At 48.0% G+C, this 130,989-nt stretch overlaps 2 protein-coding genes across 2 annotated transcripts; both read right to left on the reverse strand.

Annotated features, from left to right (window-relative positions):
- Window positions 1-9,114: 9,114 nt before the first annotated feature.
- TIFAB (TIFA inhibitor) lies at window positions 9,115-85,853 on the reverse strand. The gene is made up of 2 exons (XM_065919946.1): window positions 85,779-85,853; window positions 9,115-9,717 (listed from the first exon to the last, which is right to left on the reverse strand). Exons 1-2 carry the CDS (start codon window positions 85,851-85,853, stop codon window positions 9,115-9,117), a joined length of 678 nt encoding a protein of 225 aa, XP_065776018.1.
- An 11,901-nt stretch (window positions 85,854-97,754) lies between these two features.
- NEUROG1 (neurogenin 1) lies at window positions 97,755-98,495 on the reverse strand. The gene has a single exon (XM_065935441.1). The coding sequence runs from the start codon at window positions 98,493-98,495 to the stop codon at window positions 97,755-97,757; it is 741 nt and encodes a 246-aa protein (XP_065791513.1).
- Between the last annotated feature and the right edge of the window lie 32,494 nt (window positions 98,496-130,989).

The following is a 130,989-nucleotide window of genomic DNA, read 5'->3' on the forward strand; positions in this document are numbered from 1 at the left end:
CATGCTGTCTTCTAAGAGATAATTGTTAAACAAGTCACTATTAAAAAAGCAATTATATGAACTCACAGTTAAAAAAAACCATATTATATACAAAGTTAATAAATAATCAAAACTCACAGCTTCCTAATTATTTTACTGTATTTTAGTATATCTATGCTCTTGTAAATTGTATCTGTATGATGGAAATGCTATGAAAGGATGTGCTCACTGTGTATCCCTTTCCAAATCCAAGTTCAGTGATATCATATTGATACCTTGAAACTGACCACAGTTGGAGAATGTACACCATGGAAATCAGAGATTGGTCAACACTATACCCAGACTTCACAAACCACTCAGAAAGCCGGTTGTTGAACATTAACCAGCACATCCCCGATTGTTGAGATTGGCAAAGTGAGGCATGTGGAGCTTTTGGTGACAGTCTCATGGCCACAATGAAAGTCCTCCTCTCAACCCACTGCTTTCTCCATCAGACTTAGCTCTTCAGCATTCCCAGGACCCTGTATCCAGGGTGTACAGCATTTTGTTACCCAGAACACGCTGGTCTTTTCCAAATGTCCCCTCCCATTCCTCTTATGAGATCTCCTTGACTTCTGAGTTTCCCCTGAAAAGAGCCAAAACATCCACTCTGCTTTGTAAAGCATGCTGAGACTCTCAAGTGAAGGTACTTTCTCTTTCTTTAACTGAAAGGAGCAAAACTCACAGCTTGTCATTACCCCTCAGTTTTCTAACCAACACATTACCTGAAGCACTTGACAAAGCCCAGAGGCAGGCATGTGCGTGTGAGTATGTGTGTGTGCATGTGTGTGTGTGTGTTGGGGAAGCAGAAGTCAGACCACAGGAGGCTTTCCTGATGATGCAGCTTGAAGTCTGCACAGCAACCACAGACCCAGGGGAAGAGGAATGTAAAACCGAAAGATGGAGCCCCCTGATGACTAGCTTCCCTCTCTAGCCTCCAGCAAATGCCACGGGGGACCATGTGTTCCTCAGTAATGAGGCCCAGCACTGGTTCTGGAAGCCTCCAATGTCAAGCGTCCAGCTTGCCTGCTTCCAGGGTTCCTGGGTCACAGCTCCAGCGTGGGAGCCCTGCACTGCGAGTGCATGTTTCTGAGAAGCGAAAGGCTTAGTGGCCACGTTGCACTGCAAACACTTTTAGAAACAGAAAAACCTGTTGGCCTCTTCTCATTCTGATCAATTCGTTGTTAAAACACATGTTAACCTTTTAACCAGCATTTTTGTTGTGGTTTGACTTGTTTCTCAAAGCTTCATTCCCTAAAATTCTGCTTTTACCCCATGCAAATTCTTGAAGTCTATAGACACTTACCAAGGACCTACTGTGTGCCAGATGGCTGTTTGATCTGCAGACAGTTGCTGTCAGGGCTCTGCTGGGGGTGGTGCTGGCGTGATACAGAGCACACAGCAAGTACACTTATGCCCAGCTGAGGAAATACCTTTTGTTCCATGGATCTCACCTGGAAATCCCCTCTGAGTGTCCCAGCACTGTCTTGGAACTGGAAGAGAGCTGGCTCTTTGTGGAGGAAAGTCAAGGAGGCTTTTGGGAGGGAAGAATATTTAGGGATGGGCCGTGGTTCATGCTGAATAAGAGATGGCTAGCATTTACTGAGCATTTCCAAGGCAGGTACTGAGATCTTGTACAGGCTGTGTGTTTCAGTCTTCACAGAGGTGGAGTAGGTACTAATGGTGTCCCCACGTTTTATATGAAGGAAGATGGCCTGGGAGAGGAAGGCAGATTCAGGGTCAGTAAGTGGAGGTCAGTGGGGGTCTGGACCCTGCTCTACTGCTCTGCCTCTTGGGTGGGAGAGGAGGAGGGTGTCAAAGCAGACATCCTGGCAGGACTGTGTGGGCCAGGCCAGGCCACATCTGTTGCCCTGGACATGTCCTTTGGGCCCTCCACCTTCCTTTCTTGCAGACTCTGAAGGTCACACAGGTTGGGGTGACAGTGGTGGAGGGGGATTTGGACTTGCCAGTTGCCTTCACGACGCCCCTGGGCCGTGGAGCCCGCTGTGCTGCGCCCCCACCCCCGTCTCCTCCCCATTTTCGGGGGCCACCCTAGGGCTCCAGGGCTTCCCTGTGGCTCACACAGTATAGAATCTGCCCGCAATGGGGGAGACCCACGTTCAAACCCTGGGTTGGGAAAATCCCCCTGCAGAAGGGAATGGTTACCCACTCCGTATTCTTGCCTGGAGAATTCTACGAACAGAGGAGCCTCGTGGGCTAAAGTCCATGGATTGCAGAGTTGGACACAACTGAGCGACTAACACTCACTTTCACTAGGGCTTTGGGGGGCAGGTAGTGGGGGCTGAGGGAACTGCAATAGGCACACTCCCTGAGTGAGCTTTCTTGCTCTGCCTTCCCTCTGCTCTGTCCTGCAGTGGACACTGCAGGCTGCAAATCCTAGGCTACTCATCAGTTTCTGGTCTCCCGTAGGAGAGGGAGAAGCCCGCACATTTTGCACTTTCTCTGGGCACCTTGGGGAAGAGTATCTGGCAGGGGCTTCAGCATCCTCTGGACAACTTCTGTCTCCAAGTTGCCGGCTTCTCGGGCAGGTCTAGCTGTGTGCCGCACAGCACCCTCTCTGGTAACACAGTCTATCGCAGGTGACCACGCAGCCCCGGGATTGGGGCTAGCAGCAGTTGCGCTTCCTGTTCCTGCTCATCTCTGAGCTGCAGTGCCACTGTGGCTTTTCAGCCATTCCACTCCCCGTGTGCCCAATGTCCTGATTCAAATTTTTTAAATATTCAGAGTGTTTTTGTTTTTGTTTTTTTTTTAACTTTCTTGACTAGATCCTGACTGATACCCTCCCTGGCACTCCCACCCCACCTCCCCCACAAGCAAGGTGAACAAAAAGGTCCATCTTCCCAGCCCATGTGAGCAAGAGGCCGATGAATGAAAGAATGATATCACAGCATCCTCATCTCTCAGAGAAGCGATTACGGAAACCCCATGACTGGCTGCCTGGCTGAGCTTTCTCTCCAAAGGCCCCTGTCTCTGCTTTATTCTGAAGATTCCCCACCCCCTACCCCCTGCCTCCACATCTTTAAAGGAAAGTGAGGCAGCCCAGCTGGGGTTCCTTGCAGCAGCTGAAGTGCTTGGCTCAGAGCCGGGGCGTCCTGATGGCGTTGCCCAGTACCTGCTCTATGTAAGCTCTGTGTCAGGTAACACCAAGGGGATCAGAGGAACAGGAGGGGGAAGGAAAGCCCCCTCCACAACTCCAGATCCCACGGTTTCTCCCTCCTTTCCGGATTGTAGTTTGGTTTTGACTCATAAGTGCGCTTTCTCGGATCTCTTCTTTCTTGTTCCCCAGTGACTGGCACTGAACCCCTTAAACAAGTAGGCATCGTGGGGAAATGGAGGCAGAGATAGGAACTGCTCAATTGTGCTGGCATTGCTGCAGGAACACACATTTTTGTGGCTCAAACCCCCTTGCCAAATGGCGATATAAAGCCCTTTCAACTCACGTGTGTAAAGAAGAAAATAATTAAACTCTTCTGTCGAGGATCACCTGGCTCCCCCCATCCATTCACTTAGGATGTTTTGTTCCCACTGGAGCGTATGATTGGAAAACAAAGGTAAATGAAAGCAATTTATTCCCGGATCACTTTTTCTTCCCCCAGCAGGATTAAAGCTGCCTCAGCCATAAAGAGTTTACAAACTCTAAAGAAAGATAATAACTTCCCTTCTCACAGCCCGGTCATGGAGAGGTAATGCATGTTTCCAATCAGCTGAGAATGTAACTCAAATGGTAGATTTTATTTCACTTTAATCCGCCTGTGAGTTCACTTTCAAGGTAAGAGGGACCACAACCTGCAATGTGAACAGAGTTTATTAACTTCGAAGTCTCCTCCTAAAGGTGGAGGAGCCAGCTTGGTTAATCCTTGCCCCAGAGCCTCGCCTGGCTTGGGGGCCTGGTGCGGTTGGTGCCTGCCTGGGGCCTGGGGTGAGCTCTGAGCAGGTAGAGGGGCTTCAGTGATTCAGAGTCCAGCCAACCTTTATGGCAGCGGCAGCACCACCACAGACCATGGAGGTGACAACGAGCGGTTCACGGGGCAGGGAGCTTACCTGCTCCTGCGTCTGTGTGCTGACTGACTGCAGCCTGGCCACTCCGCAGGCTGCTGTGGGACGAAGCCATTCTCGGGTCCTGTCTCAACTCTGTGCTCACATGGCAGACCTGACCTGGCCCCCCCTCCCTGTCTTACTCCACACATGTACGAAGTCATCGTCCATTGGAAGGGAAAAGGAGCTGTTTCCTTGATTAGCCTACTGTGGCACCTTTAATGGGTAAGGTTACCCCTGGGAAGCCATGTCCCCCACCCTCAATCCTTCCCTTGACAACGTAGATGCCTCCAGCAGAGGCATCTTAGCAGATCTTAGCAGTCTTCCCTGACTCAGATGGTAAAGAATCTGCCTGCAATATGAGAGAGCAGGGTTCCATCCCTGGATCAGGAAGATCCCCTGGAGAAGGAACTGGTAACCCACTCCAGTATTTTTGCCTGGAGAATCTCCATGGGCAGAGAGCCTGGCAGACTAGAGTCCATGGGGTCGCAAAGAGTCAGGCACGACTGAGCAACTAACACACACACACACACACACACACACACACACACACACACACTACGGGGAATCTCGTTAAGACACAATCTGGCCTGTAAGGAGTCTTGCTTCAGGGAGGCCGTGTTTCCTAGTATATGTTTGGGAGAGGAGGTCTGTGTGGACCTCAGGACCAGACTCAATCCAGCCAGCCCAACCCCTGACTGCTGTGGTGCTGTGGCTGGGTGCCCACCCAGGATGTCTCCTGGGGGCACCTATGTGCCCCTGTTTGGGGCAGGAAGTGCTATATGAGAGCTGTTTGTTGGTGATGTGGGGCTCTGTCAAATCAGTCAACCTTCCTCTATAGTCATTGCACAGAGTTTCAAGAACCCAGAGTCCGGGTTAAGTTTGGGCAGCAGAGGCTCAAGAGCTAGGCAGAAGAACCAGCTTTGTCCTGCTCCAACCAGAGGGTCTGGGCTGCCCCAGGGCGACCTTCTCACCAGCCTAACAGGTGAGATTTACTTCCTACCCTCGGCATGGCAGCTTTCTTGCCCCAGCCCTGCCCACTGCAGGCCTTGGTCCTGCTCTCCCTGGCCCTGAGAGGCCCAGCTCAAGCCCTAGCACCGTCAAGGTGACTGCTTTCCTGACCACGTCTACCTGTCTGCCCACACCTCCCTGCCCAGCTCTGTGATGGCCATCAGGGCATCAGCAGCAAGAACCCAGGGTTCTTGTCTGTGCGGAGTTTGGGCTCTCACAGGAGAGAGAGACGTGGACTCTGTGGGCACAGCACTCTGTCTCTGGGAGAGAATGGCCATGCTGGGCCATGGCCAGGACCGCAGTGTCTGCTGCATTTGCCGCCACGACAGCTTCCCGGGCTTCTTCGTGCCTCGCAGCCCCGCACTGGGGCTGTTTATGGAGACTTCTCGTGTCTCCCTCTTGTGTCATCCATCCTCAGGGCGGTGCAGTGACTCACAGATGAGTTGAAGAGACTCTCATTTTTGGAAAAGCAGAGGAATGTAGGGGTTACAGTGCCTGAAAGGGCACAAGGAATGATTTCTAAATTTCCAGATGTTGTCTTAGAGAATTGTAGCACTCTGGGATACACCTGAAGGTAATTGATGTAGCACTTTGTAGCAGATGTGTGTGTGTGTGTGTGTAAGCTGAGTCCACGGTTCTATATGCATTCCATTCATTCCACTAGATCGAACAATGAAAGCCATCCTATTGAGCACTTCCTGTGTGCCAGACACTGCACTAGGTGCTTTGTATGCTGTGCCTCATTTTAACTTCTCAGAGCTGTCATTTTCTCCATTTTCCAGAAGAAGAAACTAAGGTACCAGGAGATTCAGTCATTTGTCCAAGATCACGGAGGTAGTAAGTGTGGAGCAAGAATTCTCACCCAGACAACAGTCTGACTGCAGAGCCCCAGCTTGGAGCTAGCACAGTGCGAGTGTGTGTGTATGTGTGTGTGTGTGTGTGCGTGTGCCCATGCATGCCTCTGAGCCACGTGGCTGCCCTGTGTATGGAAGATGAGAGAGTGCAGAGTACACTGTTGAGAGGGACTCATCACCCTGCTCAGTCTCAGCAGCAAAGAAAAGGGGTATCATGTTCACAGACCAGGGCCTGAAGCCAACCTGATAGCTCTAACTAGCTAGATGAGATAGCTAGACTAGATAGCTAGATGAGAAAGGGGGTGGGTATCGGGCTCTGGTGATTGAAATGGTTTCTACCCAAGAAAAATGGAGGCTTGGTGTAATGGAGATTTGCTGTTTTGGAAACATGCTAGGAGGTAGGCAGTGACTTTCTGGAAGGGACTTCACGGACAGGTGGGGTCTGAAAACAACAAGCTGGGTGTTTCTTGGCTCCCTTCCACCCTGTCTCTGGTCTTGCCCTCCTTCAGCCTGCTGTGGTTCATCCTGGGGCCCAGAGGGCCTCACAGACTTCACCCCAAGTCAGAAACTCCTGCAGGGAGGAGACAGGCTGCTCCCTCTCCTAGGCCCCCAGCTGGGATGGGTCACTTCCTCCTGGAGGGGAGAGGGCTCTCCGTGTTCAGCAAAGGTTCCTTGGTGGAGCAGGGGAGATGCACCCTGGGGACTCTGGGGACTCTGGGGAGCCACCAGCCAGCTTCTGCTCTTCTTCCACCTTTGATATTCAGTCTCCAGGCAGTGGCTTCTCAGTTCTGCATGAGAAGGGCTGCTGCTCCCTAATGCATAGTTTGAGGGACACTTTGGTCTCTGGAGGGATTGTTGTGTGAAAAATAAAGGCATTTCGAGAACAGTGGGCTTTGTCAGACCACACCACAGATGGCTTCTGCTGCTCACCAGCCTTGATCCTTGCGTTTCCCATTCTACAAACCTTGAATAGTGGGCCTTCCAGTGCCAACATTTATATTAACCCCCCTCCTGACTGCCCACTAGTCCATGACTAAGACAAAATTTTCCACTAGGGAATCACAGAATGTGGATAACTCCTTGGGCTCTGGAGTCAGTCTGCCCAGCTCCTAAACTTCTCTCACTCCATATACCTATCTAAGTGAGCCCTTGGGTCAGGACCTATGCTGCCCTCTCTCAAGTCTTGCAATAGAAGCTAACGCTTACTGAGCACCCACTGTGTGCCAGGTGCTGCCCTAAAGGCTTTATGGATGCCACCTCCTAACACCCTCCTAACAGCTCCAGCAGGGAGGTGCTATCATCTTACCCATTTTCCAGGATAAATGGAGAGACAAAAGTAGGCTAAGTCACTTGCCTGAGTTCACATAGCTTGCGAGTGGTGTGATGTTGAGCAAAATACTTCACCTTTCTGAGCCTCAGTTTCCTCTCTTGTACAGTGTGGCTAATACCATAGTCTTTCTGGGTGTTGTGAAGATTGAATGGGGGAATGCACATAACACCTAGCAGAGTGCTGAGCACATAGCAAATACTCACCAGACACGGTCACTTAAGCATAGAGCTGAGGTTAATAACCCCAGTGTGGAGAGAGAGAAAATACAGTCTCTAGCATTGCCTACAGTGAGTTAACGCCAAAATGCATGTCTTTACTGAGTCCCCTGTAGACTTCTTGAGGGCAGGGGCTTGGCCAGCCTGTTCATTGCTGGTTCCTGGGGCTTTGCACAGCCTCTGACACAAGGTCAGTGCTTGGTGAAAGTCTGATGAGTGACTGAGTGAAGGACTGCTTTGGGAGCCCCCTGGGCCACTCACAGCTTTGGACAGCCCCGTTCGCTTACACCCCCCATCCTCTCCCACCTTGTGGCTGTGACTTGAGTGTATCTGCCTCACTCCCTGTAAAATAGAATCTTCCCGAGTCAGATCGGCCTGGGTCCTGCCCACTGCTATCTTTCTCTAGGAGATGATGTCAGACCTGGCAGTGCAGTGGGAAATCCTTGCAGCCTGGGTGCAGAAGGATCTCTCTTCTTGGGCGGGAAGTGGAGAATGTTGAAAACCTTGCTGAAGGTGTTTACAGACTTGGAATGTAAGCCAGCCAATGGGCAGCTTCAGGGCCTTGGATATCACAGAGCAGGGTCTAGGCTGATGGCAACCATCTGAGTTTGAGGCCCCTTCTTTCATTACACAGGTGAACATGGTTTCTAAACCACACTCCCCATCCCCAGGATGGCATGGAGTGTGGCTGCTTATGCTCTGCTCCCCAGCACTTGCCTCCCAACATTCACTGAGGAAATGATCCTACGCTTGATCCCCTGCTAGTCCACCCGCATGAGCACATGAGCCAACCTTGAGTGAAATAACCACTGAACTGCATTCTACCACAACCTCCCACCCCGCCTTCTCATAGACTTAGTCCTGGAAGAGCCCGTTGCTGTGGGAAGCCACCTTCCCCTGAAGACCTCTGCTTTCTGGTTCTCCAAGACTTCGATCCACCGGTGAGTGAGGGACCCTGAGGATGAGGCGGTTATGGTGACAGTGAATTCCCAAGCAGGCCCAGCCCCCAGCTCCCCATCCCCAGGAAGCCCTGGACTCTACCTTCGTCCCTTCCAGAGATGTGAGCCCCCACCTCTCCAATTTCCTCTTACACCTCTCCTCTATTTCCCACCCCCACCTCTGCGTGACGACGTGGTGTGCATGAGGCCCATCTGGGGGATCAGGGAATCCTGTTGGGCATGCCAGCTTAATGAAATACTTGCAGTTTATTAAATGCAGGCTTCCCTAAGCCCCGAGAGCCTGTGGGTATTTGAAAGCCCAAGGTAACTCCGAGCTACCACAAACGTAATTGTTACATGTGTCCCTGCATTCCTGGTGCAACCTCAAACTCCAACTCTTAAACAGCACACAAAATTAGTGACATAAAGTAACTCCTAGTCAGAGGAGAGGGGAAAATGTGGGGAAACACCGAGGGAGGCTCCCAGAATCCCTCAGGGCCTTTAAAAGTATATGAAGTTCCTGTTACCTCGCATAGCTGTGGCCGTGGAGGGCGCTCCCCTCACCCCCGGCTATTCATGTTTGCAGAATTGGTTCATTATTATGCGGGCCGAGGCTGTCAACCTGGCATGATGTAGCTTGAATATTTCAAGTCCGTTTTCAGCTGAGGCGTGCTCCAGGGTGGCCGGCGGGGCTAGCTGAGCACACCGTCTAGAGGCTCCCTCTGGAGCGGTATTTCTGGCGCTCCTCCATGGTTGGGCTGGAGAGGGCTGTGGAGAAAACTCAGGGGACCTGGAGCCCCCTGCCCGGAACCTGGGGGAGGATGCTCCTGGGGAACGCTTTCCCATTCGTCTGTCTCCTCGGGGCGGAGCCTGTGAATCAGGGGCGAGGGGCTGAGATGGAAGTAGCAGACAAAGGCCTCCAGGGAGATGCCTCCCTCAATGCGGACCACCATCTGGATGCCAGAGAAGGCGACTTTGTTGATGGCGCCCAAGGGCACCTGCTCCTGGAAGCTCAGTGTCAGCCTGTTGACCCACACGCTGCCCTTGTGGCTCAGGGCCTTCAAGCTGAAGGCCAGCTGGGCGCCGCCCTTCTCCAGGTAGGACTCCAGTGACAGGTGCTGGCGGGAGAGGCGAGGGAGCTGCAGCCGGAGGTGGGCATCCGGGCCCCGGCCCACCAGCAGCGGGCTGGTGTCGTGCTCCAGCTGAGGAGGGACAGAAGCAAAGGGGGCAGAGCCCGGTGTGGGGTGGTGCAGGCTCATACGGAGGACTGTGAGGGCCTCTCCATGGACAGGAGCCTGGGAAAGATGAAACACAGATGCACAGGCCTGAGTGGTGGCAGTCACTTCCTCTGTGACTCCTTGAGCCCACGCATGCTTGTCCCCCTCAGGGGTCCCCAGTCACCTCCAGCCAAGCAGAGCCGGGCACTGAGCGTGGATGTGGTCACTCTGCTCCAGCCAGGCTGCAGCTATGGCCAGAGATGGTGTGGAAGCTCAGGCCCACTGTTTCTAGCCTCAGTTTCATCCCTAACACACTCTGTGAGTTAGTGGAGCATGCCACTCACTCTCTAAATTTTAGTTCTCTTTAACATAATATAGGTATGTCCATCGTTGTCCTTGCAAAGTCCAAGGCACACCAGCCTGTGAGGAGGGATTTTGGTGGCATATTGGCATTTGGGGACAATTTGCCTGGCTTCCTGGGAAAGGAAGGATGGGAGATAGGACCCACCTTCCTTGTATCTGACAGTCATGACAAACGCTTGCTGAGCCCTCCTTTGAGCCAGGCGCTGATCAGCTGCTGGGACGAGCAGATCAACAGGAGCACCCAGCTGCATAAGGAGAAGGGGCTTCTTGTTCCTGGCATTAAGGAGGGACCCAGAAGAGGGAAGCCCTACCTGCTGCTGGGAGATGGGAAAGGCTGCCTGGACACCCCAAGGAAGAACAAAAACACCCAGCACATTCCAGAGGACGAGATGGTTGGATGGCGTCACTGAGTCAATGGACGTGAGTTTAAGCAGGCTCCGGGAGTTGGTGAAGGACAGGGAAGCCTGGTGTGCTGCAGTCCATGAGATCTCAAAGAGTTGGGCAGGACCGAGCGACTGAACAGCCGCAACAAGCACATTCCAAGTGCTCGTGTGGGTGCTAAAGCTGTGAACATCTGCTCCTCATGTCTAGGGCGGAAGACAGGTCCTGGGGATGCGCTTGGCAAGAACTGAGAGCTCTCTCAGAACTGATAGGGGCTCACTGGAGGTCGACTGGCCAAATCTGCCCATGTGCAATGCACACGTCCCTTGCCCCAGCAACTTCATTGCCAGAAATTTGTCCTTCAGAATCTAACTAGAACATGCAGGGAGGCTCTGTTCACTCATGGAGCTGAGGAACATAAACTCCCTGGCATGTGTACCAACCCCAGATGGCCCAGGACCTGCCACCACGTTCTGCTGGAACTGAGGGCTGAGTGGATCTGAATAGCCAACTGTATGTTTTTTCCAGCTCCAGGCTTTTGTTTATAGTACTTCCTTCCCTGAAAACGCATCTTCCATCCCAAACTGCTCATCTTTAAAGGCCTGGTTCAGATGTGCCCTCTTCCATGAAGCTCTTTTCCTCTGTCTGCGCTCTGACTCTCACAACAAGGAGACCCCCCCAGGGCTGCCCCCTTTCCATTGTGTGTCAGTGATGTGGGTCCTTGTCTCATCTTCCTTGTTGTCCCTGAGGCCTCCTGAGGGTAGAAATGCCTCCACGCCCTGAGTCCCACTGCCTAGTACAGACAGGGCCTGGCCATAGCAAGTGTCTGAAGGAACATTTGCCAAATGGCTAAACGAGAAGAGGCTCACACACATGAAAATTATGTGAAATCAAGTCCAGAGCGACTCCACCCCACATAAGAGTCTGGTCCTTAAAGGCTATGGGACAGGCTTCAATCCCCTCCAAACTCTGGACCCCCTGTCTTTTGGTGAAGTAATGGTGAGAGCTTCCAATCTTATAGTGAGTGGTGAGCCCTTAGGACACCCTGTTTTCCCTCTGCCCACACACACCCCATTCACACCCCCCATCTGGCCCCAGTATTCCTGCAGAAAGCCTTTCCCTCAGGTGTGTATACACTGGCCTTATTTGCTTTCATTTATATAAGTACAAGAACAGCTGAACTGGATGTCCAAGTCCTCAGGCCTGGCCAGAAACTCGGGGTTCACTTCTAGGAACCAATCCCATGGCCTAGGGAGCCTAAGAGAATCCCTGGGAAAGAAGGGTTCACCACTGTTCCTGTGACCTTACTCTGCTTCGCTGGGAACTCCAGAGCCCATAGCAGTCCCCCTGGCCTTGCAGAGCTCTTCTCCTGTCTCCAGTTACTCTGGGGTATGTGCCTGGAGAGGAGCCTGCAGGGGCCCCGCTCCCTGCCCCGCTGCCCTCAAGTTTAAGTTCAAGCTCCTCTAATCTTCACCTACCTTACTTCCCAGGGCGCATCTAGCTCTGGGACAGCAGCTGTGAGCTCTCCTGCGGGCAGGGGGTATGTGAGTCTGGGCTGGGGCGGGCCTGGGGATGGCAGTGACAACTGCAGTTTGGGGAGGTGATACATCACAATGCGCAGCGGCTTTGTTGCTCTCTTCCTTTTTCCCTTTAGGAAAGAAACTGGAAGTGTAATTTCCTGTTGCAGAAGTGCAACCCCGCTGCTGAGAGGTTGAAAACCCCAGTGTCTGGGACCGTGGCTAGGAGAGGCTGCTGAGTTCCCTCCTGGGTTTCATCTTGGCAGGTCTTCGCTGCCCTCTGCCCAGGGACCTTGAGAATGTTTCCAGGGTGTCAGCTGAGTTCCTCTTTTCCCCTGCCAGGTGTGGGGGTGGGTAGGGGGGGAAATCATCCCAGACCTGTTGGGAAGGGGAGCTCTTTTGAACATATGGCCAGAGAGGGGCATCCCCACTGCATGTGGGAGGCTGTGAGGGGGCCACTGTGGCTGGGCGTGGTGGCCAAGGGAGCTGTGGGCGGCATGGTGGTCCCCTGAGTGTCTCAGGAAAGGACAGGGCCTCCAGGGAAGGCGAAAACAGCTGCTTACAGAGGGTGGCCTCCCCCACAGTAGGACAGCAGGAGGGCCCCCTCCTATGTCCACCCATCTGGAGTCAGTCCTGCTGGCCTTTGGGAGCAGCCTGGACCAGACCAAGATGGATGTGTGCCCAGCACTGTGGGGTCTGGCCATCCTGGAAGTGACCCAGTGTTACTACAGTGTAACCCTTCACTTGACGCAGTTCTATGTAGTCTGCCAGTGTGGTCTTCTTTCCATTGTACCCACTGACTAGCTAAGCTGGCAAGAGATATGTGCCCATCTTATACAGGGGGCGAACAAGGCTCTAAGAGGGGCAGGGTCTGGTCCAAGGTCTCAGAACGAGTCAACAGCATCATCCTTTCTCTTTTTTCCCTTCAAACCCTGGCTATCCTGAGGATTCTTGGAGGTTGTACAGGTGAGTGGTATAGGCTGGGCCACTCCTATCAGCGGGTGCCTTCCCAACCTGCCTCCTTGACCCCCAGGCCCACTGCTTACTCCCTCCTCTTGTTACCCTTGTGGCCCCAGAGATTTCAGCAGGCCACACACCGGGGCTAAGTCTCTGTGGGCGCTCTTCAGGACTCCTAGCCTGCACCCTCTATTCTAAGCAAGTTGTTTGCTTCGTTACTAGGAAAGCAAAATGGAGAGCTCTGAAAGCAGTCATCCATCCCTGCCCACCCCAGCCTGTGACACAACCTCTGGGGCTCCCCCAGAGATGGGAACTATACCTGCCCCAGAAATGAACCAAGCTATCTCCCTGTATTCCATCTCCTCCATGTGCTCTCCCTCTCTGAGCTCCAATCTGCGTGAGCTGTGCTCCCTCTCTGAGCTCCAATCTGCTGTGAAGTGTGTGTGTGAGGCCTGCCCTCAGGGAGTGTACCTTCAGGACACCCAGGATGCCAACATTCTCAGTGGGAGCTCGTGGAGATCTTGGCATACACAGTTGTTGCAATAGAAGAGCAGAGGTGAGAGAGACACTTGAAGTATTCTAGGAGGGCTTCATGGGGAAAGGAGTCCCTAGAGTTGGCTTTGGTGTCAGTTGTATCTGGATTCAAGTTCTGTATCGTTTTATGATTGCCTGATCCTGGGCAAATCTTTTCACCTTTCCTGACTCAGGTTTTCCACTTGTTAAATGGGGACAGCCATAGCACCTACCTCAATGGCCTGTTCTGAGAATGCCTTTTTTGAAAAGCATTAAAAAGCTTAGGTATGGTACCTGGCACTCAGAGCCGAACTCAACAAATGGGAGCTGACACAAATAATCAGTGATGAGATTTCAACTCCTGCCTTGAAATAGGTGGTGACAGACTAACCTTCCCACTAAGAGCAATTATACACGGTAGGTTTTTTAAAAGATTTGTTTGAAGATATTGGAGAGCAACAAGGCAGCTGGACTTCAGGGGACAGGACCCCACTGAGAAAAAAAACCCATTTACTTTAATTATTTTAAGATTTATTTTTGATGTAGACTATTTTTGAAGACTTTATTGAATTTGTTACAATGTTGCTTCTGTTTTATGTTCTGGCTGTTTTCTTCTTTTTCACCATGATGCATGTGGAATCTTAGCTGTCAGAACAGGGATTGAACCCACACCTCATTCATTGGAAGGAGGTCCTAACTCCTGGACCTCCAGCAAAGTCCCAGGAAAGCCCACTTATTTAAGCCTGACTTGCTACCCCTCTTTCTTGTGAGAAATTTGCCAGTTTGAAAGTGATGCGGGCTTGCAGGCTGAGCAAAGAGTGGTCACTGAGATTCTCAAGGGTCTCCCCAGACAGGGGAGGTACAAACTGGGACTCAGCCCTTGAGAGGCCAAGTGAAAGTGAAAGTGTCTCAGTCGTGTCTGACTCTTTGCCACCCCATGGACTCTACAGTCCATGGAATTCTCAAGCTAAGCACCTGGATAAAAGAGCACGCAGAAAAGTGAGTTCATATTCTGTTCCACCTTCAAGATGCCTGTTGGTCTCAAAGCAGGAGGAATGAGAAGCCAAGGAACCAAATAAATGCAAGAGCTCAAAGGCTAAGAGGCCCAGCAAAGGGTGTGGCTATCTTTTGGTGCTGGGAAACCAAACCTGGAGGTCAGGTCCAGCCAGGGAAGAGGGGCATCCTGCTAAAAAATCCCGCAGACTTTCAAATGAGACCCTGTGCAGTACATGGGGACTACGGACAAACCAAATTAGACCAGATCTTAAGAAGGTGGAAACCTGGCCCCAGATGATCCCAATCTCTCTTCTCTAACTGCCTTCTAGAAGAAAAATAAATACTTACTAGACCAAGTTAATATCATACAGAGCCTCTACAACTTCTCATTAACAGTGTTGTATGATTAACAACAAAAAAATACTAGGCATACTAAGCTACAGGTTGTTCAGTCATTCAGTTGTGTCTGACTGTTTGTGACCCCATGGACTGTATGTAGCACATCATGTCTCCCTGTCCATCACCAACTCCCAGAGTTTACTCAAACTCATGCCCATTGAGTCGGTGATGCCATCGAACCATCTCATTCTCTGTCATTCCTTTCTCCTCCTACCTTCAATCTTTCCCAGCATCAGGGCCTTTTCCAATGAATTGGCTCTTCACATCAGGTGGCCAAAGTATTGGAACTTCAGCTTCAGCATCAGTCCCTCCAATGAATATTCAGGATTGAGTTCCTTTATGATTGACTGATTTTATATCCTTGCAGTCCAAAGGACTCTCAAGAGTCTTCTCCAGCACCATAGTTTAACTGTCAAAAAACAAGAGAAAAACAGCAGAAACAATCTCACTACATGTGTCCACAAAAAGACCCGTACAAGAATGTTCATAGCAGTTTTATCCTATTAACCCCACACTGGAACCAGCCCAAAGGTCCATTAAAAGGAAAATGGATAAACAAATTGTATAATATGTATACAGTGAAACACTGCACAGCAGTAAAAAAAAAAAAAGAGAATGAACCAGTGATACATGTATCACAACATGGAGATGGATCTTAGGACCATTTTGGAGAGCAAAAGAAACCAGGCACAAATGATACAGAGAGTATGGTTACATGAAATGCAAGAACAGATAAAACTAGCCTATGGTAATAGAGGTCAGAATATCAGATGATGTCTATGGAGAGGTATTCACTGGTGTACTTGTTTTATTGGGGCGGCCGTAACAAAGAACCACAAACAGGGTGGCTTAAATAGAGAAGTGTATTGTCTCAAAATTCTGGGGGCTAAAAGTCCAAGTCTGTTTCAACAGAACTAGTTTCTTTTGAGGGAAACTCTGTCCTTGGCCTCTCACCTAAGTGCTGAGGTTTGCGGGCAATCTTTGGCTTTGCTTGGCTAGTAGAAGTATCACCCTGATCTCTGTCTTCATCATCACGCGGCAGCCTCCTTGAATGCAGTGGTTCCAATGGCAGCATTTCAGGCATGCTGATTGGCTTGTGAGGGAGATGGACCAGGGGCAGGCAGTCAGGCTAGACTCAGGGCTCTTGCCAGCACCATAACCCTTCTCAGTATGGCTTCACCTCCCTGATGGATGGATGGATAACCAGAAGTCCAGATGGCCACTCTGGGGTGCTTTAAGGTCTGCAGACACACCTGCTGAGTGGAAGGTGGCTGGCCACGTTCCAGAGCCTTTCCTCTCAGCCTGTGGGTCTGCCTGGTCCAGACTACCAGCCAGCTGCCTGTCTGAACCATGACCTCCTCCCCAGGGCTCCTCACGTACACTGCCTTCCTGTCTTGGTGATGCTCAGGTTTTTCTTCCCGCCGGCAGAGATGGGCTCCAGGAAGAAACCTGGCAGGAGCGGCGCTGTCCCTAGGTGTATGACCTCGGTCGAGTCCTACCCCCTCTTCATGTTTTAGTTTTTTCCTGGGGCATGGGACACCTCTCCTCATTGCCCTCTGGAAACAGACTTCAGTGAGAAAAAGGCTGTGTCCACAATCCTAGCCCTGGCATGGGAGAGAGGCTGGGAGGAAGAGATTGCTCATGGCCCCTGAGTTCCCTCAGTTACTCAGTTCAAAGCAGTTCCCGGCAAGAGCGAGAACTGAACCAGCCAGGGAATTTATCGGACAAGAGGAAGAACTGGGGACTTCGCTGGTGGTCCAGTGGATAAGACTCTGTGCTCCCGGTGCAGGGGGGCCTGGTTTCAATCCTTGTTCAGGGAACAAGATCTCACATGCTGCAGCTAAAGCCCAGTGCAGCCAAATAAATAAAAACTTTTTTAAAAAAGGAAGAACTGCTCAGGCTACATCTCCTGAGGGCCAGCAGGAAGTCCTGCAGGTAACTGTCTGTCTGGGCTTTCCCTGGGGGCAGGGTGAGAGCCAGGGAGGGTGAGAGTGGGGGAAGTGAAAGTGCTGGCTGCTCTCTGCTCGGCCCCCTTGGCGAGGATGGCCTCCTTCACCTGGTGGTATGACCCCGGGGAGTGTACATCAGGGAGCAAGTGTCCCCAGTTGTGCTCCTTGGGGAGCTCAGGGACCGAAGGACACCTTTCAGGGCTCCTACTGTCGAGGGCAGGAGAGGACACTAGTGTCAGACTCAGGTCTGAGGCTTGGCTCCTTCTTGTGGCAACCGTGTGCCCTCAGACGAGTTATTCAACCTCTCTGAACCTGAATTCTGGCCTGTAAAATGAGGATAATCTGTTGCTGCATGAGGGCTAAATGAGATGTGTGCAAAATGCCAAGCACACGGAGAGGGTTGGTAGAGTAGCAGAGTCCAATGAAGATGCATCCTGGGGAGAGGCGCTGGCAGACCCAACTCACAGCCTGTACAAACCCCAGATGCTCAGAAGCCTTCAGGTTTTGCTTAAAACAACCATGATTTTTCAATTGAATGTATAATTTGCACGAAGTCAATAGAAGTTCCATTTTTGAATGATAATGAAGTAAAACGGATGCTCTAGAAAAAATCTCCAGGTTATGGCAGGGGCACACAGCTCTAACCCAGGAGGAGAAGGCTACTCATTATACAGACAAAGAAGCTGAGGTTCACAGCAATTAGTTGATTAATTAAGATCAATGGTCTGGGAAATGTCAGAAGTGGGCTTTGGGCCCAGGCCGTTACACTCCTGGGCTTAAACAAGAAGCCACTGTGCCTCTTGGGTGGTGTTCTCTGGGGTCTGGCTGCCCTACCTTCTCTAAGTGCGTGTTCCGCCTGTCTGGCTGGCAGTGCATTCAGCCCGCCAAGCCAATGGGCTGCCCACCACCCCCACCTCCCCCCAGGGCTGCCCACTGCCCACCTCCCCCCACTACCACCTCCAGCCCCACCTCATGTCCTTATAGCTTCTGGCCACCAGGGGGCAGCACCCCAAAACCCAACTGACTGGCTCTTCTAGGCGGACCTGGTGGACAGTGCAAGTTCAGGGGAGCCATTTACAGGCCTGCTGGGGAAAGAGGGGAAGATGGTCCACGCTTCTCTGGCTCCGAATGCCCTGAAATGGCCCAAAGGTGGATTTATAGCAAATCTCACCAGAGGACACCCACTCTGAGCGTGGAGATAGAGCAGGAAGCCAGAGTGTGAGGCCACACGGAGCGGAGCAGCGGTCTGTTGCAGTGCAGGTGCAGGGACAGACAGGCCCAGAAAGGTGAAGCCACCTGCCCAGGGCCAAACAGCACACATCGAGGGTGAGAGGCCAGGTCCGCTCCCTTACTTGTAGAATGGAGTAGTCACGATCCTCTCCAAGGAGGGCCACCACGTGGGGAAGTGAAGATGCCACACTTAGCCCAGGCCAGCACTGGGCACTTAGCAAGCGCTCAAGGACAGGCTTCCCCGGTGGCTCAGCGGTAAAGAATCCCCCTGCAGTCTACGGCCATACCATCCTGAACAGGCCCGATCTCGTCTGATCTCAGAAGCTAAGCAGGGTCGGGCCTGGTTAGTACTTGGATGGAAGAATCCCCTTGCAATGCAGGAGACGAGTTCAATCCCTGAATCAAGGAAGATCCCCTGGAGGAGGGCATAGCAACCCACTTTAATATTCTTGCCTGGAGAATCCCACAGACTGAGGAGCCTGGCGGGCTACAGGCCCATAGGGTCACAAAGAGTCGAACACAACAGAAGCGACTTAGCACCCATGCAGGCAAGTGCTCAGGGCACTGGATAGGGATGGGGCGGTGGTTCCATGACCATCAGGACAAAGTGTGCTCTGCCCCTCTGAGTTGTCAGGTGAGAAAACAATTATCTGTCACTTCTAGAGACAATGCTGTGAGGGGAGGGACGCACAGAACATGAACCCCAGGAGGGGCATCTGTGCTGCCAGCGTGGGGAGCACTGCGGCAGCCCTCCTCCAGGGGATGCTGTGCTGACTTGTGCAGAATGATCGGAGCTGGCCAGGTGGAACCTGGTGGGGTGGTGCCAGGTGGAGGGAGGTGAAGTCAGGTATCCGGCCACTGGAGGGGTTCTGTCACACCTTGCTCTATGCACTTGGCTAACACGAATGGTAACGACAGCAGTAATGGTGTATTTGAACTCTAAAACAGTAACAAAGTTAGCACTGAGAGAGTCCTGACTATATGCTGTGACCTGTGCTAAGCCCTCACATGAACTGTCTTATTTAATCCTCACTGCCTGTTTGAGAAAGGTCCCAGTATTAATCCTATTTCACAAATGAAAGCAGAAGCACAATTAAGTAACTCAAGATCACCCATATAGCAGGTCGTGGAGCTGCCTCTCAAGCTCACATCTGATCTTCAGATCTTTGTACTCAACTCCTATGCTTTCAAGGGGCAAGGCCTTCGCCTCCCTGAGCCTCGGGTCCCAACCTTTTGATGGCTGATCTGGGCTGGGTGAAGTGAATGGCTATGGGAGTGGGGAGAGGGGCAGCCCTGGTTGCTTATTCCTGCTGCGTTCCCTCCCAGAGTGCTAGACAGAGGAGGCCTCCTTGCACAGGTGGGGCTGGCCAGCGTGGCCTGGGGGCCCTCTACCTGCTCAGGAGTCAGAGACAGTGAGCATTCTGCCCATGCTCACTCCCCTATTCCAGGGGTCATTGCTAAACCCACAGTGACTGTATTGTTCTACATTCTTAATACATGTCAGTTCTCCTTAATGCTAAATCCAACAATGGAACCCTGAGGCAGGCCCTGGGGACAGGGTTTCTGGGAGTTCTGAGGTCTTCTGGGCTCTCACCTTGGGGTGGGACAGTCAGACCACTTAGAGCCAGTACCAGCGAGCCTAATTTCATCTAGCAATTAGCTCTTGCTTTCACTTCCTTTTTTTCCCACTGAGCTATAGGCCTGTCCCTTTGGCTGCTTGCAGAAGGAGGAGGTGTCCTGCATCCTGGCCTAGTGCTGTCCCTTCCTGCTTCACCCACAGCATCCGAAGAGCAGCTGTGCCCAGAGGGCAGGGAAGGAGCCCTCTCCGGGAGCCCAGCCTTGACTCTGCCGCGGACATACTTTCTAGCAAGTCGCTTTTCCTCTCTGGGCATCGGAGTCCTCATCTGTAGAAAGAGGATAATCATCCCTGTGCAAACCCCTGTTCCTATAGTCAATGTCTTTGTTTAACATTTGGAGAGGGTTCCGCTTTCACCTGGTCAAAAGGTTTTGCCAAGGGCTTCTCTCTTTCTCAGTCAAGAACCCATATTGAAGAAACACAGCTTGGTCTTATTTAAACTGTGCGTCTGGTCAGGAAAGTTGGCCTTAAACACAGCACAGCACACATCAAACAGGGGCTTTTTGTTTTTAATTAAGTGAGGTAAAAGCCTAGCATAAATACTTTGACTAAATTTTAGAAATAAAACGTATTTTGAAATTAGCATGTCTTCAAAGGCAGATTTTTAACACACCATGAAAAAAACTCTGTGTGGCAATTTAGATGGTTCCTGGTGCCTAGAAGTACTCCATGTAGATCTGATAATAGGAGGACAAAGAAAACAAACAACAACAATAAAAACGGTTCCTCTGCAAATAGTTATCTCTCTTAATTGTGGTCAAATACACATAACAAGTTTCCCATTTTAGCCATTTTAAGTGCCCAGTGCAGTAGTGTTAAGCACATTCATATTTTTGTACAATCTCCAGTACTTTTTCATCTTGCAAAACTGAAACTTTAAACCCATTAAACAGCAGCACTCCATTTCTCTTTCCCTCTGGCCACTGGCAATCACAATTCTACTTGTTTCTGTGAGTTGGATTATTCTAGATACCTCTATAAGGGGAATCACATAGTATTTGTGCTTTTGTGTGATCAGCATATGTCACTTGACATAATATCTTTAAGGTTCACTCATGTTGCAGCATGTGTCTGAATTCACTCATTTTAAAATAGTTCACTGTATGCATATAACACATTTTGCTTATTAATCTGTCAATGGACATTTGGGTTGCTTCCACTTTAGGCTGTTGTGAACAATGTTGCTGGGAACAATATGCATAAATACCTGTTTGATACGTTGTTTTCAGTTCTTTTGGAAATGTAAAGCAGTGGAATTTCTGGATCATATGTCAATTCTGTGTTTAATATATTGAGGAACTGCCCTACTGTTTTCCGTAGCGGCCACGCCATTTTACATTCCTACCAACAGTGCAGAAGGGTTCCAATTTTTCCATCCTTAACAACACTTGTTATTTTCTGTTGTTGTTGTGTGGTTTTTATTATTTTTACTTTATAGTAGCTATTCTAATGGGTGTAAGGGAATATATCATTGTGGTTTTGATTTGCATTTCCCCGATTAGTGATGTTGAACATCTTTGATATTCTGTTGGCCATTTATTTATTGTCTTTGAAGAAATGTCTACTTTAAGTCCTCTGCCCATTTTTGAATCAGGTTACTTGTTATTACGTTATAGGAGTTCTTTACAGATTCTGGATATTAACCCCTTGTTAGATATGGGATACACAAATATTTTCTTCCATTCTAAAGGTTGCCTTTTCTCTCTGTTGTGTCCTTTGATGCACAGAAATTGAAGATTTTGATGTAGTCCAATGTACCTGTTTTTCTTTTGTTGCCTGTGCTTTTGTTGCCTGGGCTTCCCTGCTGGCTCAGACAGTAAAATTGTCTGCCTACAATGCGGGAGACCCAGGTTTGATCCCTGGATGGGGAAGATCCTTGGAGAAGGAAATGCCAACCCACTCCAGTACTCTTGCCTGGAAAAATCCCATGGACGGAGGAGCCTGATAGGCTACAGTCCATGGGGTTGGGAAGAGTCGGACATGACTGAGCAACTTCACTTCACTTCCAAAAAGTTATTGCCCAATCCAATATCATGAAGCTCATCCTCTAAGAGTTGTATAGCTTGGTTTCTTCCATTTAGGTCTTCAATTTCCTTGAGGTAATTTTATTTTTTAAATTAACCATCACAGATGTTTATTTTATTTACTTTTGGGTGCACTGGATCTCCGTTGCAGCTCACAGGCTTTCTCCAGCTGCCTCAAGCCGAGGCCGCTATTCATTGCGATGCATGGGCTTCTTGCTGCGGGGGTTTCTCTTGTCGCAGAGCACGGTCTCTAGGACGCATGGGCTTTGGCTGTATGTCACACAGGCTTCATTGCTCTGAAGCATGGGGGATCTTCCTGGACCAGGGATCAAACCCGTGTCCCCTGCCTCGGCAGGTGAATTCTCAAATACTGGACCACCAGGGAAGTCCCTGAGGTAACTTTTATATACTGGGTAATGTAGGAGCCCAGAGTCCAGCTTCATGTGGATATCCAGTTTTCTTTCAAATAATTATCTGAAAATAAGATGTATGGTTAACGGTGACAGCTTATCATATTTGACCATATTTGGTTGAATAAAATAAGTTACTTACCTTGGCTACAATGCAAAACAAAAAGCATTCAAATTTACCTTGTAGGTTTCATTAGTTTCACGTTCCCATCTTTATATTGTTTAACAGAAATACTCTCCATTTAAAATAACACGCTGCACTCTCAGCAGTGTGGGTTGTTTTCTAACAATATAAATCTCAGGGAGGTGTTAGTGGGAGGATCCATGAATCATCGTGTGTGCGGTGGGTCATTCATTACCAGGCACCCGCCGGCTGTTTTCTGCCTGTGAGTGGGGTCCTGCGCTCCCGCTCTCTGCACTTTCCCAGTGTTCCTGATGTCACAGATTTTAAGAGTAAGGGTTGTTGTCACTGTTATGTTTTTGCTACCTTGGGTTTCTAAATAAACCTGCAGCCAGACTGCCACCACTGAGCACTGTTTTTTGCAGATTTGGGCCCCAGACTCAGAGCCCATGAGCAGAGCTCTGAACCCCTGATGCAGGAAACACAGAAAACCCAGAGATTCAAAACACTTCGAGGCTTTTGATGTGCTCGTAATGTAGAGCTCTTCCTGGAAGACTGATTCTTCACACTGGTGGATAATACCCACAGGGAAAACTAATCTCCAGGAGGCAGAGTGCCACCAGTAGAGGGTGTCTGGGGGGAGGCCTGAGCTGAATGTCAACTCGCTCCCTCTGCCTCTCACACCTCAAGCTACCTCCCGCATCTGGAATAGTCATCAGGAGCTGGAGAAGGACCCGAATTTCCTGGGAAGAATGCTAAATCACGGGAGGCTTCTGGTGCCAAGAAAAATAGCCTGGCCCAGCTTTGGGGCCAGGAGCCTCAATTGCCACCTCGGGAAGCTGCCATCACCACACATAGTGCAGCGTGGCCTGATTTTGCCAAAACAAAGGGAAGGCCCTCTGGCAATTTCTGTGGCTTTGTGTTGCAAAATTAAATTGTCTGCTTTTAATTCTCCTTTACCAGCTTAATATAAATCGGAATTTCAAAACCAGTGAAAGATGGAAACCTCACTTAAGAGTGGAAGACAAACCCCACATGACCTGCATTTCAGCCTGAGACAAACAGATGGATTGTGGAAACTTCTGGGGAGTGGAGGCTTTGGTGGTAGTAGGATCCCTAGGCTGCGGGGCTCCTGGACCACCCCCATGTGTGCATGTACTCTGAGTCCATGGGGGCCAATAGTTGTTTCCACACACAGAACAGAAGCTTGCCAGACTTGCCTGCTCAGGATGCTACCCCGGCATGCATCTAGAGCCAAGTGCCAGCTCATTTATGTGTATTTCCACGTGGGACTCCTGGACCTCTTCCCAAGGAGCAGGCAGGACTCAAAGGAAACTGGCCTCCTCTATACCCAGCCCTGGATAAGTACTGCAGTGATCAAGCACATGAAGACAAGCTCTGCCCTCAAGGAGGTCCAGGTGCATGCAGAAGACAGACTCTCAGACAGGTACCATCCAGTGGGACCCAGGAGGGAAGCATGAAGGCAGGGGAGTCCCAGCAATGTGCCAAGACCAGCCTGAGGGATTAGGAGGGCTTCCTCAAGGAGATGATGGCAGGGCCAATCTTGAAGAACCAGTAGGAGATGGCTAAGTTAATGAGGAGGAAGGGGCATCTCAAGAGGGGGATGTATATGAGTAAAGCCTCACTCAAGCTCGAGGGAGCCAGATGTCAGAAAACTAGAGAAAGAATAGGCTGGTGCTTCCTCAAACTCAGCACATGCGCCAAGGTTCTGCCGTAATCATTACCTCCAGGTCCCCCTGGCTTTTCCCCTCCAGTCTCTCCCTTGACCCTGTCAAAGCCCCAAAGTTTATTGGGGTTGATGGGGCATCACTTAGCGTATTTCATCACTTAGCTTGTTTTCCCGTCTCTGCTGTCCTGTTGAGTACCCCAAGCCACAGCCCCTCATAAAGAAAGTAGTCTCTGCCCCCAGAATGTGGGAGATCACCAGAGAAGAAAGTTTCAGCATATAGCCTACATGGTTGCCATACCTAGAGAACCTGTAGTCTGGGTCTCTGGAAGGCAATGTGGCTCTGGGGTCAGGTGGACTGAATCCTAATCCCATATCCACCACTAATGAATCAAGGGACTTGGGCAAGTTCTGTAAGCTCTCCAGTCCTCAGTTTCCCACTGATGAAATAGCAAGGGCGTGAGGAGGAAATGAGATTGAGGTCAGGCATGTAAGGCATCGGGGCTTCCCTGGTAGCTCTGTTGGTAAAGAATGTGCCTGCAATGCAGGAGACCCCAGTTCAATTCGTGGGTCAGGAAGATCCCCTGAAGAAGGGATAGGTTCCCCACTGTATTCTTGGGCTTCCCTGGTGGCTCAGTTAGTAGAGAATCTGCCTGCAATGTGGGAGACCTGGGTTTGGTCCCTGGGTTGGGAAGATCCCCTGGAGGAGGGCATGGCAACCCACTCCAGTATTCTTGCCTGGAGAATCCCCATGGACAGAGGAGCCTGTGGGGGCTATAGTCCATGGAGTTGCAGAGTTGGTCATGACTGAGTGACTTTCACATGTAAGGCATCAGAGCGTGACTGTATTGATTGCCAAAACCTGGATGGAGAGAGGCAAAGAGACGTCCTATCTCTTCTTCTTCAGACTTCCCACACTAAGTTTTTCTCTACATTTTCCGTCCCTCTCGTCTCTTTCCAGCATAATGAAAGTTTAGTTGGTTTAACACAGATCTAAAGCAATGGTTCCAGGACTTCCCTGGTGGTCCAGTGGCTAAAACTGTGCATTCCCAGTGAGGGGGGCCTGGGTTTGATCCCTGGTCAGGGAGCTTGATCCCACATGCCACAACAAAAGATTCCAAGTGCTACAATTAAGACCTGTTGCAACCAAATAAGTGAGTAAATAAATTTTAAAAAGAAAAATAAAGCAGAGGCTTCAATAAGAAGCATATTTGTCTCTTACCTATTAGGCCAGGTATAAGCAGTTGAGGTCTCCTAATGACTGTTCCCTGATGTCAGCAACCTGAGTTCTTTCCAACCTGTCACTCTTGTCAGTCCCAAGTATTGTCCTCATCCATGTTGCTCTGATGGCTCTCCCCGCCCAGGTCTGCATCCCAACCAGCTCGGGTGGGGCAGAGGGAAAAGCACAAGCCACGTCCTCGTCCTTTAAGTCAGATCCTGAAAATCGCCCACATCACTTCTACTCACATCCTTGTGGCCTGGCCTTAGCCAGGGGCTAGACCTGGTTACAGAGGAGGCTGGGTAGCTGTGTGCTCAGGGACCACAAGACAGCTCTCTTATCATAGGAGAAAGGACACCAGCTATTGGGAGACCATTGAGTCGTCTTTCTTCAGCCCCATTAGCCTGCTCCTAAAGGGTATGAAAGCTCAGAGCTGGGCTCCACTGCTCCAGATTGATTCCCAGGGAGGGAGCCTGACTGCTCACCTGCTACAGTGAGAAGCCCCATGATCAGCCCTCTGCCTTCTTAGAAAGCAGAACAAGGGGGCAGCCTAAAACAGCAGCAGGAGAACTGCAGTTTATCTGGGGAAAGGCTTCCCTGAGAGAGGGGGTTGGTCACTGTAGCAGCTGCTGGCCTGCTGCGAACACCTTGGTGCAGGCCTTTGTGCGCTGGAGGGTGGCGGATGGCCAGCGGTTCGGTACAGAGAAAGGGAGGGAGGAAGTCTGAGAATCCAGGGCTTCCCTGATAGCTCAGCTGGTAAAGAATCCACCTGCAATGCAGGAGACCCCGGTTCGATTCCTGGGTCGGGAAGTTCCACTGGAGAAGGGATAGGTTGCCCACTCCAGTATTCTTGGACTTTCCTTATGGCTCAGCTGGTAAAGAATCTGCCTGCAATGTGGGAGACCTGGGTTTGTTCCCTGGGTTGGGAAGATCTGCTGGAGAAGGGGATGGCTACTCACTCCAGTATTCTGGCCTGGAGAATTCTATCAAATCTATGGAGTCTATAGAGCCTGGAGTCTATAGTTCTATAGAGAACTATACAGTCCATGGGGTCACAAACTGAGCGACTTTCATTTCCCTGGTGGTCCAGTGGCTGAGACTCTGAATTTGCGGTATAAGTGACCTGGGTTTGATCCCTGGTCCAGGAACTAGATCCCACATGCTGAAACTAAAGGTCCTGCGTGCTCCAACTAAACCTGGTGCAATCAAATAAACAAATAAATAACTATTTTTAAAAATAAAGATGTAGTTTTTCTTTGAAGATTCTAGTCTGTTCTGAGATGGAGGCACAAAGTGAAAAGGCCTTTTGTTTTATTTTTATGTAATGTTTTGAAAAGGTTATATATTCACATTATTCACAACCTTTGAAAAGGTAAAAAGGAGTAGCTTTCAGAGTCCCTCACCCCTCTTCCCAACAAGTAAGTGCTCTAACGAGTGTCCTACCTGCTTTTCAGTCCTCCATCTGCAAGGACAGCAAATATGAAAATACACTGCAACCATGCCCACCTACCTTTTTCCCCAATGCTATCTGGTGCCTTGCTCTGTGGACATGTCCTCAAGGCCAGCAGTTCATGTTCTCCCCAGTGGCCTTGCTCTCCCTGTCCTATGGTGTTTCACAAAACTAGCTTGAGCCATGACAACATATATTTCATACCTTCCATGCATGACATTTTTCACATATGCTTTACAAATGTGCTTCTTCACCCCGAATCCAATGTCCCGGGAAATATGTCTTTTCCACATGGCCGCTAATATAATATAAAAAGCATTTTCCCCTTCCCTTGGCCCCAGGAGGGAGCTATATCATGAAAATGGAAAAGTGATGAGAAAATGAGAAATCCTGCCTCCAGAGCTCTCTCTCGAAGTGGTTTTCCAGAGGCTCCCTGGGACTGCATCACCTTGAGAAGCATAAATCACCAGTGAGGCTGGGTGAAGCTGTCACCCAGTGGTCCGGTGCATAACTGTTTCTACTTGGTGGCCACTGACCCAGAGCATGCCTGCTGTGTAGGTGTGGCCCTCTGCCTGTCCACCCACCTGCCTGATGTGAGTGGGCCAGGCATTGGGATGGGCACACAGTCCCTGGTGGGCCTATATCTTGCAGAGCTGCAGAGTGTCTAGGTGAGGCCCACAGCCACCGTGGCTCAACCATTTGGAAGGAAACCTTACTGTGGGTGGTCTTTCCACAGACCATGGGGATGCCTCCAACACCTTCCAATAAAACCCTGGGGAGCTCTGAACTCAAGTGTGGCAGACTTCGTGAGCCTTCAGTACAAGCCATGGCTTGGAAACCTAGCTAAAACACCAGATCCAGGGCTTGGTAAATGCCAGCCTCAGCCTGCCTTTCCTTCCTTCACCCTGCCCTTCCCTCTAACCCCCAACATGCCCAAGGTATCCATAAGTGAAGCTCAGAGAAGCAAAATCTCCTCTAGTCTCCAAGCCCTATTCTCTGTAAGAAAGATCACAGCTTGTGGTGCTAGGGGGAGCTGTTGGGCAACTTTTCTGTGCTCAAAGGTCTTGCCTGCATTAAAAACAAAAACAAAAAAAACAAACAAAAAAACCCCCTAGGTATTATTTTTTAGAATAATTTGAGGTTCAGAGCAAAAATGAGCAGGAAGTACAGACAATTTTCATATATCCCCCTGGCCCCCTGACACATAGCCGCCTCCACTGCCAACATTCTTCACCAGAGGGGTACCTGTAATACATTCTATGAGCCTACATTGACACATTATTGTCACTCCAATTCCATAATTTACTTAGGGTTCACTTTTGCTGTTACACGCCCCATGGAGTTTTGGAAAATGTATAGTGACAGGTGTCACCATTGTGGTATCACAGAGAGTAGTTTCACTCCTCTAAAACTCCTCTGTGCCCTGTCTATTCATCCGTGTCTCCCCTGAGTTTCTGGAGACTACCAATCTTTTTAAAGTCTCCACAGTTGTGCCTTTTCCAGAATGTCATATAGTTGGAATCCCACAGTGTGTAGCCTTTTCAAACTGGCTTCTTTCACTTACTTTTGTGCATTTAAGTTTCCTCCATGTCTTTTCATTTCCTTTTAGTGCTGAATAATATTCTATTGCCTGGATGTATCACAAGTTTATTTATCTATTCACCTTTGGAAGGACATCTTCGTTGCTTTCAATTTTAGGCAATATGAGTAAAGCTGGGCTTCCCTACTGGCTCAGAATGTAAAGAAGCTGCTTGCAATGCTGGAGACTTAAGAGACTCGGGTTTGATCCCTGGGTCGGGAAGATCCCCAGGAGGAGGGCATGGCAACCCATTTCTAGTATTCTTGCCTGGAGAATACCACGGACAGAGAAGCCTAGTGAGCTACAGTCCATAGAGTTCCACAGAGTCAGACACAACTGAAGTGACTTAGAATGCACGCACACATGAGTAAAGCTGCTGTAAACATCTGTGAGCAGTTTTTTTGTGTGGACATATGTTTTTAACTTATTTGAGTGAATTCCAAGGAGCACAACTGCTAGATTCCTACCTGTGTATTTAGAGGCAGGATGCTCAGTGGGATAGGCTGTCTCATGTCAGCTCCCTGGGACCCCTGCAGTCTCGTGTCCTTCTAAGCCATAGGACCCACCTCACTCTTCCAGAGATTCTGCTCTCTCCTGCTGGCAGAGACACCCTGAGAGGTGTGAGTGGTAGGCCTGTCTCTTCCCTCCTCTCTCTCTTTCATTCTTTACTAAACAAAGTTGAGGGCCAGAAGATTTTTCATTACAAACTGAATAATATTTTTTAACACCAGCATTTAATAAAATCAACTACGCAGCTTTTCATTCATTACTGATATTTTGCAGTCACTGTTGAAGTGATTAATATCACATATATATGGGCCTTCCCTGGTGGCTGAGATGGTAAAGAATTTGCCTTCAATGTGGGAGACCTGGGTTTGATCCCTGAGTCAGGAAGGTCCCCTGGAGAGGGAAATGGCAACCCACTCCTTTATTCTCATCTGAACAATTCCATGGACTGATGAGCCTGGTGGGCTACATATACATATGTATATATGTGTATGTGTGCAGTGGAATACTACTCAGCCATAAAAAGCAATGAAATTTTTGCCATTTGCAGTAACATGGATGGACCTGAAGGTTATTATGCTTAGTGAAATAAGTCAGACAAAGAAAGACAAATACTGTCTGTTATCACCTATATGTCGAATCTAAAAACATAATTAAATGAATATGATAAAAAAAGAAACAGATTCACAGATATTGAGAACAAACTAGTGGTTACCAGTGGGGAGAGGGAAGAGCAAGATTAGGGGTAGAGGATTAAGTACAAACTACTACATGCACATAACTTATAAGGATATATTATACAGCACAGGGAATATAGCCAATTTTTCATAATAACTATAAATGGAATATAATCTATAAAAAATTTTGAATCACTGTATTGTACACCTGAAACTAATATAATATTGTAATTCAGCTATATCTTAGTAGAAAAAAATGGCTATGGTTCTTTACCCCAGGGACTCTAATTCCTCCATGAATCTTTAGGGAAAACTGTCCTAACTTTCAGGCATCCCAGTCTAACCTGGGAGCCACCAGGACTTCGCATCTCCCCTTTGTGGATTCCTTGTTCTCAAACAAGAAACTGGTGGTTGATATGGGCTAGTATTTTTAATACTTAGTCTAGGTTGTCTGCATTTTAAAATCAGGATCTTAGAAATATAAATCTTGTTTGAAGCTTCTCATAAAAAGTCAGAAAATGAGGGCAGCCTGTACTTTTGTTCCTACAGGGTACCAGCCTGCACCCTCAAGATGAGTGGGACACTCAGTCCCTTCCAGCCTGTCTCACCTGTTTTGCTCATGTAAGCCTTTGGGTTTGCAGCCCTTGTGTGAGATATTTCTTATGGCTTCTATAAGAAACTGTTACAAACTTCAACCTGTGTAGTTCTGGAAACCAGGAGTCTGAAATCAGTATCACAGGGCTTAAACCAAGGTGTCAGCAGAGCCATGCTCCTCTCAGAAGCTGTAGGGGAAGCAGCCTTTCCTTGCCTTTTACAGCTTCTGGTGGCTGCCAGCATTTCATGGCTTGTGGCTTCATCACTCAGTTTTCAAGGCCAGCATCTTCAAGCCCTGCTCACTCTACATGGGACCCCTCCTCTAAGTGTGTGAAACCTCTCTGTGCCTGACTTTTGTAAGGCTACCTGTGACTGCATTTAGTCCCACACAGAAAATCTAAGGTAATTTTTTTTTTGGTCTCAATAGCCTTAATTTAATCACACCCTTTACCATGTAAGTTATTGTCCACTCTTTTGACATATCAAGGTAACATTCACAGGTTTCAGGATTAGGAAGCAGATATGTCTTAGGACCATTATTCAGCCTTTCACAGTCAGGAAGCCTTCCTTTGGGGAGCTAGCATTCTAGAGAGTCAGGAAAGAAAGGAGGAGTGATGGGATTGGGAGCAGTGCCACGCCATCAGAAAACCAGAGAGACTCTAGTTCACAAAGGACTGAATTGGGACTTCCCTGGTGGTCCAGTGGTTAAGAATCCACTCTGCAATGCAGGGGACGTGGGTTTGATCCCTAGGCAGGAGCCTAAGATCCCATGTGCCATGCAGCAACTTAGCTCATGCACCCCAACTAAAGAATCGGTGCACCACCATGAAAGATCCTGTGTGATACAATGAACATCCTGCATTCCGCAGCTAAGACCTGCTGCAGCTAAACAAATAAATATTTTTTTAAAATGAGCGTGAGACTGAAGTGAGGCATGAGGCCTTAAGTGCAAACGTCCTGAGGCACCAACTTGTGGGTCAGGCATTGTCTGTGAGCTCAGGAGGGGACCTGGGGAGGAGGCTGGAAGATCAGGAGCAGAGCAGACAGTCCCCGAAGGGCTTTGTAAGCCATCGTGGAGGGTTTGGCTTGTGTCCCTAGGCAACAGTGAGCTGTGGGAGGACTTGCACCCATGAAGGGACGTGAGCTATTGAGTTGCACAAGGCTAACAGATGAGCCTTCTGCAGGCACCCTCCCCTGGGCCAGTAGGGGGTGACACAGGGGGCTCCTCTCAGGCCACAGCACTGCCCAGCTATAAGCCTTTCAGGCCCCATCGGCTGTCCCTTATGCTGGGCACCTCCATGCTCCAGACGTTCTGCTGAGCACTCGTCACCCACGTTTGTACCAGGGCGCTCTAGGTGACACTGGACTCCAGTACTTTTGAAATCTCAGATGACTAGAAGTGGATAGGGAAGGGGAGACTTCAGATCTCATGCTCTGACCTTGAAGCAGGGCTGCCCACTTGAAGCTTTAAGAAGCCAGACTATCTGGGTTTGAATCTGAAGTCAGACACTTACTCACGGTGGGACCCTGGGGGAGTCCCATAACCTCCTTAAGCTTCTGCTCCTCCTCTGTAAAATGGAGATCAAGTGCCTTCCAGTGTCGGGGTGAAGATTCAAAGAGATAAAACAGGAAAAAGGACTTAAAGCTGGGGCTTAGATTAGGAAACACAGAATAAATGTTAACTGTTGTTATTTGATTTTTAGTTCCTGTAGGAGACAACTTTGAGAGCAAGCTCTTCCTTTGTTTTCTGAGAAGTTCAGGATGGGGGGAGTGGGGAATAACTAACAGAGCATTTGATTTTATATAGAAAAAAGCCAAGATGTTCTTCTGGGATGGAGCGCTTCCAGGGAACAAAATAAAAACACTTGAGAGTTTTGTATAACTGCATGAAAGCTTGTCTTCATTCAAGGCAGAACTGTGCCTCTTGCCAGTTGCTTGTAGAAATAAAAATGATGAGATTTTGCTCTCACGGCTTCAGAAAGCTGGGAGTTCCTGGAGGTGGGGGTGCAATATGGTTGGGGCTTTCCTGTGTGGAGGAGGGTGCCAACCAGGGACCCCAGGGACGCCGGTGCATCAGGAGGGGCCTGAAGCTACTACGGGTTTAGGACTTTGAACCTGGTTACACCTAGGAGCTAGTCTGAGGTTTTCCATCTTGCTCTATGGTTCTTTCCTGTCCTTCTTCCAGGCAAATCTGGTCCCTGTTGGGCTTGGGGGTCTTGTCGAAGTACCCCTGGCCACAGTTGGGGTGTGGGAGTCTGGAGCTCAGCAGGGCCTGGGAAGGCTTGTAATGTGGTGGCAAGAGGTCACTGGAGAACAGGAGAGTGGTGAGCTGGAGTCGGGAGGTGAAACAAGGGAAGAGCAGCAGCCAGGGTTTGAGGCAAGAGCAAACTCAACCTGCAGGATCCCAGCAACCCTGGGGAGAGGAACCTTATAAACGCAGTCTTGCTACGGCCAAGAAGGCTGATGGCTCGTTCTCTCATGCTGGGTGGGCGTGAAAGGGAAGCCTGACCCTTGGGCACAGTCAGGATCTGGGCGTCCCGGTTACAGGTAATTTTTCATCTTTGTAGTCACCCTGTAGGGTAGGTACTGTCATGTAGTTTGCTTTTCAGGTGGGGGGCTGAGCACAGAGGGTGAAGTACCCAGTCACACAGCTAGTAAGGAACAGAGTTAGAATCCTTATTGGTCTGTCTGACCCCCAAACCTGCTGGTTCCCCCAGGGAGCAGGCCCTTACCTGAACTCTACAGTAACTGTAGTCATTGAATTCCGCTCAAAATGAGTTTCTGGGAAAATACTGCCCCAGAGGAGCTGGTGGAAGAGAAGCCCTTTCTGGGGTTTTCTCAACACAGTTCATGACCTCCAACTCAATCCCGGGCCCCACCGTTCCTTTTCCGAGGAGGTCAATGCTGGTGAATGCGAGGCAGTGTGTAGAGTGTCTAGAACGTGGACCCAGGAGCAGCGCTGTAAAGAGCGGTTGACATCACAGGTGCCTGGTCAACCTGAAGGTAGCCGGGATTCCCCTGGAGTCAGCCCTTTCCTGCCTGTCTGCGAAGCTGCCGGTAGATGGCGCTCCGACTCCGCTCCCTGCTCTGAGATCTGCGCTTCGTGCTTCAGATTCCCAAAGTCCTCTCTCCCGTCCAGGCTCGCCTGGCTGCCCAGGCACTTTCAGAGCAAGAACCACTTCACTGTTTTCCTTTTAACAGACACTGATGCGGCGCTTGCTGAGTCCCAGGACCTGTTCTCTCTGCTATGAGTTCAGCGTTCACGGTTCAATGTGGGGGACAGATGAGGCCACTGCAATTCAGTGTGACCACCCCTAGGCCAGGAGAGGTCTGGGCAGGAACGTGATGGCTGGGGGAGCACTCAGCTCCTGGACTGGGGGACCTCACACACACTGTCCGGGTGGAAGGCTGGAGCTAGCGTTCTCAGAGAGCTGTGCCCGAGGGGAATGCCTGGGTGACCTGGGACGCGCCTCCCCGCCGAGGCACACAGTTGGTGCCCAAGAAATGTAGGGGAGTGCAGGAGAACATGGTGGAGGCTGTGCGGATCCGCCATCCTCCCTGGGAGGATCCCGCTGGCAGGGGTCCCGCTGGCCCCCCCAGGCAGCAGCACGCATGGTGGCAGTAGCAGCAGTGTGTTCATTCCCTGGGGACTTCTCAGCTCCGCATAGTTTCACAGTGGACTCTGGCCACCTTTCTGAAGCTGCTGTCTCCAAGGGTACCAGGGTGTGCACCCACCACAGCCAAGCCTCAGGGCTGCACCCAGCCTTGAAAAGAGATCCAGCCACAGGGCACCAAGGGGAGCAGGGAGTGAGTGGAGGCGGGTGCGCTGATGGTACAAGGAGATACTACCCTGCATTCGCTTCCTTTTTATACTGTTCCTGAGGTTCAACCCTGAATGCTCATTGCAAGGACTGATGCTGAAGCTGAAGCTCCAATACTTTGGCTGCCTGATTCAAAGAGCCGACACTTTGGGAAAGACCCTGATGCTGGGAGAGATAGAAGGCAGAAGAAGAAGGGGCAGCAGAGGTGGGATGGTTGGATGGCATCGCCGACTCAATGGACATGAATTTGAGCAAATTCTGAGAGATAGTGAGGGACAGGGATGTTGGCCTGCTGCAGTCCATGGGGTTGAAAAGAGGCGGACATGGCTGAAGAGCAACAACAATTCAGTTCCTGTCGTGTGATGGCACTGTTCTGGGCACTTTATCTTCTGTTATCCTCACAGCAACCTTTTCAGGAGACATAACCTTCCCTGTTCGGAGAAGGCAATGGCAACCCACTCCAGTACTCTTGCCTGGAAAATTCCATGGACAGAGGAGCCTGGTAGGCTGCAGTCCATGGGGTCATAAAGAGTCAGACATGACTGAGCGACTTCACTTTCAGTTTTCACTTTCCTGCGTTGGAGAAGGAAATGGCAACCCACTGCAGTGTTAATGCCTAGAGAATCCCAGGGACAGCGGAGTCTGGTGGGCTGCCGTCTATGGGGTCGGACAGAGTTGGACATGACTGAAGCAGCTTAGCAGCAGCAGCAGCAACCTTCCCTGCTAGCTAGATGGATCATGGAAGTTCAGGGAACGAAAGGCTCAGGTCCAGGTGTACACGAGGTGAGGGATGGATGAAAAGCCATGCTGTTGACACATGGTGTCAGGTGCTTTGGGGAGACGAGGGCCAGCCCCCACCATGGTGTTGGGAAGGGGAGCCTGTTAGTGAGTATCTGAGTATAGAGTCGGTGAATGCCTCTTTCCGAGTCAGGCTGACTCCAGACTAATGCCCCCAGTTTAGCTCTGGTTTCTCACCTGGGTTCACAGTCACCACAGCATACGGCCCTTCCTGTCCTCATACAAGACCTAGGTCACCTGGGCCGCCTTCAGGGGCTCTTGTGTTTTCACTTGCCTGGCCCTGATTACTGGTTGAAGTTTCGTGTGCAGCCTGAATTCTGAGCCCAAGTCAACTCATAATGATGACAACCCATGACACCCCCCTCCCAAAGCGACTCCCCTCCCAAAGCGACTTCTCAAAACCAGCCCCTTGAATACTCTCCCAGCCGTCCTCAGTCTTGCTTTTCTCTTCCTTCAAACAGTTCATTATTTGCACGGAGATTTCGCTTTTCTTTGACTTTTTTTTTCTTCATGTATAACCTGATAAAAGGACTCCCGTTATTTCAGAATATATTCTGGGTCCTATTCTGTGCCCAATTACACACCATCTATAGTTGATTTTCATGAAATTTAAATAACAAAGAGGGACGCTTATGTCATTTCTTCCTTATAAAAATACACCCTTGAAATCCTCTCTCATTGGAAAGCTGCAGCGTGTCTGCAGTTTAACAGCTTGTGAGAGTGTGCGTGTCTGCGCTGCCTCATTAGAAGTGCATGCAAGGTGAGGTGCATCCTGGTAACAAGAGCTAAATTTGCACTCACTGTCCCCAAATCGAAACAGACTGCTCGGACCGCTGGGAGGGGGCAACATCTGCCAGACTCGGCCACAGCACCAGGTCAGGGCAACCCGCCACAGGGAGGTCAGAGATCCTATCCTGTCACCTGGGGATCCAAGGGCGGGGGCATGTGTCGGCAGAGACATAGGGGGATCACAAGTGGACAGGCAGGATGTCTCAGTGGCAAGATGTTAAATACCCAAATCGGGCTGACCCCTCAGGAGCCCCAGATGGGGGGGTCTGCATGTCGCTCTGGGTCTAAAGGGTCTCATTGCCCAGGCAGAGGAAGGGTCTGAATCCTTGAAGGCTTGACCCAAGTCCTGGAGCTCAAGAGGGTGGCTGAGAACCAGAGGGCTTGATAGGACCCTTGATGTGGGGCTACCCTGTTGAACTAAGGGGTGATGATATTTGACCTCTAGTTTTAAGCTTCCCTCTTCTGGATTGAATTCATCTTGTGGGGCCCAGCAGAGAGGAGCAAAGGGACTTCATCCCAGGATGGGGGGCTGTCAAGGACCGGTAATTGCGGGGGAGCCTGGACTTGTGGAACAGGGGGCTCCACCTAGACCTCAGCCTTCATTCCTCACATCCCAAAGCCCACTGCCTCAGCCCCTGTAGGAGCTTTTCTGCTAGTTTTATGAAAACTTCTACCTCTAGGTCTCCCCTCAAGGAAGCTGAACAGGAGTAGCAGGGCACCCACAATCACAGGAGAAATTCCAGGTGACATGATCTGGAGATGACCTTCATGAGCTCGGCCTGTCATCCTAACCAGTTTAGAGGAGTGGCACTCAGGCTGGGCCTTAGATACTTTGGTGCCTGAGAGAATGGGCAGGGGATATCTGAGAGAGGAAAGGTGTAGACAAACACCAGGAGCAGGCAAGTGCAGCTCAGGTCTGGAAGGAGAGAAGAGCTGTTAAGTTTGGAAAAGATAGTTAGGAAGTCTCCTATAAAAGTAAGTGAAAATATGTGTTGTTGTGGAATAGAAAAAAAACAACATAGAACTGCACCCCAAGTCCCCTGTTATCAAGACCCACACCTGAAATAGAAATGTAACAATGGTTAGTAGTTAAGGGTCCAGTCACTCTTACCTGTTCTGTGCTCAGTCATGTCTGACTCTTTGCAACCCCATGGGCTGTAGCCCACCAGTTTCCTCTCCCCATGGAATTTCCCAGGCAAGAGTACTGGAGTGGCTTGCCATTTCTTTTTCCAGGGCATCTTCCCAATCCAGGGATCAAACCTGCATCTCCTGCATTGGCAGGTGGGTTCAGGTATCAGTATATAAAATATTATGTATATATGAAATATCTGTACAACAAATGGTCTACAAGCAAAAACACCCCTGTTGCAATGAGCACATTTAATATCCAAATCCTGGTTTCGAAAAACAACAATAACAACAAAATCAGGGCTCCTTGAAGGACAGCTAATTCCAAGGCCAGAGAAGGAAAAATACAAGATGAGCCTGGAACATCTCTTTATGTCAAAAAGTAAGGAAGTGTTCAAAGAATGATGGGGATGCATCAAAATGACTCAGAAGCCATCCTGAAGAGTCTCCATAAATCATACATGGATTAATTTGAATGTCAAGCAAATAATGACAGTAAAAGATTATAAACCACTGAATGATTCCATGAGTCTAAACTGGTATAAATAAATGGATAAATGAGGGAACAAATGAGTGAATAATAAATGAGGTAGAAGGGAAAATTTTTTCTTTAAAGAAATGCCAACTAATGAATGTAGAAAAAGTTATGGAGTTAGAAAATTTTGTTTTGAGAATGTTATGTAATCATCAATGGATGCTAAAACTAACGGGTGAAAGTTTGATGAGGATCTGGATATTTATAGTCTCAGAGAATCTCCCCATAAAAGAAAAAGGGCTTCCCAAGTGGTGCAGTGGTAAAGAATCCACCTACCAATGCAAGAGACGAGGGTTCAATCCCTGGGTCAGGAAGATCCCCTGGAGAAGGAAATAGCAACCCATTCCAGTATTCTTGCCTGGAAAATCCCATGGACAGAGGAGCCTGGTGGGCTATAGTCCTTGGGATTGCGGAGAATCAGACACCACTGAGCACACAAACACACATAAAGGAAAACATATTAATAGTTACTTTATAGTGGAAAGTCCTGGCAGACGTCACCTTAACCAAAGCTTCAAGTTAACATCACCAGTATTAACATGACCAAGGTTGCCCCTGTTGGGAGAGGTCAGCATCAAGTACTTTGGTCATATAATACTGTGAGAAGAACGTATCACCTCCATGGTGTTTCTTCCAAAACGTTCATCCTCAATCTGATTATGAGGAAACATCAGAAAAGTCTATATTGAGGGACATTATGCAAAATAGTTGGCCTATAATCCCCCAAAATGTCAAGGTTATATAAAATAATGGTGGAAGAACCATTCCAGATCTAAAAGAGATGAAAGAGACATGATAGCCAAAAGCAATGTATGATTCTAGATTGGATATTGGCTTTGAGAGATGATAGGTAAGGAGGACTCAACTGGAACAATTGTAGGAATTTAGTATGGACTGGGCAGTAGATATTAGCATGTATCAATATTAACTTTCCTAATTTTGATGGTTATATTGAGATTATGTTTTTAAATGTTCTTTTTTTCAATAAATACACACTGAAGTATGTTCATGAGGGTTCTCAAGGCGAGAATACTGAAGTGGTTTGTCAATCCCTTCTCCAGTGGACCACATTTTGTCAGAACTCTCCACCACCTTGGGTCATGTCAGAACTGGTCAGGTCTTGGGTTTGTCAGAACCAGACATGGAACAACTGACTGGTTCCAAATTGGTAAAGGAGTATGTCAAGGCTATATATTGCCACCCTGCTTATGCAGAGTAGATCATGCAAAATGCCAAGCTGGATGAAACACAAACTGGAATCAAGATTGCTGGGAGAAATGTCAATAACCTTAGATATGCAGATGATACCACTCTTATGGCAGAAAGTGAAGAGGAACTAAAGAGCCTCTTGATGAAAGTGAAAGAGGAGAGTAAAAAATCTGGCTTAAAACTCAACATTCAAAAAACAAAGATCATGGTGTCCAGTCTCATTACTTCATGGCACTTCATGGGGAAACAATGGAAACAGTGACAGACTTTGTTTAGTTGGGCTCCAAAATCACTGCAGATGGTGACTGCAGTCATGAAATTAAAAGACGCTTACTCCTTGGAAGAAAAGCTATGACAAACCTGACAGCATATTAACAAGCAGAGACATTACTTTGCCGACAAAGGTCTGTCTAGTCAGAGCTATGGTTTTTCCAGTAGTCATGGAAGGGTGCGAGAATTGGACCATAAAGAAAGCTGAGTGCCGAAGAATTGATGCTTTTGAACTGTGCTGTTGGAGAAGACTCTTTTGAGAGTCCCTTAGGATTGCAAGGAGGTCAAACCAGTTCATCCTAAAGGAAATCAGTCCTGAATATTCATTTGAAGGACTGATGCTGAAGCTGAAGCTCCAGTATTTTGGCCATCTGATGCAAAGAACTGACTCCTTGGAAAAGATCCTGACGCTGGGGAAGATTGAAGACAGGAGGAGAAGGGGACGACAGAGGAAGAGATGGTTGGATGGCATCACTGACTCAATGGACATGAGTTTGAGCAAGCTCTGGGAGTTGGTGATGGACAGGGAAGCCTTGCATGCTGCAGTCCATGAAATCACAAAGAGTCGGACACGACTGAGTGACTGAACTGAGCTGAGCTGAACTGAACTGAAGTATGTAGAGCTAAAAGATTATGTTGTCTGCAACTTGCTCTCAAATGATTCAGCTAAGAAAGAGTGTTTCTGTCTATCTATCTATCTGGAGACTGGTAGAATGGTAAAGCAAGCAAGAGAAAATATTAAACATTGGTGAATCTAGGTATTCAAGAGTTTTTGCAGCTGTTTTGTGTATAAAATTATATTAAACTGAAAAAGTTACCCTCAAAAGGAAATAATGTAGTTCTTACACCCAAGAGTGTAAGCTCTTTAACTGTTAAAGGGAAATAATATCTGACTCTGAAGTAGGCTGGGAGGAATGCATGCCTTTTTGTGAGAACTTAACAAATGAAAGAGATTCTTATGAATAATATCTACTTTTACTTACAGTTATTTACAAGGAGGACTCATCCTTTATGGCATTCAGGGATTTGTGTGCTATTCCTGGTCTTATTTCTTGACAGCCATAGAAATGTCCTATTTCTTCACTATTATTGGTCTTAAAGTTGTTAGAATCTTTGGTATTTTAGAACCTCCAGGGCATATGCCAGGAATAAGGCCAAATTTCTCCCTGAATGGTCCTTTGCAGATGCCATGGGGTGAGTCCAGGGGCATTTACATTTGGCTAAGACCTCAGCACCTGATGAGTAACTTACAAATGAATGGTGTGAAGGTGCTCAAGGAGAAGATTGTCTTAAACATCAGTTCCTGCTCTGTCTACTCATTCCTCAGAACAGGAGGCTGGTGTCAGAAACCCAGATGACCCTCCCTCTCTGTTACACCGGTTGCTAGCTGTAAAAATTCAAGCCCATCATTGACCTCTTATCTTCTTTTCTGACAGACTCTCCAAAGAACCAGGCTAATCGTTTCAACCTGCAAGTCCATCCTCTCTTGCCCCACCCATTTTCAGTCCACCCTTGCCTCTGGGCTGGACAATCCCACTGCAGCTGCCAGTACTCAGCATGCTCTAGCCCCAGTGGTTCTCAAAATGTGTTCCAAGGACCTGTGGGAGTCCAAGGACCTTTCCATGGAGTCTTCAAAGTCTTTGCATTCCTAGTTACATATTTATTTAAGAGTACATTTCCATATACTTCAACAACATACTAGACCAGCTTCAATGCAGAAGTAGAGATGTGAATCTGTGTATGCTAAGTTGCTTTAGTCTTATCCAACTTTTTGTGACCCCATGGACTGTAGCCAGCCAGGCTCCTCTGTCCAAGTGATCTCCAGGCAAGAATACTAGAGTGGATCGCCATGCCCTCCTCCAGGAGATCTTCCTGACCCAGGGATAGAACCCACATCTCTTATGTCTCCTGTGTTGGCAGGTGGGTTCTTTACCTCAAACACCACCTGGGAAGCCTAGAGACATGAATTTTGTTGTCTTCTATTATGCCAGGTATTAGAGAGACTTGCAAAAATGTAAAGTACCATCACCCTTCTTTATCATTTTTTGTTTTAAAAAATAGTTATTTTTCATAACTGTTCTATGTTAACACGAAATGGGTTTATTATTGTTATTTCTTTTTGTATTTATTTCAGCCTTACTGAAGTAAAATTGACAAAATTGTAATATATTTAAAGTATGTAACTTTAAAGTATTGATTTGATACATGTATACATGGTGAAAGAATTCTCACTATGGAGTTTATTAACACATCAATCACTATACATATGTAAGAAAACATAAGTTCTACTCTCTTAGCAAATTTCAATTATTTAATGGAAAGTTTATTTTCTTTTTATCACCCTCTCCCTACACATCCTCCAGCCCATTTGGCAACCACCATTCCACAATCCCATGAGTTCAACAATTTTTTTAGATTCCACATACAAGTGATATTGCAATATTTATCTTTTACTGTCTGATTTATTTCATTTAGCATATTGCCCTCCAGGTAAATCCATATTGTCATGCAGGATTCCCTTCTTTTTTATATGGCTGAATAATATTCTGTTATATATAGACTTACACACATACATACCGTATTTTCTTTATTCACTCATCTGTTGATGGGAACTTTTATTTCTGTGTCTTGGCTATTGTGAATAATATTGCAGTGAATGTGGGAATACAGATATCTCTTGGAGAAAGAGATTTCATTTCCTTTGAATGTATACCCAGAAGTAGGATTCCTGGGTCATATGGTAGTTCTATTTTTAGTTTCTTGAGGAAACTCCTATGTCTCCAATTTCCTACCAACAGCCTAGAAGTGTTCTCTTTTCTTCATATTCTCACCATGACTTGTTATCTCTTGTGTTTGCTTTTTTTTTTTTTTTTTTGCAATAGACATTCTAACAAGTATGAAGTGATATTTCACTGTGGTTCTAATTTGTATTTTTCTGGTGACTAATGACATTGAGCATATTTTTGTGTGTGTTCTGGCCATCTGTATGTCTTCTTTGGGGAAAAGTCTGTTTGGTCCTTTGCTCTTTTTTTTTTTTTGCTTTGCTCATTTTATTAATAAAATTAGGTTACTTTTTTTTTGCTGTTGAGTTATACGAGTTCCTCACATGTTTTAAATATTAACCCCTATTAGATACAAGGTTTGCAAATGTTTTCTCCCATTACACCGGTTACCTTTTCAGATGCTTTTGATTTCCTTGCTGTGCAGAAGTTTTTTAGTTTCCTGTAGTCCACCTTATTTTTGGTTTTGTTGCCTTTGCTTTTGGTGTCAAATCCAAAAAAATTATCACCAAGACCAATGTCAAGGAGTTGAATTCCTCATGTTTTCTTCTAGGAGTCTTATGTTTTCAGATCTTATGTTTAAGTCTTTAATCATTTTGAGTTGATTTCTGTATATGGTGTAAGCTACTGGTCCAGTTTCATTCTTTTGCATGTGGATATCCAGTTTTTCTAGTATCATTTATTAAAGGGACTGTCCTTTCCCCATTGTTTATCCTTGACTCCTTGGTTGAAAATTAATTGGCCATATATGCATTGATTTATTTTGGGGGTTTTTATTCTGCCCTATTGATCTGGGTGTTTATTTTATGGCAATACTATACAGTTTTGATTTCTATAGCTTGGTAACATGATTTGACACTGATGCCTCCAGAGTCATTCTTCTTTTTCAAGATTTCTTTGGCCATTTGATGTTTGTGGGATTGTCCAAGCAGCCTACTTTTTTCTTGGTGGCTCCTAGTAGTTGACATCATGCCAGGATAAATCAGTGTCCCAGTGGGGAGAAGGATCACAGTCAGCCCTTAGATGGAGGCTGGTTTGAAGCTGCACCCTTAGGCAACAGCTTGTAAAATATGTCGCCAAACCATCCATCAGGCAGAACTCTTAAAAGCTGGGATACTAGATGTGGGGTCCCAACCTTTCGTTCCTGAGGGAGAAGTTGCAACTGGGGAGTTCCTCCTGGTTGTATGGCACTGTGCTGGGAGTGGGATTCATCTTGAGGTGTGCCTCAGCTTTTTCTACCCATTTCTATGTGGGTATTTTCTCATTCATCCTATGTGTAGGAGTAACTCAGCTAGTCTCTGGTTTTCTCTCAGTGGAAATTGCTCCATGTGTAGCTCTACATTTGGTGTGTCTAGTTAAGGAGGGAAGTCCAGGAGTCTCCAATGTCTTAGTCTTTCCTCTATTATTGTTCCTTTAGAATGAATTAAATATTTCCTTTTTGGTTTCTATAAAGGTAACCATCAGTAGATGTAATTCACATAAGCAAAAGCTCTCTAGAATTCTGAATTATTTTTCAGAGATCAAAACATGTGAGAACCACTGTTCTAGCCCCTAACTCTGTTTTAGCAAGGATCATTGGTCTAGGCTCTATGGTGATCATAACTTGTCATCCCTCAGGAAATAGGCTGAACTCAGCATTGTGGATCTCTATGATGGAAGAAAAGAGGGCTAGAGAGCCTTGAAGTAGCAACTAAATGCTGTGGCCTAGAATGGCATGTACCGATTCCACTCATAGCTCATTGGCCAGTACTAGTTTCATGGCTCCACCCAATTGCAAGGGGAGGAGAAATGTGAGCCTTTCCTATGTCCAGTGCCCTGAAAGAGAACTGGCAGTGGCTGAGCACCAGAAGTCTCCACCATGCCCTGCTTCATTTTTCTGCACAGCAGGTATCATTACCTGATAGTCCTATTAGATATTTATTTGCTTATTGATTCTTGGGTTTTCCTGGTGACTCAGCAATAAGGATTCCACCTGCAATGCAAGAGACTTGGGTTCAATCCATGGATCAGGAAGATCCCTTGGAGAAGGAAATGGCAACCCACCCCAGTGTTCTTGCCTGGGAAACCCCATGGACAGAGGAGTCTGGCGGGCTACAGTCCATGGGGTTTCAAAGGAGTCGGACACGACTTTGCGACTAAACCGTAACACATTGACTCTTTGCCCTCTAAGAGGAGGGTAAGCTCTTTAACTGAGACCCCTTGTCTTGCTTTGTCACTGCTCCATCTTCGGTGCCTCGAACAGAGTCTGACATATTGTATGACTTTGATAAAGGGAAGTAATGGATGAATGTGGTAAGAGTGTTGGGACTTTCCTGGTGGTCCAGTGGTTAAGACTCCACGTTGCCAATGCAGGGGGTGTACGTTCGATCCCTGGTTGGGGAACTAGGTCCCACATGCCACAACTAAGAGTTCATATGCCGAAACTAAGGGATCCTGAATGCCACAACTAAAGGTCCTGAGTGCCACAACTAAGACCTGGAACAGCCAAACAAACATGCAAATATTTAAGAGAGAGAGAGAGTGCTGACTGTCCTCCCAGGCTGTCTGACTGGTTGGAGTTTGAAATGGGGGCTGCATCTCAAAGTGCTTCCTGAGCCTGAAAATGCTGGAGAGGCTTGAGCTGAACCTGCACTTGGGGTTCCTTGTCTCAAAATATAACATACACAGTTCTAGATGCTGGTGCTGAATAAAGCCTGTGCAGCATGTGCCTGGAGGTGGGGCCTTGTTCTAGGTGAATGGGTGAAAGATTCCCAGGATGAGGACCTGGGGTGCAGCTCACTCCCAGAGAAAGGCTGCCTGTATCTGGTCGGGGCTCCCTTTTCTCCTGGCCAGTTCCAGCTGTGGGCAAGGCCTGGGCAGCCCCTTCTATGAGGGATACTCCAGAACCAGCCCTGGGGATTCTTGCAGAAATGGCCCCACATGCATGCCCTTAGGTAAAGTCTGTTAGGCATCTAGGTCTGCATTTTCCCTCCAAATCACTGGTCTCATCAGCCAACCCCACTGGATCCTTACATCTGACTTGGGTTAAGTCAGGCTGTCATTCCAAACAGAGATTATTAGTCTTGCTGGGGAGTAGGGGGAAGGACCAGGCTGTGTGGTAGGGACAGTTGGCACTTGGAAGGGAGCTCAGTCCTGGCCCTGAGCGTAGGCATAGTGTTGTTGCTTGGTTGACCTGTTCTAGGAGGCCCTAAGTCATGGCTTCTTTGGAGATTTTCATGCCCACAATGGAGGACCTGGCTCAGAATTGGGAGAAGATTCCTACAAGAGGGCCATCCCCTCACATTCCTCAGATATTTGTGACTCCCACACTTTTGGGTTCTGCAACTTCCTTTTCCAAAGTCTGGAGCTTGACATAAGGTTTCTGTCCTACTTCCAGGGTGGGAGAGGGAGTCTGGATGATGAAACACTAGGATTACTGGACTGGGCAGCAGGTTCATGGGGATGACATACGGAATAGAGTACTTGAAATCAAGGTCATCCAAGGAAATCAGGGATAGGCAGTCATAACTCTTTCAAAATGACTCCTTGCCACTACAGGGATTTAGGAATGGGAAAGACATATATGTCCATGGGAGAAGTGCTGGGAGTCCTCAGGAAGATGGCCGGGAAAGCACAGACAATGCATTTCTGCCTGGTTTCCTTGATTGATCAAATAACACTAGGTGTGGACTAATTAGGAAACCCTGAATCTCAGCGCGTTTGGCTAGTGAAACTTTAGAAAATTAAGTCCAAACGTCTAGGACTTTGTCTGAATACCACCAGAATGACAAAAACAATAACAAAAACCTCCAAACAGCTGAATGTCTAACACACCTATTGCCTGATCTGGAAGAAAAAGCCCTGGAGTGAGCAGGGCTTGATGAAGCCCTGAACCAAGATATGTGACCCCAAACAAGTTTCAGTGACTGGTGGAGTCTTCAGAGAATCCTGGAGCTTGAATCACGTGCAATTCTAAACCAGAACAAACTGTTAATAAAACACCCAGGGCTTATGAATCATCAGTTCCAAAGGCTGTTAGATGTCATCAACAACATAGTCTTTAAACCACATCTTCCTGCGACTGAAATGAGATTTCCTTTCTCTGGAGCTTTCTTTTTAGAGTAAAAAGGGAAAACAACAAAATTCAATATAGAATTACCATGTGATCCAGCAATTCCACTTCTAGGTATATACCTTCAAAAGAACTGAAAGCAGGAATTCAAACAGATACTTACCTGCCCATGTTCACAGCAGCGTTTTCCACAATAACCAAAAGATAGAAACAATGCAAATGTTTATCCATGGATGGAAAGAGGAAATGTGATATGGACATACACAATAGAATAGTATTCAGCCTGAAAAAGAAAGTTAGTTCTGGCTTAGGCTACAACAGGAACGTGAACCATGAGGGCCTTGTATTAAATGAAAGAAGTCAGTCCAAAAGGACAAATATTGGATGCTTTTATTTGTATGAGGTACCAAGAGTAGTCAAATTCACAGAGACAGAAAGTAGAAAGGAGGTGGCTAGAGGGTGGGGAGAGGGAGAAAGGGAATGGTAGAGAGTATGTATTTAGTGGTACAGAGTTTCTATTTGGAATAATGATGGTTGTAAAACAGTGTGAATGTACTTAATGTCATTGAACTGTACACTTAAAAGTAGTAAATCTTATGTATATTTACCACAGTAGAGCAAAACAAAAAGACAGGAGCATGCCCACTCGGCTCATGGTCTGTAGAGGTTCTTATCCATAAAGGCAGCGCTGAGCTGCTGGCTGTATGTATGGAGGGGTGCCTGTGACCTGGGCTTGCCACTGATGGCTCAAAGTGAGCATGGGCAGCAGACACCCATGAAGCAGGAGTCCAGAATGTGGACTTTCTTTCACCTTTTGGGCGGAGCTGCCACCTCCTGGATGGGCCATCAGAGAGCTGGGGGAACAAAGCCAGGAGGGTGATTTAAAGGTACTCTGAGCCCCTGGGCCACCATTGTACTGGGCTTCCCCTCCCTTTTCTGCCAGGCACCACCAATCATGTAAGTGCTTGAACAAAGGGTCCTGTCCACTTGGGCTCCCGAGAGTGGGGAAGAGGCAGGTCCTCAGAGGGGCCCGGCAGAGCGCACGTGTCCAGCTGCACAGCACAGATCACTGGGGCTCACAGTGACTATTATAACGATCAGGTGCAGAAGGGTCTTATCACAGAACCACTTTCTCACCCCTCAGGGGGTGGGGGCAGTGAGTGGGTGCTTACAGGGACTCACGTCTTCATTCATTATTTTTCAAACAAGTCAGTCGAAAATCGAGGTTTCTGAGCAATTTGCAGATTAAGAATCAATCAAGATGTGAGTCCACATAGCCCCTCAAACCCAAAATTAAGACCCTCCCCTCCCACCTTCTCTTTCATAAGAACCCACGGTAGATATATTGAGAAGCAAAAGAAAAAAAAAATAAATAAGAAAAGCAGAAACGTCAGTAACCTTTCCTTTCCAGCATAGCAACTCTCCGTGCAGCCACACCGCCCGGCAACTCCTGGATTAATCTTTCTTTCTTTCTTTCTTTTCTTTTTTTCCTTTTTCTGCTCAATGGATTGTGGTCAAGGCCATTGTAACGTGAGCAGTGCCTCGGAGGGGATTGGCCGAGGGGGCTGCGAGGGGCCCCTTTCACAGAGGGCTAATTGCGTTTCAGACCACCAGTATTCGGGAGCTACAGATGTCTTCCTTCATTTGCTTGGGTAGCACAATTGGACCCATCTGTTGCATTTATTCCGCCGGCTCCCAGCCCGCCCCCGCCCGCCCCCACCCCCTCACCCCCATCCCCTCCCTTCCCTTGTCTGCGGGCCTAAATTGAAAACTCATCAAAATGTAATCCAAGAGCAGTTTGGCTGCTGAGCTGCTGAGAAGGGGCTCGGTGGGAATAAAGGCCCCCCGCCACTTTACACGCGGGCCGGAGCCTGGGGAGCCGGGTCACAGGCAGCCTTAGGGGGGAAAGTGAGAAGTTAGTCGGCAGATGGGCTGCTCCACGCGGCCCTATAACCTGATGCCTGCGAAGAGGGGCCCTAGCAACGGGCCGGCCCAGGCCGGGGGATGCCTCTGCCCCGGAGGTGGTGACCCCACCTCGCAGGCCTCGCCCCTGGCCCAGGATGCTTCGATTTCAAACGAGGCTGGGGCCAGGGCTCAGCACTCTCTGACCCCCATCTGCCCTCTCCAGCTCAAAGGGATTTCCAAGGCAGAGAGGGCAGGGATGGGTGGCCTTGCGAGGCCCGGGGAATGTGGCATTAAGGGAGACGGCCTGCCTGCCCACCCCAGCCTCCTGCAGACCCAGGCGTCCTCCACCCATTGCTCCCACTGCTCTGCACCTTGCCATGTGCTCAAGCCCCTCCCTGTGCTGACTTCTCTTTCTCCCAAGCAGGCAGTGAGTTCTGGAAGGTATGGAGGTGGCCACTGACTCCTGGTGTTGCCCCAGGCTTGGACACTGGCTGAGGAGCTGACCGGGGGGATCTAGGCTTATATTCAATACAAATCCCCATGTGTATTGAGTCCCCTTCCAACACCTGCCCCATCCTGGTCCAGAATAGGGCCATTACCCCCAGGAGCAGCTCAGAGCAGCTTCCTCCCACTGTGTGCAGGCGACTTCCCAGGGAGGCGGTGCCTGCCAATGGGTAGAATATTTCAGATCAGTAGGCGTGGAGGAACAGCTGTGATAAGATCTCACTGCTGGACACATCTGTGAATCCAGGGCTGCCACCTCTTTGCTGCTGAAAAGTTGTGGGTGAAAAGTTTTTAAACTAATTTTTTTTAAAAAACTGAAACCCATAGTAACACATATATACACCTGACCCTTGAACAATGTGAAGTCTAGGGGTGCTGACCCTGAGCAGTCAAAAATCCATGTGTAACTTTACAATTGGCTCTCTGTATGTGAGGTTCTGAGGACTCAACCAACCTTGGTCCACTTCTGTGTGGATTTTTTCAATGAATACTTATCACAATACTATACAACCTGAGGTTGGTTGACTCTTTAGAACCTCAGATATAGAGGTAAGGTATGGCATGCAAATGCCATGCAAATCCACATAGTTGTGGATCCACAAGTTTCCAAGCTGTGTTGTACAGGGGTAAACTGTATGTATGTATGTGTGTAAATAGGCTTCCCTGGTAGCTCAGCTGGTAAAGAATCTGCCTGCAATGCAGGAGACCCCAGTTCAATTCCTGGGTCAGGAAATCCCCTGGAGAAGGGATAGGCTACCCTACCCACTCTAGTATTCTTGGGCTTCCCTGGTGGCTCAGGGCTCAGATGGTAAAGAATCTCCTGCAATGTGGGAGACCTGGATTCGATCCTTGGGTTGGGAAGATCCCCTGGAGGAGGGCATGGCAACTCACTCCAGTATTCTTTGCTTGGAGAATCCCCATGGTCAGAGGACCTGGAGGGGCTACAGTCCATGGGGTCACAAAGAGTCGGACACGACTGAGCGACTACGCACAGCACAAAACACACACACACACACGTATATATTTATAGCAACCCAGCACACACAGATATATAACTAAAACAAAAGTTTCTCAAAATAATACTTCCTCCCGCTCTATGCAATGCCCTCTGATATTTTCTGTTCTGAAGTTATATTTCATTCCATTGTTAAAAATGCCAATCATCTTGTCCACTCCATTGCTTTCACAACCTACCTAGAAGTAGTTCTCAGACACTTGGCATCAGCACCTACCCTTGAAACGTGCGCAAAGGCAGGCCCCTGAGTCCATCTGCACGTGTCAGGTTCAGTCGCACCGGAGTGGGCCCAGGAGGGGGCGTTTTTGACAAGCCGTCTCCCGTTGAAGGGGTTTCTGCTGCACCTTGAGAAACTCTGCTGCTCCCAGAGTGCTCGGCGGTCTCAAGCCCATGGTCTGAGCTGGCAACAATAGGTTGACCTCGAGGTTGATCAGCTCAAGGTGGGGCCTCCCAAGGTCACCTCCTGCCTGGCCACCTCCCCACCATGTCTTAATTAAATCCTCACCCAGTGAGAGTGTAGATGTCAGGTCTCTCTTGAATGACTTTTAATTGAAGTGTTAATTTGTGGCTGCAGAGGGAGGGCCCTGCGATTCTGGAGCCTTCATTAGCTGCCATCCTAAGCTGATTAGCCTTAGGGGGGAGCCGGGACACAAGTCACCAGCGGGGAGCTGGCTGGGCCAGAATCAGGCCTTGGGGCTGCCTTTGCTGAGAGAGGGGCAGGCTGGGGTGAAAGCCTTTGGCACCTGCCTCGTCCGTCCCTCCAGATGCCAGGCAGGCACCTGCCTCCATGGGCCTCCAAGGCGTTGACCTGGTTTCTGCTTTCCCTCCCTCAGTTCTCCTTGATGATAAGGAGGCATCTTTATCCTGTGAGTCTTGTGCTCCTGCACCATTGTCTATGGGATGAACAATAGCTCTTTAGCCTGATGCTCAAGGCACCCCAGGAATGCGCACCAAGAGTATCTCCCACAACCTTCTCCTGCCTGCCCTTCATCCTTGCTGAGCCAGCCTGCTCCCCATTCCCGATCCTTCTCTGCAGTTCCCATACCTGCCTCCAGCCCTTTGCTCTGATGAGCCTCCACCTGGAATGCCCTTGGCAGCTCTTGCCCATCCTTCAAGGCTCAGCACCACTGACACCTCCTCCCAGAAGCCTTCTGTTTTGTCAAGTGTCAGGAGCAGGACTCCCTCCAGAACAGCTTGGGCTGGGGGGACATGGAACTGGAAGGATACTCTTGCCTGGGAACCCAGGGCAGCCAATTAGTCAGACCTTGGCAAGGGTGGTGCAGTTGGCTCTGGGATAAACATGGCCCTTCTGTCCCCTACCCCTTTCCTTCTCAGACTCTCTGGTCCTCCTTGTGCGTCCGCCTCTCCCTGCTGGTGTGAGTCTGCCTCAGTGGCTGTAGGCTCTGGAAGTGAGCAATCTGGGCTCACAGCCTGCCCTGGCCACTCACTAGCTTAGTATGTGTGCATGCTCAGTTGTGTCCAACTCTTTGCAACCCCATGGACTGTAGCCCACCAGATTCCTCTATCTGTGGAATTTTCTAGGCAAGACTACTGGAGCGGGTTTCCATTTCCTTCTCCAGGGGATCTTCCCCACACAGGGATCAAACCCACATCTCCTGTGGTTCCTGCATTGGCAGGCATGCCACTGCGCCCCTGGGAAACCCCCTAGTATGACACTCTTACCTCTTAACCACAGGGCATTTGCATATGCCATTCCTGCTGAGCAGAACACCTTTTTCTCCCCTCTTCCCAAATGAGCTCCCACATATCCTTCCTCCAAATAGCCTTTCCCTTTGACCAGGTCAGAATTCCTCCACCCACAGCAGTCTCAGCTCTTTCATGGCCCTTGTACTAGTGAGACATTCACCAAAAAATCCACACAGTCTGTTAAAAATCTCTCTCCCTACCAGACTCTAAGTTCCATGAGGGCAAGGCCTATGTTTTTTTTTTTTTTTTTTCACTGCTCTCTTTCCAGGACTTAGCACCCTGCCTGGCACAGAGTAGGTGCTCAATTAATGCTTAATGAATGAATACCCGCAGAAAGTGGTGGACCTGGGGTTTGATGCCAGATCTCAGATGCCAAACCTGGGCTTTCAGCCTGGCCACACTGGGCTTCCCCTGCCTTGGGAGCAGAAGTTGGAGTTGCCAAGCATTCAGGGGTCATCCCCAAGTTGCGGCTAAAGGCCTGTTGGGGGCAGGAGCAGCACACGTTGTCCCTGAGTGAGTGAAATGAAAACCTCTGTCGGGGGAGGGGCCAGCTCAAGCAAATCCTGCCCCAAAAGGGTTAAAGGAAGTCTGTGGAGGGCTCCCCACCAACCCTTCCCCACCACTGCTCCCACGCCCTCACAGGGCTGACTGCCCACATGCACACAAGAGGGCCCTGGGCTCAGAGGTAACCCTAAGACAGTCCCGGCTCACAACACCCAGCAGGCAGTTTATGGTCCACCTGCCTCATGATGAGAGCAGGCTGCACCCTGCATGACCAGGTCTTCCTCCTCCAGTGGTTAGGTCACTGCGGCAACATCAGGGCCTCCAGGGAGACTCTCGTCATTTGAGAGGCTCCCCAGGGCATAGTCCTGGGAAATGAGATTTAAAATCAAGGGCCTAGTCCTGGGAACAAGGCTTGGGGCTTACGCCCCTTTCAGGGAGGCCCAGAGTGGCAGACACCCTGCTGGACATCTGAGGCTGTGCCACTCATAGCAAGGGCAGTGTACTTGATTCCCAGCTGGGCCAACCCCGCCCTGGTGGCTTCAAATGCCCTCCGACTCCTTGGACCTGGGGACTGGAGGCTTCCTTGAGACTGAGAGACGATCAGTTCATCCTGCCTGCTTGGACAAGAGAGAGGGTGGGCAGCCCAAGAGCTCAGTGGGCGCACAGGCGGATGCAAGGTCCATGGGGACTTGGGGCCTCTGCTGTGACCTTCAGGTCCCTGTCCGAGCCACAGGGTTGGTTGTTCCCTCAGCCCAGCCAGCTTGTTCTGGCTGCTGCACACCACAGAGGGACTGCCAAATGTCATCTCCAGGCTTTTCTCTCATTATTTTGTCCTGTGCATGTGTGACTTCTATGATTAAATGAGTCAGATGGAAGGAAACAATGGGAAAAGAGTGAGTCACCCTTCCTGATGTGTGTGCCCACTGCCTATAGGTGAACAGCATGCTGAGCCGGTGAAGGGCCACTCACCATCTGGGGAACTTTGGTTTAGGTGCAAAGCTCTCTGTGCCTCAGTTTCCCCTGTTATAAAATGGGACAAATAATAGTATCCATCTCATTGGAATGGTGTGAAAATAAAATGAGATAGTATACAAGGAGTTCTCAGAATAGTGTATTTATTGAGCACATTCCAAATGTGCTATTTAAGTAACACAAAAGCTATTTAAGTAACAAACTTCTGTGTGTGGTGTGACGTTCAGAACATTTCATTCAAATCCAAACAAATGTGTGTACAAGGGTGCCTCTGTGTATGTGTGTCCACCCTTTAAAAATCATAAACTTATCGGGGAGTAGTATTCTACAACTATCTATTTTTGGACTTCCCTGGTGGCTCAGTGGTAAAGAATCCACCTGCAATGCAGGAGCTACAAGAGACAAGGGTTTGATCCCTGGGTGGGGAAGATTCCCTGGAGGAGGAAATGACAACCCACTTCAGTATTCTTGCCTAGAGAATCCCATGGACAGAGGAACCTGGCAGGCTACAGTCCATAGGGTCACAAAGAGTCAGACATGACTAAAATGACTGAGGATGTATGCACTATCTATTCTACTCATTGTCTTCTTCACTTAATAATCTATCATGGGTGTCTTTCCATGTGGGCAAAGACATGATCCTTAGTAATGGCTGCATAGTCCCATTATTTGCATAATTTTGGTTGTTGTTCAATCGCTCAGTTGTATCTGACTCTTTGTGACTCTATGGAGCACAGCACACCAGGCTTCCCTATCCTTCACCATCACTCAGAGCTTGCTCATACTCATGTCCATTGAGTCGATGATGCCATCCAACCATCTTGTCCTCTGTCATCCCCTTCTCCTCCTGCCTTCAATCTTTCCCAGCATCAGGGGCTTTTCCAATGAGTTGACTCTTCCAATCAGGTGGCTAAAGTATTGGAGCTTCAGCTTCAGCATCAGTTCCTCCAATGAATACTCAGGGTTGACTTCCTTTAGGATGGATTGATTTGCTATTCTTGCAGTCCAAGGGACTCTCAAGAGTCTTCTCCAACACCACAGCTCAAAAGCATCCATTCTTCAGCCCTCAGTCTTCTTTATGGTCCAATGCTCATATCCATATATGACTGCTGGAAAAACCATAGCTTTGACTAGACAGACCTTGGTTGGCAAAGTAATGTCTCTGCTTTTTAATATGCTGTCTAGGTTGGTCATAGTTTTTCTCCCAAGGAGCAAGCATCTTTTAATTTCACAGCGGCAGTCACCATCTGCACTGATTTTGGAGCCCAAGAATATAAAGTCTGTCACTGTTTCCATTGTTTCCCCCATCTACTTTCCACGAAGTGATGGGACTGGATGCCATGATCTTCATTTTTTGAATGTTGAGTTTTAAGCCAGATTTTTCACTCTTTTCTTTCACTTTCATCAAGAGGCTCTTTAGTTCCTCTTTGCTTTCTGTTGTAAGGGTGGTGTCATCTGTATATATCTGAGGTTATTGATATTTCTCCCAGCAATCTTGATTCAATTTACTTAAGTAAGGTACTATAAGAGGCATTTATGTAGTGCCGCAGTTTTGCTATTGCAACAACACTGTCATAAATATCCTTGAACATTGAACTGATGAGTGCATTTTCCTTTGCAAATGAAAGACCTCATGCAAACTGGCTTCATTAAAAAGGGGAATGCATTAGTTCATGTAGCTGAAAAGTATATGTGTGACTTTGACTTCAACAGCAGAATCCTAGTGTTCCCATGATTGCTTCAACCATCTCTCTTTCTCTTTCCATTTCTTGGCTTTGCTCTTCTCTGTATGGTTTTGTTCTCAGACAGCCTCTCCCCAGGTAAAGACAAGAGAGCCCCCATCTATTCTGGGCTTACATCCTGTGAGTTCAACCATCCCATCAAAAAGAGGTTGTCAATTTCTCATTAATCCCAGCAAAGGTGGAATCTATTAATAATTGGCCTGGCTTGAGTCTCTTATACATTCAACTTTGCACGTGTGTGGGTAGACCTATAGCACATTTTCTTGAAAGTGAAATGGTAGGCCAAAGGGAATGCTCATTTGTGGCATATACAGTCTTCTCTGCCCATACTTGTGCATCATGAGAGTCCTTGGTTTCATGGCAGGAGAGGAGGTAAGGGAAGCCTCTGGCCAGGTTGTGGTAGGGACAAGGCAGGCATCTACCTGGTGATGGCTGTCATGGTCCTCATGGCACCCAAGTGGCTGCAAAAAGAAGCAAACTCCTCACCTGGTAACCAGTCACTGCTGGGCGCCTCCCCGCACAACTAACTTTACCAGTCATGTCACGTCACTCCTCTGCTTTGTGACAACAACATATCCCTCACTGTCCCCAAGCGTGGTACCTGTGGGTATCCTTAGAAAATAGAACACAAAACTCCAGTACTGGGGACTTCCTTGATGGTCCAGTGACTAATACTCCATGCTTCCACTGCAGGGGACATGAGATCAATCCCTGGTCAGAAAACTAAGATCCCACATGCCTCATGGCATAGCCAAAAAAACAAAAACCCTTGAGTGCTGACATTTCCTGGGAGAGCAGGAGTAAGGGGGAAGGAAGTGAGCGTGGGAAGGAGGGAGAACAAACATAAAGAAAAGTGTTATGAGTTGACCATGACCTGTTCCCAGCACAGCTGGCTACTTGCTCTTGTGAGACATCTTCAGAGAGGTTGTATGCAGCTACTGGGTGTCCAAAAAGTCCTGAGGAGGTAGGGAGAAGAAGAAATTATCCACTGGCTTCTGTCTGTCATTGGTAGCAGTTCACTCCAAGAGAGCATCCAAACTCTGTCCTTTGGGGCTCTGCTCCCTGGCCCTCTGGCAGTCACCAAGGAAGCCACATCCCAGGACAGTAGCAGTGACTTTTGCATTTGGCGCATGCCTGTGGGGTGAGCTGGTGAGCAGGCCCAGAGCAGCAGCACTCCCGGTGTGCCCACCTGTAGTCCTCAACCTCCCAGGCCTCGAGGAATGCCCTGGTGAGTGTGTCTGGGTGGGAAGTTCCTAGGTGAGGGATGAGGTCCAATCATGCTGTGAGGGACAGGAGGGACCAGAAACAGCCATCGGAACAAGGCAAGCCAGAAAGTAAGGCAAGTGGGCAGAGCTATGCTGGTGCCTAAACTGAAGCTAGAAGCAGTTCCTCTGTACTACTGCACTGAGCAGTTACCTTCCCTAGACAAGACTTTCATTCCAAATCTCCCTAATCATCAAGCATCCATTTGCTCATCCAATCATTATTGCATGCCCACCATCCTCTGGAGTGTGGAGATAGGGTGTTGCTATAGATACAACCCCTGGACTCAGGCAGCTCAGTGCCTAGTGGTAGGGGGAGACCTATGAAAATAACTGTATCACGGTGTGAGGGCTACAGTTATAGAAACAGGCCTGTGATATCAAGTGAGCGCAATAGAAAGACACTATGTGGAATGACACAAAACCCCAAACAGGAGTTGCTTAAACAAGGTAAAAATTAATTTTCTCTCTAGGTTTTCCATCCATGACTAGTGTGGCAGCTCTGTTCCATAAAACCCTCAGGGACCAGGTTCCTTCCATTCCTAGCCTGTGGCTTTCACGCCTTTAAGAGGTTACCACTCTTCCAGGTGGCAGGATGGAAGAAGAGATGAAGAGACAAAGGGCACATTTCAGTGTTCTCTTAAAAAGTTTCCTGGAGGCTGCCATATGCCCCTTTGCCTACATTCCATTGGCTAGAATTTAGTCACATGACACATGGAGCTGCAATGGAGCCTGGGAAATGTAGTTTTTCTCTTGACTATTTACTGAGCTACAAATTCTATTACTGTGGGAGAAGACAACCAGCACAGACCCATGACACAGGAGGTGGTGGGTGGTGGGTACTGGAGAGGTTTCCTGAGGAAGGTGGCCCCCGATGTGTCTTAAAAGATGGACTGGGGTTGGTGATTCACACAGCCAGGGGAAGGACCTTCCACACAGAGGAGGCTGTGTGGGCAGAGGACAGGGTTGAAATACAGCAGCTTACCTATGTGTGTGTGTGCGCAGGTATGTGCCTGTGTCCCTGCAGGGGTCAAAGTGAAGAGTTGGCCCTGGAAAGATAGAAAATCTCAAGTTGTGTGCCTGTGCACCTCAAAAAAAGGCATTTTGGCTCTATCTCCAAGTGCATTGTGGAGTCTGAACTAGTTCAGTTTCTAGACTGAAATGCTGAGCAAATCAAATCTGCCAGGGGAGAGGAGAGGGAGAGGAGAGGAGAGGAGGAGGCCTCCGAGTTCCTGGGCTGGTGACTGGTGGGTGGAAGAGGACCAGGCTGGAGGGGGAGAGTGGGTTCACTTGGTTGAGTCTGAGGACCTTGGCCAGGAGTGTGGAAGGCAGGGGGGATGGAAGAGCGTCCAGGGGAGGGAGGGTACAGGAGCTGGCCAGAGAGAAGGCTGGAGATTCTATTTGGGTTATGTGTATACTTGTGGTAGTGTGTGTGGGGGAGGTACGCATGTGTGTAAATGTACACATGAGGTCCAGAGGTAGAGCAGTCACAGACGATGACTGCATCTGGAGTGTGGCTATGAGGTGGACAGCTCACCTGGCAAGAGGTGAAAGTCCTGGAATCACTTAGGCGGGCATGCAGCTGTGATCAGTAGTTTGGGGTGAGGGCTGACTAGGCATTGAGATCTTCTGAGGTAATGCCAAGTGGAGAGGAAGACAGTGCTTGGGGCGTCATGCTGATCAAGAAGTAGCCACTCTGTTATTACCATGGCTGTTATTATCCTTGTCACCATCTTCAGGCAGCTAGGTAAGGGATGTATGTGTAGGGGGGGCATCTGGTGGCTTAGAGAGCTGTGGCTCCATGTTATCTGCTCCTGGATGTGGAAACACGTCCCTGGGCAGATCAAGGATGGGACCGGGCCTGCTCCAGGCCACAGTCAAGAGCTGTGAGTCAAGATACCACAGCCTGCAATCCAGTGGGGTGCGGGTCGCTAGGAGACCAAGCAGGCCTCTCCCCTGGCGGAAAGCTCCCGGCATGGTGGACTGGGCGCTGGGGCCCACTCTGCCGGTGCCCCAGGGATAATAAGGACTTCAGAAAGGACAGCCCTGACTCAGGGCTGAAAGAGGCTTTAGTTTCTTGTTTGGCGGCTTAAAAAAGGCAAATAGAAGCTTTTCTCCTTTGGGGATCAATGTGAATCCCAGAAAATCCCATTATTTTCCTTTTGAGATCAGTGGCCTGCTCTTGAGGGCTTTCTCCTCCCCAAGGCAACAGCCCTCTCCATGAGCTGTGTGAGCATCCTGCCCCTGTGTGGCCCCAGAGTGGGCCGAGGTAAGGTGAGGGGTCGCAGGTGAGCCCCAGCTTACAGCTGTTTCCTCCTGCTGGCTACCCACCCCTTGTTCCAATCTGATCCCTCTCCCCCCTGTAAGAGTAAGGGAGGCAGTGGGCCAACAAAGCCACTAGAAAAAAATGTTTTCCCATGTTCTTCTCTTCCAGGAAGCCACGTATGAGCCCAGAGGCCTGAGAGGTCCTGATGCTCTAGACTGCTGCTTCATGTGGGGCTTGCACCGGGGTTGTCACCTCCCACTGAAATGATAGTGCACCTGGGGCAGATCATCATGGACAGACGATCGTGATGGTGATAGAGAACAGCTATGAACCTTTACTGTGGTGCCTGGTACCAGGCCTAGCTCCTTTCATGAGTCTAACAGTTCCATGAAGAAGGTGTTATCACAATCCCTCTTCACAGACAGAGAGGCTGAGGCCAGGGGAGGCCAAGCATATTAGCCAACACAGGCTGCCATAACAAAACAATACTGTCTGGGTGAATGACACAGCAGAAGTTCATTTTCTCAAAATTCTGGAGGCTGGAGGTCTGAGACTAGGATGTTGGCATGGTTGGGTCCTGGTGAAAGCTGCCTGCTGGCTGGGTCATCACATGGCAGAGAGAGAGATTATTCTCTCTTCTTAGAAGGCTGCCAATCCTATCTGATTAGATCCCCACCCTTGAAAGTGAAAGTGAGGTCACTCAGTCGTATCCCACTCTTTGTGACCCCATGGACTGTAGCCTACCAGTCTCCTCCGTCCATGGGATTTTCCAGGCAAGAGTACTGGAGTGGGTTGCCATTTCCTTCTCCAGGGGATCTTCCCAACACAGGGATCCAACCCTGGTCTCCCACAATGCAGATGCTTTACTGTCTGAGCCACCAGGGAAGCCCATGACCTCAATTACCTCCTGAAAGCCCTATCTCCAATGGAGGTTAGAGCTTTAACATAAGAATCTGGAGGGTGTGGCTGACACAATTTAGTTCTTAGGATCAAATCACTCATCCATGGGCATGCATGCTAAGTGATAGAGCCCTGCCTGGTTCAGAATGAAGTGAGGAATCTACTCTGCACTCTTTTTTCAAACTTTTTATTTTATATCAGAGCATAGTCAATGAATAATATTGTAATAGCTTCAGGTGGACAGAAAAGAGACTCAGCCATACATATACTACCCTGTACTCTTAAGCTTTCTGAGAAGTTGCCCCTACTGGGCCTTCTGGTCAGATGAAAAATCTCCAGTTTAATTTTTCCAAGAAGGAAATCTATGGAGCATGCCTGAGGCTTGTCCAAACTGATCACCAAGAGCCAATCACACATCCAGTTTAACCCAGTGGCCTCCTTTCCAAACCTGCCCATCCACTGGCTATGTGTTGAGCCAGACCCACCACAGTGGAGACCAGTCCTGAGGGCACACTTTCTGTGTGCAGACCCTGTGCCAAATGCTTTTGAAAGTATCTAGCCTCTATAAGAATCCTCACCAGTTGACAGATGAGGAAACAGAGGCTCAGGACAGGGTTAAGTATCCTGCCTTATGACTGCAGCCAAGACTGGAACCAGGGGTCTATCTGACAGCCCCCTCCCCCGGGGCTCACTCTGTGATCCACCAGGTCCCAGGCATAGTTTGGTAACATACCCTATGCAGCCTGGACACTTTTTTCCCTGCTGGCTGCTTCTCAGGGGTGCTCCCATAAAGAACACGTTTCTTTGAAGTGAATTTTAAATAGGTGAGTTGTTGGTGACAGTCCTTTTCCTGTCCTAATTTGGGTGGGTATGAGAAGCACGAGCCCTCTTTCTGGAATCCCCATTTGATTCTTAAGATACACACAAAAGCACGTGGACACACAGTAGCTACAAGGAGGTCTTTGGGAGCTGTGCTCTAATGAATAGAGAAGAAGGATCTTTCATTAGCATAAGAAGAATTTGCAATAAAATAGGTGCTCCAGAGAGCACTTGAGAGTTGTTTGTTCAAGTAGGCTGAAAGTCTCTAGCTCTTCCCTGGCCTCTTCGGCTTTGAGCTCTCCTGGACACGTCTGCTCTAGCCTGTGGGTTTTTAAGCACAGCTTCTTTCCCCCATGTCCTGGGGGCAGTCTGCACATCCCAGCAGTGGCCTTTGGTCAGGGAATGTGCACAGAGAGGCCCTTATGGGAGACTGGGTCTGACCCAACTCTTCCCTCCTGCAGCAATTATCCTACTGGGGGAGGCTGCCTTGCTCCCTCGGGGTTCCCTTCACTGGGGCAAGGCTGATCAGCTTAAAGGGGCTCTGTCCCTTCTGGGCCTCTTGGCCTCTCTGTCCCCCCAGGTGGCCTCTGAGCAGACCGATGTCAGATTTGTATTCACTTAGCCTGGGAGAAGGAGTTGAGGCCAAAAGGGGACTGATGGCCAGAGATCAAAGGTTAAGAGGGGTTAAGCCTTCACCCTAGAAGGTCACCCATCACCCTTGAGACAAGTACCTCACTGGTATTTTCCTGAAACCTAGAGCAGAAGTAGGCCTGCAGGGAATATCCACTCATTTATTAAGGAAGCACTATCTTCCTAGTGTGGATGGTCCATACTCCAGTTTCTCATTATTAACTGTCTGGCTCAGATTTTGGAGAAGTCACTGCCTCTCTGGGCCTCCCTTTCCCCATCTTTCCAATAAAAAGCTTAATTGACAGTCAAAGGCAGAACAGTGGTTCATTGTCGTGAAACACTGGAGTCCTTAAATTGTATTTCTGCTCTTGTGCAATGAGAGAAAGTTGGGCTAGACAAGGTGGATAACAGGGAAGATGGCAGGCCATGACCAACATTCTTGCAGGGGCTGTAACATGTTTTCCGGGGTATCTCAATGATCAAGGCAGACCCTGCTGGACTGTGACGGAGATATGGGGGCGATGAACCCCAGACTGAGTCACAGCCTCTCCCACCTGTCTGCTAGTTCTCTGAGTCAGAGGGGCTGGAGCCCATCAGGTCCCACTAATGAGGTGAGATCACAGCTTGATAGGGATGGTTTGTCCTGAGAACACGGAAGGCCCTCCAGTGGAGATGAGGGGGAATTCTTCCTGCCTGCCTCTGATCAGTTAGGTGAAGTGCCAAGCCATACCTGTCAGGAAGGTGGTATCCTTGCCAGGCCCAGAGGTGGTCTGGGGGCTGTAGAAAGCACCGCCTGGGCCACACTAGTGATGAGCATCCTAGGAGTGCCTGGTAGAGAAGGAAATAAGGGGAAGACAAAGGACTCCTCTGGTCCTTCCCCTCAGGGGGCTTTCTGTTTCCGTTCACACCTCTCCAGGGTGCCTGGGTACTGGCCTCAGCCTCCTCCTGGTCTGCCCTTTCCCATCGTGGTGGGTAGGAGGGGGGCAGCTGACCTGAGGGAGGACACCAGATGTGAACGTGGGGATGACCAGGGACCTGATGGGCTTCACAGCACAGCTCTGGAAGCAGCAGGAATGGGGGGCCCAGTTCCGGACTCCATCCCTGGGTGTGAAATGTGGGCAGGTCGCTCAGCCTTTCTGAGCTGCTCTGGGGGCTCTCCGTGCCCACACTGGGGTAATAATGAGCCATCAATAAGGTAAGCCTGTGAAAGCACTTAAGCAGTGCCTGCAACGTGATAAGTCCTTGATGAAAGTGAAAGTATCAGCCACTCAGTTGTGTCCAACTCTTTGTGACTGGATGGACTTTAGCTCGCCAGGCTCCTCTGTCCGTGGAATTTTCCAGGCAAGAATACTGGAGTGAGTAGCCATTCCCTTCTCCAGGGGATCTTCCCAACCCAGGGATTGAACCCAGGTCTCCAATATTGTAGGCAGATTCTTTACCATCTGAGCATTCCAGGGAAGCCCTGAAGCCCTAGGGTAGCCACCAAAAATGGAGAAGAGATGGGGGTGAGAGTATAGCACAGAAGGTTCCACGGCCCAGGGATGTCTTGAAGGCAACTGAAAATCCAAATCCTCCTCCTCCACTGTCACCCCAACCTGTGTGGCCTTCAGAGTCTGCAAGAAAGGAAGGTGCAGGGCACAAAGGACACGGGTATTGAACCTGAGTCTCCTGCATTGCAGGCAGACTCTCTACCATCTTAGCCACTGTGGAAGATGTAAGTCCTCCATAGTAATAGTGAAGTCACTCAGTCGTGTCTGACTCTTTGTGACCCCAGGGGCTGTAGCCTACCAGGCTCCTCCGTCCATGGGATTTTCCGGGTAAGAGTACTGGAGTGGGTTGCCATTTCCTTCTCTAGGGGATCTTCCTGACCCAGGGATTGAACTCAGGTCTCCTGCATTGTAGGCAGATGATTTTACCGTCTGAGCCACCAGGGAAGTCACAAGTCCTCCATAAAGCACTATAAAAATGCCAAGGAGAAGAGAGGATGGCACATTGAGGGTGATGTTCAGAGTTCTTGGCAAAATCCCTTTCCAACCCAATGCTAAATACTTATTAGACATTTGTGGAGTGGCTACACCAAGGCAGGTGACCACAGGTGATAGTTTTTATGGCATTTACTCCTATGCACAGCCCTACAGTAAAGGGCTACTATCTCCATTTTACAGTGGAGTCCACTGAGGTCAGAGATGGGGCTAAGTTTGAGCCAGATATTGAATTCAGAGCCTGAGCTTTTAAACAATAGCTCCTGTAACTGTGGGAGGCTTCCCTGGTGGCTCAGAGGGTAAAGTGTCTGCCTGAAATGCCGGAGACCCGGGTTCGATCTCTGGGTCAGGAAGATCCCCTGGAGAAGGAAATGGTAACCCACTCCAGTGTTCTTGCCTGGAAAACCCCATGGATGGAGAAGCCTGGTAGGTAGGCTATAACCCATGCGATCGCAAAGAGGCGGACACGACTGAGAGACTTCACTTTCTTTCCTGTAACTGTAAGATAGCTATCCTCTGCAATCTCAAGCCATTTCAGAAAGTGATTTGGGAGACTTCTCTGGGGGGTCTAGTGGCTGAGACTGCGCTCCTAATGTAGGGGGTCCGAGTTCGATCCTGATCAGGGAACAAGACCCCACATCCCACAGCTGTGAGTTCGCATGCGGCAACTAAAGATCTCTCATGCCTTAACGAAGATCAAAGATCCTGCATGTTGCAACTAAGATCTGGTACAGCCAAATAGGTAAATATTTAATTTAAAAACAGAAAGAAATAAAGTGATTTGAGATCAGGCAGAGAAAGGGGATTCTAGTGTCTCCTTGGTCCTGAGGGGAGGGGTATAGAGAGGAGAGCCTAGTTGGCTTTCCCCAAGAGGAGGGGGTCTGAGGCTTCCCAGATCCCAGGTGCTGGGGCGGGAGGCTGTGAAGGAGTGTGGCTACTTCATGCTCTAGGCTCCCCTGGCCTTGGGCCCTGAACCTGATGCTCCATGAGAGTCCCAAGACTGTACCTCCATCCCCCTTATATTCTTCTGTGAAGAAGAGTGGGAGGGGACAAGGAAAGCCTGCATCCAGAAGAAGAAATAGATTTTTAGGTCTGAAAATAGATTTTTAAAGGCAGGAGGAGAGGTTACTCTGATGGCTTGGTTCCTGGTCGTATTTTGTCCCGGACACAAAGAGAGTCCCAGAATTTGGCAAGGCCCAGCACACAAACCAGAGAAAGAGAATCCAGTGGCTGGATTGAACAGCATCCCTGATGGAGGTTTTTGAGACCGAGTGGGTGGGGATGGGCCCCATGCTGTGCTCATCCTCTCCCAGGTGGGGCTCATCACCACCCCCCCCCCCAGCAGTGATGGATGTGGCAATCAGGGACAGATGGCAGTCCCCAGAGAGGAAAATGGGAAGAGAGGAGAAACCTCTGCCTCATTGAAGGGATTGGGGTCAGACCAGGAGCAAAGCTCACCAAGAACCAGTCTTCCCTCCCTGGCGTTCTCGTTACTGGAGGCCTTGCCAGAAAGGACAAATGGTTGCGTGCAAGGGCTGGGCATGGCAGATCTGTCTCACCCTGGGGGACCTCACACTGTCCCAACTGTAAAATGAAGGTAGTACCATTGCCCACCCCCAGGCATTCTCGGGGACACCTCCAGGGACATCTAACGGGCCTCGCCCAGGCCAGGGATGGGCCTTTCTTGTCCACTTCTCCCCTCATTCACCCTCCACAGAACTTTTCAGGAATCTATCCTGTATTATAAGGATGCTGAGACCCAGCAAGGGGAAGAAATTTTTCTTACTATTATTTTTGATCCTAAATCAGGAGCTTTAAGGAAGTGAATCAGTTTGAGTGATTAAGTGTGGGGGGTAGCGGGGGTGTTCTTTCTACTTTGGAAGGTTTGATAACATAGCAAGGAGATTGGGTGACACTTGGCTTAGGTGATGCTGGCTGCTGGGGTAGTCCTGGGTATACAGGCTTAAAAAAAAAAAATCTCCCATTAGTTCTAGTGAGTTACTGCAAGCTGTCCCTTAAGGCGGTGCTACAAGTCCAGCACTAATTTCCCCCACTTCTCTAAGAGCCCAGGAGATTTCTCCTCATATTTCAGAGACAGCCTTTGGGAAGTCCTCTTCCTGGACCGTGAGGCCTCTGCAGACTAGTCTCTCTATGCCCCTCCACCTCCAAACTGCCCATCCTCTCCAAGGGCAGAAACTTAAAACTGGATGGAAGGAAGGACCACCAGCCAGAGACCACAGTCTCATCCTTGCCTGATCTTTGAAAGGCAAAGTGACCAGACAAGTCCTTGTCCTGCTGCCCATCTCAGGGTCTCCGGCTGCACTAAAGGGGTGCAGGTCAGTCTGCCTGAGAGAATGGGGGTGGAAGTGACTTGAGGTGCAAGGCAGGGCCGGGTAGCCCAGTCACAGAATAAACAGGGTAACTTTGGACTCCGTGCCCCTGGCTCCCAGGTGAGAGTTTAGAAGGAAATTTTAAGCATTTAAAAACTCTTCCTGAGCCCCGCCCCACATCATATAAACGGTTAAAAATGCCTCCAGATCCTATATTAAATTTAACTTTTATAGAACTACACGAGTGATAGTTGATTTACACTTGATAACAATGCTGGCATATTACTGACATATTAAAATTAAATGTTTATTAATATCAATCTGCTGGGGGTTTGTTGTTGTTTCTTAGAGTTAGGGATTTCCTCCCCGCCCTCCCCTCCCCCCCTCAAGTTTCAAACATTTCCTTAGAGACCGTGAAAAAGCCCAGGGCTTTGTGCTTCTCTGTTGTGGGGTTGTGGCTGCAGGTCGGGGAGAGAGGGCCTGTCCCCCTCTGCCAGCCTCCGCGGGCCCTTCGGGAGGCGCCAGATTGTGTGGGCGGCGTCGCCTGGGGATGGTGGGGTGTGGCTCCCACCCAGCTGAGGGCTGGAGCGTCCGGGCTCGCAGAGGGAAGCTCGGCCGGAGCGCCCCCCTCCCCTCCTCCCGGCCGGGGAGGAGACCGCCGAGAGCTCTCCAATTGGAGAACCTTTCATCTCTTTGTTTTTTACAGTGATTAACCCGTCCGAGCACGCTGCGAGCGTGGCTCCAGGCAGTGAGGGGGGGAGAGGGGGGAGGGGAGCGGAGGACCGGGCCGGGAAGGAAGGGAGGGGCTCCGGGCTTTGTCGCTTTCAGGGAACTCTGCTGCCATAGCAATGGGGCTTTCTAAGGTCTGACTTTGATTTGATTCCATTAAAGTCTGTCTGCTCAGTCTCGCCCTTAGGGAGGGGAGGGCGCCGCCAGGACGAGATGGACGGACCTGCGGCGGGAGCTGGGGGGCGCGGGCGGATGGCGAAAGGGGGATGCTGGGGAGCCGAGGGTCTCATTTCGGGAACACACCATCTCTGCCCGGGTCGTTAAAGATAGGAGACTAGCCCCGCGCGCCTGCGCCCCCTGGAGCCCCTTCCTCTCCAGGGGTGTCGGGGTTGGAGCTAGGCGAGCTGTCCAGCCCCGGTCCAGTCAGAGCAAGGCCGGGGCACCTGCCGGTCACTCCACCTCTGCATGCATTTCACACTTTCTATCCTGTTAGGCGTCCGCACTCCTATGCCGCAGACTTTTTCCCCTCTAGTTTTTTATGTCCTGTGGGTTTAATCTAGTTAGACGATTTTCTGCTTAAAATTGCATTGTTAACAGCAATTGTTTAAAAGTGGGCCGGGAGCGAGGGCGCCCAATCTTTGAACCGGGCGGGTTTTGCGTGCCTCTGCTTGGCGCAGGACAGCAGCCAGCTCGGAGCCGAGCGGGGAGGGGAGGCGCGCACAAAACAATCCTCGGGCTCTCTCGCTCCGGAGCCTTCAGGGCCTTTTCCCCGAGCGCAAACAGATGCAAATGTCTCCGCAAACACCGCACAAAGCTATTCAAAGAGAGGCTGCCTCTCCAGCCTCAATAGCCCTTTAAACCCAGTCCAATTGCTTCCAAGTAGAGGTAAAGGGTCCGCGCGCATTTCTTCACTTCAACTGGAAGGGGGGTGGAGGAGGCGAGAGCCTTCGGGAGCGGGAGGCTGAGGAGGGCTGCTCTGGTTCAGTGATTTGTGCCATCGACCCCAGCTGCCGCGGACGGAAGACGGGTTGGAGGGTGCATGGCTCTGGGGACGCCGCGCCTCGGGTGCGGTTGGGACAGTGAGGCTGCAGAAGCCGGTGCAGCGGAGATGCGGGTCCCGAGAGGCCGCCGGTCCTTTCAGGCCCACAAAGGAAGGGCTAAACCCCGGCGCACACAATAGCATGAAAGGGCGTGCTTGGGCCGTTTGGACAGAAAGTGGAATCACACTGCTCCGAGGGGTATCAAAAGCTTTTAACTAGTGCGCTCGGTGGCGTCGCCGCGCCCTTTGTGCGCTCCATGCGGAGGTGAGAATCGAGTGCGCCCTGCCGGCCCCTGGGGAAAGGAAGACTCTGGCCTTCAGCTTCCTCGGAGATCCAGGGTCAGCCACCGCTTACGACCAGTCATTTCCTTCTCACCGGAGCAGCGGAAACGCGCCGGCAGGAGGATACAGTCCTTAGCTCGCCTGGAATCCCTGCATACTGCGCGTCCGCGTGGGTCTCGCGAAGCGCAGAAGCTCAGGAACCGTGATCTGCGCGTGCTGTGCTGCTGAGGTGGAAGCTGGCACATGTGCTGTCTGAGCCGGGAAAGTCTCCTTCCTTTTACATCCACTTCCACGTGCTGTGTGAACTACTTCCATACTAAACATTTGCTGAGGCCCAGCGGATGTTTGGAAGGAGGAAGCACGGGGTGTTCCTACCCTCACTTAACTTCCAGCCTGGTAGCCTCATGGACAGAAATCAAACTGTACATTAGATACAGCCCCAGAGATACATCAACCCTTCACATCTAGAGGAGAGTCGGTTTAGACCAGTTGCTGAGGTAATGATTGCCTCACTGAAGGATGGGAACCTTTGAGAATCAGAGCAAGCCCAGAGATATATAGTCTGCTGTCAACTCTGATCCCCATGAGTCCCTAAACTTCTTGAGGGCAGGGGCCATACTTCACTCCTCACAGGATGTGGCCCTTGGGTACCCCAGCCCTCTCTGCTTCTGGACTCCCTCCTTCCACCGCGATGTCACTTTCACTTGTCATCATTTGCTGTATCACCCCTGATCTGTCATTTTTCAGGGCTGTGTCTCACACAGGTCATGGCATGAAAGAAAGTAGTAGATCCCAGCTCCAGATATGATCCAACACTCCTCTCTTAGAACAGGAGTTTTGTGGCCACAGTCCTTGCCACCTTCTCAAACACCTTGGGCCACCTTTAATGCCCCAAAAGTGGTTGTGGCAGCTGCTTACCCAGATTATAGGGTGGCTAATGTTGGCCACCACTAATTACTAAAGTTTACTTTATGTGACTTCCTTTAATGTCAAATGTACCAATCAGGTGGTACCAATGATTATCCCATGTTACAGAAAAAGCGGAAACAGTGGCAGATTTTATTTCCTTGGGCTCCAAAATCACTGTCGATGGTGACTGCAGCCATGAAATTAAAAGATGCTTGATCGTTGGAAGAAAAGCTATGTCAAACCTAGACAGCATATTAAAAAGCAGAGATATCACTTTGCCAACAAAGGGTCTGTATAGTCAAAGCTGTGGTTTTCCCAGTAGTCATGGAGGGTGTGAGAGTTGGACCATAAAGAAGGCTGGGCACCGAAAAAGTGATGCTTTCAAATTGTGGTGCTGAAGAAGATTCTTAAGAATCCCTTGGACAGCAAGGAGATCAAACCAGGCAATTCTAAAGGAAATCAACCTTGAATATTCATTGGAAAGACTGATGCTAAAGCTGAAGCTCCAATACTTTGGCCACCTGATGCGAAGAGCCGACTCATTGGAAAAGACCCTGCTGTTGGGAAAGATTGAGGGCAGAGGAAGAGGACGACAGAGGATGAGCTGGTTGGATGGCATCACCGACTTGGACATGAGTTTGAGCAAACTCCAGGAGATAATGAAGGACAGGGAAGCCTGGCATACTGCTGTTCATGAGGTCACAAACAGTCCACACGACTGAGTGATTGAACAAAACAACAGATGAGAACTTCCAGACTCGAAGTTGCTATCACTTGTCAAACAGTGGCAGAGCCAGAATTCGAACCTGACAGCCTCTGTTATGAGTTACAAACCCAACTTCTTTCTTCTCTAACTCCACCCCCAGCCGTGGTACTAGAGACCTTTTCTTCGGGCTGGGAGGACGCAGTCATGCCTCCCTAGAGGCGCGTCCGGGTCGCCTCGGGCAGGTGCAGGGCCGGGCGGGAGCTAGGGGCGGGGCGGGGGCGTTATCTCCTGACCGATGGGCCGCCCGCACATCTGTTTATCTCTGAAGCCCCGCTGGATTGGATTTCTCGATGTTTATCTCCCTGGAAGGAGCAGAGTGCTGGGGCCGCGGAGAGCGCAGCTGCGGATCCAGCGTGATTGACAGATTCAGAGCTGGGCCTCCCGCCCCAGTTCGATTTGGGTGGGGGCGGCTCAATGCCCACCGCTCACCCTGATCCGAGAGGGTTGCAGGTGAGCGTGTCGGAGGCCAGGTGCTTCAAGGTTCCTTGGTCTGCCCTCACGCAAGCTAGAACTCCCCCTCCTTAGGGACCACTAACTGGGCCAGAGAGAGGACAGTGTTGATTTATGACGCAGATGGGAGCAGGGGTTGGGGAGAGAGGGCGGTAAGAAAGATGGAAGAAATTCTAATGAATCTATTTCCTAACCTGCCAGGGAGTCAGCCTCGGGGAACCGAGGGAAGGCCCTCAGATGTGCCTTCTTGCTCCCAAGAATGCCTGGAGCTAAGGGACAGGGGAGCTTTGACTGAAGGGGATGTGACGTCACAAGTACTTCCAAGTGGAGCCTCTTCAGGAGGCTGCAAAGACCAGGGAAGACATAAGATTTGGACGTTTTCCTATCTCCCCTGGCCATGTCTCGGCTTCCTTGGTAGCTCAACTGGTAAAAAAAAAAATCTGCCTGTAACGAAGGAGACCCCGGTTTGATTCCTGAGTTGGGAAGATCTGCTGGAGAAGGGATAGGCTACCCACCCCAGTATTCTTGGGCTTCCCTAGTGGCTCAGACCTGTAAAGAATCCTCCTGAAATTCGAGAGACCTGGGTTCGATCCCTGGGTTGGGAAGATCCCTTGGAGGAGGGGGTGGCAACCCACTCCAGTGTTACTTGGAGAATCCCCCTGGACAGAGGATCCTGGTGGGCTACAGTTCATGGGGGTCTCAAAGAGTCTGATACCACTGAGCGACTAAGCATAGCACAGAACAGCTGGCCGTGTCTCCTACCCAAACCAGGTCACCAGCCACCTTACTGCCACTGCAGTTTGCGTTTATGTGGTTATGGTTATGGTGTGGTTATGGGACTGATGAAGCTTGGTTCCTGAGGGGCAGGGTGGGGGTGGTGGCGAGGCATCTAAACCAGTGAGCAGCCGGGAGTAGGTGTTTGGGAAACTTGTTGATGGGCCTGACAACTGGCCCTGGGGAGGCTGGCTGACCTATGGTGCTGTGACTGTTGTTTAAAAGGCTGAGAGAAGCCATGTGGATTTTGGTCTTTTTCATATCAGGCTCCCACCTGGTGGCCACATGGTCTGGCTTATTTACATGAATGTTGGCACATGCTGGTGACTTCTATTCCCCTGCCCTGGTGGCTGCCCAGCACATGTGAATGATCCCTCTAAAGCTTTCATCACAATTTCGTCACTTCATCCACCACTCAGCTCCCCATTTTCACTGTCCAGCCCTCTTTATTATTTTTTAAAATTAATTTATTTTCTTTATTTGGCTGCACCAGGTCTTAGTTGTGGCATATGGGATCCAGTTCCCTCACCGGGGATCAAACCAAGTCCCCCTGCATTGGGAGCAGAGAGTCTTACCAGTGGACCACTGGGGAAGTCCTGTCTAGCCCTCTTTAGAGGGGATTACTGGGTGCCTTTTGTGCTCCTGATGTTGAAAATGGAAAGCACATTTGTCACAGGCAGTACCCACCACTTGCAGCAGTGGCCTGGGGTCTGGAGTAGACAGGAGATGGGACATTCTATCTATGCCACTTGCTAAGGACTCCAGATGTCATTGGCTGGTCTTATGTATGTATCTACCTGGCTCTTTGGATGGTCCTGTATCTTCAGGATACACCTGGATTTGTCATTTCACCGGGACTCTATCAAGCTAGTTAGTAGCTATAGCCCTAAAATAAACTGAAGTGTTGTTTTGATGGGCTAATGGATACAGGGTGGCCCAACATGGAACATAGATCCTTTGGGGAAATGGGCACTCTCTGAACTGGAGAGGGCCAAATAGGCTGTTCCTGAGCACCGAGAAATAGAGCTGGAAGTGTTCCTCTAACCCTTCACTGTAATGACTGTCAAACGGCAGGTGGGGTGGGAGTGGTCCACACATGATATCATGTTGGTTTCCTCACTTTCTGTGCTGCCCTGTGGAAGCAGTGTGGATCTTCTAAGATCTTGATCAAATCAGAAACCATAAATCAGCTTTCTTGGAGAACCACCAGAAACAAAAACCAGGGATGATACACTGAGACATGAGATAGCCCAAGACTGCCGAATGTGTTTCTCCTCAGTGCTTACCTCTGCCTTCTATGAGCCACCCGAGACTCACACCTGGTTCTGGGGAGTTTTGCTGGGAGATCTGAGGGGCAAGGAAGGCCTTGTGCATACTCAGTGTTCAGTCACGTCCAACTCTTTGTGACCCCATGGGCTGCAGCCCACCAGGCTCCTCTATCCATGGAATTTTCCTGTCAAGAATAGTGGAGTGGGTTGCCATTTCTTCCTCCAGGGGATCTTCCTGACCCAGGGATCAAACCCACGTCTCCTGCATCACCTGCATTAGCAGGCAGATTCTTTACCACTGAGCCACATGGGAAGCCCCAGGGAAGGCCTTACCAGCATCCTATTTCTTGCTATGAAGTCAGAGCCAGGTTATTATAAAACAATGCCTGTTTCAAGACATGACTGTGTTTGGCTGGTTGAAGATATGGATTCTGTTTCCCTTTTGTGAGCTGGAGAAGTGACTGCTAGCAGTTGCCATTAAGTTGCCATCTACCAAGACAGAGGCCAGGGCAGGCCCAGGGACGGCCTGGTCTTCTCAATTACCTCAGACAGGTGGAACTTAATCCATTACTTCTGAAACAAATCTTCACATCCCTGAAGAGACCCTAAGGGCCTCTCATCATGAGGGGGCTTAAAAGGTTTTCCCTCTGAGAGCCAGGTCATGAACATCTTGAGGTGAAGAGTTAGGAATGGGAGGAATTTAACCACCCAGTGTTGTTGGTCAACTGCCCGGGGAGGACCCTGGAGCCTTTTTTGGGAAATGGACTTTATGTGTACTGGAAGAGGGGATTGGAGAAAGGCTGGGGAGTGAGTGCAGACCCTCTCTGCCCTCTGGAACCTTGAGAACATTTGCTTTTAGAGGAAGATGCATGGGGATTGTCCTGGACACCATTCCAGCCCTTTGGGACAGCGGAAGGCAGGGCATGTACACGGCTCCCTGGGGGTGTCCTAGAGGATCCCAGAAGAGGCTCCTCACTCTGGGTGTTGGGTCAGCAGCTCTCCCCACATCACTGTGTCACCTCCATCACTTAGGCCGCGGTGTCAGCCCGGCTGCTGCTGCTCCCTCTTCTCCTTCCCATTGTAACAGACCCCCGTCCGTCCAAGTCCTTTCAGTCAGAATAGGAAGACAAAGGCTGGCCCTCTAAGGAAAGGGTTTCTTTTTCTAAATATTTACCCTGCTGCTGTGACTCATGAAGACTCCCTTTGTGTGTAGTCACACAGGCTCAAGTCATTCACCCCCAGCCCGCTGTGCTTGACATGGCCAGTGGGTCAAGCCATTCCGTCCTCACCCTTCAGGGAGACAAGGCTGGAGTAGCCCTTCTGTCCTGCATAGAGAGCCTGGAGGCCTGCTGCAGACTTGAGGATGAAGGTCTGGAGAGGCAGCAGCCATTTTCCTTGGCTGACTTGAGATGCCAGGGAGATCTCCCTGCCAAGGTCCTGGGTTGGCCAGTCCCTGGGGCAGCTCGGGAGGGGTCCTGGCAGTGGGGAATTGTTTTCTTTCTTTGTCAAATGATCAAGGGATAGTTGAAGATTGAGGGGAAAGTTCTATAATCCTCTTCAGAACCCATTCCAAGTCAGCTCATATTTCTTCAACAAACATTCATTGAGTCCATGATAGGTGCTAGACCTGGTCTTTCCTTTCTGTGTCCTCAGAACTCAGTCTAAGGCTGACGCAAAGTAGGTGCCCAGCTATAAAAAGCACAGTCACAGAGTAGCCACAGGAGCAAGTGATCAGATAGAGACCCCCTCAGTGAGTTTTACTGCCTGGGACTCTGGCCTCATGTCTTATGAAGGTTGTAACTTTTTGGGTCTGAGTAAGATGTTTTCTGGAAAATTTTGTGCAAATCAAGTTGTTGTAAATTGGAATTTTGGAGTTGTCCTAGGTCTCTGGAAACTGCGTAAGGGCTGAGAGTCCTTCTCTGAGTGGCTGTTGGGAGGTGATTAGGTCACAAGGGTGGGATCCTTACGAATGGGACTAGTGCCCTATTAAAGAGACCCCAAGGAGCTCCCTTGACCCTTCACCATGCAAGGTAAGAGGGAGAAGTTGCAGTTGTGGAAGAGGGTCTTCTGTAGAACCACACTGTGCTGGTACCCTGATCTAGTACTCTCGGCCTCCAGATGGAGATCAGTGTCTGTTACCTATAAGCCACTCAGGTCTGTGATTTGGAGGAATCATTGAGAGGACATGACCACCAGTTGACCTGCAAGCTGCATCTGGGCAATCAGAGGCTGCTTGTCCCTTTCCCCTATCCTTGGAAAGGACAGAAGACCCACTGTTCTTGTATTTGGAGCCTTGTCAAGGACACAGCCTTGAAAGGGCATGTGTTGTTGAGCCCATCTAGATGATATGAGTGACTCAGCCAGTTAAAGTTGTTGTACAAACTTGAAGATTCTAGGCGGTAGATGGGGCAATCTAATCATCTTGTCAACATCCAAGTCTAGCCTTATGTTTAAGTTTCCTTACTTATTGAAATTGCCACCAGACTTCCCTGGTGGTGTAGTGGATCCCTGGTCTGGGTAGGCTCCACATGTCGTGGAGCACTAAGTCTGTGAACCACAACTATTGAGCTTGTGCTCTAGAGCCCATAAGCCACAATTACTGAGACCATGTGCTGCAACCACCAAAGCCTTAGTGCCTAGAGCCTGTGCTCTGCAACAAGAGGACCCAACACAATGAGAAGCCTGTGTAATGCAAGGAAGAGTAGCCCCCTACTCGTCACAGTTGGAGAAAGCCCACACAAATCAACAAAGATGCAGCACAGCACCCCCCTCCCCCCAAAAAAGAAAAGCCTGCTACATACCAATCTGGAATGGTCTGCTTCTTTATTATGTTTCTCCTTGCCCCAAATATATGGGGGCCAGTTTGGAATTTCACCTAGGAAATTCTTGATGTTGGGAACCAGCAGTAATATGTTGTGAAAGCATCTGAGCTAAGACACGTTTGCAGTCAAGGTGTCAACAGGGTGCAGTCATTTGAAGGGATCACTGGTGTTGGAGGATCTGCTTTCAAGATGGCTTGTTAGGTGGTTGGCAGATCAGTGCTGGCTGTTGGCAAGAGCCTCAGTCTCCCACCTTGTGGATCTCTTCAGTGGGCTGATGTCCTCAAGACATGGCAACTGGCTTCCCCCAAAGTTAGAGTTCCGAGAGAGCAAGGAAAAACTGCACTGTTTTTTCTGACTTAGTTCAGAAGTCATAGACTGTCCTTCCTCCACTATCCTATTGGGCAGCCCTGTGCAGTGTCGGGGGTCACACACAAGGGCATGAGTAACAGAGGGAGGATGAGTAGGAGTCGTCTTGGAGGCTGGCTACTGACTTCTAATATAGTATCTACTTTCTTATTTAGTATGTGTGTTGTTCACTGTCTTTCTTTGTCCACTAGTTCTTTGAGAGCAGGTTTGTTTGTCTTCTTTATTTTCCAAGTGCCCTAAACAGTACCTCCCACATAGAGGGCACTCAATAGATACTAAGTTGTATTCATTTTAATTGAGTGGTTTGCCTGGGACCTGTGGGAGGTGAAAGAGATAGTAACTAGTGCCTCTGACATGTCTGTGAAACAAAAAATCCATTGCCTCTCATTGTCACTTACTAGATATGCTGAGTGTTGGCTATGTTGACTTCTTTTTTTTTTTTTAATTAAGGACTGCCTGTGTTTGAAGGTAGCTAGTAAAAAAGAGTTAGAGGAATGTGATTCTGTTCTTCCCCTGGACAGGAAACAAAAAGAAGCTTCTTAATCTCTCTATTGCTCAGCTTCCTCTTCTGAAAGATAGAATGTTGCTGGGTGTTTTTAAGGATTCAGTGAGTTAATGAATGTGAAGTACATCTCATCCAGTACATGCTCAGAAAATTTGTCAGCATCATTTGAACTTAGAAGGTGCTTGAATCCTGAAACAGTACGTGAGCGAGGTGGAGGAACCTTCCACAATAGGGCCACAAAGATTCGCACATGATTGAAGCGCCTTAGTGTGCATTCACACACATAAGGCATCAGCTGTGTGTTCATCTGGAAGTATGCTGTGAAACCCCAGACTAAGGTCACTGACCAAGTGGATGCCTGCAAACATTGTAGATCCCACTAAGGAATCTTCTCGGCAAGGTGAGGAAGTAGTGGGGGCCATCCACTACCAGTTCAAGGGTATTTTCACCTAGCTCCTACTAGGTGCTGGCTGCGCTCTGCAGAGATGGTGAAGTGCAGTCCCTGGCCTGGAGGCACTGAGAGTCTAGAGAGAAAGACAGACAGGAAGGCTGACAGTCCTGGGACAGTGCAGTCAGTACAGGGTACAGACAAGTCCTACCGTCCATGGGGATCAAGGGGCTCAGAGACAGCCTTTGAGAGGAGGTGATACAACATGAGCTTTGGGGTTAGGCAGGAGTCAGGAATGTGAATGGTGAGAGGCAGGGGAAGAGAACGTCCCAGCAGAGGAAACAACCTGGGTGAAAGCCTGAAGTTACAGAAAGGGTGATATGTGGGGGGTGGGGATGGGGAGACGGACAACACACATGTGGAGGTGACAAGGAGAGATGAAGATGGGGAGGCAGAACAGATGAACAGTCTGGAATTTTATTCTGTAGGATTTTTATTTCATAGCCCTAGAAAAACCTAAGGAATGAGGTTGTCAGCCCTGTGTTTAGAAACCCACCAGTGGCCTTCCGGAGGACAGATTAGAATGGGTGAGATCTGAGTCAGAGAGATGAGAGAGGACACTTGCGCAGGGACCCTGAAGCTGAGGGTCGGAGTCACCGGGTGTGGGGCCCTCCTGGTCTGGTCTGGAAGGAGAGCCTTCCCTGTGCTCTGCTCCAGTTACTGCCAGTGGGGAAGGCCTGAAGCGACCACTACTACCTGGTAGCAGAACACAAGCACCTGCTCTCCTTTTGTATCTACTTTCTTCTCCTGGAGGGACAGGACTCCTTCCAAAAGAGCTCCACCCTCCCTCTCTCCCCCTTTCTCCCATTTGAAATGAAATGATCCCTGTGTGCTCATGGCACTTACTTTATGCCTGACTCAGTGTATACTTGGGATAAGGACAGTAGTTGCATGTTCCTCCTACCCACCCCCCCACTTTTGCTTCTTCAGTAACCTGTGGTACATTGTAGCCCTTTTAATAGGAGCCCAGTCAGTGGATGATCTTGGCACATGGATTCAAGCCCTGTTTAAAACTCTTTCTGCAGAGTCCTTATTCATGTGTGCTCACAAACATACTCATGCACACACACATGTACTCACGTGTATTCATGCTTTCTGCCACCCAAGCCAAATCTAGAAGGGGATTTATCAGATCAGTCTCCACCAGATTCCCTCCCCACCCCGGGTTCACAGCAGGGAAACGAAAGATGAGCTGAGTGGTTTTTCCCCTGAGCCAGATCTCAGTGGGAAGCACATCTGTCATGCCCAGCCTGGGGACTCTGCGGCAGGTCTCAGGGGGCCACCTTCATGTGTCTTGAACCAGGTCTCTTGCTTTGAGGGTGGCAGGAAACTCTCTCATTCATGGTGAGGTCCTTGTAGTCTCCTGTAGATACCCACTGCCCCCCAAATCCCCACCCTCTTCATGGCCCTTGGCTGGCTCTGGGCCCTCTCATCTGTATCCTCGTCCCCCACTCTCTGTGAGGTGCTGGGGGAGGAGAAGTGTCAGGGTTTTTTTTTTTTTTTTTAGTGTCGGGTTTTTGTGGTGGAGAAAATCTGGCAGTCCTGAATTTCTTCCTGAATCAACCATCTGCTGAGTGTTTTCCAGGATTATGAAACAATTTTTTTTGAGGGGATGGGAGAAATGGGAGGGGGAGAAATGGTGGCTCCTCCTTGACTTCTTCCCTGCTGTTCTTGAAGCCCATTGGAGGGGGAACTGGCATTATGAGGGTGTGGGAGGCTTGGTGTCAGACCCAGTGTCAGGTCTGGCTCTGCCACTTTCTTTACTCATGCTCTTTAGTCTGTTTCTGTCTGTTACATGGAGATGAACAGATGCATGCTATTTATCTGAGGACCCAAAGAGCCAGCAGTCTCCAATCTCTTCGGCACCAGGGACTGGTTTTGTGGAAGACAATTTTTCTGTCGACTGGGTTTGAGGGGATGATTTCAGGATGATTTAAGAACATTACATTTATTGTGTACTTTATTTCTATTATTATTACATCAACTCCACCTCAGATCATCAGGCATTAGATCTGGGAGGTTGGGGACCCCTGCCAAGTAATTGAATGAAAGAAGGTTTATAAACTGGAGAGTGACGTGAACCTGCATTTGTTCACGATGTTGAAGTGAGCACCTGAAGAGCCAGCCTTTGGCGGGGGCACCCTGCTGCTTTGGGATTTTGGTCTAAGGTGTCATCAGTGTTCCTCCTCAGCACTGATGACGGGGAAACGGGGGTGCAGCTTTGGAAGATAACCTTTGGTTATCAATTCATTAAAACCCACTGCTTATTGAGGGAGTCAGGTAAGGGAAGGAACGAAGGCAGCACCTGCTTGAGGGGAGTGAGCATGCCCTGTGTTGCAGACCCCAGCATCCTGACTTGGCCTCAGGGTCTAACAAATGCCTTTGTTAATGGGAGAATGTGGGGAGATGCCACAGCCTCAAACTAGGTCCCAGAGGAATTATACATGGTTGAAACTTGAAACAGATAACCCAGGTTTTTCTTTCCCATCCTTTGTAAATATTGGGTTGGCCAAAATGTTCATTTTGGTTTTTCATAAGATGTTACAGAAAAACTTAAACTTCTTGGCCAACCCAATACTTCATATCTCAGAATAAAGGGAGATGTCCACTAGGGACAACCAAACTGTCCTGGCTCATCCAAGACTGAGGGGCTTCCCAGGGTATGGAGCCTTCCATGCTAACACAAGAATAGTCTCAGGTAAGCCAGAGCAAATGTCTCCTGAGAGTTTTTTCCTCTTGAGCTGATTGTGTGGCTGGTCCTTCATTATGGCAGAAGAAGCAAAGTTAATCCTACTCCCACCCCCAGGAGAAGGAGAAGTTCTTGATTTCGTCTTTATTTTTGTATTGCCAGCAGCACTGTGGTTGGTATAGCTCGATCAAGAGATGGGTGATGGATGAATTGCAATTTTTGGTTAATTTTAGGTGATCTAAATAGGTCACAGAACAGTAAGGAGATAAAACCAGTCAGTCTTAAGGGAAATCAACCCTGAATACTCACTGGAAGGACTGATTCGGAAGCTGAAGCTCTAGTATTTTGGCCACCTGATGCAAACAACTGACTCCTTGGAAAAGTCCCTGATGCTGGGAAAGACTGAAGGCAGAAGGAGAACAGGGTGTCAGAGGATGAGATGGCTGGATGGCATCACTGATGCAATGGACATTAACTTGGGCAAACTTTAGGAGATGGTGAGAGACGGGGAGTGCTATAGTCCAAGGCATGCTGCAGTCCATGGGGTCACAGAGAGTCAGGTACAACTGGGCAACTGAACAATAAAAGCAACAACAAAGGTCATGCTGAGAGGCATTGGAAGATAAGAGCCATTGAATACATAACTCACGTAAAATGGGTGAGATGAAACAATGTTTATCCAGCTCTGTGTGGAGATATTTAGAATAGGTGATAAACCAGGTATATATTTACCTTTTCTTTTTTTTTTGACTTGAAGTTATAACTGGTAACGTCTGGCATTTGGGCAAACTTGCAGCTTGAGGAAAATATGGATGACCTGAGGTGTTATGATGGAAAAGGCATGGCTGTTGTTGTTCAGTTGCTAAGTTTCATCCAACTCTTTTCGTCCCCATAGACTGCAGCATGCCAAACTTCCCTGTCCTTCACTATATCGTGGAGTTTGCTGAAGCTCATGCCCACTGAGTCAGTCATGCTATCTAACCATCTCATCCTCTGCTGCCCCCTTCTCCTCTTGCCCTCAATCTTTCCCAGCATCAGGGTATTTTTCAATGGTTCTTTGGATAAGGTGGCCAAAGTATTGGAGCTTCAGCTTCAGCATCAGTCCTTCCTACAAATATTCAAAGTTGATTTCCTTTAGGATTGACTATTATGATCTCCTTGCTGTCCAAAGGACACTCAAGAGTCTTCTCCAGCACCCCCATTCGAAAGCATCAACTCTTTGATGCTCAGCCTTCCTTATGGTCCAACTTTCACATCCATACATGGCTACTGGAAAAACCATAGCATGGACTTTACAAACTGACCCTCATTTGAGTCCTTGTTCCTTATTTGCTATGTTACATTAGGCAAGCATTTCATTGTCCCCCAGGCTCAGTGTTCTCATCTGCAGAATAGGTGATTTATTTACCACAGGACTAGTTTGGTGATGAATGTCACATCAGCTATGATGTTCTTAGCATGACCATTGATACATGGTAGGATCTTGATAGCCATGAGATTCCTCAGAGCTCTCAGGAACTGTAAAAAGGCTTAAGAACACATGCTTTGCTTATGCATGTTTTTCTACCCTTTTATCCCCCAAGCATATTTTGTAATGTTTGCTTCATGCAAAGGGAACACATGTAGAGTACAGGCTATGACACAGAATTTTTAAATGAGCACCCAAGAATGTATTATGCAACTTGAGGTCTAGAGCATCACTGGATTAGTTTCCAGGGGCTGCCATAACAAATTACCAGAAGCTGAGTGGCTTAACACAACAGATGTGTATTCATTCACAGTTCTAGAGGCTTTAAGTCCAGAATCTAGGTGTCTGCAGTGCTAGGCTCTCTGTGCAGACTCTAGAGGAGAACGTTTCCTTTCCTCTTCTAGCTTCTAGTCATTCCTGGCTTTCCTGGATTAGAGTAGCATCACTCCAATCTCTGCCTGTCTTCACATGGTCTTCTTCCCTGTGTCTTTACCTCAAGTCTCTCTCTCTCTCTTTCCTTATAAAGACAACAGTCATTGGATCTAGGACCTATCTTAAATTCAGAATGATTTCAGCCCTAGATCCTTAACTTAATTACATCTGCAAAGAACTTATTTCTAGATAAAGTTACATTCACAGGTACTGGGATGTGGACTTGAACATCTTTTTCTTTGGGTGGGCAGGGGTGGGGGGGACAATGTTCAACTCACTATAGTCACCATTACTGATCCCTCTTGTATTTTATCCTTCTGCCTTGCCCATGCCCACCATCCTGAAGTTAATGGTTATCACTGTCTCACCTTTTGCTTTATAAAAAGGATATTATGGTATCGTTTATATAATCTCTGTGATCTGCTTTTTTGTTCAATATTATAATCGTAAGATCCATTCAGGTTGATGTATATTGTCATAGTTCATTCATGTTTGAGACCCTGTTGTGTGCTGGTACCCCAAGGTGTTTGTGCATTCTCCTGAAATTGGATATTCAAGTTGTTTCCACTTTGGGGCTGTTGTAAACAAGGCTTCTTTTACTTAGCTCTTGGTGCTCAAGTGCAAAATTTCTCCAGAATATATGACTAGGAATTGAATTGCTGGACCCAAGGTAAATAGTACTTTACCAGATAATGTCAAATTGTTTTCCAAAGTGATTGTATCAATTTGCATTCCCATAAGCTGAGTATAAAATGTTCTCTATTCTCAAAGTGATTTTTTATTCCAGGAAATGGAAAAATCTCAGAAGGGTCTTCCTTGTGATGAGTATTAGATGCTAAAATCTCATCTTTTTCCATGATTTTCCTCTATAGCAGATTTCTCCTGGTGGGTCTCTCCCCTCAGAGAGAAAGCACTAGACCCTCCAGTCTCACCTGCTGCTGGCTGCCTAGGCTCTGCCTACTCTGCAAATCCATCTTAATGGCTCATTAGAGGTGCCTAGAAACTGTAATTATGGTATAGCATTTCACAGGCTTACAATTGAAGGCTGTGTTTTCTAGACACCCAAATCAAGTCTGTTGTGGAAGGCTGCATCTCAGAAAGTTTGCATATGATATTTTGGATTATGAGTAAAAAAAGAGGCTTGCCTTTGCTCTGAGGTGAGTGATGTAAACATCCTGAGTAATTGGTTGAAAAATTGGTTGAAATAAACTGGCAGAGTGGAAGGCATGCTGATGACTCATGGGAGCGTGTGTAAATGGTGTATTCTGGGGAACATTTTCTGCAGAGGAAAGGAGACAAAGCAGCATTTGTCCCAGTTAGATCACAGAATATGAGCACAGCTAAGGATCTTAATAAATCCCTCGACTGATGGGGATACAGAGGCTCAGAAAGGACCTCCTACTTTCAATGCAAGCCTTAGGGTTAGCTGCATCTTTTTTTGTGCATGTCTATCTAATTTTTTTTAGGTTGCATTCCCAAAAAGCAGACTATGAATCAGAGATTCTTGAGCAAGTGATTTGGTGCATGAGTGTTCTTAGGTAAAACCTGTCTAGGAGTGAGGAAAACAGGGTAGGACAGAGAAAGAAGAAAAGTGAAGATGTGGGCCCAGATGAAGTCCAGCCTCAAGCTGATCCCACAGGATGCTCTGGAATATGAGCAGTACTTTAAAACCGTCCAACTTGTACCTTCATTAATTGGCCCTTGACTGCAGACTAGTTGACGGGGGGACAGCCACCTAGGCTGTCCCATGCTCCGATCAGCTGAGCACAAGTTCTCTGAAGGAGGCAGCCAACACTCACAGCAGCTGATGAGATTGCTATTCAGATTTGTTGTTGTTCAGTTGCTCAGCTGTGTCTGACTCTTTGTGACCTCATGGACTGCAGCACGCCAGGATTCCCTGTCCTTCACTGTCTCCCAGAATTTGCTCAAACTCATGTCCATTGAGTTCGTGATGCTATCTAACCATCTCATCCTCTGACCATCCCCCCTTCTCCTTTTGCCTTCAGTCTTTTCCAGCATCTGGGTCTTTTCCAGTGAGTTGACTCTTCACATCAGGTGGCCAAAGTATTGGAGCTTCACATCTATGGTCAGAGGATGGGGATTTACTCTGTGAAGATTATACTGGTCTCCATCAAACTCCAGCTTATGCCCTTGATGGCAGCCCCATTAGAGTAGGATCTCAAGACCCCTAGCCTTCTCCACTGAAGATGAACAGGAGGTCTTTTTAAGGGATGGATATAATATGCCAAAATATGTCATGAGGGAAAGCCACTCAGTTGTGTCCGACTCTTTGCAACCCGATGGACTGTACAGTCCATGGAATTCTCCAGGCCAGAATACTGGAGTGGGTAGCTTTTCCTTCTCTAGGGGATCTTCCCAACCCAGGAATCGAACTGGAGTCTCTTGCATTGCAGGCAGAGTCTTCATCAACTGAGCTATCAGGGAAGCTAAAATGTATCGTATCTATGTCAAAATAGATCATAGACCTAAATGTAATGGCTAAAGTTGTAACTCCTCCAGAAGAAACATGGGAGTAGGCAACTAAAGGTCCTACAACCTCGGGGTAGGCAAATATACCCTAGAGGGAAAACAAGAATCATGAATGTTAAAAGAAAAAGATAAGCTGGACTTCATAAAAATTAAAATCTTTTGCTCTTGAAAAGACATTGTTAAGAAAGTGAAAATTCAAGTCACAGAATGGAAAAAAGAGTAGGAATGCATACATCTGAATGCATACATTCTGCATTCAGAATACAAAAATAAACATTCATAAGTCGATAATAAGATAAACAACCCAATCTGAAAATTGACAAAAAAATAAGTAGTGATAATCAACTCTGATTTTATTTTTTTAAAGTTATCTATTTTTGGCTATGCTGGGTCTTCTTTGCTGTGCATGGGCTTTCTCTAGTTGCAGCAAGCAGGGACGACTCGTCGTGGCAGTGCGTGCACAGCCTTCTCATTTTGGCGGCTTCTCAGGTTGTGGAGCACGGGCTATAGGAGGCGCGTGGGTGCCCATTTCAGTAGTTGCAGCACATGGGCTCAGGAGTTGTGGCACACAGGCTTAGCTCTTCTGTGGCATGTGGGGTCTTCCTGGACCAGGGATTGAACCCGTGTTCCTGGCATTGGCAGGCAGATTCTTATCCACTGTGCCACTTGGGAATGTCTTCAACTCTGATTTTAAAACTTTGTTTTAGAGATACATTTCACTACTATTTTGACTTTATTCTTTTCTGCTACTTCCCTCACAGTGGTGTTTGGGAATAACTAATGTCCATTTATGATCTATATTAACCTGATTGTACATTGAATGTATGTTGAAATAAAAATAGCAGTATAACAATGACCAAAGGACTTGAACAGACAAAAGACGATATACAGTCTATGGAGGGCCAATAAGATCATGAAAAGATGCTCAACAAAATACAAATTAAAACCATCATATGATGTCACTACACATCCGTTAGAATTGTTAAAATCAAAAAGAATAAGAATACCAAGTCTGGGCAAGTATTTGAAACAACTGTAACTCTCATATACTGCTGACAAGAGCTGGAAATTGGTACAACTACTTTGGAAAACAGTGTGGCAATTCTTATAAAGATAAATATACCCTTATTATGTAACTCAGAATTCTGCCCTTAGGTGTTTTCCCAAGAGAACTGAAAACATATGTCCACTCAGAAACTTGTGTATGAATGTTTATAGCAGCTTTATTCACCGTAGCTCCAAACCAGAAACAGCCCAAATATCCATCAGCAGGTGAATGTATACAAACTGTGATACAGATGTACAGTGAACTATCATTTAGCAAATAAGCATTTGGATCACTGATATGCATAACAGTATTACTAGCATCTTTGAAACATTATCCTGACTGAAAGAAGCCCCAAAGAGTCCATAATGTATGATTTCATTTATAATGGAATTCTAGAACCAGTAAAATTAATCTAAAATGGCAGAAAGTGAATCAGTGATTGTGTGGAGACAAAGGAAAAGAATTGAATGGAAGGGGACACAAGGGAATTTTATGGGGTAATTGTTGTTTAGTCCCTAAGTTGCATCTGACTCTTTTGCAACGCAATGAACTGTATACCCACCAGGATATTTCCTAGGCAAGAATACTGGAGTGGGTTGCCATTTCCTTCTCCAGGGGCTCTTCCTGACCCAGAAATGCTCTATATTTTGATTGAGATGGAGGGTAAACAAGTGTATTCATTTGTTAGTACTCAGCAGATTGTATACATGTACATTTTATTGCCTGTAAATTATACCTCATTAAAGTTATTTTGATGAAGAGAGAAATACCATCATCCTTCGAGTGATGGAATTAAAGATAATTTTTCTTTTATCCTTATCCTCTGTTTCTAAATTCTTGACCATCATCTCCTCACTTTGCTTTCCAAAAGCACATTGCAAAAGCTTCTCTCCATCTCTGAAGCCCCATTCAGCTCAGACGCTCTCTCCTTCAGAACCTTACCTGATGCCTCAGTTAGAATTAACTATCCCCTCTTCTAGATCCCCATTGTCCTCCTTGGTGCCACTGCTAAGCCATTTGCATTCTGCCTTGGGCAAGTGTTACTACTTGTGTAGTTGGCTCCTTATCCTGTGGGCACCCAGTGGTAGGGGGGTTGAATTAGGACAGAGCCTCAAACATGGTGGGCATTTGTTCAATGTTCACCAAGTTAAATTGGGATTTTCCAGGCCAGGAGGAAGTTTCTTATCGCGTTCAAGGGCTGCTGTCATCTATAGGTGCATCCACAGTGAAGTGGGGAAACTGCAACAGAACCCGGAGCCTCAAATCAGTGTTCTGCCAGTTACCAGCCAGGTGACCTCCTTGGGCAAACCCCTCAACTCTCTGAACCTCTGTGTCCTTTCTACAAAGTGGGAGGAATGCTCTCTCTGTTGTGAGGCCAAGTAGCACACAGTAAATGAGCAGGTAGCTCTGACTGCTATTGTAATTGGGACTTCCCTGATGGCTCAGGGGTAAGGAATCCACCTGCAATGCAGGAGACTCAGGAGATGTGGGTTCGATCCCTGGGTCAGGAAGATCCACCAGAGGAGGAAATGGAAACCCACTTCAGTATTCTTGCCTGAAAAATTCCATGGACAGAGGAGTCTGGCAGGCTACAGTCCATGGGGTTGCAAAGGAGTTGGGCGCGATTGAGCATACACACTACAGTAAATTATCATCATTCTAACAAATAGTAATAGTACCAAGAGAGGACTCTGCCCAGATGGGAAGATACTTACCAAGAAATACACAGGTAAATGGAGCAAAAATTTTCTTTCTAGGGAAAGACTATGGGCTCTGATTAGTGGCTGCTCAACAATTTTTAAAAGCCCATCTAAAATTAATTTTTCCCCTACATTAATGGTTTCTAAGAAAGTCAAAACCATTTCCCACAGAGGCAGACATCCCAAAAGGAGTTAGGATTTTGCTGGCTCTGCTCCTCATTCAGATATCAGGTGGCAGCCAGGGCTCCTGGAGGAGGCTGGCTTTCTCGGGAGTGTTTGCTGGAGCCGGGCTGACACAGATCTGATAGAGGTTGTCAGACCTCCGAAGAACAATTGACTTTCTAAGCTGAGCCCCTTCTCTGAGCCATGCGGTGCTGCGTTACATTTGTAAATGCCAGCGCGCTGCTAAGCACGTCCCAGTGAATAGAAGTGTTTTGATGTTTTGTTTTTGGTCGGAGATTGAAGTCCAGTGTCTTGGGACCCAGTGACTTCGGCTGACCTTCCCGATACACGGACAGGGCTAAATTTCAACCCCTGGAGGCTTCTGCACACAAAACCTCTTGCCTCGCAAGGGCAGGTGCAAGGAAACCCGGCGGAAATCTGAAATCTTCGCTGCTTCAGAGACCTGAGCTTGCTTCTGTCAGAGGAATTAAGTTTCACAAGCCCCCCTCCTTTTATTTTTTTAATGTAGAAAGCGTATCATTAGGCGAATCTGGACAGGGCGACTTATTAAAACTACTGCTTGTAGCAGAGAGAAAGCTGTAAATGCCTAAGGACATTTAAGGACTGATGGGGCTCACTTTTATTTCCAATGACTTCTTTCCTTTTTTTTCTTTTTAAATATTGTATTGGAGCATAGTTGATCCGCAATGTTGTGTTAGTTTCTGGTATACAGCAAAGTGAATCAGTTATATGTATATATGTATCCACTCTTTTCTTAGAATCTTTTCCCGTATAGCCCACTACAGAGTATTGAGTAAAGTTCCCTGTGCTATACATGGGGGTTTCATTAGCTATCTATTTTACATGAAGTAGTGTGTATATGTCAAACCCAATCTCCCCATTTATCCCTCCCCCACCTTATCTCCTAATAACCATAAGTTTGTTTTCTATATCTGTGACTCTATTTCTGTTTTGTAAATAAATTCATTTGTGCCTTTAATTTTTTTAAGATTCCACATATAAGCAATACCTTATGATATTTGTCTTTCTGTGTCTGAACTTCACTCAGTATGACAATCTTTAGGTCCAGCTTGGCCAGACTAACAGGCTTCTAAATGAAGTCAGCTCTGATATGTCAGGTCTTGCTGACTCTGGAAAATGTGTTTTCCTTAAAACCTATATTCCAGTTTTGAAACCAGGAAAGGTCTTTTGTTTATAATTTTTAATTGAGTGAGCACCTTTATAAAATCTGTAACCTCTCCCACTTCTGAACCCCATTGATATCTCTCTAACTCCTCCAGTCTGACAAGTTTTTGCATCATTTTGATCAATTATAGAGAAAATTTGCAGTCTCTTTCTACCTAACATTTTATTCATGTGTGCTTACATTCATAATAGATAATTCTTTTTCATGATGCCATTCAGTTCTACTTTACTGAGTTGTTCCTCTGGGTTTGAGTATTTGGAGGTTTGTTGTGGGGGTGGCTGTTCTAAATGGATTATTATCATCTTTAGTCATTGAGTTTTTCTTTTCTTTTTATAAATACTTCCTTTAACTACATTAGAAAAGGTGGTCTGGGAGGTATTATGATATTTGCAAGAGCCCCCAGTCTTCCATCCCCACCCTTCCCCCCTTCTTTAAAAACTCCAGACTGGACGCACACCTGCACGTTCTTCCTCAGCCCTTCCTCCAGGGGCTGGCAGTTCCCCTCACGTGTTGGTGGCCTCGTGTAGCCCATAATCAGGGGGTGACTCATACTTTGGTTCTTCAAGCCTCTTGGGGCAAGGGTTTCCTGTAGGAGCCTGTGTCAGCTGAACTCAGCTGGTGTCACAGAAGCTCTGGTCTTTTTTAAGAAGAAAAAAAAAATCCCATATGTTTACTTTGTTAAATAGCCATTCTTTGGAGATGGCTATGTTTTGTGTTTGTGTTTGTTTTTTGCGCAGTTTTTGTGTGTTTGTTTTTCTAGCAGGTGATCACCTTACAGATGACGAGTTGTGCAGTAAGTGTCCTTCATGATACGGGATCTGGCACCTACAGTGTGGTGATTCTTATTACTTGGGGCTGACAGGTTCTGATTTAAAGCACTCCATTCTTCCCACTGTCATTTTGACAGGAAATATCCTTGGAGCACCATAAAACCCCACACACTGTTGCTCTGTCTCTTTCTGCCATCACCTCCTGCTTTGCTGGGCTCCATTCATACTAGCTTCTTCCTTCTCCTCTGAACACACCAATCATATTCCCTCTGATTGAGCTGCTCATCCTCCTGATCCATGCAAAACTGACTCTCATTAGTCAGGGGTCAACTTAGAGTTCCCCTCTTCTGAGAGGTCTCCCCTGACCACCACTGTTAAAGGGGTTTTACTGACTCATAAGTGCACGGTGGTGGTTTAGTTGCTAAATCTTGTCTGACTCTTATGACCCCATGGACTGTAGCCTGCCAGGTTCCTCTGTCTGTGGGATTCTCCAGGCAAGAATCCTGGAGTGAGTTGCCATTTCCTTCCCCAGGGGATCTTCCCAATCCAGGAATTGAACCCAGGTCTCCTGCATTACAGGCAGATTCTATACCAACTGAGCTATGAGGGAAGCTCCTTAAATCAGAGCAGAGGTTTTTTTTAAAATCACTATCTGATATTTTGTGTGTTGACTGTTTCTCCCACCAGTGGCTAAACCCCCTGAAAGCATGGGTCCTGTCTGTCTGATTCTTCCAAACCCTAGAGCAGAGTCAGGCACACAGTAGGCACTCAATTAATATTTGTTGAATAGTGGAATGGATCATTTGCTCAACAAGCACTTACAAAATGCTCCCAGGGAGACACTGTGGAATTCAAAAAATTGGAGCCAGACACATAGTCAGTTCCCAATAAAAGTTGGTGCTGATGTGGCTATTTTGCAGATCACTCAGGGAAACCAAACCCACTATCTTGGCATTATCTCTCTGGAAGTGGCATGCACGGCTCTCTGACACTATTAAAATGTTTAAGACACAGTGCCGTGTACACCAGGAGTGCTTATTACATGCATTCATTCATTTGGCCAGCACAGTCAACAACTCTGATCTGAGATTGTATCTTGCTTGCAAGCTAACAGGTTAGCCTGCCACAGTTTCATGCTGGCGGAAAATAGGGGACTCATGGTCAGAGGCAAAGGATAGTCTATTACTCACAGCAATAGCAGTAACCAGCGTATTAACATCATTAGGATGGTTCCCAAGTCCTGATTTTTCTAGGGTGACAGGGAGAGGGCCACGTGACACTCTGTGCATTACAGGAGAGGAACTCTGAGCTTAGGGAACTTGATTCTTTTATACTGGACAATCTGTATCTGCCCTTTGCTCTGGATAGAGACACGATCTCTCTCTTCCAAGTCTGTTCAGTATACAAATAGCTTTGTAAAGAGAGTCTGGAACAGACTAAAGAGCAGTTAGTGCCTCTGTTCACCATGTGTAGAAATGCTTGAGATTCAACGGAGAATTGTCTCACAACAGGAAGCCTACCATCCCCTCAAATTTGTTGAATGAATGAATATTAGGTGTTGCTTGTGGCACTATGCAGCTGATTAAGACATGTTTTCTGTCATTAGGGGCTCATGCTTTCCTGCTGGAGAAATAAATGGTAGGGCAGTGCACTGGTGAAGGGTGTATGCTCTGGGCTTAAGTGCATGAATGTAAGTCCTGCCCCTTCACTTTCTGGTTTTGAAGCCTTGGCTTCAGACTCATCTCTAAACTGGAGACAATAAGGTTATTATGATTAGATAAGATGATGTGATGATAAAGAGCTTGGCTCAGTGCCTAACCAATGGTAAGCATCCGAGTAAGTGTTGGTTACTAGGTTGAACCACATGAAATCACCATTTCTGTAGTAAAAACTGGTAATTTTTTATGGTTCAACCTGATCACATATTCATCATCATTCATCTTTGGCTTGATTACAAATCATCACATAGAAGTGCCTCTGACTGTGGGGGTCTGTGCTCTGGGTCAGGTGAGGCAAGTCTGGAGCACAAAAGTATCTAGGAGAAAGAAATGGGCCTGGACCCAGATGTGGCTCCAAGCCCCACGTTCTCCTCTCATTAACCTCATGACCTTGGGTGAACCACTTAACCTCTGAGCCCCTTGCCTCATCTGTGCTACAGATACAATAATCCCTTCTACTTCACTGGACATTGTGAGGCTAATATCAGATGATGGATGTGAAATTGCTTGGTAAACTAGAAAGCACTGTAGTCAGGTCCTCCTGCTTCATATGAAGCCGTTCTTAAAGGCAGTGAGATCTGTCTGGGCTTCAGCCAGACAGCCACTAGGTAGAATTTAATATCCTTCCTAAGTCCTCTAATCACAGTTTTACATTTGAAGTATAGCATTGGCCTCCAAAATTATATTGCTTCATTAGAATCAAGTTACGCTAGTTAGGTTTGTATCTGAGACCTACAGACTTGAAGAAAGGTAGGGACCATCTGGTGACCAAAGAAAGATCATCTCATCACAAAGGGTGATTGGTTTGCAGCTAAATCAGTCAATAGCTAACATTTATCAAATCCTTTTAATGAGTGAGACATGTGTTTTCACTCTTTCCATGAAAAGTGAAGCCTTCACTGAACACTTGGAAAATCCTATGACATAGATATGTACTATCATTAATATCCACTTTACAGATAAAGAGACAGGCAAAAAGAGGTTACCAGTTAGGAACTGACAGACCTGGACTGGTGGGTTACATTGCCTGAGCACCCCCAATAATAGTCAGAAACACTCATTGTAAGCTGGCCTTATAAGAGGGAGGCCCTAGAGCCATCTTTCTGGGGGTGGCCAGAGCAGTTCCCAGTGCTGCTGCTGCTGTGCTTGCTGATGGAAATCCCCCCCCCCCCCCCCCCCCGCCCCAAGCAGCTAGGGAAAGCCAGGTTCTGCTGGGCATTTGTAGGCCATTGGAATGGCTTCACACCCCATCTCTGCTATCAGCCTGCCTGTACTCTGCTGAAGAAGTAAGGACTTCAGCTCTTACCTCCTCTCTTTTGTGGGGACTCTCTGCGATGTGAAGAGTGATGTTCACTTGGCTGGCTTTCTCATGAGCCTGTACACTCTCTGGAAAGTGCTCGCTTTTAGCTCTACCTGGGACTCAGAGACAACAGGCAGCATGCCTTCGTGGCAATGCCAGTTAGGGTAAGGTTTGACTCCTCGAGCAGTGACACAGTGATACCATGGCTTCAAGAACGAGTTCATTTCTCATTCATGTGACCGTCCAATGAGAGCAGCCCAGGTAGCCGGGTGGCTCTGCTTCACACAGTCATTCAGAGATTCAGGGTCCTCCAAGTTGCCCACTGTTCTCCAGGGCAGTGCTTCTCAAACTTCATGTAGTGAATAACTCTACATTTTCAATATATTTCAGATAAACATTTTTATGTCAAATAATAAAAATGAATTACTAGAAAAACGAAGGGGGGAAAACCTCCCAAAGACAAATAAGATACAAACCTAAACTATTTTACTATTAGATAACAGTCTTCAACTGCTATGCAAGTTACTAAATACACTTCCCCTTTGAACAATGGGTGATGTAGGAGGCTGTTGTTCAATTTCCAATTATTTGGGAATTTGCTGTTTCAGAGAACATATTTAGTTCTTGAATTGGCTTAAATTAACTTGAATTGGCTTAAATTATTGAAATTATTTTATGACGCAGAATATGTCTATCTTGGTGAATAGTCTGTGTGTACTTGACATGAATATCTATTCTGCCATTGTTTGAGTATGGATGGTGTTATTCTGTAAGTATAAATTAGGCCAAGTTATAGTGTTGTTCAGATATGCTATATCCTTACTGATTTTCTACTTTTTCTACATTATACCAAGTGATGAGTGTTGAGTCTTTGTAGATTTGTGCATTTGTCTATTTCTTCTTTCAGTTATATCAGATTTTGTTTCATTTATTTTGAAGGTTCATTGTTGTGTGCTTACACATATAGGATTGTTATATTTTCTTGGTGAATTGACCCCTTTATCATTATATAGTGTCCCTCCTTATCCCTGGAAACATGTCTTGCTCTGGAGTCTATTTGTTGTTGTTCAGTCGCTTTAAGTTTTGTCCAACTCTTTTGCAATGCCATGGACTGTATGTAGCCCAGTAGGCTCCTCTGTCCATGGGATATTCTAGGCAAGAATACTGTAATGGGTTGCCATTTCCTTCTTCACAGGGTCTTCCTAAACTAGGGGTTGAATTTTCGTCTCCTGCATTGGCAGGCATACTGTTCACCACTGAACCACCTGGGAAGCCGAAATCTATTTTGTCTGATATTAGTTAGCCACTGTAGTTTTCTTAAAAGTATTTACATGGCCTTTTTCCTTTCCCTTCTTTTAAGCTATTTATATCTTTATATTTGAAGTGGGTTTCTTATAGATAACCTACAGTTGGGTGACAGACTTTGGACTTTAATGTAAGTTGTACTTAATGTAATTATTCATGAGATTGGATTTAAATTCATCATCTTCCTAGTTGCTTTCTATTCATCTTATCTGTTCTTTGTTCCTTTTCCCCCACTTCTTTTGAATCAACTGAATGTTTTTTTTTTTATTAGTCTATTTTGCTTCTACTTTTGGTTTGTTATATGATTTTGTAAATTTTTAAAGTTTTCTCCTAGGGTTTACAAAGTATATTGTTAATATATCTGAATGTATTATACCATTTTATGTAAAGTGAAAGAGTCTTACAAGAGTGCAGTTGTCCCTTGGATAATTCGGGGGCTGGGATGCCCGGCCTCCATGCAGTGGAAAACCAGTGAATAACTTGAGAGTCAGCTCTCCACATCTGCTGTCCCAAACCATGGATTCAACTGGCCACAGCTTGTGTAGTATTGCAGTACATATTTAGTGGGGAAAAAAATCCACATATAAATGGATCTGCTCAGTTCAAACTTGATTTGTTCAAAAGTCAACTCTATTCCCATTGATCCCATCCATTCTTTGGGTTGTTTCTCTTCTTTCTTTCTTTCTTTCTTTTTTTTTTTTGCCACGTGGTTTGCAGAATCTTAGTTCTCCCAACTAGGGATCGAACCTGTGTCCTCTGCAGTGGAAATGCAGAGTCCTAACCACTAGAGCACCAGGGAATTCCCTGGGTTATTTTTCTTGCACATTTTACTTATGTTGTAAGTGCCACAGTACAGTATTACTCATTTTGTTTTACACAATTATCTTTTAAGCTGATTTAAGATAAGTAAAAAAAGAGAGTATTTTACTTTCATTTTAACCATTTCCTCTTTTTATTTTCATTTCTTTATGTAGATTCAGGTTTTCACTTGATATCATTTCTCGAATGCTCCATTCTGTGGTGGTTTTTCCTACTCCTTTTTTTCTCTTCATGTTTCAATTTGGATATAGTCAGTTGATCTATCTTCAAGATCATGGAAGCTTTAGAAATATCCAGGCTATTGATGAGTGTCCCATATCATGGGTAATTTTCTACCACTTCACTTTGATTTCTTAGAGTTATCATTGCTGAATTTCCCAATTCTTTTTAAAGCATTGTGATAATTAAGTTTATATGTCAACTTGACTGGGCTAAGGGATGCCCAGAAAGCTGGTAAAACGTTATTTCTGGGAGACATCTATGAAGTTGTCTCTGGAAGAGATTAGCATTTGAATCAGTAGACTGAGTAAAGATCTCCCTGAGGACCCGAATAAAACAGAAGAATGAGGAAGGGTGGATTTCCTCTCTGCTTAAGTTGAGACAGCCATCTTCTAGGACATCAGTGCTCCTGCTTGGGGGCTTTAGACTCACACTGGGACTTAGATCATTGGCTGCCTGGTATTCTCAGGCTTTCAGATTTGGTCTGAATTACACTACTACCTTTCCTGGTTCTTCAATTTGCAGCACATTGTGGGACTTCTCAGCCTCCATAACCCTGTGAGCCAATTTCTGTAGTAAATCTCCTCTTATACGTAAACATATATCCCACTGGTTTTGTTTCTCTGGAAAACCCTGACTAACATAAGCATATTGTCCACAATTTCCACTAAATTCTTTACTGTATTCATCATAGCTATTTAAAACTTCCTATCTGAAAATTCAACAGTTTGGGCACCTCTGGGCTAGTTTGTGCTAGAAAACAAAGCAATATAATTGAAATCCCAACATCCAGTTTTGGCATCCTGCCTTCCGAGTGGTCCCCATCCTGGCCACCACCCCAGAGGGCAAGCAGGTGAGCTCAATACTGGAGCTGAGTGCCTGTTCTAAGTCATCCCAGGAAGTGATAGCTCCTACAGTTCAGTGTACCTAGGCTTATTCTTGGCCAATGACTGATGGAGGATATTGGTGGAAGTTGACTGGAGCACCTTTCCAGAAGGCTCCAGCCTCCACCGTTAGGCTCTTTAAAGGAGAACTGGGAACCTTGATTCCCTGCTTGGCCTAGATTAGAGCAACCCGGAAGTATTTTCTAAGGAAGTCTAGGCCTTGATGAGATGGATGGGGTCTTTCTGGCCAAATGTGAATGGTGATTTTTCAGAAAAGGATGCCACCAGACTTTTGGCCCTATTGATCTTACAAATTGAAACAGTGACACCCCAGGTCCTTGCCAGAAAGCTCACCCCAAACCCTGAGATAGGCTTCCTCTATCTCAGTCAGGAAAAGGACTATTCCCCTGACTTACTCTTGCCTCTAGGCAGGGCTGCTAGATCAGGTCGTAAGGACTGTGCCCCGTGCACAGTCCCTGTGGGAGGTGGGGTGGAGAGGGGAAACTCCACTTACCTTGCTGTGTGTACTTCGCACCAGGAGGATCGGAGGAATGAGCCCTTTTCCTCATGCAACCAACAGCCCCATGTGGCAGTTGATCCTCGCCTGTAACAATGATTATGCTTACGCTTGGATCAGGCTGGGCCCCAGAAAGCGAAACTTGTGGTTCATGATGCTTTTTCTTAGTTGTATTCCATTTTCATTCCAAGAGGAACAATGTAAGAAGCAGTAGAAATGCTGGAACCAGATTGTCTGAGTTCAAATTCCACCTTCATGACTTATTTTTGGTGTGCTCTTAGAACAGTTATTTGACTTCCCTGTGCCTCAGAGATAATGCTCTGCAAAACAGAGATAATGATATTGTCATTATCTTTAATGATAATGAGAATAAAATCATGAGAATTAAATCACTAATATGTATAGTGTGTTTGCAGGGGCTTCCCTGGTGGCTCCGATGGTAAAGAATCTGCCAGAAATGCAGGAGACCCAGGTGTGATCCCTGGTTCAGCAAGATCCCTTGGAGAAGGGAACAGTCAACAATTCAAATATTCTTGCCTGGAGAATGTACGTAGAATACAGAATAAGTGCTGTGTAAGTGTTAGTTGGTATGATCGTGTTAATGATGATGACGTCATTGAGAATATTGCCCTGGACGTCACCGGCCCCGTCCCCCTACTCACGCCTCCCACCCATTATAAGCCTTCTCTGAGTCATTTCTCTTAGACCTCTGAAGCTGGAGAAGGTTATGATTATCTTGGACAGCAACTTGTCCTTACCTTATGGACACTGAAATTCCTCTTTCCATCTTTGCTTTGGTGATAAAATGAGCATTTTCAGGCAAACTTAACCATTTGTAGAGGACTTTTGGGGATGGTGTTCATCATTTCTGATCCAAATCCTTGAAGTCATCCTTAATTTTTCTGTTTCACACTCAAAAACAAAACCTGTTGTTTTCTTCTTAAAAGTTGTCTTGGTTCTGGACCACCCTTATCCCCTTCCACCACCATAAATCTCTTTTTAGGACTCATGTGCAGGTGCTTAGTTGGGTCTCTGCTTCCATCTTGGCCCCTAAACTCTCTACACCTACAATAAATGTGGCCTTAACAGTTACAAGCAAATTCACAACACTCCTCTTCTTTCAACCTTTCAATTACCTTGAGAAAAAAAAAAATCATGGTTTGCACTGTCCCTGCCTGTCTCCAGGTTTCCTAGCTGGCTCAGTGGTAAAGAACCTGCCTGACGATTCAGGAGATGCAGGCAATGCAGGTTTGATCCCTGGGCTGGGAAGATCCCCTAGAGGAGGAAATGGCAACCCACTCCAGTATTCTTGCCTGAAAAATCCCATGGACAGACGAGCCTGGTGAGCCACAAATCCATGGGGTCGTTGCAAAGACTTGGACACGACTGAGCATGCACGCATGCACCTGTCTTGCCCCCCTCATGCCTTCTGCTCCATGTCAGCCTCCTTGTTCCTCTACTACAGGGTAGATAGCCAGGGTTGTCCCCTCTTGACACCTTCTCCTTGGGATGCTTTCCTCCAGATACTATCAAGGCTTGTTCCTTCCCTCTGCGTCTGAGCCTCTGCTCAAATGTCATCTCATCAAAAGCCTTTACATGGCTATCTTTTCTAAAAGAACACTCTCCTTTCCACTGTAGCATTCCATATCCCTCTAATTTTATGTTATTTTTCTTTTTAACATTTACCGCCATCTGTCATAATTTGATTTTGTCTCTCCCCCACTAGTGTGTAAGTTTCTTCCCGGTGAGGGATCTATCCTGGTTAGCCCAGTGCCTAGAATGGTGCTCAACACACAGCAGGGCTTGATAGAATCATTAAAGAAATGACAGGCTAAGTGAATGCTTCATTTTACCATGTCATCCCCATTGTCCCTGAACTGGTTTCTCCAAGACTTGGAAGAAGAGTGTAAAAATACACATTACACCAGGACAGAAGCAAAGAGACAAACCCAGGTAGAATAAATAAGCTTGTCTAAGTGTTAGGTGATTCCTCAGTGGAAGATTCTGTTGAGGAAGTGAATCATGGCTGCTAGTGAGATGTTCTTTGCTCTATAATGATTACAATACTCTAGCAACCTCAGCTACCTTCACAGTGCCAGTGGATGAACGACAGAATTTGCTGAAGGACAAAAAGAGGCCCCTGGGCTGGGGATAAGCATTTTTAAATCACCTCCCTTTTTTCTCCTATTTGGGAGCTACAAAGCCATACTTACAGGCTTGCTTCCATGGAAGAAAGAACAGTGTAAACTGGCAGGGGTGGAGGCTCCCTCCATCAATCGATGTTGTTAAAGATGTTTTCTTCAGATGGAAGTTGCTCTGGGCCCTGTGCCTTGAGTTGTGTGCCTATTTTGGCTACAACATTGGGAATACAGTTTGCTCTTCTTGGGGGTAGTGGTGTTTCGCATTTTCAGTACTGGCTGTAGGCAGTTGTAGGAGACAAAGCTTCTACTGCAGCCGTTGGCTCCAGGATGCCTGGGATGTATGGGATGTTTGTCTGCTGGTGGTTTTCTCAAGACTTTGGGATAGTGATAATACACATCAGCCAGAATGGAGAATCTTCTTCTAGCCCAGAGATATACACCAACACACGCTGAGCAGAGTCTCTGTAGGGACCTGCCTTCTTGCAGACCTGGCCTGAGCCCCTCAGAAAGCTGAAGGGAGGCACTTCCACACATCCTATGCACGGGAGAGCAGAAAATCTGATGCAGACCATTTGTGGTTTTTGCTATAGGAAAATGCAAAGCTGGTAGAGTGAATTAATTCTGAGACAGACAATAGAGCAGGGACCCAGGCAGGGTTATTCAGGAGATGCAACTTTTTCCTGGAAGCTTTTAGCAGAAGCCAGTCTCTTCCAAGCTCTCACAACTTCCAAAGCTTTTCTTGGAAGACTGTCTCTGTTCTGAGGGCAGTCAGAGAGAGGAAGCATCCAACTTTCCAGAACCTTCCAAAAAGAAGCCTTTTTATCTGAAGTACATAGCTGGACTCAGCAATGACTGCCAGGGACCCAGCATCTGACTCTGTAGGTCTAACTCATCAGGAGCTGCGTGAGGAGGGTGACATTCCCCCCAGGGGAAAATGTTGTTAGTAGTCTTACTTCTGGATTCGGCTTTTATTCATCCCCTAAACAGATAAGATTTCTCTCATGCTATAGAATACTATTTTCCCAAACCCATTTCTACCACCTCTTTGTACATAATTATATTCATGAAAAGGGGGCAATTCAATGAAAAAAAAAGGTCTTAATATTAAGTGGGGTAACTTATGAGCTGGGGGAACAGGCAGCAACTGCATTTTAGGGACCATCTTTGTAATCATCCACATTCTGAGATTTAAAACAAAAGCCACTATTGGCCAGTGCTGTCAGCTAAATTGTTAGACAAGGGACAAACACACCGCAGCCAGAAAAATCCCCACTGAGTTTGGACGGCTGATTTCTCTGGCAGCAAATGAAAGCTTTGGCTGTTGCCCCTGGCTAGCCGAGCAAGCCAGGACCGAGTCCACTGCTTGCCCTCCTCTGTGGCCACTGTGGGCACAGTGTGTGTGTGTGTGTGTGTGTGGTGCAGGCATTCTCACAATTTTAGGCAGCTGCACACCCATCCAGGGACACCACATCAGCATAATTCATCCCACACTTCCCAGCCAGAGTGATCCCAGCCTCAATGAACAATAATTTGGAGGCATTGTTTACAAATCAATTTCCCCCTCTAAATAGGCTGTTATAAGAGTGGACCCTTCTGCTTGCCCAGCCTGGGCCCACCTGTCACTGGGACTTCCTAGCCAGTGGTCACACTGTATTGATCTTTCTAATCCCCTTTCTTTGAAACACAGAGCCAGCTGATGTGGAGCTCCTCAAAAGAAAGACTCTCCCACCGCCCCTACCTCTACAGGTAGCTGCATATCCGGGGCTAATTCTCCACTAAAAAGTCTTAATTGGCTTATGGGGAGCCTGAAAGATCTCCCTTGTGTTTACAAAGTGAAAGGAAATGCTGGATCTCAAATGCTCTACTCTCACTTTATCCATTTTTTTGGGGGGGGGGTTGGAAATCAGGTGCATTTTATTTTTAATTGTTTCGAAAAAGGACTGGACTTTCGAAGTTGGGTGGGGATAGTGTTTCACTTTAGTGGTGGAGCAGCCAGGGAAAGGGAAGAAAAGCCCCAGAGACACCAACCACAGGCAAGAAACTTGGTGACTTATTATCTTTTTTATTTAGCTTTTATTTACATGAAACATCTGCAGTACAAAAATGTAAACTTTGATAGCTCATAATAATAGAATAAACTCTTTATGCACAAAAATACATTTTCATATGAATGAAGCATCTTGAATAAATTAAAGTACTCTCCAGCCCAGTGCCTGAATAGCTACGCAAGAGTCTCGGGTTCTTCCTAGAGCGAGCCTGCAGTGGTGGGGGTCGGGATCCATAATGCATGAAGCCTACTCCTTGTCTCTCCTTTTTAAGCCTTTTCATTGTATTGTCAGCCGGCTCAAACCGAATTTTCATGCTCGTTTTTCTTCATTAGAGTTCTACAAATTGTAAAATTGACTTTTCACCTCGTCTTCAGGGACTGATGTGTCCCTTTTCTAAATCACACTGAAGTGGTGGCTGGGGTCAGCTCTGAGCCAGCCACAAAGGAGGTTTTGTGGAGTACAGAAAGTGCAAAAGGAAAGGCCGTCTAGGGGCGGGCGGGAGGGGCCTTGGGGCTGAGGGCTGGAGAAACAGACCAAGGGGCAGCCGCTGCGAGGGTGCAGCGACCTAACAAGCGGCTCAGGTATCCCCTACCCATTTAAAGCTCCCGTTTCCTCGGTCTGCCTGGACTGGGCGGCCGGAGGCCGCAGCTGGGTCCCCATCTACTGTCTGTCTCCTGGGGGAGGGGGAAGGTAACGGTATTCAAAAGGGGCCCTAGTGGTAAGGGATGAAACAGGGCGTCGTGTGGAGCAAGTCTTTGGGCAGGCCGGGGAAGGAGAAAAGAGGGTCGCCGGGGCCATAGGTGAAGTCTTCGGATGCGGCGGGGCTACTGGGGTCAGAGAGTGGCGAGGCGGCAGCGGCGCAGGGGGAGGCGGCGGCGCCGGAGGCCCAGGACTCAGCGTCGCTGGCGGGACTCGGGGGCCCGGGGAGGCAGGGCGCGCACTGTGGCGGCAGGAGGCGCTCGCGGGCAGCGCCCCCGGGCAGCGCCTGGTCAGCCAGGCGCAGAGTCTCCGCCAGAGCCCAGATGTAGTTGTAGGCGAAGCGCAGCGTCTCGATCTTGGTGAGCTTGCTGTCGTCGGGGAAGGAGGGCAGCACGCTGCGCAGCGCATCCAGCGCCGCGTTCAGGTTGTGCATGCGGTTTCGCTCGCGGTCGTTGGCCTTGACGCGTCGGCTCCTGCGCAGCGAGTGCAGCAGCGCCTCGGAACGCACCCGTGCGCGGCCCCTGCGGCGCCGCCGCTCCTGCTCATCATCCGGCGCTCGAGCAGTGTCGGACGCCCCGGGAATCCCGGGTGCGCCCCTGCGGACCGTCACGGGCGGCCCCGAGGCGGACGCGGGCTGTTGGAGCCTGGCACAGTCCTCCTCGTCGGTGAGGAAGCCGGACAGGTCGCTAGTGCTGCTGCTGCTGCTGCTAGCGCAGTCGAGGTCCGAGAGGCAGGTCTCTAGAGTGGCTGGCATCGTGGCGTTGTGCAGGACCGATGGACGGATAAGAGGGCGTTTAGAGGGCAGGAGTCCAGGCTAAGGGCAAGGCCGCCGGGACGCACTTACGTTCGGAACGGCCCGGGTCTACTCTGTGCTGGCTGCGGGCGCCAAGGGCTGGAAGAGCTCAGGGGCGCACCGGAAACTTGGCCTCAACTCCTCGCCTCGCCTGCAGGGGCCACGCTCCTGCCTGTCTCCCGAGTGATCTCGCCGGCGATCAGATCAGCTCGTGTGAGTACCGAGTGTGGCACACGACTGGCCTCAGGACCCCTTAAGTACTCGGCGCAACAATGGGCGCCCCCCTCCCTAGCCACCTCCGCCCCCGAGGCAGCCCACTTGAATGGAGCTTGGCGGCAGGTCAGCCCCGTGCGGCGCCCGGCTATTTGCATAATTTATGCTCGCGGGGGGCTACCCCGCCCCTCCCCCCTCCCGGAGCGTGCCCGTAATTACCGCGGGCCAATCGCCTGAGCCGCGCGGCCCCTGAGCCGTCTCTGGGCTAAGCCGGCCTGGGCGTCTCCGGGTAGTGAGACGGAGGCGGGGGCGGCGGGCGATTAGCAGCCGAGGCACGCTCCTCCAGGGGCTGGCCGGGCGCCCCTCGCCGGGGTGGGATGGGGAAGTTGGGGCGCTGGCCGGAAAGTGTGGGCGGCGCACGAGTTGCAGAAACCTGGAGCCAGCTGGGATCCTGCGTTCGTTCCCTTTCAGGCTGCTGAGTGTCTGACTTCGGGCTAGTGATTTAGCTTCACTTTCCCCATCTGTAAAATGGGCCACGAGCCTACTCTGTGAAGGATGATGTGAGATGACGTTCTTGGGACACTTGGCAGGGCCCTTTTGTAACCGAGCGGCGCCCGAAGAATGGTTTCGAAATACAGCCTCCCTAGGAACCCAGACAAAACCCTATTTAAGAAAACCAGAGAGTGCCTGAGTGTGGCGCAGAGGGCAGAGATAGGTACCTCTGCTCTGTCCAGGTTGGTGAACAGGGGAATGACTCTATTGACCTTAACCCAGGGCAATATGGGGCGCGCTCCTGGGGGAGCAATGACGAAAGTAGAGGAATGGATGGTTTTCCCAAGTTGGGTGGCGTCTTGGCTGACCTGCCCCCTTTCCCTGTCCTTGCAACCCCCCAACTACCCTTCACGCCACCTCCCCAACACTGTCTGAAGACTCAAAGTAACAGAGGCATGCGGATCCCCTTGCCTCCAAGGAGCCCTCGCTGCCTCCTGGACCTTCCACCTTCACCCCTCTTTGTGCTGTGTCTTCTGGAAGGGTGTTTGCAGCTTCTGAGGCCCCCTCAGATTCCCAGTCAGAGAGGCTTCCATATCACCCCAGCACGTTCCCACCAGCCCCATACTGATGACACCTCTAGGCCCCCGTATTATTTCCTTGAGACTGCTGTAATTATTTCCTCCTGACTAGGGGCTTTTAGAACAACAGAGGTTTGTTCACTCACAGTTTAGGAGGCCCGAAGTCTGAAATTAAGGCATGAGCTGGGTTGGCTTGTTTTGTGGCCCTGAGGGAGAATTCACTCAGAGCTTTGGGTGACTCCTGGCAACCCTTGGCATTTCTCGGCTTCTGTTTTCACCACTTCAGGGTCTGCATTTTGTCCCATCTTTCTGTGTTTTCTATCTAAGTTCACATCTCTATCCAGGATGATTTCACCTGGGAATCTTTACCTTAATTCCGGCTGCAAAGACCTTTATTCCAAATAGGTTCACATTCTTAGGTTCTAGGCTGACATAGCTTTTGTTTTTGGTCAGTTGCTAAGTCATATCCAACCCTTTGTGACCCCATGGACTGCAGCACACCAGGCTTCCCTGTCCTTCACTATCTCCCAGAATTTGTTCAAACTCATGTCCGTTGAGTCGGTGAGGCCATCCAATCATCTCATCCTCTGATGCCCCCTTCTCCTCCTACCCTCAATCTTTTGGAGAGCCACTATTCAACATACTACAGTTTCTTTTTCAAATTCCCAGGAAAGAGAATCTGTTTGGTTAAAGGGACAGAATAATCAGAGTGGCCTTTGACATTTCTTGACTGCCTTGCACCTGAAGATCCTTCCTATTGAGGAATTTGAATGCATGAGCACCTCTCTTCCTGGCAATTAGGGTGTGACCGTGTGACTTAATGTGCATTGGTGGCTTCCCGGGTGGCTCAGTGATAAAGAATCCACCTGCCAATGCAGGAGACACAGGTTCAATCCCTGGGTTGGGACAACCTGCTCCAGTGTTCTTGCCTGGGAAATCCCATGAACAGAGGAGCCTTGCAGGCCACAGTCTGTGGGGTTGCAAAGAGTTGAACACAACTGAGCACAAGTGCACGCACTGAACCAGTGTTCAAGGCTCACTCACCTGCTTATCCTGGAGGCTTATTTTATGTGATTTAACTGGGCTAATTGCATGCCCTACTTGGACCTCAGGCTCTGAGCTGGTGACAGTTTAGAGTACACCTGTGTTGTAGCAGCAGCTTGGAAGACCAGTGGCCAGTGGTGGCAGAGATGGCCAGGAGCCAGTGGGTGTTCTGACCTAGCTTTTCCCTGAAGCTTTTTAGCTGTGGTTCTGCACCTTTCACCCCCACCCCCATTTTCCAAGCCTGGTTCTCCAGCTTTCCTGTTGATTGCAATGAGAAACCTCATTGTAGACCTTTTCTCAGTAGGGCTCTTTTGCTTGAATTGGTCAAGTTTGATGTCTGTGGTTTGCTAAATAAAGCACCAAGTTAAATGCTAAGGTTGCCAAAGCATAGAGACCGAGGCAACCCATATATCATATTGCTTGCCTATTCTGGGCCAAGCACTGTGCTAGACAGTGGGGTGAGAGGGAGGAAAACCTGGCTGATGGGGGGCCAGGGGCTCTGAGTCTTATAAGCCTAGGGTTCAATGTTGGCAGAAACCTTGGAGTTTATTCATTGATCAGCTGTACTGTGTACGTGGGAAACTGGGGCAGCAGATGGGGAGGTCTTATCACCATGGATCCCAGGGAATCTGGTCAAGTTTGGGCCAAATTTCATTTTCAGCCCCCATTCCATGTTTTTCCACTGCAATTAATCAGTAAATACTCAATAAGCACTACTGCATGCTGCCCACATGGTGCCAGGTGCTCTGTGGAGAGTCTGGCAGAGTTGTAGTCTTGGGGCAGGGGAGACATGGCCACAGAAAGGTGGCCTGCTGCTGAGTGAGAGGAGTATGGAAGCCCACCAGGGGAACAGATCTGAAGAAGGGGAGGGGATGATCAGGGAAGGCTTCCTGGCAGAGGGGGACTTGAGAAGGCCTTGAAGGGTAGATGGGATGTGAACAATCTAGGCAGAAAGGAGGGGTAAGGATGACTGTGGCAGCTGCTCTGAGTGGGGCTTCTTTGGGGGCCTAGTGGATTAGGATAGGGGGCAGTTGCCATGGGCCTTGAATGGCCTTGGCGACCTTTCTTCTTCCTGTCTCCTTTCCTGCTACTTCTCTCCAAGCAGGGTTGTCACAGTTGTTCCAGTGGTTTACTGCGTAAGGGCATCCAGGGCAAGTCAGGGCTGCCATCTAGCTTCCTCAGCACCTACTAAGTCATGCACCCTGGTGTGGGGCTGCATCTGCCCAGGAGGTATGCTTTTCACAAGTGCACAAAGGCACCTCTGAGGCAGCAGTGGTGCTGTGCTGTCTCCTGCTGTTGTCCCCCCACCTTTGCTGGAGCCTTACGGAGCTGACCAGACAGGCATCTGAGCCGTGTCCGATGCTCCTCCCTGGATGTGAGTGTCTGTCCCTTGTGTAAGTGCATCTGAGGCTTGGGGGCCCTTCCTGCAAGTGACTCACTGAGGATGGAGCTGAAGCCAGGGAAGGGGAGAATGAGATGGTTGCTTAGGCTCAGACCTGTTCTCTATGAGGCTCAGGGCTTTGTGCTTGAGGACAAAACAGCTGGGCCCCAATAGGAGGATATATATCCTTGCTGGAGGTGATAAACATTTCTCCCACCCCCATAATCCCTTGAAGCCTAGTACAGAGCACATCTGTGGAAGCCCTCATTCCCAGAGCACAATAGAATGTGATGTGGGCATGTAATAAATCCAACCAAAGCAGGCACTGAGGTGACGAGGGCTGAGCCAGGCCTTTCTGGCTGCCTGATGTGTGAGCCATTCAGCTGCCAATGTGTGTAGAGGGTACAGATGTTCCAAGGGACTGGACTAAGCCAGAGTTCTCACACTGTGGTCACATGAGGTGGTAGTAATGACAGGGGACGCCACCCCAGAGGCCCAGAATCATAATCTCTGGAAATCTGGACCACATGCTGAAGTCACTGTTGACTTCTACCTTAAGCCTCTGTTTGCTCCTCGTATTGGAACAGACATCTTGCTTTAGCATCCGTCCGTCTAGCCTGTGCTTGCCTAAGCCCTTGAGGCAGATTGGGCATGTTCCCGTGACATCTCAGAGGAATCCAAGTGATGCCAAGACTGGGGCTCCTCCTTGGCTTGGCCTGTGTGATCACTGGGGCGTAGGAGGAGAGGAGGATCCTGGAAAGACGTGCAGGTGTACAGAAGAAGGTGCTTACCTGTTCAAGGCAGTTCTGAAGTCTGACTCGAGACCACTGTGAAACTAGAGGGGAGATGATTTCAGTTTCTTCTTGAGAGGACCTTTCTGATATCAACACACCGATGAAGGAACCAGCTTTCTGGAGAGAGAGGAGATAGAGGTTCTCAGGGTTGAACAAGTCATTTGATGCTTCCAGAATTTTTGAGATTCTGAGTATACACACTTATATGTGGCTTCCCTGGTGGCTCTGCCAGTAAAGAATCTGCCTGCAATGCGGGAGACTCGGGTTCAGTCTCTGGGTTGGGAAGAGCCCCTGGAAAAGGGAATGGCTACCCACTCCCATATTCTTGCCTGGAGAATCTCGCAGACAGAGGAGCCTAAATGGCTACAGTCCATGGGGTCACAAAAGAGTCTGACATGACCAAGCAACTAACAAACACTTTCACTTTCACACACTAATACATGTGTGTGTGTGTGTGAAGAAAGGCCAAAATAGGAGAAAATAGTGGCAAATTATAAATGTTTACATTTAATAGATTAGTGTGATCAGTACATAAAAATACAAAGGAGTCTGTACTGTTCCCAAGACCAGTTCCTGGATTTTAAATGAACATAAAATCATAGTGCCTGGTGGCTCAGATGGTAAAGAATCCGCCTGCAATGCGGGAAACCTGGGTTCGATCCCTGGGTTGGGAAGATCCCCTAGAGGAGGGCATGGCAACCCACTCCAGTATTCATGCCTAGAGAATCCCCATGGACAGAGGAGCCTGGCAGGGTACAGTCCATGGGGTCACAAAGAGTCGGACACAACTGAGCTCTGAGCAGAAGCACAGCACATGACATAGGGATGAAGACTCAGGAACGGATTGGATTTAAATTTGTGGCTGGCACCTTCTTCCTCCAGTCACTGTCGGTGTCTCAGTGACCACGGGTCCACTTTGACTGCAGTGAGTACCCACAGCCTTCAACCACTTTTGAGATTAGGAGGCTGAACCAGATGTCCCGCTTGCCATCCTCCCTTTCCGGTGTCCTAAACACGTGAGCTGAGGTTGAGCAAACTGTCTTTTAGAGATGCTGTGATAGGAATGAGACTGAGGGGTTAGTGTCCTGTAACTACAAGTGCTGGGATGGTGATCTGCATGTGCTGGAGCAGGGAAGGACACCGCCCCATTTCCTATTTTTCCTCTAAGTTGTTTTCACTGAGATTTATCATTCCCCATCCTGACACTTGGAACTGAATGTTGTGAGGTTGCAGTCAGAGTTGTTTTCTCACAGTTCACCTGAGCTCTCAGGGGCAGTTATGTTAGGAGAGGCCAGTGGTGCTGGCGCCTAAGTAAGCCACTTGTCCATCCAGGTTTGGGCGAGGGGCTGTGCACAGCACTGACTTTCTAAGGTCGCTGGGCAATGCTGATGTCTGCAGGCGTGGCCTGGATAGCAAGTTTTGCACAAAGAAAAGTTGTGGAAGAGGGCCACCCTTTCTGAACAAAATTGCTCAAATTCCATCCTCCTCTTCTTTGTGGAGCTACCTGGTGGGGGGGCCGTGGATAGCATTGGTTTCATGGGTGGCATTTTGGAAAGAAAACATGGTAATCTTTTTAGAAAAAAGGAAGAAAAAGTACTCAGGAGGACGGATGAAGGATGATGTGTGCCCCAGAGGTGCGCAGTGTTCCTTTCAGTCGGTTAAATACACCCGCAGATATGCGTTTCTATCTGAGAGAAGCAGGGTGGGGCTGGGGGAATGGAAAGGAGAAACAATTCCCTATTTTCTTTACTGATGACCCATGACAGTTGTGGAAGAGGGGGGCAAAAGGGAGGGGGAAACGAGGCAGGAGGGGGAAACAGAGGGGTCTTTCAGTGACAGAGCAAGGAAAATGGCAAATTATCCATGGTTTCCAGAAATCTGTGGAGGCCTCCTCGGCCCCTGCCCTGCTAAATACAGTGCCGGCTGTATGCATTTCCCACCTCGGAGATGTCTGCTTGAATATTCTTTGGCATTGTGTGCCAATGTGTTTGGTTGTGTACAGTCTGCCTACACATGGGATGAATCTTGGCCTCCAGGAAAAATCCTGGTACAAATCTACTCTCTTCTGGTCTTGTGGAAGAAATGCCCTTCACAGACACGCTGGGCAACTCTGGAGCCACATAACTTCTTTCCAGAATTTTTCAAATTTTAAGGAGTTAGTTCTCAAGCCTGTGTGTGTGGGGCAGGGGGACAATACTTGCTTGGGGTGGCCCCAGGTTTGAAGTGAGCCTTTTTTTCCCTTTTTTCTAGTTTGGGCCAGTCTTGGGTGAACAATGTCCTTTTTGTGCCCAGAGTAGAGTGGGGGAGGCGAAGGGGGTGTGCACACTTATGCAGTGAGGGCCCACAAGAGTGGAGGCCCTTAAATGAAGGGGGAGCAGACAGGCAGAAGGTGCTCACCCCCAACCCCTCCTCAGCTGTGAGGCCTGCAGTCATTTTCACATCAGCTGCTTGAGGCTACCAGTCAACCCAGAATCTCCTTCAAAGCCTCTGAGTTTTGCTTTTGTAGATTTTTTGAAGTCACATCTTCTGGGCTTAGATACACACACACACACACACACACACACACACACACACACACCATAGCCCCTGCTGTTGCATCACTAGATTTAGCTCCCCAAATCCAGGCTGCACCTGCCACAGGATATTGCTGAAGCCAGAGTTAATTTCACTAAGCAGTTTCATTTTCTTCCGCTTCATGTTTTTGAATTCTTAAGAACGTCTTCAGTTGAGATTACAAAAATCTCACAGGATGCTTGTGAGTCAAGTGTGGGAAAACTGTGATGTGTGAGTGTATTTTCTTTGTTGTGTACAAAAGAGGTCGCAGTGAAATTCACCCTAATGGAATTTAACTATTGAGTTAGGGAGAGAATTCAGAAATAAACAGAGAATGGAGAAATAGCTGAAGTGTTTCCTTTTTGCTTTTCTCTACTTAAGTACTTGGCTAACATAAACTCACGTTGGGTTCGAACACAAATGCATTTTGTTTGTAGTAATTAAAATGTTTTAATGAGACAACCATAAAATCCACCATTAATTATTTTATTTCAAACACTTCTGCCTTCTTTTGAACCAGGTCTATTTAGAAATAGTTTAGAGAGTAGCCTGCAGTTTTATTCTTTCCTCTGCATTATACACAGGAGTGGAGAAGTCATTTATAAATAATTACACAATGTTTTGGGTCTTTGGGCTTGTATAATATATCAAAGCGATTAGTACACTTATTGTTCCATTGTAAATGCTTTTTCTCTTCTTTCAGTTTCACTTGCCTTGTCTTCTAGCTAAACCTTTTTCTGGAAATCTTTTGTCTTCTTCATTCTTTTTGCTTGTTACAGTCCAGGAGCATTCTTCTTATTCAAACACTCGCAGCAGGGGCAAAGAAAGCGACTTCGGCCGCATCTTAAGTTTTACCATAACTTTCTGGCATTATCTTTTCTTCCAGTTTTCCCAGACTACCTAGGGGCAATGAAGAATTATAACATACATGAATTATTGGTACTCCCCTCGAGTTAAAGGGGGGAAGAAAGTGCCTCATTTTCTATGCCCCCAAGGGCCTGAGCGAGCGGGCGGCGGCTGAACAATGTATCGATCGCTTTGCATCTCTTTGGGACGCCGGCCCTGCCCCGCGCCCCCACCCTAGCCGCCGCCGCCGCCGCGGGTCTGCTCCCGCCCCGGACGGCCGGCCTTCCTCGATTTCTTTCACAGAGCCACAAATAAAGATTGCCTGGCTGGAAGAAGCGGGTTTTCTCCGCGCCAGGGACTCTGTCGCCGCGTCTCCTCCCACGGCGCGGGGCTGAGGTGCAGGGCTGTGCGGGGGCGCGCGGGGACTGGGCGCGTGCGCGCGTCTACTCGCGCGGGAGGCTCCAGGGCGGCCGGCTTCCGGCTTCCCGCCAGGCCCGCTCGCCTCCAGAGCCGCGTGAGGGGATTAGGGCCGCACGAGAGGCTACTGCGCCGCGGCTGCCGGCCACGTGAGGAGAGACGTGTCTTCAAAGGTCCCCACCCAACTAATCCTTGTCATCCAGCAGGCCCGCTGCGCCGCGCCAAGCGCCGCGCCTTGCCCCGAGGCTGGCTCGCGGCCCCAAGACGACCACCTGTCCCCTCCTCAGGCCACTCCGGAGACCCCGGCCAGGTCGGGGCCGTTCCCCCGCCACCACCGCGCCTGCGCAGCCGTGGTGCCCCGCGGTCCACTTAGGACCCTTCAGATGCTGTTCTGGAAAATAAGGACGAAGTCGGGGAATATAGGTGTTGGCAGTAAAACACAGCGGACAAGAAGACAAATGATAAAAGACGGCTCCAGGAAAAAATACGGGCGAAGAAAAGCCGCGGGAGAGGTCCAGCTCTCCCCGCCGGGGCGTCTTCCAGGCGGGAGGGCCTTCTGTCACTCGCCCCCGCCCTGCCCCGCCGGCCCCCGCCCCCGGCCCGAGAACGCGTCGCAATCTGTCAGGCCCGCGGCCCGGTTTCCATATGAAGGGCGCGCCGGCGGCGCCTTGGGAGCGCTGAATGGCCGCTCGCGGTCGGGCGGGCGCGCACGCCCCGGGCCCGGGCTGGATTTGGCCGCATTTGCATAGCAGGTGCTGATGCTTGTCCATTCTTACTTAAAGAAGTTTTAATATGGGATAAATTACCAGGAATTAGGAGCAGGCGTGGGCGGGAATAAAGGAACCGTGTCGCCGCTCTTCTTCCTACTGCCTGGTGCGGGGAAGAAAAGAAATAGTGAGATTCCACTTTAAAAAGTGTCTCCTCAACAAGCCACAACCCCCACTCCCCGGAAAGGGGCCGAGAGAAAACAGGAGGGAACTTTCAGCAATTTGATTTTAGAATCTGTTCGGCAGCGGGTAAAGCAATAATCCCAGGGATAGTAATACGATTAGCGCGCAGAGATCTTTGAGTCAGAAAGTCTAGTCGAGTTTAAAATGTTAATCCTGACCCTAATCCGCCCGGTTGGCGATGTGGCGATGCTGTGCCACGAGAGTTTGTTTTCTTCCCCTACACTTAAAGAAGGGCTTCCCAGGTGGCGCTAGCGGCAAAGAACTCGCCTGCCAATGCAGGAGATGTAAGAGGCACAGGTTCGATCCCTGGGTTGGGAAAATCCCCTGGAGGAGGGCATGGCAGCCCACTCCAGTATTCTTGCCTGGAGAATCCCATGGACAGAGGAGCCTGGTGGGCTACAGTCCATAGGATCGCAATGAGTTGGGCACGACTGAAACGACTTAGGATGCTTAAAGAAACATTAAAGAAACATCAGGCAAGACCCACCTCAGCCCACCTCAGCCCGTTGGCTCTGAGCACCAGGCACCAGCCAGGAATCTTCCTCTGGGCAGGGTTGCTGGGCCCCCTCTCCTCTTGGGGAACCAGGTCCATGTGGCTGTACCAGCCTCTGGGGTTCATTCCTTCTATTTGGAATCTTGAAGAGACTTGGAGCAAAGTGGAGTTTGGAAGAAATCGGATTTTGAAGAAGAGGCCTGATTGGAGTGGGCTCATCCACTTGGCCCTGACTCTTAGCCTACTTGAAGCCAGACCCAAAGGTATCCTCTAGAGAGGGACAGCCTGGTTTTCGTGTCTCAGGGACTGGGGAGGGAATGGTTGCCTCAGACACCAGCCTGCCAGGTTACAGGGCTGCTTGTCATATTCAAAGGAGAAGTGTCTGGAGTCTGGGGCCCTTGAGGAGTGTCCAGATTCCAGGGGGGAGGGTGGGAACTGAAAAGGGGCCATGGTGAGGACACTGCTGCCCCCATGCGCTCCCCACCAAGATGCTGTCAGACTTAGCATCAGAGGTGCTGTCAGACAACATGGGGACAACTGGCTGCCTTCTCCCTGAGGAGCCAGGTGCCAAGGTGCTCATCTTCTTTGCCTTCTGACTGAGGAGCTTCATTCCTTCCCTCCCAGTCCCACACATGGTTTTTCAGAGCTCAGCCTTCTCTGATCTCTGGTGGTTTCTTTATTCTTTTGCCCAGGTTAACTCCGCTTTGGGACAGGATCACACCTGGGATGGTGTAGGCAGGCCTCTGGCTTGCCCCAAGTGCTTCCCAACACGCCTCCTTTTCCCGGAAGAAAGTGTGAGGTGCCCAAATGGACCATATGGTTTGGAGGGAGTGCCTTGGAGCCCACAGACAATGGGGAAGTGAGAGGCCCAGGTCAGTGGCGGAGCTCACGCGGCTGCAAACCTCTCTTTCAGTCTAATGAAGCTGTTGTCTGGGGGTAATGATGCAAATGCCCCAGCCCTTTCTCGCTGCGATAGTCTAGAACGTGATTTGTCATACAATCTGAATCTTTGGGAGGACTTTAGACAGAACCTCCCCCAAAGATGGAGATGAGCCATATGTGCACTTTGCATCTGAAGTGGGGGTGGGGGCGGCGGGAGGGAGGACGCGGCCCACACCAAGTCCCCAACTTTCCGGAAGGACAGTGCTCTGACAGCCTGGAGGATCCGGTCCATGTCCCAGTGAGCCCAGGACTGCCTGACCCCAGGAGGCTCCTGAGTGGGTGCAGCACTGTAGTATCTCAAGACAGATTAGCAGTGTGTGTTGGAAAAAAAAAAGGTGGAGGATCTGGATAGTTTGAGTTGGGGGGTCATTGTTTGCCTCATTCTTTCTCCCCATGCTCCGTGGTGAGGACGGAGGAGGGGCCATTCTGGATGGAATCCTCACTTAATAACAATGCTTAGATTTCACTATGCTGAGTGCTCTAACTGATGCTAATTGGGAGGATGAAACTTCCAAGAGTATCTCTGAGACAGAAATAGTAAAGAGAAACAGGGACCAGGTGTGGGTAGACAGAAACCAAAGTGAGAAAGACAAGCCGGAAAAGTGTGAAAACCAGCTCCTACTGTTCATGTTCTTGAAGAAGAAAGCAGGAGTTACTCCTCATTGCACCTCTGGGCTCGGGCATGGTGGGTCTGCCCAGAGTCTGGGCACAGAAATACATTACTCACAATCAGTCTCAGTGAAGTGGATTGCTGTGGGATGCATCGATCTAATAGCTTTGTTTTGTTAGATGCATTAGAAAAGCACCGGTGGCCCAACATGGCTCTAATAATAGCAGTGACAATGACGGGGATGGGGGGTGGATGGTGGATCTCTGCAATGGAGTCTGCCCGAGAGAAAAAGAGAGCAGGGGAAGCAAAGATGAGCTGTGTGCACACACAGCCCTTCCTCACCTTTAGGGGAGTGGGGAGTTGGGTTGCAAACTTCTTTGGGATTACTCCACCTTTTGTAACCTGAGAGCTGGTTCACAAGTTGGCACCACAGCCCTAGACTCTGCTTGTGGCTCAGCTCCTGAGCTGGCGGAGGGCTTGCTGGGTGGGTAGCTGTTCATTCATTCTGCGGTGGTGTAACCTTAGGAGATAAAGTGGGGTGGGGTGGGAAATGGAGGCATCATAATCCGAAGAGAAGAGGTCCCTAATTACCCTGCTGGCTGTGGGGGTCAGTACAGATCAAAATCCTGGTTATACCTTTGCCGCCCATCCCTCCTCGGCCCCAGGTAAGGTCATAGGCAAGCTCTGCCAAAGCCCTGGTGACACGATCCTCTTTCTGCTCCCTCAGACGCCCCTAGCCTCCTCTCCTGGCTTGGGGAGGAGGGGGTTACCGCGCTGAAAACACCAACTCTCAAAGCCCAAGCCGCAAGCTGCTCACCGCAACACCTGTTACCACCTAGAGGCGTGTCTGGAGCGGGAGCTGGGAGGTGGCTGGACTCTGGAGTAGGGTGGGGGTAGAGACCCTGGGAACCCAGCAGGACTGGATTTTTTGCGTATCTGAGGCTGTGCAGGAAACATTATTTAGAATAAAATGGGAGTCTTTCTGAAACATTGTAATCTCCTTTCTTGCTTTAACAAATATGCGGCTGATGCCACTTGCATAGTGCAGGAAATGGCCAGGGCAAGGTGCTCAGTACCAGTCCCTCCTTCTGAATCCATCATCATCTGTATGAATATAAATAGTATTTGTGAACAGTTTTTGTGAGAGGACACTGAGCTGCACTCTCAATATGTGTGATTTTGTCACAAGTCTGTGAGCTGTATATTTTTTATCTGCCCCTTAAATATGAAGAGACTGAAGCTTAAGGAGTTTAAGACCCATGCTCAAGGTTGTGGAGTTGGCAGGCAGTAGACTAGAAATGGAATCCAGGGCTATCTGGCTTCAGTGCCTGTGATGTTGACCACTCATTGTCCTCCTTCTGTCCTTTTCTGTGAACTCCCACTCTGTGATCAGCTCCAACTGGGGCCTGGGGACATGGAATGGAAACCACAGCCCTACTCTGTGGGGGAGGGTGGCTGTCGCAGGTGTGGAGGATGGGGAGGGGCTCCGTGGGAGAACTTCTGTTCCTGCCTGCTGGTTGGTTACTCTCATGGTGAAGGGCTATGAACATGGCACACAAGGGACACTTTTGGGGTTTGACACTGGCCTCTGTTTTTGTTTTCCTGGTGAAAGTTGAGAAGTTTGGGTTCTCTGTTCTACCTTGAAAAAATCCTTCTCCCCTCTAGCCTCACCTTCTGCATCTCAAAAAGGGATGACAGGGTGGGAGGTGAAGGGTATCAGGTGTCCCCAGGGGTTTGCAGGCCAGTGGGAGAGCTCCAGTACTGCCCTTCCCTGAGGCCATGGGGAGTTACCTGGTTGTGTGACATCAAATGATCTCCTCTCCTTTCTGCTCTCCCTATCCGCAGGTACACAGAGATATGAGGGGCCAGAGAGCTGAGCTTTGCTGTAGAGCTGAAGTCAGTGGCCTCTCTGAGTGATGGAGTCTTGTTCTGGTTGGTGCAGAATTTGTGGTCCTAGAGTTTGTGGTCTGTCCTGGGCTTCTTGTCACCATGTCCCCAAGGATCTCAGCATATCCTGGGCACCAGGAGACCCTCAGTTACTTATTTTCCTTAGCTCAGTAGTTGTTCATTCATCCATTGTCATGAGGTTGGTTAAAAGATCACATAACTTCCCTGCCTAAAAACCCTTCAAAGGGTTCCCACTACACTTAAATAAAATGTTCCTGTCTTTTAATTTTATCCCTGGTCAACAAGGCTCTGAGTCATCTGCCCTCTGCTGACCCGAGGGTATCTCAGCCTCACTTCCAGTTGCCTGTCTCCTCCCTCTGTGTTTCAGCACCACTGTCTTCATTTAGCACCTTTAATGCCCATCAGGGCTTTTCAGTACTGTGCCTTCTGCCTGGAGGCACTCCCACTGTGCTCTCTCCTTCTGAGGAGGACCTGCTGATGATCCTGGCTAAAGCTACCCTCCCTGGCCCAGCTGTCACTCTTCGTCATATCACTTTGTCTTCGACATGAATCTGTGGGTAGCTTGCATATTTGTGTGTTTGCTCTTCCTTGTCCATCCCTCTCATTAACTGAAAATTCCATGTAGTGGCAGTGCCCTGTCTTAGCTTATTAATTCCATCTCTCAAGGTCTAGAACAGGGTTTGCCACGTGAGAGGTGTTCAGTGTGTTTTGTGGTTGAATGTGGACACTGGTTTGAATGTATTTTAAAGTGTGAAGTGTGTGCCCTGCTCTTGTGTATGTATCCGACTTCCCAGCTCTAGGAAAGTCTGGGCTGAAGAGACAGTGAATCAGGTGTGAGTGGTTTAGCTCTGCATAGTGCCAGGTGGTGTGCTTCTAAGGGGAGGGTGTCTAAGGTGGATCTCTCTCTAGGCATGGGGACATTGTCTGACTTGGCTGGACAGAGCACGTTTCTGACTTGGGCCTAACTCCCATAGGATGGTTTTGTGTCATGCCCAACCCCACAGGACTCTCTGAATCACACCTTTTGTGCTAGAGGAGACCTCTGCACCTGCTGGAGTTGGAGATGTCTCTTCCTTTTATGAAAGAGAGCTGTGCAATGTGCTTCTCTAAGTAGTAGACATGGGCAGGCTTTCCAGTCCCAGGCAGAGAATGGACATCTCTATAGTGCTCATGATGTGTGGGGAAGAGAAGGAGCTTCTTGAAGCAGAGTGACAGCTGAGTCATTGCTGAGGACAAGGCACACTTATATGGATCACCATCAGCAGGAAGAGACCTGAGACTGGTTCTAGGGAAAGCTGTTTGCAGTATAGCAGAGGCTAGAAGTGTACCTCCATCATTCACAGGAAATGATCCATGGTGATAAGTTTAGGGTGGGAATATGAGGGACCTGCCCTCCTCTCAAGCTCTCAGCATGCCCCTCTCAGTTGCTCCTTCCCCTCCCCCTGGTAGGGGTCCAGCTGGGCTGGGTCTGGGAGGAGACCCTATTCCTGCCCTCAAAGAGCTGCTAGTCTGCTTGGGAATCAGATATGTGCAAAGCAGCCAGAGGTCAGAGTTTGAACGTGACTCTGCCCGAATGCTCTCACCTGCTTAGCCAGTCACCCACTAGTCATTTATGGAGTGCCTCACAGGTACGGGGGTCACTGTGTGGAGTGTGGGAAAACCCAAGGAAGCCCAACAGAGTTGGGTTTCTGCCCTTCTGGAATTTACTTTCTAACAGGAAAACAGATCTCAGCCACAAAAATGAATAAACATCTAAAATCACAGCATTTGTGGTGGTGGTAGTGGGTAAGTCACTTCAGTTCAGTTCAGTTCAGTTCAGTTCAGTTCAGTCGCTCAGTCGTGTCCGACTCTTTGCGACCCCATGTCGCAGCACGCCAGGCCTCCCTGTCCATCACCAACTCCTGGAGCTTACTCAAACTCATGCCCATTGAGTCGGTGATGCCATCCAGCCATCTCATCTTCTGTTGCCCCCTTCTCCTCCTGCCCCCAATCCCTCCCAGCATCAGGGTCTTTTCCAATGAGTCAACTCTTCGCATGAGGTGGCCAAAGTACTGGAGTTTCAGCTTCAGCATCAGTCCTTCCAATGAACACCCAGGACTAATCTCCTTTGGGATGGACTGGTTGGATCTCCTTGCAGTTCAAGGGACTCTCAAGAGTCTTCTCCAATACCACAGTTCAAAAGCATCAATTTTTCGGTGCTCAGCTTTCTTCACAGTCCAACTCTCATATCCATACATGACCACTGGAAAAACCATAGCCTTGACTAGACGGACCTTTATTGGCAAAGTAATGTCTCTGCTTTTTAATATGCTATCTAGGTTGGTCATAACTTTCCTTCCAAGGAGTCACTTAGTCGTGTCCAACTCTTTACGACCCCACAAGCTGTAGCCCGCCAGGCTTCTCTGTCCATGGGGTTTCCCAGGCAAGAATACCGAAGTGAGTTGCCATTTCCTCCTCCAGGGGATCTTCCCAACCCAGGGATTGAACCTGGGTTCAATCTCCTGCTTGGCAGGTGTGTCTTTTACCACTGAGCCACCAGGGAAGCCCTGCAACAGTTATAATAAGGGTTAAATGAACAGGGTGCTATTGTGGGGAAAAACAGGAGAAACATACTCAAGCTGAGTTGGCAGGGATCTCTGTGGAGGTGATGTGGAAGCTGAGACTTGAAGGACAAGGAGCCAGCCATGGACAGAGCTGCAGGGAGAACATTCCAGGCAGAAGCCCTAGCGAGTGCTGACTCGGGGGCAGGAATGAGTTTGTATTGTGTGAAGAACTGATGGGAGACCAGGGTAGGTTAAGAAAGGCTTCAGGAGTGAGGGACAAACTGTGGACAAACAATGTACATATAACACATGACTAAGAACGGACATCTACTGATTGCTCACAGGGAGCCTAGCACTGTGCTTTTGTTGCATCTGATTTAATCCTCACAACAACTGAATAATGTGTGTAGTGTTATACTCCTAATCTTGTAAAGGAGGCAATGGAAATCAGTTGCCACAGGATGTGGAGCAAGTCAGCGGTGGGATCAGCTTTTGAACATAAGTCTGATTATTGATCATAACCTTGAAGTGATTCTGTCTCCCAGTACACAGGAAAACAGTGCAGATTGCACACACCTGCCACGTGGAAAAGGACCGAGAAGGGAGAAACCAGAGAAAATTGTAGTCATGGATTTAGGTTGTTGGGAGGGTCATGTAGAGAGATGTGTGGATAATCATGTGATGAAAAAACAATTATTAAAGCTATACTGCAGCTTAGGGAGTTTATTGTTCTTTGATGAACAGGGCTTCTGTAGAGCCCTTTAGCAGTCTAAAGGTGGAAAGCAACGCCACCTGTTGGTGAAAAAGGGTGATGGCTGTACAACAACTCAAGCATTTGGATCCGTCCCTAATGAAGTGTTTCTTGGTCTGGTGGGTGAAGATGTGGTGAGAGGGGTGGGTCGAGGGCTGGAGGGAGTGCTGAACTCAAAGGCACAGCTCTGCCTCTGGAATAGAGAGGGCTGCATTGGGAGGTTGGACTTCCCACTCTGTATTCCTCATGGGCACCAGAGGATCTCAGAAAATGAAAAGGCGATGTGGAAAAAGTGAATGGCTCAAGAAGCTTGGAAAGGCTCCAGCAAAGAGGTGCAACCTGAGCAAGCAAGTATTTGTGCATAACTGTGAAATGATGTAAGCTTTTCACTGCAATATTGTTGGAAATATGAAAGTTGTGTCCCATGTGTCCATCAGTAGGGGGTTGGTAAATAAAGTATGTTGCATGCATATAACAGAATGCTACACAGCAGTAAGAAAATGGTGAGCAACTCTTTATGCACCTAAATGGGAAAGTCCCCAAGATGTATTAAGAGAGCAAAAGCAAATAATAGCAAAAACTAATGTGTAGAACAGTGTGTACAGTATGCCATGGTTTAGGTAAAAAGGAGAGGGGATATAAAATAAATATTCATATTGCTCATGTGAGCCAAAGGAAACTCTGGAACACATATGGCAGTAGTGGTTTAGTTGCTAAGTTGAGTGTGACTCTTTCGACCCCATGGACTATAGCCTATCAGGCTCCTCTGTCCTCTGTCCTTGGGATTTCCCAGGCAAGAATACTGGAGAGGATTGCCATTTCCTTCTCCAGGGGATATTCCCAAGCCAGGGATCGAACCTGGGCCTCCTACATTGCAGGCAGATTCTTTACTGACTGAGCCACCAAGGAAGCCCAAAACATGTATGGGAGACTATTAATATTAACATAGTGGCTGTCTGAGTGAATGGGTAGGAGTGAGAGGAACAAGAGTGAGACCATTCATCTCATATCTTATTATTTTTTAAATTTTAAATTAAGTGTATAAATCCCATATTCAGGTTGATGGTTTTAAAAAGGAAACTTACAAACAAAAAATGAAATGGAATTCTGATCCCTTTGTAGCTTGGCACTGCTTCTCCTCCCCTGGGTCTTTGCCTCCTTGGGTCCAGAACTGGTAAGCCCTGTGGGCCACATGCAGCCCAGATTTCCAGAACCTGAGAGTTAGAGGAGGTCTTTTATCCACTGAATCGGAAACTTGTAAGCTTTGTATGTGTGGAATAACTTGTCCCTCAAAGGATTATTGTTAGACTTTGTACATCTGTGTTTTCTGATTCCCATGAGATTCACAAAGTTGCAAGCATAAGCTTTTTGTGCTTTACTGTAATTAGTGATGAGTCCAGATAGCTGTTCATTTGGTTAGTTTCAGATATTGACTGAGCTCCTACGAAGTTTTGGTGCTGATCTGATCCCTAGAAGTATCCCCAAGAAGCCTTGGCCCCAGATTTTGCCCTTGGAGGGCTCACCATCTAGTGACCAGATGAGGATGTGACCAGCACCATGGTGGAGGAGAGCAGAGGATCAGTGGGTGTCCCCCACTTGAGGGAATCACTCTAACCTGCCTGGCAGAACTGGGAAGGCTTCAGGGAGGAGGGAGCCCTTACATGGAAACTCAGAGCATGAGTGTTGAGCAAATGCACTGCCAGCATAGAGAACCAAGGAGAAATGGCTGAGTTTGTTTTTAGTGCTCAGAATAAGCATTTTTGTATGTGTGATGCATGTACTAATGGTTACCAAGATGTGCGTGTTATTTTTCAAGGACTCTACATTCATTTAAAAAGAGAAAGATGTGCCTTTTGTTTCTTTCTTGTAGTTTCCATTAAAATTAGTGTAAGAAACCATTTTCTCTGCACCCAGGTCACATAAAAGCAGTTGTTGCTTGCAGTTTTATGGTGGGGGCAGGAGGAGGTTAGGGAAAGCCCCTGTCTTCCTGTCTGCAGCCTGCCCCCTCAGCTCTAGTGGATCTGACTTACTACACTCTATGTGTAGCAAGGGACTGGATGGGACTGGGGCCAGGGCCTTGGTCATCGGGGCACGCCACTTCCTGTTGTTGCACAGGGTACTCCTAGACTGCTGTCCCCCTGGCCCCTGACAAGGCCTCATAACTAGGCTGTGTTCCCTGCGTGACCCCAGTTAACCTGTCTGTGAAATAAGAAGGCTGGACAAGGTGATCTGCTGGAGGCCTTCTGGAACTCAGCCCCTACAACCACGATGCCAAACTCGGGGAAGTTCACGTCATTTTCCAGGGGATGGGCTCCAGTATGTTCAGGTGGGCATGGCCTCCCTCCACCTTTCTGTCACAATAAAGCTGTCTCTTTCTGAACCTCAGTCAGAGACAGTGTGATTCCATGAAAGAATATTCAGGAAGAGAACTGAGGACAGATCTGGGTTTAGGCTGAGACCCTTCCCCCTTTTGGGCCTCTGTTCCTGCCTAGTGAGTGACAGGAGGCCATTGGATCAGGCCTGTTCCAGCTCCAACTTTGCCAGGACGATAGTGGCAGACATGGAATCTGGGTCCTCTAAGCCAGCCTCTCCCTTCTTCCTCCCACATGTGCTTTCTCAAACATGTTGTGGGAGTGAATTGGAGCTGTGTGTGTGCCAGTGGTCCATGAGAGCCTCTTACTCAGGTAGTGTTCCACAGAGAGGACCTTGGGGCCGGTGCACAGAGGAGTCGTTTGGCCCAGCCTCCCATTAGACATGGGCTGCCATTAAAATTTGAATGTTGTCCCCAGTGAGTTTATGAGACAGGAGGTAGATGGGCCCCTCCAGGGTGAGCAACAGGGGTTCGTTCCTTGTGGACGAAAATTACAGAATATCAATAGCAGGACAATTGAGAGAGGAGGCTGGGCCCATCCCAGAAAACAGATAAGAGAGAACATATTTCTCATTCTCCAAGTCAAGGAGACCTTCCTGTCTAGAAAGCTCCTTGGAGGTCAGAAGGGGAGTGATGCTAAGCTACCCATAGGTCTCTTCCCTGGAATCAATCTTGGCTAAGAGATGTGTGCTCACACATGGGAGAATCCTGAGATACGCCAAACACCAAATCAGAACCAGCCAAATCAAAATGATTGGACAAAGGAAACCTGGAGGAAATGCCCCAAATAAGTGATTTAAATGACCGAAAGGGAGTGACTCTTTCTTGGAGTCCACCCTTGTTTCTATCCACACGTACTCTTTTCTTTTTTCCTCCTAATAAGTACTTTACTTGCTTCACTACTTTCCATCTTCATGGAAAGTCTTTTTGGCAAAGCCGAAGGACCAGGCCCTTGTCACTGATCATTGGTCTAGTGGCTAGGATTCGGTGCTCTCACCACCATGACCGGACCTCAGTCTCTGGTGGGGACCTGAAGCCCTGCAGAGGCTACCCAAGATCATTTATAATCACAAACAACTGGCTGAAGAGAAGACAGGTAGCACATAACTTGGAATTTACCTTTGTTTCTAGATCACAGTGTATTATAATATGAATTAATGTTTTTAAAAGTGTGCCCAAAATTGTATGGGTTTTGTGGAAAAGCTTCATTAAATATTGTGGCGGAGGTTCAAAACATTCATTTATTAAATGTAGAACAGAGATGCTATTGCATTCTGTTTGGTATTTTGACTTGTTGAGGGCCTCAGTGGGTAGATGCGGCCTTCTCTGAGGGCCTCCAAGGGGTTCCTTCCTGAATAGCAGAGGAGCTTTTAGGAGTTGATGTGCAACCATGATCCTGGGTTAAACCTGTCAGTACTAAAGGAAATCAACCCTGAATATTCATTGGAAGGACTGATGCTGAAGCTGAAGCTCCAATATTTTGGCCATATGATGGGGAGAGCCAATTCATTGGAAAAGACCCTGATGGTGGAAAAGATTGAAGCCAAAAGAAGAGGGTGGCAGAGGATGAGATGGTTAGGTAGGATCGCTGATTCAATGGACATGAATTGGAGTGAACTCCGGGAGATAGTGAAGGACAGGGAAGACTGGTGTACTGCAGTCCATGGGGTCACAGAGTCAGACACGACTTAGCTACTAAACAGCAACAGCAACCAGGTCTCAGGTGGGACCTGGCCTCATTTTTGCAGGATGACTCTTCTTCTGTAGGCATAGTGATGAAAAGGAGTGAGGAAGGAGGAGGTGAAGGTGCGAAAAGTGCTGTGTGAATTTGTGTGTGAAGTCTGTGGAGCGTTTGCCAGCCTTGGGATCACTTAGAAATCCTTTGCCACCTCCAGGGAGTTGTCTGAGCAACCACAAGGTGGTGCTCTACGTCTGCCTCCGGAAGGCATCTGCTCCCTCTTGGAAGGCTTTTCCAGACTGGAAAGAGTGGAGGTGGGTGCAAAGGACTTGCAAGGAAAAGCGCCCAGAGGGCAGCTCCACGGTTCCTTCAAAGGGATTGCAGTGTCTCTGCCTTGAAGGAAATTCCCTTCTTGGCACCCAGACAAGCCGCTTTCTGTTCTAATAAGTTAGTGGTGTTTTTATCCCATCACGGTCCAGGGCTGTGAAGCTCAGAGAGGTTGCAGATTCCCAGAGCCAGCCTCGGGCAGAGCCCAACTCCAAGTCCACCTCTTTCCCTGATGTACATCCTATCCTGTATCGAGGGAACTTTAGTATTGTCCCCAATAGGTTACTGCATTGAATTATTCCAGGAGGCATCTCTCTATAGCAGTTGGTGTTCCCTGAAACCATGGACTATGGCAGCCATTTACTGTCCCCCAAAATAGAGAGTTCTAGAAAACCAAATATATAAAGCATTATTGTTTTAAAAAACTTGCTCCTTTAAAAAAAATATAGTATATATGCAGAGGAATTAAAGTCAAACAATATGAAAGGGAAAGAAAGTCTCTAATGAAGTTTTCTAATGAAAAAGTTTTCTAATGGAAAGAAAGTCTCTGTCTGTTGGCTCCAAGTGTCCAACACCCTTCTCTGGAGGCAACCATTATTACCAGTTCCTTGGGGGCTCTTCTGGAAATATACACATGTACTTTTGCATGGAACAGACTTTATTTTCTTGGGCTCCCAAATCACTGCAGATGGTGACTGCACCCATGAAATTAAAAGACGCTTGCTCCTTGGAAGAAATGCTATGACCAACCTAAACAGCATATTAAAAAGCAGAGACATTACTTTGCTGACAAAAGTCCATCTAGTCAAAGCTATGGTTTTTCTAGTAGTCATGTATGGATGTGAGAATTGGACCATAAACAAAGCTGAGTATCGAAGAATTGATGCCTTTGAACTGTGGTGTTGGAGAAGACTCTTGAGAGTCCCTTGGACTGCAAGGAGATCCAACCAGTCCATCCTAAAGGAAATCAGTCCTGAATATTCATTGAGGGCCTGATGCTGAAGCTGAAACTTCAGTACTTTGGGCACCTGATGCGAAGAACTGACTCATTAGAAAAGACCCTGATGCTGGGAAAGATTGAAGGCAGGAGGAGAAGGGGATGAGAGAGGACGAGATGGTTGAATGGCATCACCGACTGGATGAACATGAGTTTGAGCAAGCTCTGGGAGTTGCTGATGGACAGGGAAGCCTGGTGTGCTGCAGTCCACGGGGTTGAAAAGAGTCAGGCCCGACTGGATGACTGAACTGAACTGAACTGTGGGCTCTAGAGCATAGGCTTAGTAGTCGTGGAGCATGGGCTTAGGTGCCCCACAGCATGTGGGATCTTCCTGGAGTAGAGATAGAACCCAAGTTTCCTGCATTGGCAGGTGGATTGTTAACCACTGGAGCACCAGGGAAGTCTAGGAAGCATTTTTAAAGGCAATGTGAGGGAGAGGAGTCCAAGGGTATGTGATTAACTCATGCACTCAGGTCTTGGGGCTATGTAGTCATGTTCATCAAATAGTTAATTTCATCCATTTGGTGGGAGTTTTAGCATCTGTAATACAGCTCTGGAGATGGGCATCAGATTCGACTATCTAGGTACTTCAGAGAAGAACTAAAGAGAGGATATGAGGGAAGGATCTGTCCCAGGGAAACCCCATAGCTTTCTGCATGCTCAACTGCTCAGTCGTGTCCTACTCTTTGTGACACTATGGACTGTAGCCCACCAGGCTCTTCTGTCCATGGAATTTCCCGGGTAAGAATCCTGGAGTGGGTTGCCACTTCCTACTCCAGGGGATCTTTCAGCCCAGGGGTCAAACCCACATCTCCTGCACTGGCAGATGAATTGTTTACTGCTGAGCTGCCTGGGAAGCCCAAGGCCCATAGGGTCCTGGTCAGTTACGTTTTTAATTGCCCCATTTCTGTGTGTCATCCACTTAAGGAGTGCTGATCAGATGTTTTGTAGGACACCATAAGTGGGTTAAAAAAAAAAAAAAACTTTTTAGTTTGTATTGAGGTATAGTTCAATGTTATGTTAGTTTTAGGTGTACAGCAAAGTGATTCAGTTGTACACATACATGTATCTATTCTTTTTCAAACAAGAATGGGTGTTTTTGATGATACTGTTCTGTAAACTCTTCTCTCAAATGGCTGAACCACTGCAAGGATCCCAGGATCCTTGAGCAGGGCTTTTGTGTGCAGTTGGTTGGCTGGTGGAAGTGATAAAGGAGAGAGAGTTGGAGCACTACTTTGGGGCGAGAGGTCAGAGGACATTTATTTGGGAACAGCCTGTTTGGGTGGTTCAATGAGAAAAAAGCCTCTTGAAGAGAAGGAGCAAAATCTCCCATGTCAGCACCACAATCTAGCCTATGGGTCTGTAGATCTTCTCTGCTGAGCACAGGGTTTGGAGAGGGGCAGGGTGGTAGGAGACAGAGATAGAAAGAACTCGGGGTGGAGTCTGACAGTGTGGGCTCCCTTCCAGTTTTGTCACTTGCTGATTGCATGGTTCTTTACAGTCTCCAAGCTCCAGGTTCACATCTGTAGAGTGGGGATAAGCTTTCCTCTTCTCCAGGAAGCGTGAGGATTTGCTGGAATCCTCAGGTGGGAACCCACACATTTTAGCTGCTCTGGAAGGGATGGTTTTGATGATGATGACTGGCCCAGAGAGGAATTGGGAACATGGAAAATGCATGAAGTCTTTGCCCTTAGAAGCTGTTTAGTCTTTGTGGAGCTAGAAACAGTCTCTTTCCTACCTAGGAGGGGTGTTTAGATAACCCAGGCACCTAAAATTGCTTTTGGCCTTTCTTTCAGGATAAATATGCTATTTTAAGACAAGTACATTAAATCAAAGCTTCAATTGAGTGTCTTCTTCAGAAACCTGCCTGACACCTTATTTTGGAGGAATACAGTTAAGTCTTATTTGTGAAACTATTGAATTGGCTAAAAAGTTCATGTGGGTTTTTCCATTAAGATGTTGTGGAGAAATACTTGAGCGAAATTTTTGGCCAACCTGATACAATGCATGTATTTCTTTGTATTTAGAAACATGTATTTAACAATCCATATCTATTTCTATTTTTTTCCTGAATGTATTGAGCTTTCTTAAAAATGACGGTTTCAAGATTCTGAAAACCATGCCGATTCTACCAGAATGGGGGTAGAAAATGGGGACCGCCCAACTCATGAAAATCTTCCACTGACCATTTCTGAACTCGCAGGAACAATGTAGCGATGTGGAGGAGAAAAGGGATCCAGCGTTTCTTCCGGGGATTAAAAGTGAGTCCAAAATTGCAAGAACTTGGAGAAAAAGACTCTTGTTGAGTTTCCCTTTGAATAACCGAGGCGCTTTCTCTCTGAGCGCTAAGTGTTGAGAGGCAGCATCCTTACTGCCTAGAAACCCAACAAAGACTGGCTTGGTGGCTGCTTTGAGGTTTCTGTTCCATGTAGAATTTTAACCATGAAAAGACACAAAGATTGGTTTCTTCTGAGTCCTTAACTGAACACCACAAAGGGGGACAATTAGTGGGGAGCTGGGCTACTGTCTCCCACCAGCTATGCTGCTGCCATTCAGAACCTTGGACCCCACACTCCAAAGCCATGTGGGGTACACCACCCCAGTCTTTCTCCATCTCCAGGGTTTGGAAATGTGCCATAGACTTGGCTGCCCAGGTGTGGAGTGTGGTGGGCTCCAGAGAGGCCATTAATTGTGGATTAGAGAGAGTGGGTTGCTATTTAGTTTTGTAACCACTTTTACAAAAAAAAGTGGTTGTGTCACCTTTACTAGCTGGAGGTCCTAATCTGTAAAATGGGATGAAAATTTCTGGATTGAAAGCCTGCTATTAAGGTTCAGTTCAGTTCAGTTCAGTTCAGTCGCTCAGTCGTGTCCGACTCTTTGCGACCCCATGAATCGCAGCACGCCAGGCCCCCCTGTCCATCACCAACTCCCGGAGTTTACTCAAACTCAAGCCCATCGAGTTGCTGATGCCATCCAGCCATCTCATCCCCTTTTGTCCCCTTCTCCTCCTGCCCCCAATCCCTCCCAACATCAGGGTCTTTTCCAATGAGTCAACTCTTCACATGAGGTGGCCAAAGTATTGGAGTTTCAGTTTCAGCATCAGTCCTTCCAATGAACACCCAGGATTGATCTCCTTTAGGATGGACTGGTTGGATCTCCTTGCTATTAGGGTAAGCTGAGATAACTGTAGATAGTGTTGCCTCAGGGTAAGGATGTAATGGGCTTCTCTTGTGGCTCAGGTGGTAAAGAATTCGCTTGCAATGTGGGAGATCTGGGTTCAATCCCTGGGTTGGGAACATCCCCTGGAGAAGGGAAAGGCTACCCTCTGCAGTATTCTAGCCTGGAGAATTTCATGGACTGTATAGTTCATGGAGTCATGAAATCAGATTGATTATATTCTTTGTAGCCAAAGATGGAGAAGCTCTATACAGTCAGCAAAAACAAGACTGGGAGCTGACTGTGACCAAGATCATGAGCTCCTTATTGCCAAATTCAGACTTAAATTGAAGAAAGTAGGGAAAACCACTAGACCATTCAGTTATGACTTAAATCAACCCCCTTATGATTATACAGTGGAAGAGACAAATAGACTTAAGGGATTAGATCTGAAAGACAGAGTGCCTGAGGAACTATGGACAGAGTTTCATAATGTTGTACAGGAGGCAGGGATCAAGACCATCTCCAAGAAAAAGAAATGCAAAAAGGCAAAATGTTTGTCTGAGGAGGCCTTATGAATAGCTGTGAAAAGAAGAGAAATGAAAGGCAAAGGAGAAAAGGAAAGATATACCCATTTGAATGCAGAGTTCCAAAAATAGCATCACTATGAACAAAGCTAGTGGCGGTGATGGAATTCCAGTTAAGCTGTTTCAAATCCTAAAAGATGATGCTGTGAAAGTGCTGCACTCAATATACCAGCAAATTTGGAAAACTCAGCAGTGGCCACAGGACCAGAAAAGGTCAGTTTTCATTCCAATTCCAAAGAAAGGTAGTGCCAAAAAATGTTCAAACTACTGCACAACTGCACTCATCTCACACACTAGTAAAGTAATGCTCAAAATTCTCCAAGCCAGACTTCAACAGTATGTGAACTGTGAACTTCCAGATGTTCAAGCTGGATTTAGGAAAGGCAGAGGATCCAGAGAGTAAATTGTCAACATCCGCTGGATCATTGGAAAAGCAAGAGAGTTCCAGAAAAATATCTACTTCTGCTTTATTGACGATGCCAAAGCCTTTGTTTGTGTGGACCACAACAAACTCTGGAAAATTCTTCAAGAGATGGGAATACCAGACCACCTGACCTGCCTCTTGAGAAATCTGTATGCAGATCAGGAAGCAACAGTTAGAACTGGACATGGAACAACAGACTGGTTCCAAATTGGGAAAAGAGTATGTCAAGGCTGTATATTGTCACCCTACTTATTTAATTTATATGCAGATTACATCATGAGAAACGCTGGACTGGAGGAAGCACAAGCTGGAATCAAGATTGCCGGGAGAAATATCAATAACCTCAGATATGCAGATGACATCACCCTTATGGCAAAAAGTGAAGAACTAAAGAGCCTCTTGATGAAAGTGAGAGAGGAGAGTGAAAAAGTTGGCTTAAAACTCAACATTCAGAAAACTAAGATCATGGCATCTGGTCCCATCACTTCATGGCAAATAGATGGAGAAACAGTGGAAACAGTGAGAGGCTTCATTTTCTTTGACTCCAAAATCAATGCAGATGGTGACTGCAGCCATGAAATTAAGACTCTTCCTCCTTGGAAGAAAAGTTATGACCAACCTAGACAGCATATTGAAAAGCAGAGACATTACTTTGCCAACAAAGGTCCGTTTAGTCACAGCTATGGTTTTTTCAGTAGTCATGTGTGGATGTGAGAGCTGGACTATAAAGAAAGCTGAGAGCCAAAGAATTGATGCTTTTGAACTGTGGTGTTGGCGAAGACTCTTGAGTGTCCCTTGGACTGCAAGGAGATCCAATCAGTCCATCCTAAAGGAGATCACTCCTAAGTATTCATTGGAAGGACTGATGCTGAAACTGAAACTCCAATACTTGGGCCACCTAATGCGAAGAACTGACTCATTTGAAAAGATCTTGATGCTGGGAAAGATTGAAGGCAGGAGGAGAAGGGGACAACAGAGGATGAGATGGTTGGATGGCATCACCAACTGGATGAACATGAGTTTGAGTAAACTCTGGGAGTTGGTGATGGACAGGGAAGCCTGGCGTGCTGCAGTCCATGGGGTCACAAAGAGTTGGACACGACTGAGCGACTGAACTGAATTGAACTGAAAGATGTAATAATGGTAGCCATTTATAGAGTACTGTTATTCTCCCCATTCTAGGCTTTATGACACAGATACCCTCTGTCTGGCTTTCAAAGCCCCCCAGACCATTCCCAGCTCTATATCCTCTGCTTTGACTGAATAGGTGTCCATGATGTCTCCTGTTCATCTTCCTGTTACCCACAGGGATAAGGGACCATGTCCCTGACTGGAATGTGTGTATGTTCAGTCACATTTGACTCTTTGCAGTCCCCCAGTTTGTAGCCCGTCAGGTTTCTCTGTCCATGGGATTTTCCAGGCAAGAATACTGGAGTGAGTTGCCATTTCCTTCCCCAGAGGATCTTCCAACCCAGGGACTGAACTCAAGTCTGCATTGGCAGGCAGATTCTTTACCACAGTCTCAGGGGAAGCCAAGCCTTAGTTTGCTCACCTTTAAAAGAGTTTGCAAAACACTTCCTAAGATTTAAATTGTTTTAGGATTAAATTATATGAAGTATGTATAGGGCTTCCCAGGTGGTGCAGTGGTAAAGAATCTGCCTGCCAAGTGTGAGACTTGAGTTTGATCCCTGGATCAGGAAGATTCCCCAGAGAAGGAAATGGCAGCCCACTCCAGTATTCTTGCCTGGGAAATCCCATGGACAGAGGAGCCTGGCAGACTACAGTCCATAGGTTTGCAAAGAGTCAGACATGACTTAGCAACTAAATATGTCTAATGCATAACCCATAATAAGAATTGAATAAATTATTGTTGGTCTTCAACAAATGTTTGAATAAATGTTTCTGTAGTCAGCATATGAATAGCTTGCCTATCTATGTGTATTTAGTGAAATCAGTGTACCATAGCGTTCTCCATTGTATCCTAACCTTTTGAGTTCGCTTTCATTTTTAGTTCTTTATTTTCACCAATAGTTAAATAAAGTTTGTGGTGAACATCTCCATGCAAGTATTGATTTCCTTGAATGGAATTCTTCTCTTAAGACAGAATCCTAGGAATGAGATTATTAGTTTACAGGGCTTAGTCAGCATTTCCAGAAGATGTTTCCATTTGGCCACATAGGCTCCAAAGAGATATTTAACAATACAAAATACTCAGAAAATGTATATTATCCCAAGCAATTCTTTTTGATCTTTTTGATGGATGTCTTGCTTCCATTTTAGCTTTTCATTTTAGCTAGGTTTAAAATCCATAGCTTTAAAATTTTTTATGATATGTAATTATTTCAGTTTTTGTTCAGTAGAACTATTATGCATAGTTATTTGTTTTTAAAAGACTTATTACTTATAAAAATTAATGTAACCATTATCTATTTTATGTAACTAGACCTTGGGGTTCCCCCCCCCCCTTTTTGCCTTTGTTAGTGTGTTATGTCCCTTGATACATGTGACAGAGATTTGACTCTAACTAGATTAAGTAAAACCAGAATAAGCTGGCTCTTGTAATTAGAAAAGGAGGGCTGGTACAACTTCAGGCAAAGCTGGACCCAGGGCCTAACCCATGTGGCCATAGTTTTGTCCTTCCATTTCTCTACTTTAAATCCTTCTGTGTGTTGGCTGTGCTCTCGGACAGATTTTCTTCAGAGGATCCCAAAGATGACCTCTAGTACTGAGATACCATACCCTTTTGACTTGTGATCAAAGAGAAGAGAAGCCTTTCTCCATCTTCCACCCAGCAATTCTTGTGAAGTCCCTGATTAGCTTTCCTAGGTCATGTGTTCATGTCTCAGCCAATCAGTGTGCTTGTGGACTCCTGGGTTAAGGTGAGGGTATGCTTATGAATTAGTGCTCTGTCCTGTAGACTCTTTGAGACCAGATGGACTGTAACCTGCCAGGCTCCTCTGTCCATGGGATTATCCCGGAAAGCATACTGGAGTGGGTTGCTGTTTCCTCCTCCAGGGGATCTTCCTGACCCAGACATCAAACCTGAGTCTCCTGCATTGGCAGACAGATTCTTTACCATTGAGTCATGTGGGAAGCTCAAAGTGGATGTATGTTTAAAAGTAAATATTTTTTCATTGACTTCTTATCAATTTACCAGTTTAGGTGAGGGTGGGTATCATAATATGTAACCTCTCAGGCTTTATTGGCTAGGTAAGGGGCTTTGAGTGGGATACTGTTACTGAGGAAGTGCTAAGGTAAACAGCATGCAAGTTGTGAAGTAACCACCAGATGGCACTTTTGATCTTTCGCCTTCTAGATCTTTCACCTTCATGCGACAGCTGGGCCCAGACCACCTTCCCTGGGTCTTTCTTTAGATCTCTTAACCCGCAGAGATTTGGTGCAAGCTCTGGGAGCTGGTGATGGACAGGGAAGCCTGACTGTGCTGCAGTCCAGGGGGTCACAAAGAGTCGGATATGACTGAATGACTGAACTGAACCCGCAGAGATATGTTCAGTGGAACATATTGATGGGTTTCAGAAAAATTTAGGCCTTGCAGTTTGTAAGAAAAGGAACAAGCCTAGTGGGGGTTATATACCATGAGGGAGTATGGAAGAGTAGTACAGTGTGGACGGACCTGTGGATGGAACTGGCTCAATACCTAGATGGTAGTTTGGCTCCAGTGGTGGTGTTTGGTTATTTTCTGTTAAGCTTCTTCTCTTTAGCCAGACTCCTCAGTATAAAATTCTGTGAGTTTGCTTAAGAATGTTTTATGAAAATGTCTGAGTTGATCAGGAATTTGGCTATCCGCTCAAGAGTAGTGAGAGATCTCAAACCAGAGGCTTCCTGAACCTTCTCCCTCCCAGTATACAGCCTGCTGCCTTGAGGAAGCCAGCTGTGTGATAGAGGGTGAGGGGCACACTGCAAGTGCCTACTGCTGGGCACAGACAGGGGTGGACAAGGGTGTGGGGGGACACAGGGCCACTCCTTCCCATCTGCTTTCCCATAACTTGGGGGAGTGAATGTTACAATCTTAGGGCCAGCATGGTCCTGTGGGCTAGGGACCCAGAACTTTCTGGTCGTATGGACAGACGTTATATCCTGGCGGCCCACAGGGTAGGAGAGAGGCTCTAAAAGAAGGACCTGAACTTCAGGGCTCCACTCTAAGAAGCGTTTTCTTACACACTAGCCCCCAGTGACCACAGTGACCCCTTCCCTTGTTTTCCCTCCCCCACTAGTCATAAAATACCTGCTCTGTGCCAGGCACTTGCTGGGGGCTGGGAATTCAGAGACAAAACCTATTCACTATTGTCAGAGATCCCACAGGCCAGTTGGGGAGATGGACTTATGTAGAAAAACACCATTCAGTGTGGAAATGCCGAGGGTGTAGTGCAATAGTGTGTTTAGACAGGCTTGGGCTGAAATCCTGGGTTGGCTAGTTGCTAAGTGGATGATGTTAGGCAGGTGATATAGCCTCTACCAGACTTTTCTTGTTTGTTAAGTAGGGATGATAGTATAGATGTCAATGCCTATTTCATAGAGTTGGTATGAAGAGTGAGTGAGAACGTGTGTAAGGCACCTTGTCCCGAGCTTCAGGCAGAAAGATATGCAGGTCTCATTGATTTTCTTATCTTGTATATGTCAAAGTCCAGAGGCAGAATGAACATACTGGGTGATAGAATGTGAGCCAGACTCTGCTTGAAGGTTTGGAGTGCTAGGGAAGAAATTGGTGAGACTTAATAATTAATTGGGACATATGTAGAGTGGAGGGCTTGGGTTCAAAAGACCAGTTGCCCAAACATAAGGATGGAATGCAGGTCTGTGTGGCCTGACACTCTGCTCTTGCTTGAAGAGGCCTTGGGGACCATTTAAATGCCTGCTTAATGGATGTGATGGGATCACTAGCACAGTTAACAGGGCTTAATAGAAATCTGATGTCCTGACAAAGGGAAATGAGCCTCCTCTGTGTAGGAGGTGGTTTGGGAAGTGGGGGTGTCCTGGATGGCTAACGGCCCAGAAGCCATCACTTGGAATGACTGAGTAGACAGGCAGCTTTAGCCTGGAGAGGGTCACACATGTCACTACCTTCCAAAAACGTCAAGCGTTGGCACCTGAAAAAGATATTGTGTTTCCTCTGTGTTGCTCCACAGGGGGACCTTAGGAAGCCTCATTTAGGTTTCTGATTTAAGGATGAATTTTAAAACTTTTTAGCTGATTTGGACTTTTCCAACATAGAGTGAGCTGCTTTATAAGTTGTGAGGTTCCTGTTACTAAAAACATTCAAGCAGCCTCTGGAGGCCCTATCTGGGATGACCTAAGGCAGGATTTATATGGTCCAAGACACCATAAAGATAACTTCAGAAGAATACAAGAATCTTCTGAAGTTGTTTGCAAGGTTGTGCATTTCTTTGAGGGAAAAAGAAATAGAGTATTCATCAACTTTTCAAGGGCACCCAACGTCCAAAGTGATAAGTTGCTCAGTCATGTCTGACTCTTTGTGACCCATGGACTATAGCCTGCCAGGCTCCTCTGTCCATGGAATTCTCCAGGCAAGAACACTGGAGTGAGTTGGCATTCCCTTCTCCAGGGGATCTTCCCAACCCAGTGATCAAACCTGGGTCTCCTGCACTGCAAACAGATTGTTTACCACTGAGCTACCAGGGAAGCCCCCATGTCCAAAAGCAGTTAAAAAATTCACAAGTTCAAAAAATCTGGATACAGGGCAGGAATAGATTCTAAGGTGTTTTCCTTCTGGAATTTAAGAGTCTTTGGATTATAAAATATGTTCTTGTAACATGAAATTTTTGTTATTATTAGCTGTCATTTATTTATTTGGTATGTGTCACATGAAATTTTACATATTCTATTTGAATAATCTCATCTAGTATTAAAAATAACTTTGAGATTAAGCACTACTATTATTTCTGTTTTACAAGTGATGAAACTGAGGTATGGAAATTTGATCAAATTCTCAGAATGTCCAGGTTCCCTGGATATATGTGGCCCCAAGTTTGGCCTTTTTATGTCTAATAAATGTGATGTTAATACAAGTAGGTCCACATAGGGTAGAAAACTACAGTTTTCCCTTGGACATTTTAAAGGCAGGATGATAATAATAAGTAACTACCATGTAGCGACTGCTTATTTTCTGTGTTGAGACACTCATCTCATTCAGTGCTCATGGTAACCCTGTAAAGTTGAGACTGGGAGAAATTAGGGGGTTGGGAGAAATGAAGTAACTTGCTCATGGTTGCAGGAGAGAAGCCTGCATTGTCAGCTCAGCAGATGTGGGGGATAGACACTGGGCTGGGACCTCGGTGTCCTCTGTGTGTTTATCCGATGAGGGACTCTTTCAGTACATTTGGAGGGAAGTGCAGAAAATCCCTTAGCATCTGAGGCGAGT

This window comes from Muntiacus reevesi, chromosome 1 (genome assembly GCF_963930625.1).
Source record: "Muntiacus reevesi chromosome 1, mMunRee1.1, whole genome shotgun sequence".
Classification (NCBI taxonomy): Eukaryota; Metazoa; Chordata; class Mammalia; order Artiodactyla; family Cervidae; genus Muntiacus; species Muntiacus reevesi.

Coding starts and splice junctions, on each gene's coding strand:
- TIFAB (XM_065919946.1), bottom strand. CDS start 85,853: ATGGGCTACACGAGGCCACCAACACGTGAGGGGAACTGCCAGCCCCTG. Junction 9,718..85,778: donor GGCTGAGGAAGAACGTGCAG/GTGTGCGTCCAG, acceptor CATCTTTCCCAG/GCTCCTGTCCATGGAGAGGC.
- NEUROG1 (XM_065935441.1), bottom strand. CDS start 98,495: ATGCCAGCCACTCTAGAGACCTGCCTCTCGGACCTCGACTGCGCTAGC.